At 46.1% G+C, this 144,179-nt stretch overlaps 1 protein-coding gene across 1 annotated transcript; it reads left to right on the top strand.

The window, feature by feature from the left end:
• Positions 1-59,754: 59,754 nt before the first annotated feature.
• Positions 59,755-90,514, top strand: OSGIN1 (oxidative stress induced growth inhibitor 1). The gene is made up of 6 exons (XM_088458347.1): positions 59,755-59,829; positions 78,829-78,920; positions 80,854-80,990; positions 84,821-85,012; positions 86,528-86,619; positions 88,553-90,514. The coding sequence occupies exons 2-6, from the start codon at positions 78,857-78,859 to the stop codon at positions 89,538-89,540; spliced, it is 1,473 nt and encodes a 490-aa protein (XP_088314473.1). The 5' UTR covers positions 59,755-59,829; positions 78,829-78,856; the 3' UTR covers positions 89,541-90,514.
• The last annotated feature ends 53,665 nt before the right edge of the window (positions 90,515-144,179 follow it).

The following is a 144,179-nucleotide window of genomic DNA, read 5'->3' as shown; positions in this document are numbered from 1 at the left end:
GTCTCTATGTATGTTGTGAGAGCAACACTGAGGAGGATGTAGATGGTTTGGAATGGATATATGTCTCTGGTTTCTATATTATCCTTTTGAAAAAATACAGTATGTTGGAAGGAAGCACAGTGCAGTTGGGTCGGTTTATTGGAGTGAATTGGAGAAGAGTAGGTACCACCTCATTCCTGAAGGTCAGTTCAGGTCTTCTGGCCTCCAAGACAGATCTGCTGATTAGCAGCTGCACCATGAAGGGGCTAAATTATAGGATGTGTCAGTCTGCTGTGTGTTTCTAATGCTGGGTACACACGGTACGATCTGTACCACCAACGACTTGAAAGATATCTTTCAGTGAAGTCATCCTGCCACATCTCTGAACAGGCAGAGTTGACGATATCGCCCAAATTGGCCTGCTGTACGGACGATCATAGATATTGTTATCGTTCATGTGGGAGCGCGCATCGTTGGTTGTTCATTGCATAAAAATGAACGATATGAATGATATATCATTGAACGATATCGTTATCATTCATAGATATCGTACTGTGTATACGAGCCTTAAGTACCTGTAGGAGGCAGAAAGCCTATGCAGAAATGACACAAATTTGCCATTACTTGCTGTGTCTGTGATTTGGACACTAGGGGGTATATTTACTAAAGTGCGGGTTTTTAGAAGTTGAGATGTTGCCCATAGCAACCAAATAGCTTCTACTTCACATTTATCATTCTAGCACCTTCTAGAAGATAATAGCTAGGGGGTAAATTTACTAAGATCCGAGTTTGGTCGAGATTGCAATCTTGGGTGAGTTTAGGCATTTTTTTCAACTCGTAAATTTACTAAAGACCAACTCGGGTGAGATATCTCTCTTTTCACTGATAAACTCAGATGAAATTGCAAACTGGAATCGGCCAAACTCTGAAGTACTTTTCATGAAAAAGATACAATTTGGGAATTTACAAATATTCGAGATTACAATTTCGGGTGTAATTGTAGCAAACTCGCAGCTAAATTGAAGTTTCAAATAGACCACCTCTTGAGTTGCGAGTTTGGCAGAGACATACACAGAACAGTGTTATTTGTGTATTTTTCTGCATGTAAACACTAAAGGGTTAATATATATATATATATATATATATATATATATATATAAAAAAATGACATAGGGTCCACCCGCAAAAAACATAACCAGCCCCGGGGTGCTCAGCATGTCCTGGTGCCAGCGTAAGGATTTAGGCGAGTATAGGATTTTTGTTTTTACAGATTCACCCATTGGATTTCTACTGGTCAAGGGGACCGAACAGCTGGCAGCAGGTAAGTATGTGTGAGTGTGGTAGGTAGGTGTGTAATAAATTGTACTTACTACAGTGTGTGTGTCTTGTGGTTTTTTTACTATTTTTTTTACAGCGGGGGTATGGGTGCCGTCGTTTGCTGGCACTTGCAGTTCCACAAGTGCCAAAGGGCAGGCATGCTGGCATCTGTAGTTCCATGGTAAAAAACAATAGTTTCTACCATTTTTCACCACTATTACCCCCGTACACACAGCCCAGGGGTGCGGGGAAGAGCCCTGGGCTTCAGCGTAAGCCTGGAGTGCTTGAGAGAGGGGCAACCCCTTTATTGGGGAGTCCCCACCTCCCCTGAGATCCCCAGGTTGAGCTGACCGGCTTGGGGTGAAAATGCTTTGCCCAGGGGATAATGCTTTGCCCAGGGAGACCCAGTAAAAGGGTCCCCTGACTGTGGCATTACACCACGGCCGGATTTGATTCCGGTGCTGGTTTTAAAAATAGGGGGACCCTTACACAATTCCCCCCCCCTATTTTTAAATCCAGGACAAGCTTAGCAGCCCAGTGCTGGTTCCTAAAATACGGGGGAACCCTACTCATTTTCCCCCCTGTATTTTTAGAAACAGGACTGGCTGAGCAGCCCGGGCTGATTATGCTTTTTGGGAGGGAATCATACATCATATTTTTTTTTTAACATATAACCCTTTTTTGACAGGTAGACCACACAAGCAGCCTTCATATATCTCACTGATATGTGCAGGTTGCTTGTTCGGGAGAGTTTGGCTAAGAGAAGACACTGCAATCTCGGGTGAGAAATCTCGATCTAATAGACCATTGAAAAACTCGTTTTGACCTAAACAGGCTTCTTAGTAAATTTGAGAGTTTCAGGAGCCTCAAATCACCCGAGTTCCGGCGATACTAAACCAGTTTAAAAAAAATTAAAAAGCCTCAATCACACTCGAATCTTAGTAAATTTACCCCCTAGCAGCTGATTGGTTGCTATGGGCAACATCTCCACTTCTAAAAACATGCACTTTAGTAAATATACCCCTAGGTTCCCCACAAATAGAGAAGATTTTTTTTTAAAGATCCTGATGTGCTAGGATTAATTTTGTTGCTTTACTATAATTTCTTGCCTAAATAAAAGTATCTTTGGCTAGTTGCCGTTCCAGGCTATTGGGCTTTCCGTGTATTTTACCAGCTACAGCTGTGTGTGTGGGGTTGGTGCTATTTATTCCTATTATAATCAACGAATGATGCAAAGAAACATTGTAAGCGAGGTGGGGAATAAAAATAGAAACTGATACAGGTGGGTATTGCAGGGATTAAATATAAATAAATATATCAGGTCTATAACTAGGGGTGGGTGAGCAGTGCCACCACCCAGGGCCTTAGGGGGCGGCACCGACGCTGCACAAGGGCACCTGTAGTTGGCATGCTGGGTGTCTGGAATGATACCCTGCAACCTAGAGAGCCACCACAGAGCTGGCCAAAATATCCTTAGGACACTCTGGGCACATTTCTTTCTCCTGGCCTTGACAGCCAGTCAGTCCGCCCCTTTCATATAATACAGCATATCATGATGTCACATGTTCAGAAGCAGGAGGCGGCACAGGGTGGATGTTAGTCCTGCTGCAGCCCTTAAAATAAAGAAATAATGTGTCACCAGATATAATAATAAAATAATGTATAACGCCCATTACACAATTGTGAGCCCCATTCTGATGATCATTCTGACCCATCGTTGCCACCTGTAAACAATGGCTAGCCCTATTCAGGTGACCTGTGTGCAGGGAAGAGACCACTGGTTTTCCAACAAAAGTAGGGATACATAGTAAAGGTGACACATTCTGTCCACTCCAAGTCCACTCCTGTGACCAGTGTAAAAGAAGCAACATACACCCACTTGTGCTCTTTCCCTCCAGACGTTTCCAACTTCACTCAATATCTATTTGTCCACTGTGTACATCCCTAACATGTAGCCACCACAGAGCAAAGGGTATTCAATCCACTAGCGCTCCCCATCCCCTCTAATCGTCGGGGTAAGTGACTAACCCTAAAAAAAATGTTTAAATAAAGTGTCAACCATTTTGGTGTCGATCTTTTGACCCTGTCGACCATTTGTACATGTTGATCTTCTTACATGTCGATCTATTAACTGTCTAACATCTGGTGTCTATCTAGACATTGTCGATGTTTTACTGTAGATCTCTAGACCGGATCCGGTCCCACAGGTCTCTCACATCTCCGCCAGCCCTCTCTCTTGAAATGGTGCAATCTGTCCTCCAGCACTTTCTGACACTCTCTTAAACCAGCGTGTTTATGACTAGATAGACAACTTTTTTGTAACCTTTTGATGCCCGAAAAGTCTATACAAATAAGCTGTATATTTAAATTAACAACTATATTTTTATTTTCTAAGCATGGAGTAGTTGGAAGCAGTAAAAAAACAAAAGTAATGTAGTTTTGTTCTCAAAACTTCTCATAGTTATGTTAATGTGATAAATGCAGTTATGAAATCTACCCCAAAATTGAATTGGCTAGTTCTCCCGAATACATTGATAGTAAATACACGCGCTGTATTCAAGGTGTATGACATGGGTATAGTGCCAATAACAAAAGTACCCATTTAAGTTTTAGACATTAAGGGGCTTATTCATCATACCTAAAACAAATCGATGGAGGTAATTAGGTTTAGAACTCGCATGGAGTTCTACCTACTTACCAGAGGAATTCATCATTCCTCCTCTCCATAACTATCTATTCCGAAAAGCTGTCATTTTTGCGATGACAGCTTTTCGGGAAATAAATAGTTTTCCCTGTCTACACTACCTCACCGCAGCTGGAATCCGTGCTGCGCATGCGCTGTTACATTCGTAGACCTAGTGCATGCGCAGTACTGCCTAAAGCTGCGGCAACATCACTTCTTAAATAGAACTCCCATCTTAGTAAATTTACCCCTCAACGTGCATCTGCGACCAGAGTCAGTCTTGGATGCAAATCTCAAGCTGCGGGTCCATCCTGTTGTCTGCGGCTTCAGCCCCTTGTCGTACCTGGCAGAGATGAGACTAGATTGCCGCTGGAGGCGTGGCTTCACTGACACTACAGAAAATGCTAAAAATTGCAATACACAATGGAAATACATTACAGTTAATAGCCAGGTCTGTAACAAGAGGTGTGTAACCTGTGCCCCCTAGGCGTCATAGGCAAACACAGGAGGGGGTGGGGGGGGAGGGTTCCGATTGCCTGGAAACCCCCTCCCCAGCCCACACAATGATGACCACAATATAAATAGCAAATAATACTAAAGTTGCATGTTTTTAAGATCCCCTCAGTGTCACAAAATTAGCACCACCTGTTGATCTTTTAAAATGCGTAAGTTAGTAAAGTATACACTTGTGCACAAACTAGGAGATCTGGAAAACATGCACTGTTAGGGGTGCACTGATATATAGACCATCTATAAAGTCAATTATTAATACTGTATAATCAGAGCCGTAAATAGACTTTTTGGTGCCCTGTGCCAGAAAGAGCATTGGTGCCCCCCTCATTTTTCAAAGGGACAGAATGCACCCAAAAAAGGGGAATGGCTTCATGGGGAAGGGCCAGGGAAGAGATAGGGGAGGCCAGTAGATGCTGGGGATGAAATAAGAGGAAGCTACAAGTGAGAATAATAAACAGAAATGTGACAGGCCCAAACAGCACCCCCTGCCCTGTGGTGCCCTGTGCCATAGCACCGGCCGCACTACCCTAGCTACGGCCCTGTGTATAATAATACACTATGAAGTGCATAAGGAGACCAAGATATATATACTGTATATGTCCAGGGCAGTGCTAGGTTCTCCTGCTGCTCCCCCAGACTCCTGGACTTGCTCCAATGATCTGTAATGGAGCCCACATCTGAAATAAAAACATTCAGCTCAGGCAGGTTGGCCCTACTTCCGTATATAATGGCTTACTGTGATCGCTGGTCCTGTATATGTCAGAATTATTATATACACTGTACTTCGTATGATGTACGTTAGATCTGGTTAAGTGGTGATTATGCCCTCTTCATGGTCTGGACACACTTGCTTTAAAATCAAGAATTTGGAAACCCCAGACTAGAGATCCTGCGTTTGCCCCTGGGTGTGATGTTATGACATCACGTTTGCGGGGAGGGGCCAGCACTGGGTGCAAAACCGCCCTGCTCCAGCACTGTTAGTAGCCGGATAATTCAGATAAGCTGAGCAAAGCAGATACAGATATAAATGTTTTGGGTTTTTTTTATGAAAAAGGAGGATTACTTATTTGTGCATTGTAAAATCACTTTTATAATATTGATGCATAAATTGTAGAGGTTTTGCTTTAAAGGAGTAGGGACCCGTTTGCTGCCCGGCGCCCAGTTAATCTGTGCGGCTATGGAGGATAGGGCACCTTGCTCAGAGGCCCCCCTGCCTGGGGGGCAAATTGGCAGCAGTCTTAGCTGGGAAAGGGTTTATAAAGGGTTGGAAAAAGGTCAGTTTTGGGAACAAATCACATTATAAATGCCAGATTTTTTTTTAACAAATATGTTTTGAGTGGAATAATTCTATAAATGTATTTATCATAACTAGCAAAAAAAACAAGTTGAAAAATTAATTGAAATAGGTTCTTGTGCCAACTGTAATCTATTGTCTACATCTCATATTAGAACCATCTGCTCATATTTTTCATTCAATATTATAAGCTGAAATAAGTATTTATACTCTGCTGGCGCTGCTGTTTTGGAAGGATCAGAATATCCAGTTTCCTTTGCTTAATTAATTAATTCAGGTGTAAAGAAAACAAAAGGTTTATGAACAAATTGCTATGTCCTTTGTTTTTCCAATCTGAAAACAATGATGTCACAGAAATTAAATCTTTAATATTTGAGGACATATTTGTCAACTATCCGGTTTCAGACCCAATAATTGCAATTTTTTATCATCGCTATTCATGGCAATAAGAAATAATATACTGGCCGAATGTATTAACATTCACTTGCAGGGACAGGAGCCAGGCCCTGTGATGTGTTAGGACTAGGGATGTGCGGGCTCAGATTAGTTCGGATTTTCCCGCCAAATTCATATTTTTCCCCGCCAAAAATCAGGTCTCAGAAAGAGGCAAAACGTCATCTTTCATGGACAAACATCATCATTCCTGGACTTTTGTCATTTAATGATGATGGAGGGAGGGACAGCAGGAGATGTGGCGATATCTGCAGCAGTCCCTTTACGGCATATTCAGGGGATACTTAATATTTGCGGGTATCCCCCCAAAACACCTGTAAATATTATATGACAAATAGGCCCCTTACTACCTAGGTGTCTATTCATTAAAAAATTGCTTTCCAGCAGCGCCCATTTAGTTCCGAACTTGCTGATTAATACTTAAAAATCGGTGTAACTGACAACTAGCTTGGGTATGATAAGCTGCTGTTTTTGCTAAAACTTCTTTTCGGGTAAATGAAAAATATCCTTTCTGAGAGACATAAATGGGACATACTTGCCGACAATCAGCTCCAGCCTTCCAGGAGGGAGCTGATTGCCGGCTAACAGCGGGGGGGGGGGGTCATTGGGGGCGGACCAGCCAGTTGGTGGTAAATTGCCGTTATTTTCGGCAGTGTGAAGCAGGGGGTGGGGCCGCGATGATGCGATTCAGCGCAAATCGCGTCACCGGCTCCCCCGCTGCGGGGCTTTCTAATCTTTTCAAGCGGGAGGACGGGAGGGTCGGAGGTGTCGAAGCTGAATAATTGGCTGAGACAAGTTCAGTTTAAAATTTAATCGTGACAACGACATTTTGCGACTGGCCTCAAGACACCATCTTGTGAATGGCAGCAAGACTCCATTTTAGAAAAGAAAGCTTACACAAGCGCCATTTTGTCAAAAATACATAGTACACAATCCACAGTGCAAAATTGCTAAAAGTAGCAATTTTGCTACTCACAACGCAAAGTTGCTAAAAGTAGCACGAACAGCTTTTTCACAATCTTCCCCAAACACCTACCGACGGTGTTTAGCAGACATAAAATAACTTTGCAACACATTAAAATCACCACAAACATATTTGAGCAGTAGCAAAGTAGTGGTGTTTTCCCCTGCATTCACATTAACACATACGCGATGTAGCAAAAAGTAGCAAATTAGTGGTGTTTTCCCTGCACTTCATGTTAAACATAGGACAACGCAAAATAGCTATTTAGACGCACAGCCAGCTTTTTAGTGATCTTTCCCAAACCCATACTGGCATGCTCACACACATACACAGAAGCCTTTCCAACTTAGTGCTGGTCGCTAAGTGCCCCACAGACCCTCAAACGCACAACACAATTTAATGTCATTTCTCCCCGCATACACATTTAAAAGCAATGGTCCCGCAGCACGAAAGGAATGATTATTATTTGGTTTAATCACAATGTCAGTATATGAAGAAATGAATGTTTTCTGTAACTATGGTTTAGTAAATGGCAAATGGACCGTGATTGGTGCCGTACTGATCTACTCTTTTCCAACAGCGTTCCGGTGGCATCGGTGAGGAGATCAGAACATGCGGCTATGAAATATGAATGATAGAGAGAATAACTTCTTGAAATGTTGTATGCCATAAGTTTAGACTAGATTTATTATGCAGCGGGAAAGTGGACACAATCAGGCTGTTAGAGGCTGGTTTGAGTCTTTGCACTGACCTATGAATTGTACCGTAATGGAAGAAGCAAGAAGAGGAACCAATGAGAACCTGCCAACGTATTCTATTGTATTGCTTATCCCAGTACGGGTATATATGCGAGTGCTCTGAAACGAGATGCCAGTCTGCGGTGGTCCTGTTATGCTGTTTCGACGAAGGTTTCATTACTGATGCCGGTATCTGGTCCCAGAGCGCACGCGTATGTATTGACTGTACCTTATGACCTAAATGTTTGTACAATTTAGTTTGCGCTCATTGTTAGATTCATAGCGTGGTAACATCTGTACTTTTACCTGAATAATAATCTTTAGCGCGTTGGACTGCTATTCCACTGTCTTAGAGTCTTATTAATGGTATATTTAAAACACAGCGCTAATTAGCGACACCTTATGGTTTTAGGAGGTATAGGCAGGTTTTGTCTTAGAGGTTCTAGGCAGGTGAATCTTAGAGGTTTATAGGCAGGAATGTACTAAAGGTTCATTGCACGATTCAACAGTTGGGGGCTCGTAGGTTTATCTATCACGTTATCTGATACACGGTAACACTCGGTCAGTTCCCTCTCAGCAAAAGGGTGGAGGCGCCTTTTGAGAGACGCATTAGTCTTTCATTACCACAGTGTTGCTGAGAGCATACTGCCGGTTATTGTGTAGAGGAAGCGCTGATCAGAATCCAGGGACAAGGAGAGAAGTTATTTTCTCTCGTTGATAAAAGTTTAGAGGGAGTAGCATAATAGCGTCAAGGTAATAACACGTGGGTCTGGTCGCATCACTGTGTATGCGACTAGTCACACAATTGTGTACACGTACTTCCGGTTGTGCTGCCACGTGTTTGAACAAATCCATTGAGGTTTACATTTTTTTTTCTATTACCAATATCTGGGTTAAACGTGTATTTTTCTGCGCAGGAAAAAAGTGTGTAACAGTGAATATTTGTTGAACAAAGTTAAGGGTATCGTATGATCCTTAAGGGCTAGGTGCAAGGGTTAGCCTAGTCGCTCGGTAAGCAGCTTTACCGTTCTATACACAGTAGCAGGTGTACATGTTGTCTTTTGTTGTATAGAGGTGCGTGAGAGTGGCCGCCATATAAACTCTCATAGGCTTGGAAGTTGCCTTACTAAATCTTATCTGGGTGTGGAAGTTGCCTTTTTCAAATCTTATCCAGGTGTGGAAGTTGCCTTACTAAATCTTATCCAGGTGTGTGGGCGCCGCCGACTTAAATCGTCCGCAGGTAAGTGAAAGTATCTTGATTGTCTTTCACCGGTTTAAATTTTTATTGGAAAGCGTAGGAGTTGTCCCAGAATGGGAGCCATGCAAACAGTAGAAATGTTAGGCAATGATGTGCTGCTAATGGAGGCGCCGATCAGATCGGCCCGTCTTATCATGCATACCAAATACGGTACTTATGCAATAAGGTATTGTGATTTATGGTTTAATATGACGAGGAAGAGTGTCAGACCGTTTCCCAGAATTGGTAGATTTGATAAAAATGTGTTAGATAATGTCCGGGATCACATCAGTTTGATGTGATCCCGAGAGAAAAAGATTAAATATTTTGAATGTTTAAAACTGTGGCAGCACGAGGGGGAAATGTGGCTGAAGGAGGTACCCGCGACGCAAGCAGGCGTCGCAGGCACAGTCTTGGGCAATGCGCCGGTGACGCTAAATAGCGCCACAGACGCATCGCTTGATAGCGCGCACGCACTGCAAGGTAGCGTCGCAGAAGGTAGTACAGATGGTTCACGCGCACCACCACCACCCTATGCGGATGGGGGTGTAGGTGCAGTCAATGAAAAAAAAACCCATAAAAATGTAACAAACAAATTGTACCCTCTCTTAAGCAACCTTAAAGAAAATGTTTATGATGTGGATGATGAGCCTATTGTAATGTCTGCCATTTCCCATGCTGTGCAAATGATAGATGCTGCATCACCACAATCACGGGTGGTGCCGCCATCTCCATCGGTAACAGCAAGGAAAGTGTTAACACACTCTGCACCCATAGAGGAAGTTGTTAATACCATACGTAGCAGCAGCAGATTAAACCCCCAGCCAGGTAACCAGGTCAAAGGTAGCAGCGCTACCGGTCTGCATCCCATTCGGACAATAACTGTTCCAAATGGAAAAGCAGACGCAAACGGTATAGTGCCCACGAGGGAAGTAGCAATGCATTGTCCTTGGACAAGAGCAGAACTAAATTCCATCATAAATGATTTCCCCGATCCCAAAAAGGAATTAGCCAAATGTCAAAGATTTTTGAGAAATTTGGGTAGTTCACATGAGCCCACTAATAAAGATTGGCGTGTGGTGTTAAGGGCCTGTCTGCCACGCAATACCGACGTGACAAAATTTATCACGGATTGTGTATTGGATGGTGACGTCCCCTTAACAGATCAAGTAAACCAAGGTAACATTTCCCGCATAGTAACTCAATTGGGTATATATTTTCCAGTAGTAGTTAACTGGAACAAAATTTTTACAATTAAACAGAAAGAGAGTGAGACTGCAGAAGATTACTGCGATCGGGCTCTGCAGGCTATCACCCAGTACACTGGGATAGAGGATATTAAAGATAGCACTCACCACCGGGGAATGATAGTCACAGTACTTGTGGACGGTCTGAAAGAGAGTTTGAAAACTCGGGTACAGACCTCACAGCCTGGCTGGCGGGGACTTACAATAGATACCCTCATAGAAACCGCCATTGAACATGATAAGAACATCTCCAAAAAGAGAGAAGCCCAGAGCGAGAAACTGATGGCTGTCAGTATACAAGCTCTGGAGGGAATGACGGTAACATCACAGCCAACAGACATGCTTGCACTTGCACACACACCCACTCTCACTAACCCCACTCAACAACAAACACAACTCTATCCCACTAACCCGATGCAACCACAGGTCCCAGGCTATCCACCAACTTCTTATTCCCCACAATACCCTTACCCTCCCTATCCTTACCCATATCCACCACCTTTACCCTCTGCGCAAACCTCACAACACCACGTCTTCACCCGAAACACGGACATGTTTTAACTGTAAGCAAACAGGACACTTAAGTAGAAACTGCACAGTAAAAGGAGTAGGAATCCCACATCAGGGAAAATTTAGATATCCCCATAAAGGATATGCACAAAGGCCAGCAAATGTTCAACAGGCACCAGCTCCAATTGTAGCCGTAAATGCTTTATTGGAGAATGGTAGCCAACGCTAGGGGTCAGGTCATACCTGTAGTCTACAGATAGTCAGGTTAACGGGAAGTACTAGGGAAGAACCGGTCATGATGGTTGATGTAGCTGGTACTGAATATCCTTTTCTTGTAGACACAGGGGCGACCAGGTCAGTGATGAAATCTCCCATTAATTTACAGGTGACCAATGAGACAATACCAACAATGGGTGTAACAGGTAAAGTGGAACGTTATCCTTTAACAAAGTCCACAGAGGTTACTATTGGGCCGTTGCATACCAGACATTCGTTCCTTCTGGCTGCTGCGGCTCCTACTAACCTACTAGGCAGAGACTTGTTATGTAAGATGGGATGTGTTATATATTGCACCCCTCATGGGGTATATTTAGATATCCCAGAGAGAATGGTATACGAGGTGCGGGATATGTTAGACACTCCTCAAAGGATAATGTATCACTCTACAGTTGTAAATGAAACCCCATCACAAGTAGACAAAATGTTGTCCCTAATTCCAGATTCCCTTTGGACTAAGGATGGACAGGACACTGGATTAATGGCAAATGTAAGCCCTGTAATGGTAAACTTAAAAAACGGTAGGCAAGCTCCAAAAATTCCCCAGTACCCACTAAAACAGGAGGTAGAATTAGGGGTGTTTCCAATAATTGAGCGATTGTTACAACAAGGAATTTTAGTCCGTACAGCTAGTGTAGCCAACAGTCCCATCTTTCCAGTAAAGAAGAGTGGTGGGAGGGGCTATAGGCTGGTACAAGACCTTAGAGGTGTTAATAAGGTAGTAGAGAGCCAATTCCCCGTAGTGCCAAATCCAGCTGTCATTTTGATGCAGATCCCACCAAGTGCAACCCATTTCACTGTCATTGACCTCTGTTCTGCTTTCTTCTCTGTGCCTCTCCATCCTGACTGTCAGTATCTATTCGCATTTACATACAGATGTTTACAATACACATGGACACGATTACCCCAAGGTTTCATAGACAGCCCCAGTATCTTCTCCCAGGCATTGCACGACTGTTTACAATCTTTTCAACCTGCCAATGGATCTGTTCTAATTCAATATGTGGACGATTTATTGCTATGTTCTGACTCGTTTATGTCATGTTTGAATGATACTAAACTTTTATTACTTCATCTCTCACAAACAGGACACAAGGTGGCTAAGGACAAACTACAGCCGTGCCAATCCAGAGTAAAATATTTGGGACACTGCCTAACCCAGGGGTTACGACACCTTACAACAGATAGAATACAAGCCATACAAAATATGACACTGCCGCAGAATCAACAGCAAATTCGTACCTTCTTAGGAATGTGTGGATATTGCCGAATGTGGATCCCAGGTTTTTCTATTTTGGCCTTACCTTTACAGGAATTAGTCTCTTCCTCAAAGCCCGATCGTGTCATACACACAGAGGAATCAGAACAGGCTTTCCTTAATCTTAAGGATAGTCTGACAAGAGCTCCTGCATTGGGAATACCTGATTATGAAAAACCTTTTGATTTGTATTGTACAGAAGCCGATGGTTGTGCTGCAGGTGTCCTTACACAAAAACATGGTGATGCCAGTAGGCCCGTAGCATACTACAGTGCCCAATTGGACACAGTAGCAAGATCACTCCCCACTTGTTTGAGAAGTGTAGCAGCTACCGCTCTATTGGTGAGTAAAAGTGAGGACGTAGTATTGGGCCATGATATGATTGTCTACACTCCCCATGCTGTATCTGCTCTGTTGAACTCAGCTCAAACCAGACACGTCTCCTCAGCTAGGTTTACCAAATGGGAACTAGCCCTAATCGCTCCTGCAAATGTTACTGTTAAACGTTGCAGTACGCTGAATCCAGCAACATACCTACCATATGTACAACATGATGTACAAAGGGTGGAAGGAGAAGAGTTGCTGGCGAGAGGTGAGTTCGGCAGACATAATGATATGCACGATTGTATGACATATCTGAATCAGACCTTTACTGCTAGACCTGACATACATGACACACCTTTAGAGAATGTGGATGTAACTTTTTATACGGATGGGAGTTGTCATAGACAAACAGACACAGGTGAATTATGTACAGGTTATGCTGTTGTAAATGACACAGACATCATGGAAGCTAAACCTCTCGGTCCTCCTCACTCGGCCCAGGTGGCAGAGTTAGTAGCACTGACTAGAGCATGTGAACTGGCAGCAGGCAAATCTGCTAACATTTACACTGATTCGAGGTACGCGTTCGGGGTAGTGCATGATTTTGGGGCTCTATGGCGTCTGAGAAATTTTATGACAGCAGCAGGCACACCAGTTGCACACTCCCGACACATAAAACATCTCTTAGAAGCAATCCAACTGCCCAAGGCAGTGGCAGTAATTAAATGTAAAGCCCACACATGTGAGGATGACCCGGTGTCACTGGGCAACAACAGAGCCGATGAAGCTGCAAAATGGGCAGCAGGATTAAAAATGTTTTCTCCAACTGAAACAATTATGTCATTCCAAACCGTTGACATGCTAAAATTAATTGACATGCAAAATTTGTGTTCAATTCAGGAAAAATCCATTTGGAAGTCCAAGGGGTGTGGGCAAGAGTCCTCTGGGCTCTGGAGGGACGGACATGGTAAACCAGTAGCCCCCAAGGCATATTACCCCAGCGTGGCTGAGGCAGCACACGGTCTGACTCACCTGGGTAAACAGGGTATGTGCAAGTTGGTGAGGGCATACTGGTGCGCACCAGGTTTTTCTTCACAAGCAGAGAAGATAGCAATGTCCTGTCTGACCTGCTTGAGAAAGAACATAGGGAAAGCAATCCCTACCGAACCGTCCCACATTCCACCGACTGATGGACGTTTCCAGGTGATACAAATTGATTTCATCCAATTACCACCCTGCAGGAACCTTAAGTATGTATTAGTGTGCACAGACGTATTTTCTAACTGGGTTGAGGCCTACCCAGCGGCCACTAATACTGCTGCATTTACTGCCAAGAAAATAGTTCAGGAATTTGTATGCAGGTATGGTATCCCTAGAATCATCGAGAGTGATAGGGGTACCCATTTCACAGGTGATGTTTTCCAAAATATGTGTAAGCTGATGGGTATTAATAGCCGACTTCACACCCCCTACCGACCGCAAGCCAGTGCCAAGGTAGAGAGGATGAACGGGACTATTAAAAATAAGCTAAGTAAAATCATGGCAGAGACTGGACTAGGATGGCCAGAAGCATTACCCTTGGTCCTACATAGCATAAGGACCACTCCTAGACCTCCTCTGAATCTGTCCCCATTTGAAATATTGTTCGGTAGACAACCTAATTTGATTATAAGTCCACAGGAAGATCTAAAGGGTAACAACGAGGTAACTGTAAAGTATCTTATATCAATGAGCAGGCAGTTAAAGCAACAGCAGCAGAAACTGAAATTGTTGTCTAATGATATGCCTGAAACTAACTGTCATGATGTTGATCCAGGAGAATATGTAATGATCAGAAATTTCTTGCGTTCAGGGTGTTTGACTGACCGGTGGGAAGGTCCATACCAGGTGCTGCTGACGAGTACTACATCTTTGAATGTGGCCGAGAGAGATACCTGGGTCCATTCCACTCACTGCAAAAAGGTCAATCAACCGGTGGAGAAACAAGTCGGAAACAAGGCTGATAGTGTGAACCTGTCACTCGCGAGCTTGTTCCGGGAGGATTGAAAAGGTCGTAGTGAGATACTTGAACCGAGAGAAATTTTGCAGGACTTGTTGTTAAAATGGACAGGCCTGCTGTGTTCATTTTCATATTCTCTTTTAGAGTGTTCACCATTCTGGTCAGTCCAGAGATATCCAGTGTCTGTGATGGGGGACCGATTGAGGAAACGGGAGCTGATGGCAGTGCCGATGGAGTGGAGACAGGAGGAGTGCAATGCCAATCAGGGGAGTGTCTTTTCAATCTTAGTACTGTTATTGTTAAAAGAGCTATCATTCCGGATACTCGGGGAAGGTGTGGAGGGTTATCGTCTGAGGATTCCTGTATTTGTGAGCTTTGTGGATCCCTAGTTGATGAGAACTGTATCCAACGGTGCCAACCAAAATATAATCCGTACTGGGGAGGGTATCCTTTAGAGGATTCTCACAGCATGGTAGGCAAAGTGTTAAATCAAACCGATTGCTGGGTGTGTTCACATGTGCCACAAGGACAGCATAATGTAGGGTTGGTGCCATTTCCGCTGAATATCACGGAAATTTTAGAATTGCAAAAAGGGAAAACATTGGATGGAAAATTCCTCTCATCCAAACCACCTCATTTCAAACTCTATCAATTCCAAGTAGATAGATCACTTTTGTGTTTGAACATAACCAACCCCAATAAACCCGGAGGTTGGGAAGTGATCTGCTACGCTCAATTAAATCAAGTGGGAAATATTTTAGGTACCGGTATACATTGAGTTCCACCAAAGAAATGATTGGTAAAGTACCAGATGGTTATTGTGCTAAAATAATACAACCAGAAACTTGCATATACCAGATGGAAGAGCCTGAGATAGGATTGTTTGCAAGAGAAATGTGTTTAATGATAATGATGCATACCATTCCTTATGTTCTCCCTGATAATGTATATTTTATATGTGGAAGAAAATCATATAAATGGCTCTCCCCGAGTTCCGATGGTTTGTGTTACCTGGGAAGAGTAGTCCCAGAAGTTATGACCCTCACACATGTTGAAATGCTGAGTATACATAAAAACACACCGTCACCATATCTTCACACTCAATATGAACACAGAGGCAAGAGAAATATGATACCTGGTGATATGCATAAAGCCGCTCAGTTAATCAGTGAGACAACTGGCTTCCAAGTTTTAGTCGCCCTGGATCCCACCAGAATTGCGAGGGGTACATTAAATTTTAGATATATCCAAGAACTTGCTAAATTAATAGATAATATCACCGAGATGTACGATGACACATTCAGGTACACAGGGAGAGAATTGCAAGCGTACAAGAAAGAACTGGTGCAACACAGGCTAGTGTTGAATTATTTAACAGCTGTTACTGGAGGGTATTGCATAACATTGGCCACTCAATTTGGAGTAAAATGTTGCACCTATGTCACCAATGATACCAGCGACCCTAAGGAGGTGATAGACCGGAAGATGGATGAAATTCTGCAGCTAAAGTGGGAATTTCGCAAGAACCATAACGCTTCAGTGGCTGAAGTAGGGGAAAAGATAGAAGGATGGGTGTCATGGCTGAACCCAGTGAAATGGTTCTCGGGTCTAGGGGAATGGGTCCAGGAAGTGATCGCCAGCATAGGCAAATTCTTGATCCTTATACTGATTGTCATCATAGTAATTGGCATATGCGTCCGGTGTGTTCCTATTGTGTTGAAGTGTGGAAAATGTAAAAACAGAGTGAAACGAAGGAATGAAACTGTGATGGTGGTTAGAAATGATAATATGTATACCGAGGTAGATACAGAACTGCATTACAACCCTGAGCTAGGAAGTACCATCATTTAAATGTGTAATATTTAGACATGCATAGAGGATATTATTGAAATGTTATTTATAGAACACCCAGAAAATGTAAAGTCTCAAATTCCCCTTCAAGACTGCTGTTATAAGACTGGTGCATTCCCACACCTGTCACATGATCTCCCAAGATCCGCGATGTGCGTATAATAGTAGCTTTATGTCCCCACCCAGAGACACATTATTGATGGATTAAGAACCACCTTGTGCCATCCCATAATAACACTAAATAATATATAAATGTAAGCCTAAATTAAATCCTAATAGCAGATTGTGATAGCATGTTGTTTGCTATCAAAGGGTGGACTGTCGAAGCTGAATAATTGGCTGAGACAAGTTCAGTTTAAAATTTAATCGCGACGACGCCATTTTGCGACTGGCCTCAAGACACCATCTTGTGAATGGCAGCAAGACTCCATTTTAGAAAAGAAAGCTTACACAAGCGCCATTTTGTCAAAAATACATAGTACACAATCCACAGTGCAAAATTGCTAAAAGTAGCAATTTTGCTACTCACAACGCAAAGTTGCTAAAAAGTAGCACGAACAACTTTTTCACAATCTTCCCCAAACACCTACCGACGGTGTTTAGCAGACATAAAATAACTTTGCAACACATTAAAATCACCACAAATATATTTGAGCAGTAGCAAAGTAGTGGTGTTTTCCCCTGCATTCACATTAACACATACGCGATGTAGCAAAAAGTAGCAAATTAGTGGTGTTTTCCCTGCACTTCATGTTAAACATAGGACAACGCAAAATAGCTATTTAGACGCACAGCCAGCTTTTTAGTGATCTTTCCCAAACCCATACTGGCATGCTCACACACATACACAGAAGCCTTTCCAACTTAGTGCTGGTCGCTAAGTGCCCCACAGACCCTCAAACGCACAACACAATTTAATGTCATTTCTCCCCGCATACACATTTAAAAGCAATGGTCCCGCAGCACGAAAGGAATGATTATTATTTGGTTTAATCGCAATGTCAGCATATGAAGAAATGAATGTTTTCTGTAACTATGGTTTAGTAAATGGCAAATGAACCGTGATTGGTGCCGTACTGATCTACTCTTTTCCCACAGCGTTCCGGTGGCATCGGTGAGGAGATCAGAACATGCGGCTATGAAATATGAATGATAGAGAGAATAACTTCTTGAAATGTTGTATGCCATAGTCTAGACTAGATTTATTATGCAGCGGGAAAGTGGACACAATCAGGCTGTTAGAGGCTGGTTTGAGTCTTTGCACTGACCTATGAATTGTACCGTAACGGAAGAAGCAAGAAGAGGAACCAATGAGAACCTGCCAACGTATTCTATTTATTGCTTTGCTTATCCCAGTACGGATATATATGGGAGTGCTCTGAAACGAGATGCCAGTCTGCGGTGGTCCTGTTATGCTGTTTCGACGAAGGTTTCATTACTGATGCCGATATCTGGTCCCAGAGCGCACGCGTATGTATTGACTGTACCTTATGACCTAAATGTTTGTACAATTTAGTTTGCGCTCATTGTTAGATCATAGCGTGGTAACATCTGTACTTTTACCTGAATAATAATCTTTAGCGCGTTGGACCGCTATTCCACTGTCTTAGAGTCTTATTAATGGTATATTTAAAACACAGCGCTAATTAGCGACACCTTATGGTTTTAGGAGGTATAGGCAGGTGAATCTTAGAGGTTTATAGGCAGGTTCATTGCACGATTCAACAGAGGCTTCCGGGAGGCTTGCCTGCCTTTCCGGGGGGCCGGGAGCGGCACCTGAAAATCGTGAGGCTCCCGGCCAAATCGGGAGGGTAGGCAAGCCTGAAATGGGACCAGCATTGGGAGGGTGTGCTGGTTCCTGTAGTGCTATGTGGAGGACTCTGGGGTACCTTCAAGTGAGTTGACTCTCAATTTAAATATATCTATGAATGTGTTATCATGTGGCACAACAGTATGCAATTATATGACCCAGAGTTGGTGCTTTTATCATGTAGCGTTAGGGACCCGGTACAGAGAAGCCTTGACATGGCCCGGCACTTAACCATGTAATTACGAATACACAGTATGCAACAAAGATCTCTGAAAATCATGACAAGTAATCTTGTTTCTAACATTGTAAAAAAGTGTAAAAGGAGAAGCAGACCTCTCTGCCCGCAAGCTTAGCATGCAGAAAAAAATAGCTTTTCAAGAGCATTAGGGCTAATTATGACAGGTGTGGGTGTGATTCTAAGTCACACACAACGGCGATTCACGCAAATGGTTCTTGTTTTTTCAACTGCGCATGTGTTTAAGTCATTATAAAGTGCCAGAGACTACTGCGCATATGCAGGTCTCCTCCAACATGGTGCGGACACCATATTCCCGATGACTTCTGCGCATATGCAGGTCTCCTCGAACATGGTGCGGATGCCATATTCCTGATGACTTCTGCCCTTATACAGGACTCCGGAAACATGGTGCAGACGCATATTCCCGATGACTTCTACGCATATGCAGGACTCCGGGAACATGGTGCAGACGCCATATTCCCGATGACTTCTACGCATATGTAGGACTCCGGGAACATGGTGCAGATGCCATATTCCCGATGACTTCTGCGCATATACAGGGATCCGGGAACATGGTGCAGACGCCATATTCCCAATAACTTCTGCGCATATGCAGGACTCCGGAAACATGGTGCAGACGCCATATTCCCAATAACTTCTGCACATATGCAGGACTCCGGAAACATGGTGCAGACGCCATATTCCCGATGACTTCTGCGCATATGCAGGACTCCGGGAACATGGTGCAGACGCCATATTCCCGATAACTTCTGCGCATATGCAGGACTCCGGAAACATGGTGCAGACGCCATATTCCCAATAACTTCTGCACATATGCAGGACTCCGGAAACATGGTGCAGACGCCATATTCCCGATGACTTCTGCGCATATGCAGGACTCCGGGAACATGGTGCAGACGCCATACTCCCGATGACTTCTACGCATATGCAGGACTCCGGGAACATGGTGCGGATGCCATATTCCTGATGACTTCTGCCCTTATACAGGACTCCGGGAACATGGTGCAGACGCCATATGCCCGATGACTTCTTGGCATATACAGGGATCCGGGAACATGGTGCAGACGCCATATTCCCAATAACTTCTGCACATATGCAGGACTCCGGAAACATGGTGCAGACGCCATATTCCCGATGACTTCTGTACTGCGCATATGCAGGGCTCCGGGAACATGGTGCAGACGCCATATTCCCGATGACTTCTGTACTGCGCATATGCAGGACTCCGTGAACATGGTGCAGATGACAGAGAATATTTCATTCACATCAGTCCCTACCCAAACGGAGCTCACAACCTATATATTGATGAGTAACATAATTCCTATGTACCTGTGGTAATATATGGGGATGGCACCCTGCTTCGTTCCTATAAGGGAAGCAGGAGATATATGTGACTGAATGTAGTTAATACACCGGCGGCCCGACAAGGGATTTAAGAAATACCGACGCCTATCTTAATCCTGACGCCAGAACGCTGATCTGAACGAGCTAAGTCCAGGGTGCCCTTAGCGTTAGCTACGGGGTGGGGGACGGTTAGGGAACATAGCGGGGTTAGGTTTCGGGGAGGGGGGGTTAGGTTTAGGGACCCCCCCAGGAGGGTTAAGTTTAGTGTGCGGTAAGGGGGGGGTTAGGCACCCCTGGGGGGAGGTTAGGGTTAGGCACTAGGGGGGGAAGTTAGGGTTAGGCACCACTAAGGAAGGGTTAGGTGGGGGAGAGGGGTAGGGATAGGGTACTTACCTGCCCTGTCAGGATCTTCTCCCTTCGGGCTCCCCGGTGTCGGGATATGAACCGCCAGGACTTCATACCCATTCAATCCAGGACATCTCCTGTATAACCGAGCGAATAAATAGTGCCATCGCTAAAACCATGTATTACAGCATTTAATTAATTGATGAATAGGTTCCCTAATGTGTAAGTATAGGATTACTAATTAACTGGATTAGCCATAACATGATCCTCAATAATAAAACTACACTGTAATCCTAAAATTTTTGAGCAATCTGTAGTTAGTGGCACAGGAAGAATGTCTTCTAATCCACTTACACAAGTTCTTGTGTTCACACTTCATAGGTGGGAGGACCAGTTTCTTATCCAAACTTATATCAACACGTTTTCTGCAAAAGTGAGATTTCATCACTCTCTCCTGTTGCATCAATGTGCTGCATATATTGCTGGGGTATTATTATGTCAGTGTGCTGCATATATTGCTGGGGTATTATTATGTCAGTGTGCTGCATATATTACTGGGGTATTATTATGTCAGTGTGCTGCATATTGTCATTGTGCTGCATATATTGCTGGGGTATTATTATGTCAGTGTGCTGCATATATTACTGGGGTATTATTATGTCATTGTGCTGCATATATTACTGGGGTATTATGTCATTGTGCGGCATATATTGCTGGGGTATTATTATGTCAGTGTGCGGCATATATTGCTGGGGTATTATTATGTCAATGTGCTGCATATATTACTGGGGTATTATTATGTCAATGTGCTGCATATATTACTGGGGTATTATTATGTCATTGTGCTGCATATATTACTGGGGTATTATTATGTCAGTGTGCTGCATATATTACTGGGGTATTATTATGTCATTGTGCGGCATATATTGCTGGGGTATTATTATGTCAGTGTGCGGCATATATTGCTGGGGTATTATTATGTCAATGTGCTGCATATATTACTGGGGTATTATTATGTCAATGTGCTGCATATATTACTGGGGTATTATTATGTCATTGTGCTGCATATATTACTGGGGTATTATTATGTCAGTGTGCTGCATATATTGCTGGGGTATTATTATGTCAGTGTGCTGCATATATTGCTTTGGTATTATTATGTCAGTTTGCTGCATATATTGTTGGGGTATTATTATGTCATTGTGCTGCATATATTACTGGGGTATTATTATGTAATTGTGCTGCATATATTACTGGGGTATTATTATGTCATTGTGCTGCATATATTACTGGGGTATTATTATGTCAATGTGTTGCATATATTGCTGGGGTATTATTATGTCATTGTGCTGCATATATTGCTGGGGTATTATTATGTCATTGTGCTGCATATATTGCTGGGGTATTATTATGTCAATGTGCTGCATATATTGCTGGGGTATTATTATGTCAATGTGCTGCATATATTGGTGGGGTATTATTATGTCATTGTGCTGCATATATTGCTGGGGTATTATTATGTCAGTGTGCTGCATATATTGCTGGGGTATTATTATGTCAGTGTGCTGCATATATTGCTGGGGTATTATTATGTCATTGTGCTGCATATATTCCTGGGGTATTATTATGTCAATGTGCTGCATATATTACTGGGGTATTATTATGTCATTGTGCTGCATATATTACTGGGGTATTATTATGTCAGTGTGCTGCATATATTGCTGGGGTATTATTATGTCAGTGTGCTGCATATATTGCTGGGGTATTATTATGTCAGTGTGCTGCATATATTGCTGGGGTATTATTATGTCATTGTGCTGCATATATTACTGGGGTATTATTATGTCATTGTGCTGCATATATTACTGGGGTATTATTATGTCAATGTGCTGCATATATTGCTGGGGTATTATTATGTCATTGTGCTGCATATATTACTGGGGTATTATTATGTCAGTGTGCTGCATATATTGCTGGGGTATTATTATGTCATTGTGCTGCATATATTGCTGGGGTATTATTATGTCAATGTGCTGCATATATTGCTGGGGTATTATTATGTCAATGTGCTGCATATATTACTGGGGTATTATTATGTCATTGTGCTGCATATATTGCTGTGGTATTATTATGTCATTGTGCTGCATATATTACTGGGGTATTATTATGTCAGTGTGCTGCATATATTACTGGGGTATTATTATGTCATTGTGCTGCATATATTACTGGGGTATTATTATGTCAGTGTGCTGCATATATTGCTGGGGTATTATTATGTCAAATACTCAGAATGTTGTTCAAATCCTCTTTTTTTTGTTTTTTTTAAAACCCAATAAGACCTCCATTGGCTTATTGCTAATTAAATACCATAAACAACCTTAATTAACTTAGCACTTAACTTAACTAATAAATAAAGAGACGGACACCATAAAAGCTTGGATAAAAGGTCACAGGTTTTATTTCCGAATTAATTAATTAAATTCACCTAACCATGGTGGCCAGGAGACGCTGCATACTCAGTTCTAGCTTTCAAGCTGACTTAAACGGGGAACGACTAAGACGCACTTACGCTGTGAAGGTTTCGCCTCCCTCTTGGGCCAGTCTACTCCGAGCGCTTCCGTACAAAAGCGCTCGGATCCCCTAGTACGAGAAGGACAGACTCGTCATGTTACATCAAGGTCCAGCGCCCTCACAACGCTCTCTTGCACAACAATAAAGCCACTGAGATGCAGCGTTCTCCCGCCAAAGCCAGCCTCAAATTGAGACTGGCCCGCCACTAAAGGAAAAGGCCACTAATCTAAAAAGGCAAGCAACTCCTTAATAAACAAACCTAAACCCAAATTATTAAAGTGAACCCCGTCTGGACAAAAAAAATCTAGCTAAATCCGAACCCCAAAAGCTATGCCTGACTACCAAGCCACCAAAGGACAGAACATGTTTATTCAAAGCTCTGTTAACCTTACGTCTAGCCCTATCCAAAGCCTTGTGGTCCCGTTCACCACGCCATACCAGTCGCCGGCACTATTTCAGACCATACAATGCGTACATTCGGCCACAACAAGCGAACTGCATCAACCAATTCTCTCAGCTGAAAAGACAACTCCAAACCTTTCAATTTACACAGATCATTCCCTCCAACATGCAGGACCAACCAATCAGGTACTCCCCATTTCGCTGCAGACTCCACCAACAAATCTCGCACAGATGCGCAAAGCAGGCCATGCACACCTATCCAGCGAACATGCCTACCACCCAACAATTCACTGGCCCGTCTAGCCAAACCATGCCGTTCAGCCCAAAAAATATAGGAATGGCGGACAAGCCAAACCTGTTCTTCTCCAATGTCTTCCCCTGTAAGGAAAGAACACCCTAACCGTGAACCACCGCACCCAAACCAAACTGCACACAACAAAATGAACACACAGCAACTAAACTAGCAGGGATGCAATGGGGGAAACAGGTAACCTGAGTGAAGGAGAAAAACTAAAAAACCTTCCCCATGAACCAAGTTGGGCCAGATGATGGTCCCTGGGAGGAAAAACTACACCTCCACTTATCGAATGCTAACCATTCGTTAACTGGGCGGTAAACAACGTTTTCGGGTTGTCGCAGGAGCGCACCTACAGCTTATCGCAGCGAGCATACGTTTTATATGCAGAGGACCTCCACCTCCCAATCTTTTGAATATCACTGCTGGATGCTCCTGCTATTGCTGCACTAGTAGAGGCACCGATCCTGAAGGAATGAGTCCCGTAACTGGCGCCATCTAAGCCTAACGCCACTAAGCCACACCGAAGAACAGCTGCAAATTGAAATTTAGAAAGAGGGGACAAATTTGAGTGCACCAACCATTGGGCACCACCTGCCGGACGACCAGCCATATATAAAGCGGCAAGTCGCACCGGGCAAACAGAGGAGTCCTCCTGTTTATGCAAGGTAACCCACCTGCCCCGGCCTAACTGATCCGTCTTGGAAAACCGTAGTTTGCACAAAACGGATGACTCCTGGAACACGATATCTCCCATCATGAACCCTGAGGACACCGAGGACTTGCTGGAAGCTACAATCTCACTGACCCTAAAAGCTCCAAAAATCGCGACTGAAAAAGCCATGCAGAACAGCGAGGCCTCGAAAGAATCCGAAGCCACCCTGTCCATCACACCCAGCAAGCGAACAAGGAGATGGAGATCGATAGGCCTGCGGGAGTCAGCCCTGGCAGGAAACTCCTTGGCCCATCCTTTAAGGGCTTTAGAAAGGAGGAATGATTTGGTGGGGTCTGGTAAACCCTTTAATTTACTAAAAAAGGAAATCCCTGCCAGGGCCGAGGCCATGGAAGCCTTGGAGCGACCATGCTGGTAATGTCCCCAAACGAACCCAGATATCAACTCCGAGGAAGACTTACCCGGCTGGGGACTTTGCGAACAGAAAGCCTGCCAATCCTGCCACGACGCAGAATAAGCCCTCCGAGTTGCTGGAGCCAGCGACCTCTACGCTAGGCCCTCTATTCCGGCCTGATAATCTGCCATACAAAAGGAGGGCAAGGTAACCCAACTGCAGAAGCTGCTGGTGCCAGCAAACGGAAACGAGAAAATTGAAATCGGGACAATGCATCAGCAATCGCATTATGCACCCCAGGGACGTGACGCGTGCGGAACCGATTGTTGGCCTCTAAGCAACGCAAAACCAAATGCCTAAGGAGGCGCAAAGCCGGGGGGGAGGAAGAACGCAGATTGTTAATGGCCTGAACTACGCCTAGATTGTCGCACCAGAAAACTACATGCTGACTGGCCAAATGCTCCCTCCATAGTTCAACTGCCACCACAATGGGGAAGAGTTCCAACAAAAGCAAATTACTAGTAAGACCTTCTAAGTGCCACTCAGGAGGCCAGGACGCTGCGCACCACTCCCTGTTAAAAAAGGCCCCAAAACCGGAGGAACCAGCCGCATCGGTGAAAAGCTGCAAAATAGCATTCGCCACTGGAGCAGCAGGCCAAATGTCTTCACCATTAAAACGAACCAGAAAACTGGACCATGTTCGAAGATCCTCTTTGATCTCAGAAGACAAACGAACGTAGTGATGCGGCTGGCTCACCCTGGCCGTGGACCTCTCCAACTTTCTGCAAAACACCCGTCCCATGGGAATTATGCGACAAGCAAAATTAAATGACCCCAGCAAAGATTGAACCATGCACAATTTTACGCTATCTGTTCCTAAACAAACCGCAATCTGATCAAGCAATTTTTTTACCTTATCATGCGGCAATCGACAACAGCCAGCCATAGTGTCAATCTCAATGCCCAAGTAAGAAAGGCAAGATGAGGGGCCTTCTGTTTTGTCATGCGCAACAGGAACTCCCAAAACTTTAAACAAAGCTGTGGCGGAAAATAGGAGATCCGTACAAACCTCGCTCCCTCCTGTACCTATAAAGAGAAAATCGTCATGACCGACATGAACAGTGCCCGCCACTATGCACCAATGTAGAAACAAACTGAACTTCTCAAAATAGGCACAGGAGACCGCATAGCCCATGGGCAGACATTTATCTACAAAGAAATTACCCCCAAGTCTAAAACCCATATACTGCATTGCGTCAGGATGTAACGGTAACAAGCGAAATGCGGACTCAACATCTAACTTCGCCAGCAAATCGCCCGCACCAAAACTACGGACTATTATTATTATTATTATTATCGTTTATTTATATGGCGCCACAAGTGTTCCGCAGCGCCTTACAAAGTACATAAACAAATAAACTGACTTACAGTAAAAAATAGGACAAGGACATGGATAATATACATTGATACATAAGTGACCATAACACCTAGATATGCAACAGAGCGTAAGCAACCAAGTGTTAGGTGCCCTGGTGGGGGGTAAGAAGTAGGTGAAAGTAAAGTAAGGAGACGCACAAGAGGGTAGAGGCCCCTATCGTAAGAGCTTACATTCTAAAGGGGAGGGGCAGACAAACAGGTGTGACACAGATGGGGTAAACGGAGGAAGGAGCATGTTGCAGCAAGTTAGGATGGGAGCTGGAAGGCTTTGATGAAGTAGTGGGTCTTGAGGGCCCGTTTGAAGGATTGTAAAGAGGAGGAGAGTCTGATAGGGAGAGAGTTCCAAAGGTTGGGAGCAGCACGGGCAAAATCTTGGAGGCAGGAGTGGGAGGAAGTAATCAGTTGGCATGAGAGGCGGCGTGCTTTGGTTGAGCGAAGGGGGCGGCCAGGAGAGTGGAGGGAGATGAGGTCAGAGATGTAAATGGGAGAGGAATGGGTGAGGGCTTTGTAAGCAAGTGTGAGAACCTTGAATTGGGTTCTAAAAGGGAAGGGGAGCCAGTGGAGGGCTTGTAGGAGAGGGGAGGCAGATGTAGAGTGTTTGGAGAGGAAGATGAGTCGAGCAGCCGCATTGAGGACAGACTGGAGAGGAGAGAGATGGGAGTTGGGGAGACCAGATAAGAGAAGGTTACAGTAGTCCAATCTGGATATGACCAGTGAGTGTTTGAGAGTTTTGGTGGCATCCTGGGTGAGAAAGGGTCTAATCTTGGAAATATTTTTGAGATGAAAGCGACAGGACTGTGAGAGGCTCTGGATATGTGGTTTGTAGGAGAGGGAGGAGTCGAGGATAACTCCAAGACAGCGCACTTTGGGGCTAGAAGAGATAGTTGTGCCATCAATTGTTAAAGAAATAGTGGGAAGTGAGGTTATGTTGGAGGGTGGAAAAATGATCAGCTCAGTCTTAGACATAACTAGACTTAGACTAGACCCAATGCATCGTCAAAGGACTGATAAACAACACTGCAAGCCAAATCGGGTATAGCATCATTAACCGAATTACCGTGGGGGTAGGATAAATGTTGAATAAGCCGAAACTTCCCGGGCGCCTTCTTAGGGACCACCCCCAAAGGCGAGATGCAAAGATTCAGCAAGGGAGGACAAGGGAAAGGACCCTCCATCCTGCCCAGCAACACCTCAGAATCCACCTTAGATCGCAAAACCTGAGGGAACTCCCGGGCGGAACGCAAATTGCGGGGCGCATTAATGTGGAGAGGGTCGGAGATAGGTAAACCAAAGCCAAATTTAAAACCATCCAACAGAAAGGCAGCAGCCTCTCTGTCAGGGTAACGAGCCAATCACTTAGTAAGCTCCGGCAAACAAATGGGTGACCAAGCCTTAACTAGCCGTCTTGGAGCTATCGATCCTATCAGGCCCTGCGGCCCCGGAGCCCTGACGGCAATCCCTGGCCGGGGGCCCCCCGTTACAAATGCGGCAGGAGTGACGAAAACGACAAGAGGCGCCTCGAGAACACCTCGAGTCATTGAAGGCAAAACACCTCCCTCTCGCCACTCCTGACGCACCAGATCTGGTTAAAGAAACTTTGTGGGTGGGCACCGCATCCCCAGAAGGCCGCAGCTGCTGCGAAACTTCGAGCCATACCTCGACATCTTTAACACCAAAAGGGACTATGCGACTGCCCTCATGTTTACGCCTGAACTGACAATCATAATCCTTCCAAGACGTGCCCCGCGACCGAGCGAACATATCATGCACCAAGTAAATATACCTGATAACATTCTGATGTTCCTCCGGTCGCGTCTCTAAGTAGCAAGCCGCACAAATTAGCATACCTTTTAGCCAGGAATTGTAACCGCAGTAAACATCTTCCCCAATCCCTCCCAGCTTCTTAGCCTGAGCTAGGCCCTTCTTCATCTCGTCCATGAGAGTAAAGAAATCAACAAACTTACCCCTACGGATCCGTTCTCTAACGCTTTTGCGCAACCCCCGGGGGACCGCAGTATTAGCGCAATGTACAGAATCCGCTCCCGGCGGTGGTTCAACATGGCCGGAGGCTTCACCTGTCTTATCTTTGCCCTCAGCCTTCTTAGCTAAACGCCACGCCACGCCACTAATCTAGCAATCTTGCCCCGGGGAACCAGACGAATGAGAGGAAGATGCAGAAAAAGAAGAAGATGAAGATGTGTCATACTCACCAGCACCTGGTTGTGGAACCGAATTTCCAGAAACTTCACGCGGAGGGTCCACCGGAGCCACCTCCGTGTCCACCTCTGCACGCGCAGGAACAGGAACCGCGACAGCCCCCACGACATCCAGAATGATCGAAGGCGCCGACAGATCTGAAACTGGGACAGCAGCGTGAGGGACCGAAATAGTAACTGGTGAATCATTGATCAGGGGGGGTGAGGGGTAGAAGGGGGAACAAAGTAAGGGGGGGGGCTGGGAGACAACGGGGGGGAGAACAGGGGAAATAGGCAAAGGGGGTGCAGCAATAGAGGAAGAAGGTACTGAAGGAGCGGAAAAAGGGGGGGCAGGACCAGCAAAGGTGGAACTGGGGGGCATAGGCACCGGAGGTGAGCGAGAAAAATTGGTTGAGGCAGGGTGTTGCATGACAGGAGCGGAGGGGGGGAAGGAGTGCCAGGGAGAAGGGGCTGGAAAAGGGGATGGTTGCCAATAAGGATAGCCAGGGGGGAAAGAAGGGAAAACATACGGGGGATAAACAGAAAAATGAGGGGCATGGGAAACAGAGGAGGTGACGGGTGGAGCAGGGCCAGCACTCCAAGAAGGATGAGCCCAAGTAGAAAAGGAGGCAGAGGAGGGAAGATGGGAGCTAACAAAGGAACTGGAAGGATAGGAACCTGCCATCCAGGGAAATGGCTGTGATAGAGGGGTACAGAAAACAGAGGGGGGGCAATCACATTAGGCAGGGCACGCAGCCTGCTGCCCTGTGAAGATGCAAGGCTGGCATGTGTCTGAAAGTAGGGGCTGGATCCCACCACTGAAGTGGGATCCAAAATGGCCGCTGATGTTAAAGTGGCCGCCGGACCCGCCGCACGAATGGGGCCGGGGGCCATGCTGATGGGGAGATTGGGGAGATCCCCCGCACGCTGTTACCCGCGGGGGAAGTGGGCGCTGAAGGGGCGGGGCTTGCTGGAGCCGCAATCGCGGCATGGGGGAGAAGAAAAGGCCCAGCGGGGGAAGCGGGCGCTGGAGGAGCGGGGAATGCAGGAGCCGCAGCCACGGCATAAGGGTGTTGGAAAGACCCAGCAGGGGAAGCCAGCGCTGAAGGGGCGGGGCATGCGGTAGCCGGAGCCGCAACATGCGGGAGGAGAAAGCTAACAGCGGGGGAAGCGGTCTCACTCCCGCCCGCTGGATTGAGTGAGTCAGGGGAACCAGGAGGGCAGGGAAGGATGTGCCGGGAGGGAGAAACGGGGGGGGGGAGGCAGATAAGGGGGAGAGTGGGCGCGCAGGAGAGCTGGCAGGGGCAGCCCTGAGTGGGTGGGCAAATTCTGATAAACGACTGGGAAGGGGGGCAGACCTCTTGGGACGGGACATGGTATAGCAGGGGTGATATCACAGGGAGAATAATGAAATTGATGAATCCTATAGACACAGGGGTAGACTATGAAACCCAGGGTGTGACACTTAGCTGTACTCCAGAAATCACCAAAGAGGCAGATCCAATGCAAATCACTTCTTTTATACTCATATTCACAGGCACACCCACAATTCCAAGCATTGGTCAGCTAACAAACCACCTGACCCCTTAACCACTTCATCTGTCTAGTAACAAGGCTGTCAAGACAGCCAATCAGCAAAAAGCCCAGGATTCTTATTTCACTCATGTTTAGGCAACCTTCGTTTTCTAAGTATTCAGAGTTGAAGAAAGCCACGACTTAAAGTAATAAAGTGTAAATAATGCTTTCGGAAGTGACAATAGAATGCGTATATGTATAAAGTCACTAGTAACTTTTCAGCAAGATTGACAACATATTTTGATAGCTGTTGCCTGCGGCTTCGCACACGATGGAATCGCTTCTGCCAACGTTGTTTTTTGTTGAGGTGTTCTAGTTGTATTGCTTTGCATAGGGGCCCTGTCGCGGGAGTGGCCCACGTGACCAGCAGCACTATATAGACTGGTGGCAGCAGCGCCTTCACCCACCAATATCACTGTGTGCCCTGTGCACAGACTGCTATGTAACCTATCCTATTCACACACCTCTCACACCAATGTCACTGTGTGCCCTGTGCACAGACTGCTATGTAACCTATCCTATTCACCCACCACTCACACCAATGTCACTGTGTGCCCTGTGCACGGACTGCTATGTAGCCTATCCTATTCACACACCTCTCACACCAATGTCACTGTGTGCCCTGTGCACAGACTGATATGTAACCTCTCCTATTCACCCACCACTCACACCAATGTCACTGTGTGCCCTGTGCACAGACTGCTATGTAACCTCTCCTATTCATCCACCTCTCACACCCATGTCACTGTGTGCCCTGTGCACAGACTACTATGTAGCCTATCCTATTCACCCACCACTCACACCAATGTCACTGTGTGCCCTGTGCACAGACTGCTATGTAACCTATCCTATTCATCCACCTCTCACCAGGGGCGCCGAGAGGGGGGGGGGAGCGGGTACAGATTACCCAGGCCCGGGCTTCCTGAGGGGCCCGGCGGGGGCCCGGGTCCGGCGCCGCTTCCCCCTCACAGCAGCCCAGCGCACAGCGTGTGCTGAGCTGCAGTTGGAGACTGCTCGTGGCTGCTGAGGAGCAGCCACAGCAGTCTCCTATGCCTGTGCGGGGGAGCGATCACACTAATCGCGCCCCCCCTGGCTTTGCGCCGGGCTGAGGGGGCTCAGAGCACTCCCCCTCCCCAGCGCGCAGCGCCGCTTCACAGCGCTGCAAATCTTTATTTTTCGTGGCAAGGGGGCGTGGCCACGCCTCCCGTGATTAGACCACGCCCCCTATTACCGGGGCCCGCCGCAGCTCTTGGCGGGCCTGCATCTCACACCCATGTCACTGTGTGCCCAGTGCACAGACTGCTATGTAACCTATCCTATTCATCCACCTCTCACACCCATGTCACTGTGTGCCCTGTGCACAGACTGCTATGTAACCTATCCTATTCACCCACCTCTCACACCAATGTCACTGTGTGCCCTGTGCACAGACTGCTATGTAACCTATCCTATTCATCCACCTCTCACACCCATGTCACTGTGGGCCTGATTCAGAGCCGGACGCTATTTGCGGACGCTCGTTCTGATAAAGGGGCCGGATATTTAAATTAAGCGCACGCTCATTGCGGTCTGTTGACGCCTCTATGTCTGAACGAGCGAACAAAACATGCGGTTGCTATTTTGAAAAAAACGCCCCCTGGCCGCTCGCACCATACGTCATCTCCGCTATTTATTAGGTTAATCGAGTACATCGAACGGCGTCTGAACTGCTCACTATTCTTGTGGTAGCATTTTCCTACCGCAATCATGCGAGCAGTTCAGGCTAAAAGACAACCAAGTGACGTGGTCGATGACGCTGCTTTGTTAATTATGCACACCCTTAAAATGCCCGTTTTGACCTTTTGGCACGCCTGCGTTCTGATCTCCACTCCCCGTTTTCAAGCACCTTCCCGTTACCACCCACAAACGCCTCATCCTGTCACTCAAATTAGCAGGCATTCGCTATTTTGCGAGCACACGATTTCTGACCGCACTGACTGGTTCGCACATGCGTACTAAAACCCATACGCAGATGTGCGAACATCGCTCGGAATGAACGAGCGGCCGCTTACGAGCGGCTCTGAATCAGGCCCTGTGCACAGACTGCTATGTAACCTATCCTATTCACCCACCTCTCACACCAATGTCACTGTGTGCCCTGTGCACAGACTGCTTTGTAACCTATCCTATTCATCCTCCACTCACACCAATGTCACTGTGTGCCCTGTGCACAGACTGCTATGTAACCTATCCTATTCATCCACCTCTCACACCAATGTCACTGTGTGCCCTGTGCACAGACTGCTATGTAACCTATCCTATTCACCCACCACTCACACCAATGTCACTGTGTGCCCTGTGCACAGACTGCTATGTAACGTCTCCTATTCACCCACCTCTCACACCAATGTCACTGTGTGCCCTGTGCACAGACTGCTATGTAACCTCTCCTATTCACCCACCACTCACACCAATGTCACTGTGTGCCCTGTGCACAGACTGCTATGTAACCTATCCTATTCACCTACCACTCACACCAATGTCACTGTGTGCCCTGTGCACAGACTGCTATGTAGCCTATCCTATTCACCTACCACTCACACCAATGTCACTGTGTGCCCTGTGCACAGACTGCTATCTAGCCTATCCTATTCACCCACCACTCTCACCAATGTCACTGTGTGCCCTGTGCACAGACTGCTATGTAGCCTCTCCTATTCACCCACCACTCACACCAATGTCACTGTGTGCCCAGTGCACAGGCTGCTATGTAGCCTATCCTATTCACCCACCACTCACACCCATGTCACTGTGTGCCCTGTGCACAGGCTGCTATGAAACTTCCTATTCACCCACCACTCACACCAATGTCACTGTGTGCCCTGTGCACAGGCTGCTATGTAGCCTATCCTATTCACCCACCACTCCAACCAATGTCACTGTGTGCCCTGTGCACAGACTGCTATGTAGCCTATACTATTCACCCACCACTCACACCAATGTCACTGTGTGCCCTGTGCAGACTGCTATGTAGCCTATTCTATTCACCCACCACTCACACCAATGTCACTGTGTGCCCTGTGCACAGGCTGCTATGTAGCCTATCCTATTCACCCACCACTCCCACCAATGTCACTGTGTGCCCTGTGCACAGACTGCTATGTAGCCTATCCTATTCACCTACCACTCACACCAATGTCACTGTGTGCCCTGTGCACAGACTGCTATGTAACCTATCCTATTCACCCACCACTCACACCCATGTCACTGTGTGCCCTGTGCACAGACTGCTATGTAGCCTATCCTATTCACCTACCACTCCCACCAATGTCACTGTGTGACCTGTGCACAGACTGCTATGTAGCCTATGCTATTCATCAACAACTCACACCAATGTCACTGTGTGCCCTGTGCACAGACTGCTACAGATGAGTCCACAAACATCTTACTTCCCTGCGTGTTAAACAGCCCTTCTAGTGGCGCCATGCAGTGGCGTGACCAGGGGCGTTTATAGACAGGAGGGAGCCCGTGTGCAGTCTCCGTCACGGGCCCCAACCTCTCAGTCCGGCGGCCGGCAGCGCACTGAGCGCAGCGTTGGCAGCACTGCACTAATAGACTCTGGGCGGTAGAGTGTGCCCAGAGTCTATAGCTCATGCGCAGGTCACTGGGAAAATTACAGCGGCGGCCATTTTACAAATGTTTTTACAGCACTGACACCAACGCCGAAGTGGGACTGTGGAGAGGTAAGTATAATACAGGTTGAGTCTCCCATATCCGAAATGCTCGGGACCACGAGCATTTCGGATTATTCTGGTTTTCGGAATACCTGGGGGGGGCCCGGCGGGTGTCACGGGAGGCCCCGGCGTGTGCTGCGGGTGGGTCCGGAATGTGTTGCGGTGGTCCGGCGGGTGATACAGGGGTCCGGCGGGGGTGTGGCGATGGTCCGGCGGGTGCTACAGGGATCCGGCGGGTGTCGTGAGGGGTCCGGCGACTGAGGCGGAAGGGTCCGGCGGGTGCTGCGGCTGTAACGAGGGGTCCAGCGGCTGCCGCTGGGGGTCCGGCGGGTGATGCGGGGGGGTGGCCTGGCGTGTGGACCACGCCCACACCGCTAGTCATTGGTCGCTGATACTAGTGACGTCACGACGTCAGGTGACGTCGTGACGTCACATATGCACCGAAATATTCCGTTTTTTGGAATATTTCGATTTTTAGAATAACGGATATGGGTGCAAGGTGTGCTGTGCAGGGCCTCCCTGGACCGAGGGGCCCGTGTGCACCGCACACCATGGACCCATTATAAATACGCCCCTGGGCGTGACTGGGAAACGCCGAGCATCTTTTCATGTCACAGCCGCTGGTAATGTAACAAACCATTTCACATGCAGATACCTCCACAGTTGCACTAAGAATATGGGCACGCTGCATATTATTTTAATCACTTTGCGAATAAGATGCGTTTGAAGGTAAAAAGTCGCACCAAAAGACGCTTGGCACTACCAAGTCGCATGGTGCTCACGCGTTATATTTAAATGTTTATATAATTCCTTACACTATAGTTTATACACTGTATATTGTGTTAGCTGTTAGTGTTTCCTTATATGCACTGTACATGTACCATGCATGCCCAAACACATATCATGGCTGTGACAATGTGATTTTCAAGAATTTAGCAGTGTAAAACCAGATAACATCCATTGGGCATTGACTGTGTTTACTGGAAGATACGTATTACAATTCACCAACTATAGTACATTACAGATCAGCCACAGAGACACATGGTAACATAATACTGTTTAGATAATCACTGAAATATCTGAAATATTTGGGTAACATGGAAGCGAAAGAGCAGCTGATATTATGCACAACTTAAATAGGACACAAGTTCTGTCCTCTGTCGGCATCGCTACACTGTAGGGCCCACTCATCAGCCCAAAGTAATAAGTCACATTTAGCTACTCAGAGGGTAAAAAAATGTTTTCAGCCACCTGAACCATTGGCTTTGTGGGTGGACAGTTTTACCATTGTTAAAGTAAACTGGGAATATATATCTAATTAGCAGGGGCACCCTAGTTGTATTTTGTCTTGTGGGTTAGGGATGCTTTTACATAACATGTTAGAATAATAGTTTGGAGGGGATGCGGTCAAAATGCCGACAATCGGGATGCCCGGCTACACTTGTCAGAATCCCAGCGTCTGCATTCCGATGGTAAGTACTGGGGTTAGGGCGAGGGCTAGATTTAGGGTGGGGAGGGGAGTTAGGTTAAGGCACTAGGGGGGAGGTTAGGTGTAAGCACCGGCAGGGCTGCCGAGAGCCGCACCGGGCCCAGGTCACAGGGGGCGTGGCCTAATCGCGGGAGACGTGGCCACACCTCCTTAGGAAAAAAAAAATTGCAGCGCCGCGCGCTGGGGAGGGGGGCGCTGTGTGCCCCTCAGCCAGGCGCACAGCCTATGGGGGGTGCAATCAGCGTGATCGCTCCCCCCCATAGGCATAGTAGACCGCTCCAGTAGCTGCATTAGCAGCCATGAGCAGTCTCCCAGTGCAGCCCAGCACACAGCAGCGTGTGCTGGGCTGCTGTGATGTAAAAGGGAGGGGAGAGGTGCCAGACCCAGGCCCCTTCAGCAAACCCAGGCCCGGGTAATTAGTACCCGCACCCCCCCCCCTCTCGTCACCAGGGAGGGAGGGTTAAGGGTAGGGAGAGGGGGGGTGCATTAAGATACTGACAACCAGGATTCCGAGTGCTGGCATTAGCAACGTCTTTTGCTTCTATTAATTTTTTTGGGCTGTTAGATGTGAGCAGCACTGATGGGTAAAATGTGCACCTTTAGCGTAGTAACCTGTGTAAGAGAGAGTTAGGGAGGTTGGTGAGAATCTGCATGGCATTATACAAATAAAATTTCAGCTATAAAGTGTGCCATAGCTAACCACTTGCCTGGCATGGTCGGATCCTTTGTGCCCACACCAGGCTGTTCGTTATCTGATCTGGTCGCCAACAATACGACCAGTCAGATACACAGTGAGGGCGGCTGCAGAAAGAGAATCTTCCCGCAGCTGCTGCTCTCAGAGGCACCTTCCTGTCTCTCTGCTTTCCTGCACCCTCCCCCAGTGTCTGCCATGCTGCCAATCACTGCTCATCAGTCAGCACAGCAGGACCCCCCACCCAGCGGCTGCAGAGATTAGCTGCCACTGGGAAAAGGTATATTAGACCCAGGGCCGGCACTACCACTAGGCAACTTAGGCAGCTGTCTAAGAGCGCCGGCCACTGCAGGGCGCCTCTGGAATAATGGGCCTGCACTACAATACTAGTAACAAACACACAGCCGTCGGCGCCGGCAGCTGTGTGTTTGTTTTAGCAGCCGAAGAGAGTCAGACAGACTCTCATCGGCTGCTGCGTCCACTGCCGGAGCCGGGCTGGAGCTCACTCATGAGCTCCATTTTCCTGTTCCGGCAGTGGGTGATGGGAGAGATGTCATGACGTCTCCCCCATCATGTAGTGCGGGCCTGGCCCGGGGGGACAGAGGAGCGGATGCCGGAGCGGGGATTAAGGTAAGTGGAGTTTTTTTTACGTGTGTGTCAGTCTGGCCCTGGGATCACTGCTGGGGGGGGGAGGGACTACTACTGGGGGCACTGCTGGGGGGGACTACTACTGGGAACACTGCAGGGGGCGCCTACCACTGGGGGCACTGCTGGGGGCGATGACTACTGAGGGCACTGCTGGGGGGGACTACTACTGGGGGCACTGCTGGGGGGACTACCACTGAGGGCACTGCTGGGAGGGGGACTACAACTGGGGGCACTGCTGGGGGGGGACTACTACTGGGGGCACTGCTGGGGGGGACTACTACTGGGGACACTGCAGGGGGGGGCTACTACTGGGGGCGACTACTACTGGGGGCACTGCTGGGGGGATGACTACTGAGGGCACTGCTGGGGGGGAAGACTACTGAGGGCACTGCTGGGGGGGACTACCACTGAGGGCACTGCTGGGAGGGGGACTACTACTGGGGGGGAACTACTACTGGGGGCACTGCTGGGGGGGGACTACTATGGGGGCACTGCTGGGGGGACTACCTCTGGGGGCTCTACTTGGGGGGACTACCACTGGGGGCTCTACTGGTAGGACTACTACTTGGGGAATTGCTGGGGGGGACTATTACTGGAGGCACTGCACTGGTGGGACCTCTACCTGGGGCACTGCATAGGGGGACTATTACCTGGGGCACTATATAAGGGACACTGCATAGGGGGGCCACTACTGGGGGCACTGTATAAGGGGCACTGCATAAGGGCTTGTGACCACCCACAGCTAGTGCGAGCGGCCAGGATGATGGTCGCGATGGTCAAGACCATTGCGACCATCGGACTTGCGACGAGACCCTTGTGGTAGGGTCTCATTACCGCAAGTCCCAGTGGACTTCTTGCTTTTACAGAGCAAGAAGTCGACCCACTGACATCACTTGTGATGTCATTGGGGCCGGCCCTAGACGGTAGGCGTTCCCATGGGAACGCCTCCGTCTGGGCAGCCACGCCCACGGCCCGCCCACCAAAGCGGGCATGCTGTCACTCAACATCGACAGCACGCCCCCTTTGTAGCGAGACCCGGAGCGACGGCTCGCCTTCGTCCTGCGCATGCGCACTGGGCCAATATCGACCCACTTGCGAGCGCTCAGCTGAGCGCTCGCGGGTCTGAATCAGGCCCTAAGTGTGCTTATTGTAGTAGCGATTTTAAATTTACACTTTCAAAAATGAAATCATTTGGGCAGAAATGAAAGATATGAGGGCCTCATTTATCAATGGGTATACACAACGAGTTTTAAATAATAATGGTGCTCCAGTCAATCAGCTCCCAACTGTCATCTGTTTGAAAAATGACAGTTGGGAGCTGATTGGCTGGAGCACCATTGATCATACATAGTGAGTATAAAAACTTGTTGCATATGATAAAACTCACTGATAGATGTGCCTCATGCAAAGAAACATAACATGTTCTATGTGATTAATGTTATTAGCGTGCAGATGTTGTAAATTGCTATAATATTAAAAAAGAAAATGGAAAATTATGCAATACGAGCTTGGCCAAGAACTAATTACAATCCACATAGACCATAAACTGCAAACAAACTTCATTTACTTCTTGGATTTAGCGGCATTATACATTTCATCCTTGAATAATTGAGAAATATGTGTGTAAATCCTTTACACATACACACCTTAAGAATACGAGAAGGGAGAACGTGTGAGTGATGTTAAGACAAGTTACTGTGATCGGTGCCTCATAAATTATGTAAGCTGAGCTGCCAAGGTTACACTTGCTGGCAAGGTTCTAACATGTGTCCTTATATAACATAATCAGCACTCTTCCTAGGATTTGCCATTCAAGTTCGTTTTAGTTGATTTGTGGTATCTTGCGCTCCCAATATCTGTGTGAGCAGCTGTCAATAACACTGACTAAAATATATGTTGAATGCAATTTGATAGACGCACTTGTACTTAACTAAATTAAATCTATACGGTGCTTGGCTGATCAATGCATCTAAGATGAAGATCATGTACAATAACTATAGATATGGGTATTGAAATGTCAGAACTGATATCAAAAGAAATAATATATAAAAATAAATAAATTAAAATAATTATTAAAAAATGTGTCTAGGAACGGCAATGTCTGAATATACAGTGGACTCAATATATAACATGAAATAAGGGTGTTTATAGCTCTTTTTGTGAAAATATGCGTGTTAGTCCAGGTCTCCCGTAACTGACAATGGTGCTGTGGACCTGATTCAGAGCCGGACGCTATTTGCGGACGCTCGTTCATAAAAAGGGACTGGCTATTTAAATTAAGCGCTCGCTCTTTGCGGTCTGTTGACGCCTCTATGTCTGAACGAGCGAACGAAACATGCGCTCACTATTTTGGAAAAAACGCCCCCTGGCCGCTCGCATCCTACGTCATCTCCGCTATTTATTTGATTAATCGAGTACATCGAAAGGCGTATGAACTGCTCGCAGTGCTTGTGGTTGGATTTTCCTACTGCAATCATGCGAGCAGTTCAGGCTAAAAGACAACCAAGTGACGTGGTCGATGACGCTGCTTTGTTAATTATGCACACCCATTAAACGCCCGTTTTGACCGTTTGGCATGCCTGCGTTCGGATCTCCACTCCTCGTTTTCAAGCACCTTCCCCTGTTACCACCCACAAATGCCTCATTCTGTCACTCAAATTAGCAGGCATTCGCTATTTTGCGAACACATGATTTTCGACCGCACTGACTGGTTCGCGCATGCGTACTAAAACCCATACGCATGCGCAGATGTGCCAACATCGCTCGGAGTGAACGAGCGGCCGCTTACGAGCGGCTCTGAATCAGGCCCTGTGTCCGGAGCACCGGCTGGTTTACTCACCCTACCTTTCCCTAGCGGCGGTATGAGCTGATGGTTGTTGGAGTCTTGCAGCAGTCGGAACGGGCTCAGTCTGCTGTGTAAATGGCCCGGCTGACTTCCGCTTTCACTCGTCCAGACGGTGACCTCTCCCAGGCTCTAAGCAGAGAGCCGCTGTTAATGTTGGGAGTTCTTGCTGCCTCATGTGCTCGTGTCCACTCTATGTTGACGTCAGTATGGGGTTCTTCTTACACCTTATTTCACGACTGCATTTTTGTGACATTGGCCCCGATTCAGATACAGTATGTACGCAAAGCCGATATTTCCGCTGTTGAGCCTTTATCGGCCAACTGCGCATACGTCACGGTCGCACTGTGCACGCGCCAAGGTACCATAGCGAAGCCATTCGCATTGAGGATTTCTTTGCAAAGTGATTGACATCCAGGGGCCGTTTACCGTGGAGTGGGTCACCGCAGCCGGCCGATGTTACGCAGATTGGACAACGCAGTTCGGAAAAGTAATGCACAGGGGGTGTGATTCCTCCTGCTGCATTACCATGTTTGCAATGATCGCAATTGCAAAGCTGTCTGCACGCAATCATCATATATCGGTATGCAATCGGGAAGCCGACTGTCATATCCCGGCAAGGGTGAAATGCCGGGCGTCTAGATGTAGACGCCCGGAATTTACCCGACGCCGGGAGACCGGCGCCCGGCATCCCGATCGTAGTGATGCCGGGCGCCGCGAGCGGACAGCCGCGGGGGGGAGAGTTAGGTTTAGGGCTCCCGGGGGGGACTTAGGGTTAGGCACCCCCCCGGGAGGGTTAGGCTAGGGGGAGGGAGGGTTAGGCACCCCGGGGGGGACTTAGGGTTAGGCACCCCCCCGGAGGACTTAGGTTTTGGCAGCGGGGAAGGGGGTGGTTAGGGTTAGGCACTTAGAGGGGGGATTAGGGTTAGGCACTTGGGGGGAGGTTAGGGTTAGGCACCCCTAAGGAGGGTTAGGTTAGACAATACTTACCTATCCACGATCGGGATTTCCAGCACTTTCGGGCTTCCGCTGCCGGGATCTCTGCTGATGTCGGGCTGCGCTGCCGGTAATTGAATTGCCGGCCATGCGTCAGCCGGTATTTCATACCGATTCCCGTGCCATGTGACAAAGGACATATCATCGCAAATTGGTTTCATGAACACAACAATGAGCACACCATGCGGCCGGCGGTATTTCATACCAATTCCCATATATCTATAGCCTGCGTGCATACATCATATATCTATAGCCTGCGTGCATACATCATATATCTATAGCCTGCGTGCAGCTTTGCAATTACGATCCTTGCAGAACCAGGCCCTGTGTTCGTAATTTCTTGAATTTTTGCAATGGCCCCAGTGGTCGTCTCAGTACATATCCCGGCGTCTGCGTAATTTGCATGTTTTCGCACATCAGCTGCAATTGCATTAGCGTACATATCTGAATCAGGCCTATTGATTCCTGCACTTAGTATTTACAGATTCATATTTACACAATGAGGGCCCCATTTAACAACGATGCATAGCATTCGCTAAAGGGGTTACGTCATGCTTTCAGCATTCAAATCTTTCTTTCGAATCTGTTTTTCCATGAAATGGGCGTTTCTGTGTGACAATACTAGAGCACGCAACTGTTCCGACTTGTGGCGTGTAGCTAAATCTCTGTGTGGTTATGACTTGTTGCACGAATGGTGAGGGGAAGCCTGTTTCTGAATGGGGACATGGCATTTGAATTCTCCTATCAATCCCGGGGTTCTCATCACAGAGTGGGTTTGCCTTATATGAGCGGTGGGCCGACACTCTTCTGCCCACAGCTACCTTAGCTAAGATGGGAGTTTCCTCCAGTACCTATAAAGAATTTGAATAACTCTTTATCAGAAGGTTCCAAACAGCTGTCTGCTCCACAGAATGCTCACAAGTGAATGTGCCGCTAGGAGGACAGTAATCAGACACTGGCGTGTGCATTTCACTAGAGGGCAGAAGAGTGAGTATGCATAGGGAAGTTATTGTGTATTTACTGTAAAAGAGTTATATAGAGACAGGGGCGTTGAGAGCCGTCCCGGGCCCGGGGGAAAGGAAGGAATCGGTACGAATTGCGTCCGGCGGTTCAAATCCCGACAGCGGCTGGCCGACATGGCTGAAAATCCAGATCGTCCTAAAGGTAAGTATTAACTAACCTAACCTATCCCCCCTAACCCTCCTTGGGTGCCTAACCCTAACCTTCCCCCCAGTGCCTAACCCTAACCCCCCCTCTAAGTGCCTAAACCTAACCCCCCTTCCCCGCCACCTAAAACTAAGTCCCCCGGGGGGGTGCCTAACCCTAATCCTCCCTTTCCCTAGTCTAACCCTAACCTCCCGGGGGGGTGCCTAACCCTAAGCCCCCCCCTGGAGCCCTAAACCTAACGGCTGTCCGCAGCGGCGCCCGGCATCACTTTGATAGGGATGCCGGGCGCCGGTCTCCCGGCGTCGGTAAAATGACAGGTGTCTAGATTTAGACTCCTGTCATTTAACCCTCGCCGCGATAAAGCAGTCGGGAAGCCGGCTGTCGGGATTACATCCGCCGGCTTCCCAACTGCATACCGAAGGGAATGTGGCCTAATCTTAATTTTTTGTTGAAAAAAAGCTTATTTTTGTAGCGCTGCATTGCCAGCTGTGAGCCCCTCAACTCGGTGCAAAGCCAGAGGGGGTGCGATCAGTGTGATCACTCCCCCCCACAGGCACAGAAGACTGAGCAGTCTCCCACTACAGCCAAGCACACAGCAGCATGTGCTGGGCTTCTGTGGTGTAAGACCGGGGGGCGCCAGACCCGGGCCACCGCCAGGCACCTCTAGCAAGCACTTAATTAGTGTCCGCTCCTCCCCCTTTTGGTGCCCCTGTGTAGAGATACATCTAGAAGGATCTGGGGTGACTTAGCATGAGAGTATAGAACTGGTGGATGGAGGGAGCAGCTGGCTTACATGCTATACTGTAGGTAAGATTGGCCACTCCATTCTAACACCTCACCTGTCCCAAGGGATGAGGGCAGAAGCATGGGCGTGCTGAGGTTGTTAGTAAGGGCTGTGCATGAACACACACACACGCCCAGCACAGACTGCTCATTTCATCTCAACCCAACAACCCCCCTCCTGACACACACTGCAATCCCCCCAGCCGCTTATCTTTGATCACTAACCTCAACTTTACATCCCTTTCCCTCCTCCAGACGGACACAAAACTTGCCACAAATCCCCCCCCCCCACCCTTCCCAGACACAGATCGCTTACTCAGCCACAAACTCTCCCCCAGGACACAGGATACTAACCTCAACCCTGTAACCCTAAGCACAGAACGCTCCCGTCACAGAACACTATAAAGGGTATATGTATTAAGCCTTGGAGAGAGATAAAGTGGAGAGAGATAAAGTACCAACCAATCGGTTTCTGTCATTTTTCAAACACAGGGCCTGATTCAGACCCGGTCGCAAGCGCTGAGCACTTGCAACCGGGTCGATTGTGGCCCACAGCGCATGCGCACGACGGAGCCGGCTCTGTCGTGCGCATGCGCGAGACCCGGCTAGCGACGGGCAATCCGTCGCTCCGGGACTCGCACCAAAGGGGGCGAGCTGTCGATGTTGAGTGACAGCTCGCCCCCTTTGGTGGGCGGGCTGGCTGCCCAAATGGAGACGTTCCCATGAGAAACTCTATTAGAGCCGAAATCTCTCTTGGGCTTGCGGCCACGAGACCAGGTGCCGGCCCGAGCCTAATATTTTTTGGTAAGCTTAAATAGATTTTGGCGCCCCCTGTTGAAATAATCCCGATTTTCCGGCGTGAGAAAAAGGATATTTAATTGAACAGCCTTTCCCCGCGCAGCGGGGATTTTTGACGGTGATTACTCACGGGGGAAACCCTGCAGCTAATTGAATACCCCCCATAGGCTACCATAAAGAACTAAAAAAAAAACACATTAGCCCCCACGTGAAAATAATTATGTTTCTATGCTTGCAAAAAAAAAACAGGCCCCACATGAAAATGATAATAAGCAGTGGATGACAGGGAGAGGGTGACAGGGAGAGGGTGACAGGGAGAGGGTGACAGCAGTCGGTGTCAGGGAGAGGGTGGGCACAGCGCTCACATGACACATGTATGTCATTACACATGCAACACAGCACCAGGCAGCAGCACAAGGAGGGCTCTCAGCGTGGTTCTGACTCTGACACTGGCATCTAATGCCCGACATACAAAAAATAGTTTCCCTGTTCTTCCACAGACAGACAGCTGTCTGTGGGGGGGTGGGGCTGAGACAAAATGATAAAAAAGTTGCCGGCCGACCGACGTGATGGCCCCAAGAGCATATTGGCCCACAGGAAATCTTCCCGGTGGCTTAAACGGCCAATCACCCCCTGCCTAGGGGTAATGATGGGAGGGGACTGCCTCCTCCCCCTTTGTTATTGCCTGTGACTCCACATGGCCCCATGAAAATACCGCAAAGGGGCTCCATAAATAATGTATATTTAAATACATACAGCATAAAAATTCTCACATAGCGCTCCCCCTCACATAGCTCTCCTCCCCTCAAACATACAATGCTCCCCCCTCACTCGGTACCCCCTCCCCCCAGCTTTCCCCCTCAGCTAGGCCCGGCGACAGGGGGGGACAAAGGGGACACATGTACCAGGCTCCGAGATTGCGAAGGGCCCCGGCTCCACAGGATTCTCAGGAGCCCAGTTCATGTGTCCCCCTAGCTCTGATGTATTCAGCAGGGCACAGAGACAAAGGAGAGGGAGGCCATCTGCCGGCTGCCTGGAAAAATAAAGTTTTGTTTTGACCCAGAGCAGCGTGCATGACGTTACGCTGCTGGGTCACTCAGAGAAGAGCCGGGTCCGAGCCGACAGAGAACAGGAGCAGGTTGCAGGTGAGTGGTGCTCGGGCGGTGGCTGTAGGGGCTAGGGAGACACGGTTCAGGCGGTGGTTGGGGAAGTGGGAGATGAATTGGCAGGCGGGATGGAGATGAAAGCATAGAGCTGGAGAGGCGCTGGGGCTGTGAGACACTGACACTGGGGCTGTAAGACTGGGGCTGGGAGGCTGGATTTGTGAGACACTGGGGTTGTGAGACTGGGGCTGGGTGGCCAACCTGCATGTACTGTACTTACTGGAAGGTGATGAGGGGGGCCCAAAAACATGAGTGGGCCGGGCCCTGAGATTTCTGTTGCTGGCCCTGCCCTCAGCTCATCTGCCCTTAAAACTGCTCTCCCCTCTTACACATACACAGATCTCACTGTAACCCACCCCCAGCTCTCCCCTTCCCTACTCAGCTACCCCCTCACACAGCTTTCCTCACTCAGCCACCCCCTCACACACATACACAGATCTCACTGTAACCCACCACCAGCTCTCCCCTTCCCCACTCAGCTACCCCCTCACACACATACACAGATCTCACTGTAACCCACCCCCAGCTCTCCCCTTCCCCACTCAGCTACCCCCTCACACACATACACACACGGCTTTCCACACTCAGCCACCCCCTCACACACACACAGCTTTCCTCACTCACTAAAATCTCCCCCAACACAGCTTTCTCCCCCCTTACTCAGATCTCCCACTTCACACACACAGATCTCCCCTCCTTATACATACCCATCCCCACACACAGCTCCTCCCCTAAACAGAGCTCCCCTCCCTTCACACACACAGATCACCCCCCTTACTCAGATCCCCACCCCCCTCACCTCACCTCACTGTAGCAGGGTGCAGAAGATCAGCACTGCAGTGCTGCTGAGCTGAGAAAAGATCAGAGTGCTTCCATACTGGGGGCGTGTTGTGGGTGGAGCCACAAGCACCACTCTGCCCGCCCCGCACCTTCAGGCTTAGCTCAGAAGAATATCCTAGTCGGATGTCTGTATTCATGCAGAGCTGACTGCTGTGCATGAAAGCTGTCTGTTGGGACTGGTGGAGGCAGGAACTCGTAGCTCAGTGCTCCTCTGCGGACGGGCCGCTGACCAGCAGCTGCTTCTCTTATGAGGATGACACGCTACTGGGGGCGGGGTCATGTGCATCAGACGGCTGCTCTGCCTGACCCTGCCTCTGCCCATCATTCAATATGACAGGTCAGGTGGTGCAACACTGTGGGGAGGGGGGAGGAAGCGGGGACCCGGCCAGGGGGAACGGAATGGTCGGCAAGACACAGTGGCAAGAGCTTCCCTGCAGTATGCAGCTGCCCGTCATACAGCCGGCAGCAGCAATAATTGTCTCAGCAACAATTGTCTCAGCAGTAGCTGCGGGGAGAGCGCCTCTCCAGTCTGGTGCCTCCCTGCAGTGCTGAGTGGGTTGGCCCGGCCCTGAAGGCGCCCTTAGAGCTTGGCGCTGTACGCAGCTGCGTACTTCGCATAACGGGCCGGCCGGCCCTGCACGAGACCCTACCACAAGGATCTCGTCTTGACCATCGCGACCATCATCATGGCCGCTCGCAATAGCTGTGGGTGGTCACCCACAGCTATGCGAGCGGCCAAGAGGCCAATCCCCCCCAGAAAAAGCACGGCCCTGATTCAGAGCGAGCGGCTCTGAATCAGGCCCACAGCCTGTAAAGTGACAGGAGCTGATTGGTTGGTACTTTATCTCTCTCCAAGGTTCTGTACATCTCCCCCACATTCTCCTTTTGAATTGCTGACCACTGCTCCTCACTAATCTCATTTTCGGCAGCTGAGTTACTCTTCCTGGGGACTTGCCCAATCATGGTGGCGCTGGCTTGAAGTGCCCGTGGCATCAGTGCTGCACAGCCATGCCCCCTGAATACACTGCTGGGATCGCTGTATGCTGATCCCAGCCCTTTGTTACACACTCAGCTTTCTACTTCAGGGTCCATAGGGTTGACCTTGGGGTATAGGTTGGGAACCAAATCCGGGCACCACGCAGTTAAAGCTTTTAGCTCCCAGGATGCACTGGGTCCACTCTCCCTATAACCCCACCCCCAAGCCAGAGGCACCTCAGTTTAAGTTGGTGCCCGGCCGGAGTCGGGTCACCGTTAGCGCAGGGGGAGCTGATTAGCAGCCCCTAAGCTTATTTTATTTTTTTAGGGACAAAGTTTTTTCCTGGACTTTGGACTCTTCAGAGCGGCAGCGTCGGACTGTCCATAGGACGTCTAAGCTGCCGCTCCGTCACCCCGCTGGCGCTGAGACGCCAGTACAGATCTGGGGATCTCAGCGGGACCCCAGAGTCTGTACTAGCCGGACTCTGCGGGCGCCCAGGACTGCTGCCGGATCCACGGGGAGCAGGTAAGGTCGCGGATCACCGCTTGCGGTGATCCGCGCATTTCAAATGCAGTCCTGTGCCTCCGGTCTCAGGGGACAGACCGGAGGCGCCGGCAGTGGCGGCGGGCCCCCCATACCCCGTGTGTCCACTAGACCACCAGGGACTTAACGATCGGTGCAGGGAGCCGGCGTCCCGGGGGTTAATAGCCGGCCAGGGGAGGCAGCCTTCCCTGTTACAGTGGCTCCTCCCCTCAGCTCAGCGCGCCTTTCAGTATCCATAGTCTGGCGTCGCTGAGCTGCTTCCTCCGCGGGCCACGCTTCTTCTGAGGTCTCCAGCGGCCATTTTATCTCTGTGGTGCAGCAGAAATCTCTCAGGATGGCAGTGAGTCCAGTCCCCCTGCGTACCTCACCATCAGGTCAGTGTACACAGCGCTGTAGCCTTCCCAGACACTGAATCTGGGCAGTTGAATGCAGTGTAATAGTGCAGTATATTATATGACATGTTTATGTATATATGTATATATCTGCATTGTATGTGACTTATGCTAGTGCTGACTGTACTTTATTCTCTCACCTGTCAGTGTATATCTATCCCTTTTCTTTATCTGCCCTAATACAGCTGTACTTAGGGTGGTTCTGAGACCTCACATTTATATACTTGTTAATATTTGTGTGGTTTGTCACATACTGTTGCGTGCTGCACGTTGCCATATTTTAGATGGAACTGTGTGTTGCATACGCTGAAAATGGGTCCCTGCAGCTATTTTTGGCATCAGTCAGGACCAGTATAGTGCTGCTTAATATTTCCGCCAAGATGGGTCAGATATGTCTGACCAGGAGATAGAGCGTTATACTGCACCCATTTTTACTATCCTGCAAGTCATGTGCTGCAGGTGTTAGTGCGGAGGATTTGACTCATAAAGGGTTCTGTATGTGGCGTCATCTGGTGCCGGCCTCTTTCACGACCCCCTTGGGCGGTTTGTTTTCTCGGGATCCTCTCAATTGCGGATCGCCGGGCGGGCCCCATTGTTGTACCTCACTTGGGGTTACTTCACCATACTGCCCTTTTCATCTCAGGGTATCTCGCAGCTTCTTGCACTCTTCCCCTGTGACACAGACTACCGCTCCCTGCAGGGGTTTTTTGCAGTATATGAATTCCCCCTGGTGCCACAATAGTCTGTCATTCCCCTTGCAGGGATTACCACAACAGCCACCCTGGGTGGATGTCGTTTTCTACGAAACGCTAATTGGCGTGGTTGACGCCCTGTGGTTACTTCCCAGTTGGCTCTGCCGTGAACTGGGTACTGTTCGGGGCTCTTTCCCTCTTACACGGGGGGAAGCCTATTTCAGGTATTATTATCCCTGCTTTAGGGCTGGTAGCAGGTCCATTCTGGTTAGAGTGAATGTTGACCTGCACCTGTATCATACACCCTCAGTATTGCGTGCCTTCGGGTTACCTGTTGCTGACTAGCGGGTGGATCGCATAGCGGGACTCTGGCTGTTGCCAGATAGGAGGTGTTACAACAGTGTTTGGCCTCCTGTCCCAAATTCCCTGAGGGCATCACGAGCCCCTCCTGGGGGGGATGGGCGTGTTACTCGTCTGATTACAGACGTTACTACGCCTCCCATTCCTGCGTGGTCGGATTCTTCGGATCCGTAGGTGGTAACTCTGCCTGAAATCAGTATACTTGCTTTCGGGAGTTGTTACCCATCCTACCATGGCTATAGCATGGTTGGTTAATACTATTGCATATTGGGTTGATGCATTTGTAACGTTTTTTCCCCTCCAACACGTCGGGGGTTCAAATGTATTTGGTCGCTCATGTAATATATGCAGTTGTCATAGGTGGACATGCCTATATTGGATACCAGTCTCCTAACTTTCAGAGTTCCGGCTGCGACTGTATCCTCCGTAATACCCTATGGCTGCGCTCTGAGAATGCAGAGGTGCAGATACCATCTTTAGGGTTGATATTGTTTGGTCCTGACCTTGACAAGATTGTAGTAACATTGGCAGTATTACTAACGACAAGTTTACCGCTTTCAGCTATGCACACTACAAGGCCTCAGACTAAGTCTGTTAAGTCTTTTTTGTCCTCTCGGTCAGCCTAAAGGTCTGTTTCTTCGTAGACTGTCGGCATCTACAAGGGCCGACATATCCAGTACCGAGCAGGCCTGGACTGCCAGCCGATCCTGCTTCTGAACCTACGGATATCTCTTCAGTCTGACGGGACAGGCCTACAACTGGGAGATACCGATTTTCTCAGTTCGCCCGGTATTAGTGTCAAGTTGCCGCGGCTACGTGGGTAGGAGGGTACGCCCTCTTTACAAGGGCCTTACAGATCCAGAAAGCTATGCAGTTGTTGCGGTAAGCGGAGCTAATTGGGCCATCCCCACTATCTCAGTGAGGGACTGGTTGTTCTGTTTTCTTTCTGGTGCGGTGGCTGAATGGTCCTCTTTGGCCTGTTCTCTGTCTCAATTCCCTGAACCAGTTCCTAAAGCTACCTGGGCTCAGGAGGAAATCCCTATGCTCCATCATACGATGTTTGGAACCTGGGGACTTTAGGGTATCACTGGATATACAGGACGCGTGCCTACGGGTACTTACAGAGACCTTTCCTCAGCATGGGCTGAGGTTTGCTGTATCACAGCAACACTTACAATTTTTCGGGCTCTGCCTGTTGGGACTGTCCTCAGCCCCACAGGGGTTTACCAGCGTTTTGGATTTTCTGACAGTTCTTCTGTTCAGTATATCCCAATGCTCCTGTACCTGGACGGCCTCCTGCTCTTAGCGGGATCACCGGGGTACTTTACGGCCAGGTCAGGATGACTGTGGCTTCTTCAGGGTGCAGACGTTTAATCAACGGGGAAAAAGTCCTCCCTGCATCCCTCTCTGGGTATTCTTCATCTAGGATCCCTGCTGGATTCTCAGAATCTGAGAATTCTTCTGGCGTAAGACGGAATCTCCTCTCTTCCATTAGGAGTACATGGTTGTCTGCGCAGTCGACAGATGTCTTTACACTCTGGGATGCATGGTGGAATGGGCTCAGTTCCATTCCAGGCCTTTCCATAATTGGCTCATCTCCAGATGGAATGAGTTTTTTCTGTCGGATAACTGTTCAAACGATGATGCTCTCTCCGGAGGCAAGTCGGTCCCTGTCCGGGTGGCTATGGCCATCTCGTCCAGGGTTTTCTTTGCTAGGGACAGTGTCTGGACCGAATCCTTTTCAGTGCAGTTGGACGTCTGTCGATTCCACCCTGTCAATTAACTTACTCTGGCATAACTCTTGTTTCCCGGTGAACCTGAAAAGGTTCAGTCCGACAGGGTCAGGACAGTGGCTTCCTTTTTAGCAACACTGTTCGTTGGGTGGCAATGACAGGTATGTCACATATTCGGACATAGTCCGAGGGTCTCCTCCCGACCATCTCGGCAGCGTTCATTTCAGGAGCTCTCCATTGGGAAGCGGGAGTCCTCAGCCGTCACGACGTGCATCCCGGGGACTAGTCTCTTCCCCAACAGAGGTTTCATCTCCTGGTGAGCAGGGGGGGCCCCCCTGAGGTGACCCTCATGGCCTTCTGACTTTATCACACTAGGGTGTTACAGTTCAGCTCTGGGGATTCTGAAGCAAACTTCAGCGACTCTTTGTCGGTGAAGTGGTCCTTCCACTTTGTGTACCTGTGTTCTCCGGTCTCCCTTCTTCCTCGAGGTCTTTGGAAGTGTTTTCAATCGAGACGGAGATGCTTTCCTGCTGGTGGCTCCTGATTGCCCCAGATGTCAGGGGTACTTGGATCTTCGGAGTCTCTACATCGATACTCCATCCCTGATGCTTCACTGCCCGGACCTGTTGTCTCAGGGTCCTTGGTTTTGCCTTGGACCTGGGTCGTTTGTCTTTGACTGTGTCCTTACAGTGGTCTTACGGCTTCCCTGGCTTTGTCATCGTTGGAATGATTAGAGCACATGGATCAGCTTTTGCTGGGACCTACCACAAACTGTGGCAGCCATAAATCTTATGGTATTGTACCTGTCGATACAATCCTCCGGTGTCCGGGATTTCCAGATATTCTGGCATTCCTTCCGGCTGGCTTGGGTTTCACACTTGGCCTGGTCTTCCTGACAGTGCGGATCTCTACACTGTCAGTATGGTTAAGATATGGAATTGCTTCACTCTGGTATCCAGTTCATCCTTTGGAGTGTTTTCTTGATTATGCCTCCATTTGTCCTCCCTAGGGACTCCTTGGGAGTAAGTAGTGGTTCTTCGTTACCTCCGGGGACAGTCAATGGAACCGCTGGTTGTGATAGCCATTACATGGTCTATTGCTTAGGCTCTCTCTTTCTCTCAGGGTGTTTATATCAACCAGGAGAGTGTCTGAATTGGGAGCGTTCTCATGTAGCTCCCTCTTCTGGAGGGCATCATGTCAGGGTGGGAGTTGCTCTCGCCCTGTGTTTCTTCTTAGTGGTTTTCAGGTTCCATATTATTCTGGAACTTATGGTACGGCCATTCTGTCCCCAGTCCTCTCGGCTGGTGTGGCCTCATTGACTGTGGTCTGGCCTCTTTGGATTTATGTGATCCGTTCAGGTTCCTTACGGAAATCGGACTCCTTATTGGTGGTCTGAGATTTCTGGTTTTCACAGGAAAGGATGGCCGGCCTATAACCAAATGTTGACTTGGATGGCCTCGTAGGTCTTCCTCAGGGGCCTACCCATGGGTAGGCCTTCCTGTTGTTGATGCTTGTTTTTTCTCGGGCCATGTGACCCTCGTGTGCGGCTCGCTGTGGCGCCTCGGCTGTTTTGCCTTACTAGGTGGCCACGTGGTCTTCTGTCCACACCTTTTTAAGGTTCTAGGCATTGGTTTCCTTTGCCTCTCAGGATGCTTCCTTTTTGGCGACGGATTCTCCTCTCAGCACAGGAGCGTCCCCACCCTTGGTTGAACTGCTTTGGGACATCCCCAAGGTCAACCCTGTGGACCCCCTATGGACCCTGAAGTAGAAAACAAGAGATATGGTAAGAACTTACCTTTGTTATCTCTGTTTCTACGAAGTCCATAGGGTCCACAGGGCGCCCGCCCTGACGCACCTGGCTTCATATGGGCTGTGTGGCTGGTCACCGGTTTTCCGTCTCCCATTTCGGTGAGTATGGTTATTGAGTGTTCCAGTTTTCTCTCTCTTTTTCTCTCCTCCTCCGGCCTTTGGCTACTTACAAACTGAGGTGCCTCTGGCTTGGGGGTGGGGTTATAGGGAGAGTGGACCCAGTGCATCCTGGGAGCTAAAAGCTTTAACTGCGTGGTGCCCGGATTTGGTTCCCAACCTATACCCCAAGGTCAACCCTGTGGACCCTATGGACTTCGTAGAAACAGAGATAACAAAGGTAAGTTCTTACCATATCTCTTGTTATCTTCACACTTCAGTTACTTCAGTACTGGTTCGCATTGGGGTCGACTAGGAGGTGTTTACCTAAGGGGTTTGTGGACGTACATTCTGCACACCCTGGGCCTGATTCAGACCCACTCGCAAGCGCATAGCGCTCACAAGCGGGTCGATGGCCGGGTAGTGCGCGTGCGCGAGCCACTACGACAAGGCAGACGAGACCCTACCACAAGGGTCTCGTCGCAAGCCCGATGGTCGCGACCATCACCTGGCCGCTCGCAAAAACTGTGGGTGGTCGCCCACAGCTTAGCGAGCGGCCAGAAGGCCGGACAAAAAAAAAAACGCCCTTCAGACCTGTGAGCTGCCTCCGGGTCTGAATCAGGGCCTCTGTGCGCACACCTATGCGCAGAAGGAACACTGAGTAGTCTATAGAGGGGATATCATTTCCAGTAGCAAATATTAATTCTCCTGTTTTGACAGCAAATATAAATTTGTAATAAATGCCTCACTAATTCCACTATAGTATCCGTCCATTATAACCAGCCACTTCTTTAAGCCAAGTGTGATAATGATAAATTCCCTCCCATATAAACATAGTTGTAATGTCTTTAGGCTCCATGATACAGTAAGAAGAGGTGTAACTAGAACTTTGAGGGCTCCACAGAAACATTTTCAAGGGTCCCCTGCCTCAAAGCTTCTCGGGAAACACCTGTCTGCAGTGGTTGTTTATTTTAATCCTAATACAGTAGTAGGTCCATAATTTATTTTATGACCCATGGCCAGGGGCGTATCTATAATGGGTGCAGGGTGTGCGGTGTTCACGGGCCCCCGGGTTCAGAGGGGCCCCGCATCGCACACCCTGCACCCACATTATCTAAAACTCACCTGTCCGTGGTCCTGCGTCGGGTGTCAGCGCTGCAAAGAAAACCGGAAAATGGCTGCTAAGGAGCAAACAAACCGAGATAAAGCTAACAAGCGGCCGTCATACTGTACAGCGCCCCATGATTCCGGAAAACTGAATGGCACAGTCTGTCCATTTTGGCGCCCGGAGTTCATGCTTAACTGGAACCACGCTTGCTACACCCCTGCCCCATAGTAGCCATGGCTAATGTTATGCCCCATTGTAATGCCATAGTTTATGTTACTCTCTCAAAGTAGTACCTTAGTTAATTGTATGCCTCAGAGTAGTGCCATACGGTAGTTCACATTATGCAACACAGAGCCTCCAGTTCATATTATGCCACTATGAAGTTTTTCCCCAGATATCACTATACCATATTGTAGTTCCCCCAACTGGCATTATGCATCAGAGCCTTCAGTTCACATTATGCCATGTTACAGCGTCTCCATTCACATTATACCACACAGTGCCCCAGTTCATATTATGTCACACTGTAGTTCCCCTAGTTCACATTATGTATCAGTGCCTCCAGTTCACCTAGTGCCATGTGTCCCCAGTACACATTATGCCATGTGCCCGTATTCCCAGTGCCTTAACAGAGCTCTATGCACCCTTCATAAAGTCGTGTTTAGAGTGGCCCTGAGAAATAGCCCATAGTTTCCCCCACAGTGATCTACCCCCCACTGTTCCCTGTCAGGGGGGAATTCAATTCCCCAACAACGACGCAGTGAGCCACTCTGGAAAAGCACATCGCGTCCGCCGACATTGCAAGTTTTCCCTTGGAACCCACAGTGGTGCGAAGGAAAACTTGTGATGTCGGCACTACCGTAAGTGTTTGACATGTAGGTAGCCAGGCATTGCAGCGATATCGGCAGCACATCGCGCACAACTGAATTCCCACCTGAATCTTTGGGCTTTTTTTTTTTTTATGTACTCCTTACTGTACAGTTGCTTTTCTTTTATAATATGCTCAAGACCTCCATGCTTTGTATATGCCATTCTATCTGTGAGCTCAGTTTGAAAATACCTATAAAGAATGAAAAATAACAATGCGTTAGTATGTATTGTCTTACCGTAAAGCCGGGTACACACTAGACGATATGTCGTCTGATCCACATATCGGGCACATCATCTAGTGTGTACCCTCAATGTCACTGACGATGAGCGCTCCTGCTCGTCATCAGCGACATCGCTCGTTGGGCCTGCATGCAATTCCGACAGGCCGCATCGTCAGAGAGGGCCATGCTGCATTCATCCTGCTCTCAGTATCTGAGAATATTTTGTCACATCCCCCAAGTAACTAACCTGCAAACGGGAAGGGTAATTTCATCTTACATAAAATAAGTTTGAAAGTTTATGATTAATTGCAGTGTAATGTACTGTATATATATAGCGCAGAATCAACAATAGGGACGGAATTATGCTCAGTTTATATGCATGTAATACAATCACATTCCACCTGCTCCTTACATGGATATGGATAGATAAGCCCTGGAATATGACAGCCTTAACACATAGCAGTTAGAAGCTCTCAGCATAATGCTATGTGGTCTAATTTTAGATTTGGAAGGACTGGCTGATTAAATAAGCCTCTCAGTTTCACACAAGCAGCTTCCAGAATAGATGTTGCCATGTAAAAGTGAGATTACCTTTTTAACATGTTGAATATTCCCAATTCTCTGACCCTGTCGTCGGCAGAACGGGGAATTGCCACAGACTATCAGCGGATCGGGGAGATAACTGCATAGTGTATGGCTGCAACCGATCATCGATGATAGGATGGTCGAGCATGCAATAACCCTCCAACATGCCCGACTGAGCCAATCATTGGTCGGCTGCATCTAGCAATGTATGCGTTGGCATGGCCATCATTTCCCCTGTTCCTGCACAAGCAGTGGTGTCACTATGGGGGTGCAGAGGGGGTGTCGCCAAAATTCCGGCTCCTCCTCAGTGATAGGAGCCAGGTGCTGCAGTGTGACATTCTCCTGCAGCACCCGGCTCCTGTTACAGAGGAGCCGACAGTGCAGGCACTAGCCTCCAGGAACAGCCCAGCATCACTGGGGATGTTGGGCACGTCCATTGGAGGGAACTATGCAAGGCCACGCCCCCTTTTCGGGCACGCACAAGGGGGACATGAAGTGCACACCGGGTGTCACCAGACCTGGTGACGTCTCTGTACACAAGGGAGGAACGAGGAAATGTTTCCTCCAGATATCGTATGGCCCTACACTGAGACATATCTCACAGTGTATGGTCCTGATATCTGATGGGTTTCAGGCTGTCAGATAAATGTCTGTCGGTGAAGGGAATAAATACTACAGTGGAGATCTATGGAGACAATGCTGGGAGGATAATGGTACAGGAGCATAGAGACTACAGTGAGGGGGACCCAGGTAGGGAAGGCCATCATCTGTCAATGGTTAAAAACCATCAATGGTTTTGCCATCGATGGCTGAGATCCGATTCACCCCCATCGATGGCACAGAGCCGCCCAATTGGTTTTTTTTTGTCTTCTTTTTCCTGGAACCAGGACACAAAGCTTAGCTCCACCCTCCAACGCAATCCATGGAGCTTAGCCCACACCTCTGACCCGCTGCCCAGTGAGTAATAGAGCAGGGATGACCATCGTTGGGTGAAACCATTGATGGTTCCATACCATCGATGTCAACTTAACGATGGTCAACCCTAGGCACAGGATCACATTTTTATTGGCAGCCCTGCAGAAGTCCACTAAGCACTTTTTACCCTTGCAGCCTGGCTGTACCAATAAGCAATACGTAGAACTTATCCTCATGTATTAAACTCCTATGATCCTATAGATTGTAAGTGTGTATGCTCTTACTTGTCTGTCTATCTGTCACCACTTGTTTTATTACTGTACTTGTTCCCAGTTGAATAAGCTGGCACTATATTAATAAATGTTACCAAATAAAATAAATAAGGGAGGCTTAGACCCCTCGCTTGGCAGTATTAGACATTTGTAAGCAGAAGTATAGATTATAAAGCTGGGTACACACTAGATGAGGGGTGGGCAATAAGCGGCCCTCCAGCTGTTGTTGAACTACAAATCCCAGCATGCCTTCCAGCAGTTTTAGCATGACTAAATAGCAAAACTGTGGCAGGACAGGCTCGAATATGTAGTTCTACAACAGATATATTGGACGATTTGAGGCTAATCGCCCAGTGTGTATGCACTATCCGGCGCTCGCGTGCGTCGCATCTTCTGATCTGCTGTGCAAGCACGACACCATACCTCTGGATGTGGCGGAGGAATGATATATATTGTACACCAGATTGTGCAGCGTGTACAGACCGCTCAATATATATTTTGCCGTTGCTGGGTACACACATCGTCTAGTGCACAGGTTCTCAAACTCGGGGCCTGATTCAGAGCCGGACGCTCTGACCAGAGCGCTCGCTCTGAATCAGGGCCGTCCAACTTTAAATTGGAGCGGCCTCCTGGCCACTCGCATAGCTGTGGGTGACCACCCACAGCTATGCGAGCGGCCAAAAAGATGGTCGCGATGGTCAAGACCATCGCGACCATCGGGCTTGCGACGAGACCCTTGTGGTAGGGTCTCGTCTGCCGCAAGCCCGGAGTGCTTTTGGCTCTATCAGAGCCAAAAACACTCCCACTGACATCACTAGTGATGTCAGTGGGGCCGGACCCAGACGGTAGGCGTTCCCATGGGAACGCCTCCGTCTGGGCAGCCACGCCCCCGGCACGCGCACCAAAGGGGGCGTGCTGTCATTCACCATCGACAGCACGCCCCCTTTGGTGCGAGACCCCGAGCGACGGCTTCCCCATCGCTCGCCGGGTCTCGCGCATGCGCACGACAGAGCAGTCGTGCACATGCGCATTTGGGTAACATCGACCCGCTTGCGAGCGTACAGCGCTCGCGAGCGGGTCTCAATGAGACCCTCGATCCTCAGGACCCCATACAGTGCATGTTTTTCAGGTCTCCTCACAGAATTGCAAGTGAAATAATTAGGTCCACATGTGGATCTTTTAAAATGTGTCAGTGAGTAATGAGTACACCTGTGCACCTGCTGGGTGACCTGGAAAACGTGACCTGTGTGGGGTCCTGAGGACTGAATTTGAGAACCACTGGTCTAGTGTGTACCCAGCTTTAGCTTGCGAGCAGGGCCCTCTTACCTTATTGTCTGTTATTACCCAGTCTTGTTTAATTACTGTTCTATTACTGTTTTGTTCCCAAATGTACAGCGCAACGGAATATGCTGGCACTATATTAGTGTTAATTAGCAATTGACTACCTAAACCCTCTCCAGCCCACCCCCATTTCACAGGATGCTCTGAAATGAGCCATGAGTGTTGTATGAACCAATACATCAATCTGAACCCCTCCTGTATTCATACTACACTTACTAAATTCCACAACTATCCGGCATCTCAGCTGCAATCAGGGGCGTAGGGAGGGCGGTTCCAGTGGAGCACGAGCTGCGGGCACTGGACAGATCAGAGGGCGCTGGCTGTCAGTGAAGTCCGGACGCCGACTTCAGGTGCACTGCTTTCTCTCCATGATTGCCGCCTCCTCTGCCCCTGCACAGTGCCACACCTAAGCCCCCGCTGTTAATACTGATAGAAGAGACAAACTGCGCTGGGGGGCAGATACGAGCTGGACCTTTGTTCAATGTTTTGGGCGAGGGAGGCTGCAGCCACGGCGATGGGGGGGGGTTGTCACCAGCATTAGCCTACTGGTGGAAGTGAGCTGCAACGGAGGTTCCTGCAGCTCTGACACACTCAGTAACAGGAGAAATAAGAGGGGAGCAGAGGAAGACTGAAAAGATGGATGAGAGGGAGACAAAATAAAAAAAAGAGGGAAGTAGGGCTGCCCACAGTTTATTGTAATTGCAATAATTATTATTAACACTCAGTTACTTTTTTCACTTTAAATTTACAAGCTCAACTCCCCGCCTAGTTGTCTGCCAGCACTCCTCCGTGCCTGTCTTCCTGCCACCATCCAGCCCTTTCCTGCCTACCCACCCGCCTCCTCGACTGCTTCCAGTCCTTGCCCACCTACAGTCCTCTTCTGCCCGCCAGCATGCCTCCTCACCCGTATCCTTGCCCCCATCCAGTCCTCTCCTGCCTGCCAGCACTCCTCCGTGCCTGTCTTCCTGCCCCCATCCAGCCCTTACCTGCCCTCTTTGCTGAGGTATGCCCCACTGCTCCTTATTCCCTGGTAAACCTTTATTTTAAGCAAACAACAATTTAATTTTTGAATCTTAATCAGTGGCGGCTCCTACCTTTATGAAGGAGGGGGGCTGTCTAGGTGGGAGTTCAGGTCAGTTGCGGTTGGCCTGGGACCTGGTATGCATTGTGCATGAGTGAAAACGTGTAGCAGGGGAAAAGAGAAAACCGCATGTGGACAGAACCCACCATCTAGGGGCTGCAGCTCCTTAGAAGTAAGATTGGACTGACGGTATAGCAGGGGAGTGGCTTCCCATTGGAAGCGTAGTCTGTGATGGCAGTCCCAGGGGGAGAAAGCACCTCTCTCTGGGACTGCCTGTCCTGCTATGATTAGCAGGGAGTGCTTCCAATGGGAAGCCACTGCTAGGCAGTCCCTACAGTCAGGATGCCGGCGGACGTGATGCCGGACGTCAGTATACCGACACCAGAGTCATAACGACATCGGCATCCCGACCGCCGGCATTCTGAAGGCAAGTATGCGGGTTACGGTTAGCGTTAGGCCGGGGATGGGGGGGGTTAGGTTTAGGGACCTGCCGGGATGGGTTAGGCACCGACTCGGGAGGACTAGTCTGCGGGGCGGGGGGTTAGGGTTTGTCACCAGCGGGGGGAGATTAGGGTTAGGCAACGCCTGGAGAGGATTAGGTTTAGGCACCACCGGGGGGAGGTTAGGGTTAGGCACCACCAGGGGGAGGTTAGGGTTAGGCAACACCTGGGGAGGGTTAGGTTTAGGCACCACCGGGGGGAGGTTAGGGTTAGGCACCACCTGGGAGAGGTTAGGGTTAGGCACCACCACCAGGGGGAGGTTAGGGTTAGGCACCACCGGGGGGAGATTAGGGTTAGGCAACGCTTGGAGAGGGTTAGGTTTAGGCACCACCGGGGGGAGGTTAGCGTTAGGCACCACCGGGGGGAGGTTAGGCTACACCGGGGGAGGGGAGGGTTAAGGGGGGAGAGGGGGAGGGTTATGCTACTTACCGACCCGTCGGGATTGGCAACATTGGGATGACACTGTCTGTCTTCTGACCGCCAGCAAATCATACCGATTCCCCAATACGGGTGGTGGTAAAATCCGCCGCTGATCTCAGAAAAGCTCTTATATTTTTTGTTTTACCAAAAGCTTTCCTAAACCTTTAACTGAATTCAGCACTATCACTTCTGCTGTGACCTTTCCTATTACCTACTATCACTTCCTAAAATAACTTTCCTACAGCTCTATTCAGCTGAACACACTCCAGCCAGAGCTGTGTACTGCTCAGCAAGCTACTGTCTGCACAACATCCTTTAAAAAAGTATATACTGTGTGTATGTATGTATATATATATATATATATATATATATATATATATATATATATATTATACACACACACAGTATGTTCTTTGGACGTTTTTGCACTCCCTCCTGCAGAGGACCTAACAATCTCCAGATTCTGTCAGAGCCTCTTCTTTTCCTGAGTGTTCTCTTCTTGTTGGGCTGGGCAGTAATTACCCTCCCTCAGGCAGCTCTCCCAGCCCAGCACTGTCATGCTGCTGTTGGTTATGTCATGTTACTGCTGCTGCTGAGGCTGAGCCCATTCATAAGCTCTATGTAACCTAAGCCTTGCTGCTGACTCATGCTGATAGGATGAAACGTGCAAGGCCGTCCCTTCCAGCTGCCGGCCCCGCCTCCTACACTGACTACCTGTTACCAGCTATATATAGCACCCGGGCAGCAGCACATGGGATAGAGAGATAGAGGAGCTCAGCAATCATTAGGAACTCAGAGCTGCTGCTGGCTTCACTCCTGTCACCAGAATCCTGCCCAATATTGGTAAGACAAGAGCCCTAGCAGCTAATTAATAAAACATAGAATATCTGCCTTTTAGTATATTGTATACAGTGGAAATTATTAAACTATTTCAATATATGAAGCTTCATTTTAAAATCTCCTAATGGTGCCAGGTTGCAAGTAGTGTAATTTAATCCATCACTAATGTACATACTACTAGTCTGACGTCTGCTAGACTGCTCAGAGCCATCAGGTGGGTTACTATGGCTACAGCAATTTTATTTTGAATTACACTGCATTGCTAAATAAATACACACACACAATTTAGACTTCTTGTGCGCCCCCAGGCAATTTAGACATTGTTTTAGAATTACAGTTCAGCTGTTTCAGATTGATAATCTACCGCTATGTTGGGTGTGGGTAAAAGCCGGAAACATAGTAACTGCATTGAAAAAGTCGGAAACAATGTAAAGTGTATTGAAAAAGCCGGAAATCCATAGAAAATGTATGAGAAAAGCCGGAAATCATATTACATGTATTGAAAAAGCCGGAAATCCATAGAAAATGTATGAGAAAAGCCGGAAATCATATTACATGTATTGAAAAAGCCGGAAATCATAGAAAATGTATGAGAAAAACCGGAAATCATATTACATGTATTGAAAAAGCTGGAAATCATAGTAAAATGCATTAAAAAAGCTAGAAATGATAGTAATTGCATTGAAAAAAAGCCGGCAATCATACATTTACTATGGATTTCCGGCTTTTTTAATACATTAACTATGATTTCCGGCTTTTCTAATACATTTACTATGGATTTCCGGCTTTTTCAATACATGTAATATGATTTCTGGCTTTTCTAATACACTTACTATGTAGTTCCGGCTTTTTCAATGCATTTACTATGTTTCCGGCTTTTACCCTCTTCCCACTATGTCCTACCAATATCCCATTGGAGCGTCTATGAATAATCTGCAATGTTCTGTACCGCTATTGCTGATTGCTCCCTCAGGTAAAAGAGAGCAGACTGCACTACACAATAGCGCATTACTGCAATAAAAAAAAATCTGCTAATAAAAATAATGACAGTCAAATGGAAAAATATTGCCTAAAATGTTAATAAAGGACTAAGGGGCTGATTCACTAACGTACGCAACTGCGATTAGTCATGCAATCGGCCGATCGCAATGCGTGTGCGCGAACAAGCTATTGCGATCGGGACTGCGATCGCAACGCCTATGCAGACCCACCCCAGAGTGACAGGAAGTGCCGTTTGTGGGTGGTGATAGGGGGGTGGTCGGGCGATCGCAGGCATGCCAGTGCGTTTTCAACACCATTGCAGGGGCGTGCATAAATTATCTACTGCGATGCCATACGCAGCCTGAGGTCTCTTAGCGTGCGTGGTTGTTAGCAATTTCTGAGTAAGGTCAGAGCTTGTGCAAGTGTGCGTGAGGCTGCGATGGTACTCAATTGTACCGATGGTTTCGCAGTCTTGCTAAACATCACGGATGTGCATAAGGTGGAGTGGGCTTCCTTGTGTAGTGCTGAGAGGGCATGTAGATAGCAATGGATTAGCATACTATCGCAGTTGAACTGCGTACAAAATCGCTATTGCATACGCAGTTGCGTACGGTAGTGAATCAGCCCCTAAAGTCCTTTTTCTTTTATTCATAGTTGTTGCAATTACATTTGTTTTGACTGAGTGAATCTATGGCTGCAATCTGATGCAGAAGGAAATGTCATTTGAACATCGGTATTTGTGAGAGAAAGCAGGCAATGCTAAAATGGGAGAGTATTTATACTGTAGTTTATAGATTCATATTAAGATTGTAATCTAAAATAAGTCTCTCACTTGTCTGGTATGTTGGTATTTCGGTCAGGCATTGTTATTGCTCTGATGACACTGAGTAATACTGCAAGTTGCAGAGACTAGCTTGTGCTGTATAGTATTCTAGTGGCTCAGTACAATCTATACTATAATGCCATGGAGTCTCCATAACACAATCATACATAACGTGTGAAAGTAGTAGCTTTTGAAACCGTTAACTGAAATCAGGATGATGTACAGTATTAAGTAATTAGGATCATTAACAGAAATCTATATATTCCTTATTTAAAAAGAATTACCATAAAATACAAATAGAATTCTGTAACCGATAAAACCTTTAGGGCATATGTATCAAAGTTTGATGTGAGATAAATTTGTGAGATACTGTATATATCACCAACCAACCAGCTTCTAACTTACATTTTGCAGGCTGTGTTTAAAAAATGATAGTTCGGAGCTGATTGGTTGGTGATATATATCTTACAATTTTATCTCACAGCAAGCTTTGATACATATGCCAACTTTATGAAACTTCACAAAAAGAAAGCACTATCTGATTGGCAGGAATAGATTATCTGAGGAAGCCGCTGATTACCTAAAAAGGCGGAGAAAGGCGTTATATTATCCCCACTGTCCTTGGAATCTTGGACAGTTGGACTGTCTGATCGGTGTACCGAATCCAGGAGAAAACAAAAATGCCTGTTAACGACCTCCAGACGAGCTGTGTAATCCATCATACCAAACAGCAGCAGGAGAAGTATAAATAAAAAACAATTTACTGGGACTATGGATTGTGCTATTATGCAGCTGTTGTAAAGAACTTTTCAGAGAATATATAATATCCATAAGGCTGGTAATATATTGGATTAAGTCTGGGTACAGCTATCTCAATTATTTATTGGAGATCACATGATACCTGTATGAACGAATACAGAGGTTATAAAGCAATATAATCTGCAACCAATAGGTTTGGGAAAATGATGTTATCAACCCATATCCGTTAAAAGAATGTATAAGAAAATACAAAGGTGTCTTTATTAATATCGGAGTGTTATTTAGTGAATATATTGTCTGCATTTTTGGAATATTTATTATATATCCTAGATATCCAAGTAGTATTTGTAAAGGAAATAGTAACTGGATAGTTACTTCATATTAATTGTTGGAAGCAATTGCCCATTTCTTTTTATTGGATATGTATTTTTGGTTTTTAATTATAAAATATTCTTCATTGTTTTATTGTAATAAATTGAAAATCTATTCCTACCAATCAGATAGCACTTTCTTTTTGTGAAGCTTCATAAAGTTGGTTTCTATAATTGAAAGGGAGCAATACCCTTCAGGAAGAAGCAATCTGATTGGTTATTGGTCATCAGGTAGACCAATGCCCTAATATATTTTGTTGTATTTCTTGGTTGATACATATGCCCCTCATAGTTATAAATGTTAGTATATACTTTGTATGAGAAAAAGACACAGATAACAGTTAAAATGTATTGTTACGTCTGTAACATTCTGACCAGCAATATTATACTATTTTATCTCTGGTCCAAAGTTAAAATAAGTGTTTTTGTTTTTTTAGACCAGGGGTGGGGAACCTTTTTCCCGCTGAGGGCCATTTTGATATGTTACATTATTCGTGGGCCTGGTGCAGGCCACGCCCCCTCCATGTGGTGTCATATAGGGGTGGGGCCACACAGTGATTACAGCAATGCCCAGAGCATCCTAAGGATGCTCCAGGGAGCTGCTGTAAGGGCAGCGGTGTGACTGTCTGAAGCATCCTAAGGACGTTCCTGGCGACACTGCTGCATAGATTCTGGCTGCAGGGTGCCATTCTAGGTAGGCACCCTGGTAGCCAGATGAGGCTAGCATAAAAAAGCTCAGAGGGCCAGACCAATTGATTCCGAGGGCCTTATACGCCCCCCGGACCTGAGGTTCCCCATCCCTGTTTTAGACCAACTTGGACTAATTGCAAATACAGAAGGTGCACATTTAGTTGGGGCATAAGGTGCAGTTAAAGGTGAATGGCCCATTCATCTCCCGGCGTGCCCGACGCTTGATCACGCCACTTGTTTAAACCAGGCATGCTCCATCTGTATATTAAAGGTCTCATATAAACCATTTCTGTCAATAGCCTTACTCAGATGTGTCCTCGTACACCTAGGGGTATAGTTACTAAATTGTGGGTTTTTGGAAGTGGTTTTGTTGCCCATAGCAACCAATCATTCTCCTTATTTTCTCGACAACTTCTAGAAGATAATAGCTAGAATCTGATTGGTTACTATGGGCAACAGCTCCACTTCTAAAAACCAGCACTATAGTAAATATGCCAAATAGCGTCTATACTCCATACGGCGCGAGACGCCCGGCCTGTTGTGAGACGTTCAGAAAGGTGTAACGTGCTGTCTTTTTCTTTATATTTTGTGTCTTATGTGTAACACAGACGTAGTGAAACACCACTCACCATGTACCAGAGGCGCTGGCGTGAGAAAAGGCGCTGCATTGTAGCACTTCATATATAGATTCAGATTCCTCCTCACACAGATGTACAAGTGTCGCCCGTCAAATCGATCCGTGTCATTTAGCAGAGTAGTTTTTTGTTGCTTCCCGTCGTTTTACTTATGCGAATAAGACGCACATTTTAAGCGAGAAAGACGCTTGGGCTGTTTGGCGTGACTGAAGCCACAGCGGGTGAGGACACATGTATATTCTAGGTGTCATTAGATTATTTCCTTTACGTTGTCATGATTATGAGTCAATACAAAAATAATAAATTAGACATCAGTATTTTTTGGACCCTCCCGAAATAGGACTTATCGCTGACAAACGCTGCGGGGGTATACAGGGTAGATTTAGGGTGCTGATGGCAGTTCATTTCTTAATATGAGATTTCATAAAAGTATAATAATCATACATTTTATATATAGTTCTGCAGCTAAACCAGGTCTGCAGGATCCTTCTAAAAAGAATCGGGGGCTGTGAGATCTGTGCAAATACTGAGTGGGCGTGCTTTAAGACCCTTAAAACCGCCGGCATATTTTATTCTCCCCAAGCGTGACTTGCACTTATTACGCTAACTGCAATGAGGTAATCTTGCAGCGTTGTACTGACATGAAGAAACTGCAGAGTCACTGTTACTAAGCTTAATATTAACCTCCCTATCGTACAAAGTCATACTGTACTTCTCTATCCCTTTCTCTGAATCTGTTGCATGTACTCATAATTACTTTTATTCTGAACATGTAGGGGGGGAATTCAATTGTTTTTGGGTGCTCGTAGCTTCCGTCTAAAGTGACATTAGCTATTCATGTGCCGCTGGGTGCGAGTGCCACAGGCGCCCATCGCTTATCGCGGACTTCTGCTTACAGCCTCCTGGGGTGCGAGAAGAAATCCATGTGATGTTGGCCCTAACTGCAGCGCGCCCAGTAGTTTGCACAGGAAAAGTCCGCTTTACACTGCTAATCCCGGCTCATTTGGCCACGAGAATGCGTCACACTCTCTCAGCGGAACAAACAATTGAATAGTTCCTGTCACTTTAGATAGGAGCTACGGGTGCCCAAAAACAATTGAATCCATGTTGAAGGCCTCTTTGGCAGGCCCAATGCCCAAGCTCACCCCCTCTTGGCACCCCTGAGTCTTGGTGCCACAGGGGTTAGCATTGCTGTCTCACGGTACTAGTAGTTTTTTCTGAAACTGTCCCAAGCTTGTCTGTGTGGTAGAAAGGTTGAATTATAAGAACCACTGAATGAGGGATTAATCTGAAGGTCTATATAAATGCAGGATAATAATGCTGCCTGTTTTTATAATTAGGCAATAAATGAATGTTCTCAAATAACACTAAGATATCTTCATATGGTAGTTTACTGTTTATTATACATGCAGTAAGTGATCGTAATGAATGTTAAAGTAATGTCCTCATCAATCACTATCTATAGAGATTAGTTACACTCGCACAGATTTATGCATATTATAAGGATGTAGGACCTACAGGGCAGTTATGTGACCATAAAATGGTAACTAGCTACAAATGACCTAAATAAGGCATATTATACAGAGAGTTTGCATTGATGATGCTATGTATTAATACACACAGATATATTCAAAATCTGTTATGTACAGTACACTTAGGGGTAAATTTACTAAAGTGAGAATTTTTAGAAGTGAGTTTTAGAAGTGATGTTTCCCATAGCAACCAATCAGATTCTAGCTATTAACTTCTAGGAGGTGCTAGTTAAATGTTAAGTAGAATCTGATTGGTTGCTATGCGCAACATCACTTCTAAAACTCACTGCTAAAAAATCTTACTTTAGTAAATTTACTCCTAAGTGTTTTATTTTTTTATTTTAATTGACTAATTTTTATGATTCTAACTAGTTCCAGAAACAGGATAAAATCGGTCAAATTTCAGAAATGAATAAAATTAGTAGCTGCACTCTTATCCAGAGTGAGAGCTACTATAAAACTTGGTCAGCTTGTAACTTTAGGTGAGTAACGCCACTCCCCCTCCCCCCGACAGAGTACTTGTGCCATTTCTCAAATACTCCTTTCACACTGCACACCAGGGTCGCACCCAGGATTTTGTACACTGGTCCATCCCTGGTGAGACCCCTTTCGGACTGGCGGCCCAACCTGGCTTATTGCCGAGTCGATGACGTCACCGCCATCACTTGCTGAGTCGGCACTTGGAGTTGAGATCGTCTCCAAGCGCCGTCTCTTCCTATGCTGTGAACGGGTTCCAGTGTTGCATCGACCCGGGTTACCCGTTCACACTGCCCACCAGCCAGGTTGAACCCGTGTTCAACCCTACTTGTTACCAGGATTGAAATGCTGTCACTCAACCCGGGTTATTTCAACTGCACAGTAACCCAGGCTGCTGCGCGTTCCCGTATAAATAACCTGGGCTATTGCTTGCAGTGTGAAAGGTGTAATAGAGAATAATCAGTGTACACTTAAAAAAAAAAAAAAAAAAAGTACGTGCATTATAAGAGTCTTATGAGCACCTGTACACTAATGTAGCAGGCAGGATGCTGAGCTACTGCACGCGCACATTTTTCTATTTACAAACTGAGTGCTGTACGTGTGATGGGGCGTGGTTGTGCAGAACTATCTAACGTGCATCTTCTGCACACCTGCCCGCAGACACTATTTACAAACTCACTGAGGTCGTTGGAACACGTGTGAGCACAGTCATGTGACCGGGCGCGGTTTTACATATCTGTGTGCCCACTAATGATTAATGAAGAAAAAAAAACATACACAGCAAGCTTTTACAGTGGTGCAGTGCATCCGGAAAGTATTCACAACGCTTCACTTTTTCTACATTTTGTTATGTTACAGCCTTATTCCAAAATGGAATAAATTCCATTTTTGTCCTCAAAATTCTACACACAACACCCCATAATGACAACGTCTAAAAAGTTTTTTTTTTAGATTTTTGTAAATTTAATTAAAAAAAAAAAAACTACTAAGAAATTGCATGTACATAAGTATTCACAGCCTTTGCTCAATACTTTGTTGATGCACCTTTGGCAGCAATTACAGCCTCAAGTCTTTTCGAATCTGATGCCACAAGCTTGGCACACTTATCTTTGGGCAGTTTCGCCCATTCCTCTTTGCAGCACCTCTCAAGCTCCATAAGGTTGGATGGGAAGTGTCGGTGCACAGCCATTTTCAGATCTCTCCAGAGATGTTCAATCAGATTCCAGTCTGGGCTCTGACTGGGCCACTCAAGGACATTCACAGAGTTGTCCTAAAGCCACTCCTTTGATATCTTGGCTGTGTGCTTAGGGTCGTTGTCCTGCTGAAAGATGAACAGTCACCCCAGTCTGAGGTCAAGAGCGCTCTGGAGCAGGTTTTCATCCAGGATGTTTCTGTACATTGCTACATTCATCTTTCCCTCTATCCCTGATTAGTCTCCCAGTTCCTGCCGCTGAAAAACATCCCCACAGTATGATGCTGCCACCACCATGCTTCACTGTAGGCATGGTATTGGCCTGGTGATGTGCGGTGCCTGGTTTCCTTCAAACATAATGCCTGGCATTCACGCCAAAGAGTTGAATCTTTGTCTCTCATGGTCTGAGAGTCCTTCAGGTGCATTTTGGCAAATTCCAGGCAGGCTGCCATGTGCTTTTTACTAAGGAGTAGCTTCCGTCTGGCCACTCTACCATACAGGCCTGATTGGTGGATTGCTGCAGAGATGGTTGTCCTTCTGGAAGGTTCTCCTCTCTCCACAGAGGAATGCTGTAGTTCTGACAGAGTGATCATCGGGTTCTTGGTCACCTCCCTGACTAGGGCCCTTCTTCCCTGATCGCTCAGTTTAGACGGCCGGCCAACTCTAGGAAGAGTCCTGGTGGTTCCGAACTTCTTCTATTTACGGATGATGGAGGCAACTGTGCTCATTGGGCCCTTCAAAGCAGCAGATATTTTTCCATACCCTTCCCCAGATTTGTGCCTCGAGACAATCCTATATCGGAGGTCTGCAGACAATTCCTTGGACTTCATGCTTGGTTTGTGCTCTGACATGCACTGTCAAGTGTGGGACCTTATGGTGTATGCCTTTCAAAATCATGTCCAATCAACTGAATTTACCACAGGTGGACTCCAATTAAGCTGTAGGAACATCTCAAGGATGATCAGTGGAAACAGGATGCACCTGAGCTCAATTTTGAGTTTCATGGCAAAGGCTGTGAATACTTATGTACAGGTGATTTCTAAAGCTGGCCACACACTAGACCAACTTGCATCCAACCAGCCAACTTGTTGATTGGTTGGAATGAAAATCTGGTAACGTATGGGAGTAAATGATGATCAGCAATTTGCTCCTAAATGCCAGAAAACAGATGAAAATGGTCGTCAGACAAGTTTGTTAAATGTTTGACCTAAACTATTTGTTCAAACAACAGTTTTGGTCTATTTTCCAGCGTTTGGGAGCAAATTGCTGATTGTCATTTGCTTTCATACCTTACCAGATTTTCATTCCAACCAACCAACTAGTTGGATGGTTGGATGTAAGTTGGTCTAGTGTGTGGCCAGCTTTAGTGTATTTTTTTTTTAATTGTAAAAATCTAAAAAAAAGACTTTTTACACGTTGTTATTATGGGGTATTGTGTGTAGAATTTTTAGGACAAAAATTAATTTATTCCATTTTGGAATAAGACTGTAACATAACAAAATGTGGAAAAAGTAAAGCGTGAATACTTTCCGGATGCACTGGATCTCTGATAAGCAGGGTAGAGTTTGCACCTTTTATTAACCAACTGATAAAAAAGATAAACAGCAGGAGTTATAATGCCAAACTTGTGTTTGTCATATGATATGCCGTTAATTGTAATAATAAGTTTACACTGGTGTGACTTGTTAGTAGTGTTATAAACCCATGGTGTGTATACAACCAGGTTAAACAATCTCACACACAAACATAGGGCCTTATGTAATATAAAGCAAGATACAGGGACGGTCGCATTCCTGGCCAGGTATTACATTTTAAATTATTGGTGATTTAAAAACTCACCAGAATCGCACTCATGCCAGCATCTCGCAGGTTATTACATAATGCCCCCTGATTGGTTGGTACTTTATCTCCATTCAATTTCTCTCTCCAAGGGGTCTATGTACTAAGCAGTGATAAGAGACAGAGTGAAAAGTGATAAGGTACCAGGCAATCAGCTCCCAACTGTCATTTTTCAAACACAGCCTGTGAGATGGCAGTTGGGAGCTGATTGGCTGGTAACTTATCACAGACTTATCACTTTTCACTCTCTCTTATCACTGCTTAGTACATAGACTCCTGAGTAACTGACCTGATATTGCAGCATCTGTAAAATGACTGTAATGACTGATAATCCTCTGATTGAAATAGATCAGATCATAATAGGACAAGTTGGCAAATGCAGTCAAACCGCACTAACAGGACCCAGGAATGCCTTAGGGGCCAATAGCTTTTTGTGTAAGATCAGCCTATGTGTGACTACAATTACACTGTCTGATGCAGCTATGTCCCTGGGAGTTACTGATCCCTATTGGCATTGTTGCAGGGCTCAGAAGCCTTTTTAGAAACCTGTTAAATTGTTAATAACACCCTTTAAGTTCATTTGATGACTTTTTTTTTATATTTGAGCAAAGGCTCATCTACATTCACGTGGTGCAAAGGTGACGCTCAAAAGAAGAGAAATTTACATTTGGTGCATTTTTTGGTGCAAGGATCAAGGGCTCTATTTAGTAAACTAAAAAATAAATAAAAAAGGCTTCTCTCCGGCATTTAAGCTGGAAAAAGCCTAAAATATAATTCACGTTATTTTGTATAGTGCGGAGAAATCACCGACTTCTGACTCTCATTGCTCTGTGCACAGTCCTGTAGCCCAGTTAGGTTTCAATGGCGGCTGCACACAGACCACATTTATAGAGGAGAGAAGCAAAACTTCTCTCAAAATCATATCGCCATCTCTAGCTGCCGGCACTGGGGAAAAGGCGGCTTTCTCCCGGAGTGCAGGGCTTTTGTGGGTTCCTTGGACCTATACTGCCTGAGTAGGCGTACAGTAAGTGCACTGCGCTCAGAAGTATGTGTTGCTGTTTTTTGCAGTAGGCGAGATCCTCGGGGCACTTTTCTCTGTGCTTTGACAGGCCCTTTTTGTGGGTGTGGTATAAAAGATTGACAGTCAATAAATCAACAGCAAAGGCCCGACCTGCAATAGGTCGACAGGTACAAAAGGTCGACAGTGCAAAAAAGTCGACAGGTTTTAAAGGTCAACAGTTTCAAATGGTTGACGCACAAATGGTCGACATGGTTTTATTTGTAATTTAACCCTAACCATAGTCCAACCCTAACCCTCCCCCTAGTGCCTAACTCTGTCCCTCTGGCAGTCTAACCCTTACCCAAGTGCCTAACCTTAACGGTCCGTCCAGCAGCCTAACCATCCCCCAAGTGCCTTACCTTAAACCTCTCCCAAGTGTCTAACCCTAACCTTACAAATGTTGAAAAAAACATGTCGACCATTTGAACCTGTTGATCATTTGGTGTCAACATATTGACTGTCAACCATTTCATTGTCACTCCTCTACCCGGATACACCTTTTTGCATGGACTGTCCTTGCAGGTATCTTCATATCAATACGGAGAAAAATGAATGGTGAAGATTTCAAAAAATTGTTGAAGAAGTTCTATGTATATTCTGTTATGTTCAGTTGCAGGAAGCAAGATAGTCTAGAACGGAGCCTCTACCCTTGGGTTTCTCAAACAGGTCATGTTTTGAGGATTTCTGCCTGTGGAAGCAGGTGGGATAATTACTGACTCATCAAAACTGATTAATTCACCTGTGCATGACTAAAGAAATCCACAAAACATGACCTGTTGGGGTCACATGAGGACTGGAGTTTAGAACCCTTGGTCTAAAGCGGTGGTTCTCAAACTCTGTCCTCAGGACCCCACACAGCTCACGTTTTCCAGGTCACCCAGCAGGTGAACAGGTGTACTCATTACTGACTGACACATTTTAAAAATCCACAGGTGGAGCTAATTAGTTCACTTGCGATTCTGTGAGGAGACCTGGAAAACATGCACTGTTTGGGGTCCTGAGGATCGAGTTTGAGAACCTGTGGTCTAGAGGAACCTTCTGCCCAAGAACTCTGTATAGTTATTTGAATGCTGTATTAATGTAATGTGATAAGTAAGTAGATAATTTAGGAATATTCCAGTACAGTAATAAATGACTGAATCCATTATGGAATGTTCAGGCACAATCAGGTAAGACTGCAGATAGGCAGCCAAAGTTCATCACAGAACCTTACTGGATTGAACATTGAGACTGTATCATATCTATACACATTTTCTTTGTCAAACATTAATCACCTGATTTATAGTTGGAGGGGGAAGGTGGGAGGTGTGTCTGTGTACAATGCAACTTTATCTTTATTGCACAATAACTCAACCTTATCAGAAATACTATATCTTATTAATAAACAACTGGGTTGTGTTTTTTTCCTTCAATATATAATTCACTTTGAGCAAACAGTTTAACAGTTTAAATTGTTATCTCTTATGGCAATGGTGCCAAAACTCGATCCTGAAGCACCCTAAAGCTAGGTACACATTTGGCCGACAGGTCGGCCAAATTACTGATCTGCCGACCTATCTAACGATTGGTAAATGCATACATACTAGGCAATCTTTGTGCAGATATGTCTGCACTGACATCGCAACTAGGTGGGAATTTGAAGTTGAGATGTCAATCACCGCCGCTGTCCCTGCAGCAAATGCATGGGCAGTCTGCGGACCGCCAGTACACAGGGCCAGACGCGCCGATATATCGGCAGTTATACCGGCTGTGCTGCAGGGCAGATACAATATGTATGTTAACGACTTAGGGCCTAACTCAGAGCCGCTCGCTATCTGCGAGCGCACGCTCTGAATCAGGGCGGGGAGTTTTTTTTTTTTTTTTTTTCCTGCCCGCTCGCTAAGCTGTGGGTGCCCACCCACAGCTAGTCCGAGCGGGCAGTAGATGGTCGTGATTATCGCGACCATCGGCATTGCGAGGAGACCTTTAAGGTATGGTCTCAGCACTCGCAATGCAGAGTGGGCTTCCAGCTCTAATAGAGCCGGAAGTCCACTACTGACATCACGAGTAATGTCAGTAGCTACACCCACAAACGGCACGCGTTCCTTCGGGAACGCCTCCATTTGTTCAGCCATCCCCCCTACCCGCCTACAAAACGTGGCGAGCTGTCGATCAACATCGTCAGCTGCCCCGTTTGCTGCGAGCTCCGGAGCGAGTGAAGGTCTCACTCGCTACGGTCCTCGTGCATGTCGCGCGTGCGCACTGACCACCATCGACCCGCTTGTGAGCGGGTCTGAATCAGGCCCTTAGTTTACAGACACATCGCAAGATATCGGCTGTCCGATTGAACGACCGATATATATCGGCCGGTGTGTATCCAGCTTAACTGTCCAGGTATCTGGATATCCATGCAGGAGCACAGATGGCTTAACTGGTATCTTATTTAATCTGATTTAACCATCTGTGCTCAAGCATGAATAGCCTTAAAACCTGGACTGTTCGGGTGCCTTGAGGACCGAGTTTGGGAAACACTGTCATATATAGGACAGACTGCTGAAATGTGACTGCTTGTGTTTTAAATACACCCGTATCACAGGAGTGAGCCCAAGCCCGGCAGCACATCGCTGATCAGAGTTACGCATTGCTCTGGTCAGCTTATCTTTGGTGAGGGGTTCTGCAAAGTAGGACCTTCACGCAGTCTTTCTTGCTATTTAGTGACGTAGGCTAACGACGGTGTTAATGTGAAAAGCTTTGATGAATACTCATTTGGGAATTATTATTTCATTAATTTTTTTATGGGGTTCATGCAGGCTTGTGAACAGGGTAGCAGCCAAGTCAGGTTTTATAGGTCATTATTTACTAACGAGACTTTGTTTTATTTCCTAGCAGAGATGTTACCCCTGTGCATACCGGACCTTTCGTTTATATTCAGGCAGGATAGACAATATACCCACACTGCACTCTTTTTGGGAGGTGAGCAAGGGCATCGACTCCAGAGCCCCTAATGCTTGGGGCACCCGATGGGCACATGCGCAGTGTAGGTCTGTTTGGTAGGGGACCAATCAGTATAATGAAAACCGTTCAGAGGACAGTAAATTAAACTTGCCTACAGCACATAAACACTTTGAGAACAAATCAAACAAAGTAACTTTGTATCTGGTATAAACCATGCTGCCGTGCAAGGAGTGCAAATATATTTATCTGGTTTGCATGCAGGTAAATACGGGCTGCTTTTGCATGTGGCCCAAAAGTGCTGGACAGCTTTATTGCTACATTGCAATTTACATTTAACTTTGGACACCCATTCTCGTGGCTCATTGCTCTGCCCTGAGCTATATAATCGAGTATTTGATTCCCCGCACTCTACGCCCCAGATTTTTTTTTCTCGCAGCTCCTGAGGCTGCCGGGATAAAATTAAGTGCATACTCTGGGGCTTAACGAGCGGGGTATCCCATACATTCTGGGCACAAATTGCAAATTCCACGCATATTGGTAGCATGAGGATGATGCATAATAATTGAATAGCTCCAGGAGTTAGAGGGGTATTTATCAAAGCTGGGAGAGAGATAAAAATGTGAGAGATAAAGTACTAACCAATCGGCTTCCAATTTACATTTTGCAGGCTGTGTTTATAAAATGATAGTTAGGAGCTGATTGGTTGGTGATTTATTTTTTACCATTTTATCTCTCTCTCTCAGCTTTGATAAATACCTCCCTAAATCTCTCTGCACATACATCTGCTCCACCTGCAGTACAGCATGGTCTTACCAAGGTACAAATGTAGAAAAAAGAAAATTTTGGGTGAAAGAAAAGTTTTTTAGGGTACCTCCAAGGTAAGTTAGCTCTCAGCTCATACATGTACTGTTATCATGCAGTACACCAATTTGTCATTATATGACCCGGAGTGGGTGCTACTATTATGTAGCAATAATTATTTTGGGGTGAGCATTTGGGAGTGGGGCCCCCGGGGTTGTTCTGGCTGGACCTTTCTCATGGCATCACCACTTAATTCACGTAGAATATTTTTTCACTTCTCTATTCGTTTGTATATTTTTTATGTCATTTTAATTCTTTTACATTTCATTAACACTTATTGATTTATCTTTACACATTTATCCTTTTACACTTCACTATCACCTTTTTTCCCCTTTTCGTGTGATGCCCTGTGGATGGTCCTTGGCTGGAATTTTTTGGGGTGCCTTGCTTCTCGGACGTGAACCCCTTAATGTTAGGGACGCTTGTATAGAGGAGCCTTGACGTTGGCCCAGCGCTTATTCATATATTTGCAAATGTATGTAACTAATACCTCTGAATTTCTATTATCATGTAGGATTCAAGTATTTTTGATTTAGCTGCAGTGTGCTGGGGGGCAAATTCCTTTTTTCTGTAGTTCAGTGTAAACCCCGCCCTTTACAAGCACCTGTAGTATATCATTAAGCTGATTGAGCAACTACCATATTTTTTGCTTCAAGGTACAAATGTACCTGCTCTTATTGTTTTACTCCCAACTCAGAACCGGTCCCATTATAGCCATGAACGTTCACTGGAATTATATCGATGTTTCACATCAATATTATATTTTAAAGATGATGTATAGCCCAGCTGACAAATATATTGTTTCAGGGGTGGGTAATAAGCGGCCCACCAGCTGCTGTAGAACTACACATCCCAGCATGCCCTAAAACAATTTTGCTATTAGTCCATGCCAAAACTGTTGCAGGGCATGCTGAGATGTGTAGTGCAACTGCAGCTGGAGGGCAACTCATTGCCCACCTTTGCTTTATAGTATAAGCTTTTTTTGTTTTTTACATTTATGCCCTTCTAGGACTTAGGGCCGTATTCAATTAGCCGCGATAAGTCCGAATCCACGGAAAAGTATCTCGGATGATGTAATTTAGCCAGCGAAAACTTCTCCCCGTATTCAGGGCCTGATTCAGAGCCGCTCGTAAGCGGCCGCTCATTCGCTCCGAGCGATGTTCGCACATCTGCGCATGCGTATGGGTTGTAATGCGCATGTGCCAACCAGTCAGTGCAGTCGGAAATCGTGTGCTCGCAAAATAGCGAATGCCTGCTAATTTGAGTGACAGAATGAGGCGTTTGTGGGTGGTAACAGGGGAAGGTGCTTGAAAACGGGGAGTGGAGATCCGAACGCAGGCGTGCCAAACGGTCAAAACGGGCATTTAATGGGATTGCATAATTAACAAAGCAGCGTCATCGACCACGTCACTTGGTTGTCTTTTAGCCTGAACTGCTCGCATGATTGCGGTAGGAAAATGCTACCGCAAGAATAGCGAGCAGTTCATACGCCTTTCGATGTACTCGATTAATCTAATAAATAGCGGAGATGATGTATGATGTGAGCGGCCAAGGGGCGTCTTTACAAAATAGCGAGCGCATGTTTCGTTCGCTCGTTCAGACATAGAGGCGTCAACAGACCGCAAAGAGCGAGCGCTTAATTTAAATATCCAGGCTCATTTCCCCAAATCTGACAGTACTTTTTGCATATTACAGTTTCGCCGGCTCCCGTTTTCGCCGATTTCTAATTGAATACGGCGGAAAGCTGGTATGCTCGCAGTACTTTTCCGCATTAAAAAGACCAGCGAAGTGGTCGAAAAGTACAGGACTTTCGCCTGGAATTGAACATGGCACATATTGGGTAATTGCTCTACAAATGCTGTTAATACCGATATGCTGTTGTATGTACATGTGGAGACTAATAGGAGATAAGGTACAGAGACGTGATGTAAGCTGGGTGGGGAACACTGGTCTTCTTATCTGTAGTCTCATTCATTCTAACTGGCCAGGACTAGTGATTGGATAGGAGAAATATACTATATGTGGTTCTACAGTCAACATATTTATCTTAAGTGAACTCCTGTATGAAACATGACTACCTTATAGAACCCCTAAGTGTAATGCACAGTGCACTGAGCAGTTTCTGTCTTTTTGTTTTATTTTTAAACAAAGGTGACTTGCCATGCGTTACAGAAATAACTTGCACTGCAATTGCGCACTGTAAAAATATGCAGCGGTCACATGGTTGCAATGTCAGAGATGTCCTTTCTCCAACTAGGATCTAGCAACCTTCGGGTTAAGGTGCATACACACACAACGATTTTTTAAACGACTATCGATAATTATATCGTTAATCGTTCAGTCGTTGAAAAAAATCGTTCACTTTCTGAGTTAAAACGATGAACGATTATCGTTCATGCGCATTCACGTTTGTAGTTCAGTCAGACTGACCAACTCAACGATTTTCAGTAAGGCAATATGCAAAAATCGTCTGTAGTTCAAAAAAATCATTCATTACATTTAGTAAATGAACGATTTTAGTAAACGATTTTCGTTCATTGTTCCCTTGAAAAAATTAACGAAAATCGTTTACTAAAATCGTTCATTTACAAAATCGTTGTGTGTGTGTGTATGCAGCTTTAGGCTTCAAGGGGGGAGGGTTAGGGTTAGCCTGTGAGAAAGGTGGGTTAGGGAAGGGTATTTTAACTGTGCCGGTGTTCTAACCGTTCATCATTTATGAAAGTATAATGCCAACACTGTTAAATGCTTTCAATAACATTACTGATGTATCGGCGCTGTGTGGTTGACATTTCGCTTTGACCGTTCATACTGAAAAGGATGTATAGTGCTAAGCTGAAAGATGTAGAAATGCAGAATAAATGACACCACAAATCTGTGGAAGCCTACATAAAATGGCCATAATGTTCTTTATTAAATGGATCCAACTACTTCTTGGAAATGTCCCTATTTTTTACAATTGTATGATGATCATAAACTTAATATTAAAACATGTTAGATGCAATTCTTACCATTCGTTCTTATTCTGTATAATGTTATTAGACTTTGTAGGACTGTGTAGGAGATGATATGCCAGTATATGGATTACGGAGGACCAGTAATTATATTTACAGTTGTCACTAACAAAGCAATACTTTTACTGCCCATATTATATCATAGTTGATCTGAGGTGAGCTGGCAGAGACTGAACAAACTGGTGTAGTGATGAGAGATCACATCACATCCAAATCTTAGGGTCCCCTCATTGCCAGCTGCCAACCCAGGACCAGACCCTTTTCCCTTGTTCATTATACAGTCTATTCAGGGAACAGCTTTAGGCACTGGAAAGGTTGATTCCAGACCGCATTATATAGAGATACCAATTATAACCTACCCATTAGCATTACAGATTCTATTCCAAAAATATCATCTGACAATTTGCAAATAAACCCAATCACTTCAATCTGGCTCCTACTGTTTTGTGTAAAACATACAAAATGACTGCCCGGGGCTAGAAGTATAAATACAGCTCTTTTATTCCTTCTAAAAAGTAAACTTTAATTAAAAAAACAAAACAAAAAACTAGCTGTTATCCGTGGCTTTGCCCACGATGAAATCGCTTCTGCCAACATTTTCTTCATTTGAGGTGTTCTAGTTGTATTGCTTTGCATAGGGGCCCTGTCGTAGGAGTGGCCCATGTGACCAGCAGCGCTATACAGACTGGTGTCGGCAGCACCGTCACCCACCACTCACACCCATGTCACTGTGTGCCCTGTGCACAGACTGCTATGTAACCTCTCCTATTCACCCACCAGTCACACCAATGTCACTGTGTGCCCTGTGCACAGACTGCTATGTAGCCTATCCTATTCACCCACCACTCACACCCATGTCACTGTGTGCCCTGTGCACAGACTGCTATGTCACCTATTCTATTCACCCACCACTCCCACCAATGTCACTGTGTGCCCTGTGCATAGACTGCTATGTAACCTATCTTATTCACCCACCACTCCCACCAATGTCACTGTGTGCCCTGTGCATAGACTGCTATGTAACCTATCCTATTCACCCACCACTCCCACCAATGTCACTGTGTGCCCTGTGCACAGACTGCTATGTAACCTATCCTATTCACCCACCACTCCCACCAATGTCACTGTGTGCCCTGTGCACAGACTGCTATGTAGCTTATCCTATCCAAGTGACCGCGGACCCAAAGCACCTCTCCCCCCCCACCCCTTACCGGCCATGCACATGGTGCTGCACATATCTCTTGCATTGATGATGTCAATACATTTTGTTTTTGTTATTGCTCAGTTTTCACTTGACGGAAGGAGATGACACAAAGTGCAGGTTATTTTTTGGGGTCTCCACTACACAATGATGCAGTTTTTATGAAAATTGGTTCAGTAGTTCTTGCACCAACTTGGAATAAACACAATGTACTTATTATATTAGTATAAATACGCTAATTTAAATCACATGGTTTCACGCATCATATTATCAGCAACACTTTTTTTTTTTTCTTTTTTTGCTAAATGCATCTAGATATGGACGTCAGAGTCAGGCCCCAAGTGTGGGTATTCTAAGTTGGACGCAGTTGCATCTGAAGCTTTTGCCGCAATTGCGCCTGCTGCTTTGTGCTAGCCACTACAAAGCCCTTTCCTGGTTTGCAATGTGCAAGGACTGAGACTTCCATGTTCAGCGTCCTTGGACGCTGAAGTCCCTCTTGGAGCGTCTTGACACACCATTGAATCCTGCAACAGCCCTATGTCTGGATGTTAACGGTTCATTCCTATATTGTAATGTTGATGCAGATAACCACAACTTGTGCATAAATAACTGAAACCCCTTTATTTTATTTTGCAGAAACTTTGGATTCAGCCAAAAGACCAAGATGTCTGTGCGGTTAGAAGACTATATTACAAGTGAGAGATCGCCCATTCCTGCGGTTATAATAGGTAAGTCTATATCGCTGATTAATACGGCAAGGCCAGACTTCCAGTACACGAAAAGCATCGCAATGCTGGTTTATATTAGGATTTGTCGCAGCGTATCGGCCCTAGATTCATCCCTGATCCATGTCACGCCTGCTGTACATCTTGGCCTGATCTCTGTTTTATTTAAGTACAGAAACAAGTTCCAACATGTATCGCATTACGTAAGCCGACCGTGCCCATGCCTGCTGATGTCACCGCCAGTCAGTTGGAGAAGCGGAGCAGCTGGTTCTTTAGCAGAGCAAATGTTTATTATCCTGTATTTAACAGTATCTTCTTGGCAGTGTTGCTGAGAATAAACATCTATTAAGTTCCAGCATATTCCCAGAGAGTAGGTAAAAGGTCTTCTACTACCAAAGGCTTTGCAGTGCACCAGCAGGACTGGCCGAGGCACTAGATTCTGTAGCACTTATTTTTATCACAAATAATTAAAGCAAATGAGTGTTCAGATATTTCTTCCCTTTTTTAGGAACATTTTATATTGTTAGGAGGGAGGCTCATCTCTGAAGCTGTAGAGCAGGGATGGGGAATCTCAGGCCCGAGGGCCACATAAGGCCCCCGGACCATTTGGTCTGGCCCTCAGACCTTTTTTCTGCTAGCCTCATCTGGCTAGCAGGGTGCCTAGAATGGCATCCTGCAGCCAGAATCTATGCAGCAGTGCTGCCTGGAGCATCCTTAGGACACTTCAGATGGTCACACCACTGTCCTTACAGCTCGCCAGAGCATCCTCAGGATGATCCAGGCATTGATGTAATCACTGGCGATTGTGGCCCCCATCAGTCATCACACAGAGAGGAGGCGTGGTCTGCACTGGGGCCCGCAAATAATGTTATACATATCAAAATGCCCTCAGCAGAAAAAATGTTCCCCACCCCTGCTGTAGAGTGCCAGACAGGATTATAGGCTCTCTCTGCAGAAATGTATTGTGTTGACTGGGGAATTCATATACTGTACAAGGGAAGCGTCCATGATGTCACAGCAGTTTAACAGACTACAGTCTAAGCTCTAAAGCTAGGTACACACTATGCAATTATTGGTCCTATTTGGCAATAAAGGGGTGATCGGACTGTTCTTACTGTGTAGTGTGTAGGCATGAGCGTTTCGGTGATAAAATGGTAAAGAAATCGCCCACAAACACTCTTGTTCACTTATTGGATTGGCCAGACTTGCCAGAAGAAATCACCCAAAAAGTCCCGATATAGTGTAGTGTGTGATAATCAAACCATATTTCTTACCAATTTTTCTCTTTATCCTTGTGGGCGGACATATGCAAATTATCAATCCATGAGGGTAAAAATCGGCAGCCTTTTATTTAAATGGCAGGGTGTGTACGGCAGATATTGGGACCTTCCACTTGCAGAAAAATCGTGCCGAATGTTGTTCCGACCAAACAAATCGCATAGTGTGTAGCTAGCTTAGCCTACTGAGAGTCTGTCTCCAACGTGTAGGGTGCTTCAGGTGTGTAGACTAACACTTTACATTCTAACAGAGCAGTCGAGTCAATACAAAACAATGGGGAAGATGTATAAACGGGCGATATGGGGGTTTAGTGGTATCAGCGCTCGTTATGTGCGCTGATACCACTTCTCGCCCGGGTATTAATGTGGTGTTGGGTGTTAGATGACAGGGGCGTTATGCGTCCCTGTCATTATCGGCGCTGGTACCTATAAATTAGCATGCCCTTGAATGGTCAGTGGCTCAGACCGTTCTTACATCTCGGCACAGAGGTGAAGAAGGAAGAGTTCTAGCCGCACGATGCGTGCTGCTATAATACATCTCCCCCAATATGTTTTTCGTTCATGGATCTGGACATTTTTAAATTTAGGGTTTAGAGGACATTTAATTTCTTTGCAGAGAGTATGATTATATGGCATTGTGAATGGGTTTCTTCTTGCAGGTAATGGCCCATCGGGGATCTGCCTATCGTACCTGTTGTCCGGTTATACTCCATATGTGAAAGAAGGAGCTGTGCATCCAAACCCCTTATTACAGAGGAAGCTGGAGGAATTCCCTGAGCTCCCGATCACACAGCAGGTAAGCAGATACCTGGAGCTCACACAGAATTCTATGGTGGTGTCCTGGAGGAGATAAACTCACTGCTATGTCTGAGATATAATGTACAACAAGTGTAATATTGCTGATAGCGGGAAGTTTTACGGTTATCTGGGTCAATGTAAAGCAAATCTTGCTATAGACGAAGCTGCAATAAAGCAAATTTCCCTGTTTATTTATGATATTATGTTATAAGGATAAGGGTAGAGCTATTCCTATTGTCTGTCAGGGTTTTGAAGCTTCTAAATGACATTTATTATTTCTGCCATCATCTAGATGAAATATATTTCATGAGACCTATATGGTACATGTCAGTGCTCCTACATACTCCTCCTTTAACCCCACGTGCCCCTTCTGCTCCACGGGAGGTTTCTGTCCTCCTTGAGCTTGCCTTAGGACACCTGCGTTACGGTTTGACAGGTGTACCGCCCCAGGGGTGTATCTATAATGGGTGCACCCATATTTTCTAATACTTAACGCTCCGAAGTCCCGCGTCGGGTGTCGCAGCCCTTCACAAAACGCCTGGAAAATGGCTACCGCTGCTATTTTCCCGTAGACCTGCTCATGCTCTTCAAATATTGAATGATGGTATTCAGTGTTCTCTGCACCACAGAATTCCATCTTGCAGCCAGGACTTATATCAGAAATAAAATCAGGTGGCGCTCAATTTACAAACCAACACACAGACGTTAAAAAGTAACAATTTATTACAAAAACATCATATATAATAATAACTCCCTGGAGTGGGACAAATAAATAAAATAAAATGTAGCACAGATGCCAACACTTAATAACAAAATGTATTTATTTATTTATTAACAGTTTCTTATATAGCGCAGCATATTCCGTTGCGCTTTACAATTGTAAACATTAATAGAACAAAACTGGATAATAACAGACGGATATATAGGTAGGAGGGCCCTGCTCGCAAGCTTACAATCTATAGGGAAATAGGCAAAATGCAACAATACAGTAGCCAATCGCTAAATGTAACACAAATATCAGCACTTAACTGCACAAATAACTGGAGTAACTGTTTACTAGATCGAGCTTGTATATATTCAAAAATATCTGGGCTCATCACAGTGGCGGATTAAGCCTTCAGGGGGTCCTGCCCGCACTCATCTGGTCCATCCCCTCTTGTCAGCACGGCCCCTAATCGTTGTCCAGACCGCCCCCACTCGCCCGGCCTTTCGAAAACGCACAAGACTGCACAGTGAAGCAGTGTACTAACTTAATCCACATTGGGCGCACCATGCTCTCTACTGCGCCACCAGTGACTTAAAACTGTATGGTACTGTGGGCATGATTCAGACCCGCTCGCAAGCATGGTCGATGGTGGCCCATTGCACACGTGCAGGGTGCACGAGTCCCGGAGCGAGTCCAAAAAGCACTCGCTCCAGCGCTCGCATCCAAAAGGGGCGGCTGTCGATGTTGATCGACAGCTCGCCCCATTTGGAAGGTGGGGCGGGGGGGGGTGGGGTGGCTGAGCAAACGGAGGCGTTCCTGCAGGAACACCTGTCGTTTGTGGGGCGGCCCTACTGACATCCCTCTTGATGTCAGTAGGTGGACTTCCTGCTCTATTAGAGCAGGAAGTCCACTGGGGCTTGCGGCAATGAGACCCTATCACAAGGGTCTCATCGCAAGCCCTATGGTCGCGATGGTCTTGACCATCACCTGGCCGCTCGCAATAGCTGTGGGTGGTCACCCACAGCTATACGAGTGGTCAGGAGGCCGCACAAAAAAAGAAAAAAAACGCCCTGATTCAGAGCGAGCGCTATTTCAGAGCGTCCGGCTCTGAATCAGGCCCTCTGTGCACAGTGCACATTTATGGATCTCCTTTGTACATTGCCACGTGCCCATGCCAATTAAATTACTTCCATTTTTGCAGCAGAGGACACAAAATAATTGCTGCAGCCGCTAGGAGAGAACTTGTTGAGTGGTTGCGGTGACCTCCTTGTGCATGAAATACACACTTTGGAAGATGAAATGTGAATAATCATTCAGTAGAAGTCCCCTTTGAGCAATTACAAATAACACCCCCCCACTTATCTAAGTAGAAAACAACATCAACTTAATCAACTGATTCCTTTATTGACAGCAGAGCCTGCAGGCCTCTATACTACCACCTGGGGACCCTACATGTGTGAATAATATTTTCTTAGCCATCAGTATTCTGTTTAAAGTTGAATCACATGTTAAATCCAGTTCTGCTGCCATTAAGTAAACTGGTTTTATCTATAATGTGTTTTAAGTAAAAGAAAATGCAGAACTGAAATTCTCACCACATTACCTTACTTGTAGTAATCCTTTTCACTCCTTGGAGCCGACTCAGTTATCATCGATGCGTCACTGATCATCCTGCGATGTTCAGCTATATATAACTAACTGCCTATTACAGTAGGTTCAACATCGCTAATTTTCCTGTAGTGTGCAAGGGAACTAGCGATGTTCCGGGTCACGATGGGCCATTTTAGATGGGTACGTTGCGGCCAAGCCGTGAATTGAATCGCCCCCATAAATTCATCTGGAACAAGCAATATTTCTAAACCGAATTCTATTGTGATGCAATTGGCCACATAATACACCTATGGGAACAAGTCTTAAACCTACTTCAGGCTTCCACAGTAATAAACACTATGGACTAAATTTACTAAGCGGTGGGTTCTAAATCTTGGTGGTTTTGTGGTGGTTTGGCTACCTGCCGATTTATCAAGACCAAAAACACCTTAATAGTGAACTTTACAATGGAATAAAATTGAATTTCAGCACCTTCAATGTTTTAGTCGGTGAAAAGAATAGAAACCCTGGATTTATCAAGCGGTGGTTTTGAAAACCTGCCCAAGAAAATGACTAGGCTCAGACAGGCGTGATTATGAAACACCAGGTGAATAAATTGATTTTGACAGGCAGGATTGATTGGTGGGAATTTCATCCAATTGGTCTATGGGGGATTATGATGCCTCTCACCAGACATTACTGGACTTTACCAGAAATAAACAAAAATATAAAACCTCATTTATTTATATATATTTATAAATAACATGCAATCACCACACAAAACACACACACACACACACACAAAGGACTTAAAATTAAAAATAAAAAAAACTATGGAAAAAACACCTCAAACAGGCAAAATACATTACAAGAAACAAGACTACTATAAAAAATTAAACCTCGTCATAGTTAGCAATCACTTTATATCTTTCTCCTACTGCTGTCCTATACTGTAGCTTTCTCCTTCTTCTCTACTTAAACTCCTGATAAACCCACAAAGTAAAAGTAGCCAACTGTCTGTCTCCGTGATATCAATTGAATGGTGCTTTCTATAACACAGTAACACAGGTAAATGAATATGAATAGAATGCTATAGCTTCTATTCCACAGTCGTCTGTTTCTGATGTCCGTTGAATGTTGTGTCTATAAAATCACCATTATATGAATAGAATAGTTTCTAATCCGCAGCGGTTTCAATAGAAATCGCTGCCCAGTTGAACAAGCCATGGCGGGTTGTCATTTAAAACCCATTGGGGGGATTGATGGCAGTTTCAGTTTAGACAGAAAAAACGCTGCTTAGTAAATACTACCTATAAGACCTGAAAACAAGCGTTAATCCGTGACTATTATAAAATGACACCAAAACCGCTGCTTATGAAACTTAGCCCTACAGCGCCTATTTGTAGCACAATAGGAATGGACAATCCATGGGCAGTGTTGGGGAAAGGTAGATCCTTAGTTTAGCACCACCATTATGTTATTCCATGTATTTGTTGATGAGTGTCTCATGATTGTGTGTACCTTTTTTATAGGATCTGGAGTACCTGTCTGAGGGTTTGGAGGGTCGCTCCCACAGCCCAGCTGCTCTCTTGTTTGATACGCTGCTCAGACCAGACACTGACTTTGTTGGAGATGTGGATTCTGTATTGAGCTGGACTCGAAGACCGGAGCGAGCCATTCCCCACCTGGTGCTGGGGAGAGGACCAATAGGGGGGGCATGGAATGTATGTATCTATCGTGGAGAACAATTTATTATTGCTCTTCCAATAATTGAGCATGTGGAATGCAGCTTCCTAGAGATGAAGCATTAGTTATTATAAAAAGCTAGGTACATTAGATAATAACAAGTCACCATAGGTCTTAGTTCATACGGGATCAAATAGTGTACCCTATAACGCACAGATGTATATTTAGTTACAAGGTCATGATTTCCAAGGCAGCCGTTTTTTGGACCAAACCAATATTCAACATAACTATTCACCAGGAGCTAGCGACTTTCCCGGCATGAACCACTTTTATGGTTAAATATTAGTTCAGCCCACAAAATCGCTGTCTCTATTGACCCTTTAATATCACATTTAGTTCCTCTTTCTAGTATCTAGGTGCATTCCCTTCTGCCCGCAATAGTTATAGATCATTGCAGACTAGGGACTAGTGGGGAATGTTTCCTGAGACCTACAGTATTATGTAGCATCTAGAGCACAGGTTCTCAAACTCGGTCCTCAGGACCCCAAATAGTGCATGTTTTCCAGGTCTCCTCATAGAATCACAAGTGAGATATTAGCTCCACCTGTGGATCTTTTAAAATGTGTCAGTGAGTAATTAATACACCTGAGCTCCTGCTAGGTGACCTGCAAAATGTGAACTGTGTGGGGTCCTGAGGACTGAGTTTTAGAACCACTGATCTAGAGGAAACCTGTCATAGCAAACTTTGCTTCTACATGCATGGGTGTCTGCAGATCCAGCTTCTGCTGGTAGCTTATTAATATCTGCATTGCCTATCACGCCTGCAGTTATTATCTTGTGTATCTCCCCATGTTTACTTCTGCCTCTGTTCCGACATAAATGTCTGTAGATAGAACAACTTTTTCTAAAGTACACCTCTGCTCGTCTGTATAACTCCTTGTCCAATGTAACCTCCTTGTGTGTTAAACAGCCCTTCTAGTGGCGCCATGTGTGGTGTGACTCTGTAGAGCCGAGCGTCTTTTCGTGGGACATTTTCCCTTAAAATGCGTCTTATTCGCAAAGCGATGCGAATGGGACGTACAAGCAGCTTCTGCTGATTAAAATATCGGCATGCCTGTATTCTGTGTGCGACTGCGGGTGCATCCGCCTGCGAAATTGTACATTACAGTGTCACAGCCGCTGACACTGTAACGTAGCATTTCGCATGCAGATACACCCGCAGTGGAAGACAGAGTATAGGCATGCCGCATATCATTTTACTCAGCAGACCCTGCTTGTCCATACTATTCACATCCCTTTGCTAATAAGACACATTCTAAGGGGCAACATTGCACGGAAAGACACTCTGCGCTACCAAGTCGCACGGCGCTCATACGTTGTGTAACGCGACTTGTAGCACACGGACACATCTGTATATATCAATATAATATGTGTAATTCTATAATTGTATTAGGAAGCAAATAACTAGAATACAGACATTGCAGATTGATGCACTCAATGTGATTGGTGCTCTAGTGACAGACTTATAACCAGCATTAATACTTGTATTTTAGGCCATTGAGGGGTCAATGATAACTCTTAGTCGTGGAGATTGGATGGGCCTCCCAGATTTATCTTTTAAAGACTGGATGAGAATGAAAAGGAGGTAAGAAAGGATAGAACTATATAAACTGTATTAAGTTTGCTGTGATGGGCGGCCATGATGTACTGCGATGTGCGCAGCTAAACCCCAGCACTAACCGTTTTCTTGCGCAGCTCTGTCGGGTGTCGAGGAAGACTGGCGATGTCGGTGGCCACAAACTGCTGCTGTTCTGACGCCACTTTGTGGCCATCATCTCCAGTTGCATTGCCAAATGCTATTACTGTTTCAAAAGGCTCTGATTCACAGGGCAGCAAATACAGGGACTGATTCAGTGGCGCACGCAGTGTCGATGCCGCCCGCAAGTGGCCGATGTCTCAGCCTGCGCATGCCTCTAAGTCGGACTGCACATGCGTCCTGATGGTTACCGCGAAAAGACACGGACACAAATTTGGACGGCAGCTAGAGGTAGTTTCAGTGGGTGTTTTTGGAATGGTAACTGGAGTGGCGAGCCACCGCTGCATGACTCAGTCAGCGACTGCGTCCTTTGCCGCAGTTGCACTAACACTGGTGGCCAAGTTCAGATGGAGAATCTGCACCTCCATAGTACTGGTGCAATCCCCAATTGTGCTACCGATGGCGTCTACGCACAGCGGTGGATTAGTGATTAAGTCGTTGGCCGTCTCTGTCTGAAGTCCATTGGCCGCGGCATTAGCATAAAAATGCAGTCACGCTGTGGCAAACGCAGTTGCGGCTGCAATAGCTGGCACCTCTGAATCAAGCCCACAATCAGCTAGTTTCTCTTACATTAGCACATACTGTCCAGAAAGCCTTGCCACCTCTATTTACCATGCACAGCTACTTGTACAAGTTTGGGAATAGTAATATTCTTTTTTTCATACAGTTGGGCATTCATACAAAATACATAATTATGAATACTTTTGGCCTTAGCAATTCTTCCATTTAAAAATTTCACAATGGAGCTGCTTAACCACAATTCTTCTTCCAATAGTGTGTAAATCTGATAGATATTTCAAGTAATAATAGGTTTTTGTTATTGTGCAGATTAAGCTGTTAATATGCAATTCGTTTCTGGTTTGCCTGCTGGAAAACGTACCAAACAGGTTTACTGTTTTATCAACGACAAACCCCACAAACTCTGTTGTGCACTGAATCCAGCTGAAGCCTCATACAAAATATAAAATGTAAAGCGGAATTTTGAATATTAATCAGATGACTCTCACAAGCACAAGAAGAATGTACCTGGCACAGTGATTAGTTTCTGATACAGATCTACATTTACGGTCTCTAGTCCTGTGAAAAGCACGGCTCATTTACTGGGTTCTGTGCATTTTTCATTTCCTGCTCTGTGTTTCTCTAGTTTTGAACCGAGCTGGGAGAAATCACTCTGTCGGCTCATTAGAGTGTTCAGACACGACTGCTGATCTTGTGGTACAAAATGACCTGCCCACTTTTGTGGTTGTTAGTAAAGGAAAGATGTATAGGACAGGAGCAGGATATGGGGTTGAGTATAATAAACACTGTACAGGTCGACACCAATTGGTCAAAAAAGTCAGTAGGTCAACAGGAACAAAGTGTTGACATACAAAATGTCGACATGAATGTATGTCGACAGGGTCAAAAGGTCGACATGGGGATGGTCGACACACAAATTAATCGACACATTATTTTTGTTGTCTAACCCTCATCTTCACACTAAACCTAACGGTCCCTCCTAGTGCCTAACCCTTAAAAAATAAAAAAATAAACCTTTTTTGTATCAACCTTTTCCACCTGTTGACCTATTGATTTTCAACTAATTGGTGTCTAACTATTTAGTGTCGACCTTCCAACCGAAACCCCAGGATATGTCTGCAAAATCTAGTTCCCACCACTTAGCAGAGCCACAGGCATTCAATGCAGAGGAGCCCTGTGATTTTGGAAAAACTAGTGGTAGTTGTTTTATTAACTAACCATGTTTATTTCTGCTTTCTTTTAGAAACCTTAGAAATGATAGGTCCACGGCAGGTGACATCCTAAACTACTACCAGTACTATGTAAAGAACAAAAGGCTTGAGGACCATTTTGTGTCTGGCGTATTTGTCACCTCTGTTGTAAAAATGAACAAAGATGTTGACAGTTCTCCTGGGAATGAGATCATCTTGAGTCCTCCAGAGTGTAAAGGCGAGAACGCACCGGAGAAGAGACTCTTCAGAGTTAGTGGATTTATCAAACATGACTCTGGCTCTAAGAAAAACTTCTGTCTCTATGCAGAGAACGTGGTATTGGCTACGGGGACTTACGACAGCCCGTTACTGTTGGGCGTCCAAGGGGAAGATCTTCCGTTTGTGTCACACCAGCTTTCTGCCCTTGAGGAGGCAGTGAAAGCTAAAAGAGTTGACCAAGACACTGATCCAGTACTGATCATTGGGGCAGGATTGACGGCTGCAGATGCCATTCTGCTGGCTCATCACTATAACATTCCCGTAATCCATGCATTTAGAAGACGTGTTAATGATCCAGCACTGATCTTCAATCAGTTACCACAGGTCATGTACCCAGAGTACCATAAGGTGCACCAAATGATGAAGGAGCAGTCCGTCTTTCAAGGTGGACCCTACAAGGGCTACATCAGCTTTCCTGAGCACCATGCCGTTTTCTTCAATGACGATAAGAAGTGTATCTTCAGAGACAAGCATGGCCAACACAAGGTGTTCAGAGTCTCCATGGCCCTTGTACTAATTGGTTCCAACCCCAACTTGTGTTTTCTTCCCAAAAGTGGTATACACCTGACTACAGACAATCAACAACCCGTAAGCTCCAAAAGAAACCCTCTTGATATCGATCCATTCAGCTACGAGTGCATTCAGGAAAAAGGACTCTATGCGGTGGGACCTCTGGCCGGAGACTATTTTGTACGTTTTGTTCAAGGAGGAGCTTTGGCTGTTGCCAGCTCTCTGCTAAAATCTCAGGTGAAGCCTCCTTAATGAATGCAACCCACCACTGTGTCTTCTAGAGCAGTCCTAGACCTTCATGAAACATGCACAGCTTGGATATCTCCGCCAACTTGACAATGGCAAACCTATATTTGCATCATTCCATCTCCAAGGAAGACCTGTACCTGGCGAGTCTGGCCAATGTTTTAAAGTGGCGATCTTTGAAAAGGCAAAACCAACCCGGTTTTGGTGCCTTTTAAACGATTACCACTCTAAAACATCGTCCAGACTCTCTGAGATCTCGCCAATGCCTGTAAGTCGCAGGCTATTACATTTACCCTCTAATCCTTCTGATGAGTGTTTGTATACATAAGCTATCATTTCTACACCGCAATCTTACAATGTGTGGATATGTTACAGTGACCATAATGTAAAGCTATATCTTCATATTCGTGAAGTGATTTTATGAAAAGGGTTACTGTATGTACAAAATATACATAGTACATAGATCATCTTTTAAAACTAAAATATACTTTTTTTTTTTTAATGGTTCTTACTTCTCCTGCACTAAAAAAATAGTCTTTTGTTCCCATGTATGTGTACTCAACATAAAAACACAGGACTATCTAAGATGAAAGGGCATCTTGTAATATTTAATATATACATTTTTAAAAACCTTAATAGACCTTGAGATGTTCCACTTTGTATATACATTTCCTATTCGGCTGAGTGGTGCTCACAACCTTATAATGACAGTTGATTTTGCGAATGTATGCAAATATACTGTATTTGTCAATCTTATAAGCATCTTAATACAAACCTACTTGTATTTTATATTTAATAACCCTTTGGATTATAGCCCTGTTCATAAGATTACATGGGAAAGATGAAATATAGGAAAGTTAAAAAGACTTTAATCATTTTAAAATCATTCTGTTTTTTAGGTAAAGTTAAACTTTAATTGCTGAATCCAATGCACGAATGCCCTTTTTTTTATTTTTTTTATATATTTTCTTCTATATAAAAATGTGAAACTGCTAATATATTTTTATATATAATATGTTAATTTTTAAATGTTTTGTATATTTATATTTGAAATGACTAACGCTCTTCTTTTTATATAATTGTTTTTGTGTACATTTGTAAATAAACATTGACATTTATACAAAGTGCTATAAATGGTTCCTACATTGAAAAAACATTTAATAAAAAAAATTTATATTTCAAATTTTTCTTTCATTTGTCAAAAGGAATTTATCAGAATGGGTCATGTGACAAGCGGGAGGTGTCTGTTTCTTTACTATGGGTGTTTGGTTTAAACATGCCTGAGTAAAAATGTTGCATAACCTTTTTTATTATTTCTATTATACAGCACATTGTTGCCTAATATATGTAGTAGAGCCATGTTATATTGCATGACACATTAAATAAAATTGTTCTTTTTGTTCATATACTGTAGTAGATATTTAGGGGCTGTTCTCCAACGTCCCCTCCACTTTTCTAAATTCTGCAGCTGCGACGACTCCAAAAAAAAATATTAGGCTTTACACTACATTAGGTAAAAGCTAAAAAAACATAGGGATCCGCGTACACTGAATTATGATAATGGTGTCTATGAAGGTTAAACCAATGTAGAAACTACTTTATCCACATAGTCTAAATAATGGGGCAATAATCATTGAATCGGGCTATGCAGACCACAGTCCCCGTTAATATATAAAAATATATATATATATACATACATACATACATACAGTAAGGTCCATAAATATTGGGACATTGACAGAATTTTGATATTTTGTCCTCTATTCACCACCACAATGGCTTTGAAATGAAACAAACAATATGTGATTTAACTGCAGACTTTCAGGTTTAATTTGAGGGTAATTACATCCAAATCAGGTGAACGGTGTAGGAATTACAACGGTTTCTATATGTGCCTCCCACTTTTTAAGGGGCCAAAAGTAATGGGACAAACTAAATAATCCTAAATCTAACTTTCACTTTTTAATACTTTGTTGCAAATCCTTTGCAGGCAATTACAGCCTGAAGTCTGGAACGCATAGACATCACCAGATGCTGGGTTTCATCCCTGGTGATGCTCTGCCAGGCCTCTACTGCAAATGTCTACAGTTCCTGCTTGGTCTTGGGGCATTTTCCCTTCAGTTTTGTCTTCATCAAGTGAAATGCATGCTCAATCGGATTCAGATCAGGGGATTGACTTGGCCATTGCATAACATTCCACTTTTTAGCCTTAAAAAACTCTTTGGTTGCTTTTGCAGTATGCTTCGGGTCATTGTCCATCTGCACTGTGAAGCGCTGTCCAATGAGTTCTGAAGCATTTGACTGAATATGAGCATATAATATTGCCCGAAACACTTCAGAATTCATTCTGCTGCTTTTGTCAGCAGTCACATCATCAATAAATACAAGGGAACCAGTTCCATTGGCAGCCATACTTGCCCACGCCATGACACTACCACCACCATGCTTCACTGATGAGGTGGTATGTTTTGGATCATGAGCAGTTCCTTTCCTTCTCTTCTCTTCCCATCACTCTGGTACAAGTTGATCTTTGTCTCATCTGTTAATAGGATGTTGTTCCAGAACTGTAATGGCTTTTTTAGATGTTGTTTGGCAAATTCTAATCTGGTCTTCTTGTTTTTGTGGCTCACCAATGGTTTCCATCTTGTGGTGAACCCTCTATATTCACTCTTGTGAAGTCTTCTCTTGATTGTTGACTTTGACACATATACATCTACCTCCTGGAGAGTATTCTTGATTTGGCCAACTGTTGTGAAGGGGTTTTTCTTCAACAGGGAAATAATTCTTTTGTCATCCACCACAGTTGTTTTCCGTGGTCTTCCGGGTCTTTTGGTGTTGCTGAGCTCTCCGGTGCGGTCTTTCTTTTTAAGAATGTGCCAAACAGTTGATTTGGCCACACCTAATGTTTTTGCTATCTCTCTGATGGGTTTGTTTTTTGATTTTTCAGCCTAATGATGGCTTGCTTCACTGATAGTGACAGCTCTTTGGATCTCATATTGAGAGTTGACAGCAACTGATTCCAAATGCAAATGTCACACCTAGAATCAACTCCAGACCTTTTACCTGCTTAATTGATAATGAAATAACGAGGGGATAGGCCACACCTGTCCATGAAATAGCTTTTGAGTTGATAGTTCCATTACTTTTGGCCCCTTAAAAAGTGGGAGGCACATATAGAAACCGTTGTAATTCCTACACCGTTCACCCAATTTGGATGTAATTACCCTCAAATTAAATCTGAAAGTCTGCAGTTAAAGCACATATTGTTTGTTTCATTTCAAAACCATTGTGGTGGTGAATAGAGGCCAAAATCTGAAAATTCTGTCAATGTCCCAATATTTATGGACCTGACTGTGTGTATATGTGTGTATGTATGTATGTATGTATGTATGTATATATATATATATATATATATATATATATATATAAATATCCTGCGCTATGGAGAGCATAGCTTTTCTGAGCTTGGCCTGCAGATGCCGTTAGCCTTTCTGTCCAAGGAGAGAAAGCATTGTCAGAGAGGTCTATTGATCCCTTCCCTGGCAGTCTCCATGTTCTATCCCAACCTGCAATTGCGGTTTGGCTTTGTGCGGGGCTTGCAGTAAAGTGACAGCGATTGCGCTTTTACCTGTGACCTCTTCTTTGTTAAACTGCTACGAAAAATAAATTATTGCCTCTGTGATAAATTCTTTTCGTGGCCCCATTGCCACCAATGGTGGGTAGACCCCAATGTAGCCAAAACATTGCATCTTTCATGAGCTGTTGTCCATCGTTTCAAAATCCTATGTATACTGTCTGCTTATCTTAGGTAGAAATCCTTATGCTTGGTCACTTAGCACTTTATGCATGAAAGGGCGAGCTGAACATTTTGCTCAGTAAAGGTGACCTGTGCCGAAAAAGTTGCCATAAATGAATGCACTTTTGGTTTAATTCATAGACCCACTAACACAGACTTTGCAGACTTTAGAGAGAAATGAAACCAGAGCACATATTATGCACAGCTACAAACCCCTTTAATGCCATAAAATGCACAAGGATATACAAACTTTTGGGAGCCAACTAAGTTGTCATTATATACAGAACCATAAATCGGTATTAACACTTAAGAGCGTCACAATTACCTGACTAGGAAACTGTTTAGTTCTAAACCGCTTGGTGGCTACCTTGTTCTGTAGGTAGCCAGAGGCAATTCAATGCACCTAGTTATAAACATAATCAACAGCACCCAGAAATGTAACTTGCCTGTATTAATGTTGCACTTATTGAACTTTATTTTCTGGGGTACTGGCCAGTCAGGGGATGTGACTGCACGACGTGTTTTAATCGCAGTTCTTCTAGGTCCTCCAGTAATCCTGTTTGCCACCCATTTTGTTGCTTAATCCTGTGTAAATAGCCTACTATATCCACCGAACTGTGTCTAAACTGGGAAAGAGGAAATGTAATTCTTCCAACAGTGTGGCAGGCAAGTCACTACACTAATGGCTGGGGTGCTGAAAAGGGTGAGTATGTACAAAGGTCAAGGTTGCTTCGGAGCCTCTCAGTAGCGGATTATAATGCAGCAACAACACTGGGTTTGCGAAAAATCCCCTGAGAAGAGCTTGAAGGGGATTCACAGGGACAGAGCTTTCTCGCAAGCTCTGTCCCTGCATGCGATATTTGGTACATCCCTGCAATGTATTCAGATATTGCATTGCAAATTTATCACATGCCATCCGCATCCGAGATGTGGATTGTGATAAATATGCCTGTAAGTGGTCTATTTATTCAATGTTTTTTTTCCCCATAAAATTATGTAGAAACTGCAGTTCCTGCATAATCTTATGAATTGTTGCTATGTGCAATAGCTGCAGAAGGCTAATTAGCATTGCAGATCGCAGTCCCCATTATTATCAATGGGGACTAAAATTTGACCTCTATGTACGAAACTAGTTTGGCCCGGTTAGTTTAAATCAGTGGTCGCCAACCCATAATTTTGGTAGCTGCATTACTGCTGATTCAACTAGGAGGAAGTGACCTCTGATGCACGCTCCCCTGTGGTGTTGACGCCGTGGGTGGAGTCACGGGGAAGAGCCTCAAGTGATTGCCACAGCCACTACGGCAATCATCTGATGTACTTCCCCGTGATTCCACCCACGGCGGAGCGGCACAATACTTTACGGACACTGCAAGTGATTCCCGCTCAGGCCTGCCTATATCTTTTGCTTCTCTACTGCACTTACCTCCATGGAGCTGGTAATTAACAGTGAAATGTGCCTGTTCTTAAACTTTATTTACAGATTGCAACAATATCTCTGTATTAATTAAATACATTGAAAACAACATATTCATTACATGACCTTCAATTGTTCGGTTATTAGCCAGATTTTTTTTTTCTATAGTTTTAGTAGCTCTTCAGGAGTTTTCATTTAGCTCAAGCAGTCTTCAGATGGTGTAAACGCTGTAAGCCTATGGGGGCTTTGCTTGCAGGAGTGGGATCTTACGATCCCTCTCCTGCAGCCTCCAGCTAGCTCCGGTAACCGGCTGTGAGCTTGCGCATTGTCAGATTCCCCCGGAGGCGTGTTTAACATGTGGGAAGTAACTTGCAGGGACAGGGGTTATTGCTACCCTAAATGTTGCTGTTTAACAAACTACAAAGGGGGATTAAAACAGGATCCCATGACAGACTACATTATTACTCTGTAATTTACACATGGAGTACTATTCGTTAACAATGATAATATATGGAGTATTATCACACTAGTTGATTAACAGATTTTGGGGGGTATTTATCAAAGCTGGGAGAGAGATAAAGTTGTGAGAGATAAAGTACTAACCAATCCGCTTCCAATTTACATTTTGCAGGCTGTGTTTAAAAAATGATAGTTAGGAGCTGATTGGTTGGTAATTTATTTTTTACAATTTTATCTTTCTACCAGCTTTGATAAATACCCTCCTTTAGCTCTACATGGGCTGCAGTAACTCTGACTTATCGCTGACTGTGAAGAGTTCCCACAAAGCAGCTGCATTTAATACCTGCAGGAAGTTGTAGATAGACTCAGAGCTTGCTGCCTTGGCTAGACCTATATTGAACAGGTTGAGATCTGCACAAATTTAACACAATACAATTTGCAGAAACAGTAACCACCTGGGGTGGGAGAATAAATGACATGGAAATAAAGGGCAGCCTGGGGTACAATGTACAGTACAATCCATAAAAAAATATGTACATACATGTAAGGATTGGTTAACCCTTCTAACATTCATGCAATACAGAGTTTTTGAACAGGTGTTGCTGCCCTGAAAAACGAAATGCTTTAGGATGCATGACACCATACATGAGACTCCTGAAACGTTATCATTCTGATCTTATTTGTACTTTTAAACAAGGGCAAGCTATTATGGAGAGCAATCTTTGGACAAAAAAAGGCGGCATGGCCATTAATATTATTCGTTATATAGCCTAAACGGAATGGGTTCAAAATCCTGGCAGTCGGGATCCCTGCTGTCAATATACCGACAACGGCATCCCGATGCTTAGGAACCTGACAAGGGTCTGGTAAGTATAGTAGCCCTCCCCCTTCTAACCCTAACCCTCTGTTCCTACATCCTAACACTAACCCTTCCCTTTAGGGGTGCGAAACCCTAACCACCCCCGGGGGTACCTATCCTCCCCGTCCCCTATCCTAACCCTCCCCTCCCCGTGACGGCTAAACCTAACCCTCCCCCCCTGCTGCTAAGTCCTAACCAGCCCCGCTATACTTACGATTGGCATCCCGGCGTCGGCATGTCACCTACTGTTGGTATTCCGGCTCCGGTCTTCTGGCATTGCGGCGCCAAGATTTTGTCAGCCAGGATGCCGGTGTAGGTATATTAACTACATCCCGCCTAAACATACTGCAGAGAAGGTTTAATCAGTGACACCACTCCCTGCCACGGTAAAGCTTCATTCTTAAGTCTAAAACAGTAACCGGTCGCTTTGGTAGCAAACCAATGCAAACTCTATATAACTAATTCCCTGTTTTGAATAGATCCCTTGGCCCCGTGAGTTCACAATGCTAACCACTGTGCCACCATGCCAGTCAATTTCCAGTGTTAGAATTAGGGTGATTAACAGAATGCAGTCACTGTTTAGGGTTTGTTCGGGTTATTGTACACAGTGCTCAATGCTCAAGGGGTCTTATTTATTAAGAATTGCACTAAGGACCCAAATATAAATATTCCTTACTGCTGCATATTGCCGCAATTTGAAATGGATTTTCAGGGCAATTTAGATTGACTAACCAGAGCTAGATGAAGATGTGTGTGTGGGGGTGCAGCCTGCACAGCTCCTGCATGTGCCTCCCTGCACAGCTCCTGCATGTGCCTCCCAGCCTCCCTGCACAGCTCCTGCCTTTGTCTCCCCCTCAGTGCCTCTCTTGCATGTGTCTCCCCCTCGGTCCCTCTCTTGCATGTGTCTCCCCCTTGGTCCCTCTCTTGCATGTGTCTCCCCCTCGGTCCCTCTCTTGCATGTGTCTCCCCCTCGGTCCCTCTCTTGCATGTGTCTCCCCCTCAGTCCCTCTCTTGCATTTGTCTACCCCTCAGTCCCTCTCTTGCATGTGTCTCCTCCTCAGTCCCTCTCTTGCATGTGTCTACCCCTCAGTCTCTCTCTTGCATGTCTCTCCCCCTCAGTCCCTCTCTTGCAAGTGTCTCCTCCTCGGTCCCTCTCTTGCATGTGTCTCCCCCTCAGTCCCTCTCTTGCATGTGTCTCCCCCTCAGTCCCTCTCTTGCATGTGTCTCCCCCTCGGTCCCTCTCTTGCATGCGTCTCCCTCTCGGTGCCTCTCTTGCATGTGTCTCCCCCTCGGTCCCTTTCATGCATGCGTCTCCCTCTCGGTCCCTCTCTTGCATGTGTCTCCCCCTCAGTGCCTCTCTTGCATGTGTCTCCCCCTCAGTGCCTCTCTTGCATGTGTCTCCCCCTCGATCCCTCTCTTGCATGTGTCTCCCCCTCGGTCCCTTTCATGTATGTGTCTCCCCCTCGGTGCCTCTCTTGCATGTGTCTCCCCCTCGGTCCCTTTCATGTATGTGTCTCCCCCTCGGTGCCTCTCTTGCATGTGTCTCCTCCTCAGTCCCTTTCTTGCATGTGTCTCCCCCTCGGTCCCTCTCTTTCATGTGTCTCCATCTTCACCACGTCTTCCCCCTCCTCCTCTCCATCCCCACCACCTGACAAGAGAGGAAGGGCCGCAGGAGTGTGGGGGGGGGGGTCCCAGTTTAAGTGCCCCGGGCTCCCCGCAGGCCTAATTCAGCCCTGTGACTAATGCAAGATATATCTCTAAGAACAACTGTACTTAAATCGTGTGGAAATTACCATATCCACAAACGTTTAGAGAGGACTGTCCTTAATAAATAGGCCAATTAAGGAGAAGGTATTAAAAAAAAATATTGATGTACAAATGGTGGGTATTCTTAATGATATCAAGATTAACAATAAATGTTACTGGAGGCTTTGTACAAGAATACTAACTGTACTACAGTTTTTTCAGTGATCATTTTTGTGTAGAAAATAATGCACATTCAGTTAGAGAATAAAGTCTATAAATCTGCTATTTTTCTACTTTCATGTCTACCAAATGTCACTTCCTTATTACACTGTAATTATCTCCTTTGGAATGGTTTAACACACCAAACGTACATAAAGAATAAAACTACAGGCTGCTACTAAATGATGTCACAGTTTAAGGCTCTTCTATATAATTGTTCATAATCTGTAATGCATTCAATCACAGTGACGCGTTTCTTAATATTCTATCCAAATGTATCAACACTGTAGTAATAAGCTTTTCTGATGGTGACAGTGATACTCAATATAACTATTTCTGTTCAACCTTTCTTAATATACACATATATCTCCACCCCCTCCTGCCACTCAGTCCCGCAGTCTCCCTTCCCCCACTGCATTGCCCTAATCACACACACTGCTCCCTCTGGCGCATTCCGCCCTCCTCCCCTGATAGATAGATAGATGTATATACAGGGCCGGTGCTAGGGTGTTCGGTGCCCCTACTGCACACTATAAATTTGCGCCCTCCCTCCCATTTTTTATAAAGGAACAGCACGTGCCAAAGACGCCTCTCCCTACACACACTGCCGGAGCAGGAAGGTGGAGCTCCATCCTCCGGCACAGGGAAGGAGCTGCTGGGTGCCCAATCATAGCAAAATCTCAGCGGGCGTCCAACAAATGGAGAAGGGGGGGCACCTCTCCAGCCCGGCGCCACCCTGCTGCACAAGGCCGGCTTACCGTATTGTGCTGACCCTGTGTATATATCTATATATAGATATATACACAGAAGAAACGTAATCATGAATGACACAGAAATGCTACAGATTAGGGAATAAGCACAAGCAGTGTAAATAAGGTGAGGTAGATAATAGCAAAAATATATATAACCAAATTGTAATTAGTGTTCGGTGTCAGTGTAGAGGACTTTGCCAATGAAAATCAGCTCAGTCGTTTTTAACATCCAAAGAAATGACCTTTCACAGTCACTCATGTGCCCCATTATATTTCGTATTGCCCAACCCCTGGCCTTTACGTGTTTTCCAGAGTTCATGTGCGATCAGCTGCAGCCACACTCAGCGGTGCCCGCATTCACAGCGATACAATGTAAATTCTATAGGCAAGGTGAATGTTGCATAGGTTATCTCTTTTGCGAACAAAGTAAAGACTAGTAATGAGGTTCAGCAATTCTAAGGAATTCCAGAAAGCAAACAAATGAACTTTTATGAATGTGTGGCTTTTACGTTTTATAAACCTGCATATAACACTGTTACCCTTAGCCAATTACTGTCCCCTCTAGATGTTTAAGGGGTAATCGATCAAATACTTCTAAGGAGGGCAAGTTGCTTATAGGAACCAATTAGATGCTAGCTATCATTTATCGAGTACATTCTACAAAATTATAGCTATAATCTGATTGGTGGCTCTTGGCGACACCTGCAACTGTCCTGTTTATAGGGTTTGGTAAATCTCCTCTCATAAAGTTAAGTAGAGAAACCCAGCTGACGTGACTACTTTGGTTCCTTGTTAGCTCACAGTATTTTTATTGCTATTTCTCAAAGTAATAGTTATCTGTGAGAGCATTAGCAGTGTTATAAAGATTAGCAGTTAGGTGAGATATAACTTTCCTCTGACATCAATATAAGCCGTGTGCATACACAAGGCTGGATTTTATATATTTTTGCCATGGCAAGAACTTTATGGAAAATTACCGTTGTCAAATATTTCCTGATTACTGTGAAGTTTGCGGTTATCGGGTGGTTAGTTCAGACCCTCACGGTCTGACAATTTTATTTTAATTGGTGGATGAATCATTAGTCGGCCCCAGTTCAATCTCTTTAATTAGTTTAAAGGGTTATGCAAAGACTGTAAAAAGGAAAATAAAATCCTGACATACCGTAAGTGATATATTAACTTTCATTCCCTGACTATATTGTGTTTGGTTTTTTGTCTTTCTTTTTTACTTACAGAAATTGATTTTTCAGCTGATAAATGTTCAGTTTATAGAGAGAGATTACTCGATGGAGCCATTATGTAAATGTTAATGAATTTCTCAGTCGAAGTGATCAGCGGGATTTAGCTGAGATTCCGTTTGTATGCAAAATACGGAATATCATTAACTCTCAAAATTTCCAAATAATTATTAGAAATAGCCTTTTTTGTGGAAATGATACTATACAATTATAAAGCCGTTACACTGATTGTACATGGAGGTAAAGTCACAGCCTAAATCTATCAATGCATGCTGTGACTGAGGAGGGCAACTGTGGTTGTCATTGCGTTAAAAGGATCCCAGTGAATTCAGAGGCTACACCCCTAGATTAAATGTCATCTCCCCTATGGCCACCTGTGTCGCCAAAATAAGCGGATGAGTCAATGGGGCCGATATAGGGGCCTATTTATACAGTAGCCCAGAAGATACAGATTTTCTATCGCCACTCATGGCAACGATAGGATATATTTTTCTGGGCTATTTAACAGACAAAAAAAATAACTTGTCGAGTAGCTGATCAGCATTGCTGGGCTCCGCTGCGGTACTGTCAGTGGTAAGCGGTGATTTACACATTGTGGGCCCGATGGTCGGGAATCTGCGCATGCGCCTGACTCGTACTGCGAATGTGCAGTAAGGGTCCTGCGTGAACGCACGCAGAGCGGCAGTAGACTGTCAGTGATTGACAGTCTGCCGCTGTTTAGGGGCGGCGACGGCCTCAGTTTTCTGAAATGGAGGCATGTTGCCGCCGTTGGGGGAGGAGGGAAGAGGCCAGGATCTCCGTCGGCCTCTTTCATCTGCGGCAGCCAGCTTGCATGACCCAGTGGCGGAACTCCCGGAGACAATGGAGTCATTTGCTGCCGGGCGCCAGCCCTGAAGGGGGCACCTGGCTCCATTGTCCCCGGGAGCTGCATGGAGAAGGAGCGCCGCTGATCGGCGCTCCACTTCCAATGGCGTAACTACGGAGGGTGCCGGGCGCCCGCTGAGTATGTTACCAGCGGGCGCCCGGCTCCTATTCAAAACCCCGGCCGTAGCTCCCTCCGTCTTCCGGGTCCCGCAGTGCATTATGGGAGTGACGTCATGACGTCACTCCCATAGTGCCGAGGAGCGGGCACCAGGAATGGACGGCAGCAGCACTGGAGCGGGGATAAAGGTAAGTGTTTGTTTGTTGTTGTTTTTTTGTGCACGCGCCGCGGGGGTCTCACTACGGGGGCAACTACAGGGGGCTCACTACTGGGGGCAACCACAGGGGGCTCACTACTGGGGGCAACTACAGGGGGCTCACTACAGGGGGCAACTACAGGGAGCTCACTACAGGGGGTAACTACAGGGGGCTCACTACTGGAAGCAATGCATAGGGGGACCATTACTGGGGGGCACTACATAGGCGGGCACTGCATAGGGGGACCACTACTGGGGGCATTGTGTAAAAAGAACTGCATAGGGGGGGGCGGCGGCAGCTGGGACTGGCATAGGTGCTGGGGGGGTGGTACATTTTAATTTGGGGGGGCGCACCAACATTTATCTTGCCTCCGGGCACCTGGGATGAACTTACGCCACTGGCATGACCCAATGGGTCACTTAGCCGGCCGATGTTCCTGCAGATTATCTGACGCTGCTTGGATGAGTAATACATGCAGGAGGCATGATGCCTCCTGCTGCGTTGCCATAATTGCATGGACAGAACTGCAAAGCTGCTTGCGTGCATACATCATATATCTATAGCCTGCGTGCATACATCATATATCTATAGCCTGCGTGCATACATCATATATCTACAGCCTGCATGCAGCTTTGTAATTCCATCTGGGGCCCGTATTCAGTTAGTTTCACACCTGCGATACTTTTTCGCATGACGGACTTTTCGCCTACATCGCGTATTTTAGCGGTGGAAACTTGTCGTGCGCACCCTCGCTATTCGCCGTATTCAATTTCAAAACATGCGAAAACGCAACCCGGCGAATTCAGAACAGGCAAAAAGACAGAATTGGAGAAATCAGCCTGACCCCCTAAAAGATGCACTAACATTGGGGATCAATGTACATGCCCCCGAATAGCCCTAATAAAGCTATTTGGGGTACTTAAGGTTTGGCAATTTCTTCTAAATAGCGTCTTTGCACAAGTGGTGAAAAATAGCATAAAGCAGTTTTTTTGGTTGAAAATAAGTAGTCCTGTCAAATTTGTGGTACTTGAAAATGGATGCTAGCATGGTGTAAAGTCGCTAAAGTAAAGTTTAAAAACACGTAAAAAACGCACCTGAAGCAAGCACCTGCAATCCAAAAAACACCACCCAAACTTGTAGACCCCCCAAAAGTCTTTTTCGCTAGTTTTTAAGTGTGTACCCCAACTTTGCACTTTTTCCCACATTTTCAGAGTGCTTTTTTTGGGGTGTTCCTCACTTTTTTAGTTTTTTTTTTTACACAGTTATCCTTTGGGGGGCCGTCCCAAGGGTGCTGAGTGGTTTCCCCACCTTTGCACCCCAAAATAGCGATTTTGCACTTTTTTCACCACTTATTTAGAGGCAAATCTTTTTCGTCTATTACATTGCATTTTCGCGTGTTTGAATATGGCGATATTTTTACGACAAGTGAAAAGTCGCAATCGACGATACTTTTTCGCAGATCTCGGCATTAAACAAAGTGTGTGTACATTGGGCCTGATTCAGCGAGGGAAATGCAGTGGTAGGGGCCCCAGATTAAGAGGTGCGGCCAGCCACCACAGAGGGATTTGCCCAACCATTTGAGAATACATGCAAAGAACAGGGGCCCTTTATAAAGGAGTGGACAGGGGTGTGTCAGGACAACCACATTGACTGGCAGGAGGGCTAATCTTGATGTAGTTTCCATACAAACAAAACAAGCACCCAAGTTCATCCATGATCCTGCTCTACCAAGTTACTGACCCCTAGAAGAAGGGAGTGGGGCCCTCAGGCAGTGAGGCCCACCGGTGATTTCCCCTGTACCCCTGTGGGCCAGTCCGTCCCTGAATATAGTATTATGGGAGAGACTACTGTATATTTTGACAATCTTGTTTGAGGAAACAAGGAACTGTACATACTGTAAATTAATGTTAAAGTTACAATGCATGTCAGTATTCTGATAATAAAACTTACCTTTCAAGGAACTGTCTGTGGAGGTCCAATGAAACTGTTCTCTCTTTAGTGAATTATTTGTGTATGTGATATAAAGTTGTGTGTTAGTTAAAGACTGTCTTTATTGTGACTAGAGTTGGGTTCTCTTTTCCTCTCTGCCATGGAAAAAGGAGAAAGCACACCTGTTGCAGTGTACCTGATTTTCCATACCTATTCAGACCACCAAATCTAATTTCTGGGGTGTTGCACATATACGGTAGTGCATTCCCTCCTCTCCCTGACAGAAAGACCATATACGGTAGTGCATTCCCTCCTCTCCCTGACAGAAAGACCATATACGGTAGTGCATTCCCTCCTCTCCCTGACAGAAAGACCATATATGATAGTGCATTCCCTCCTCTCCCTGACAGAAAGACCATATACATTAGTGCATTACCTCCTCTCCCTGACAGAAAGACCATATACAGTAGTGCATTCCCTCCTCTCCCTGACAGAAAGACCATATATGATAGTGCATTCCCTCCTCTCCCTGACAGAAAGACCATATATGATAGTGCATTCCCTCCTCTCCCTGACAGAAAGACCATATATGATAGTGCATTACCTCCTCTCCCTGACAGAAAGACCATATATGTGTTACGGATGTTGGGGATCCGACACCCAAGAATCCCTGTGGAAGAGCGGTGCAGACACGGTGGAAGGAAAAGTCTTATCGATGGTAAGCGGACACTAATGGAGGCGTTTGCGCCAGATAGCTGTAGCAGTTGGCCAACCGGTGAAGATGAAGCTGGTGCCGAGGGTTTGGCTGAGTGGCTGGGCCGAACAGCTGAGGCCGAGGTAGCGACTTGCACCCGATGTTGCGGCTTGAGGCCGGTGTTGATACGAGGCCGATATTGCGGCTTGAGGCCGATGTCGCAGTTTGAGGCCGATGTTGTGGGTGGAGGCCGATGTTGCAGCTTGAGGCCAATGCTGTGGCAAATGCCCGATGTTGTGGCCTGAGGCCAATGTTGCAACTTGGGTCCGATGTTGTGGCTTGAGTCCGATGGTGTGGCTTGAGTCCGATGGTGCGGCTTGAGTCCGATGGTGCGGGCTGTGGGAGAACGGCTGCTGGAGTGGCTAAGAAGCCGGGTATGCAGGCTGTGGGAGAACGGCTGCTGGAGTGGCTAAGAAGCCGGGTATGCAGGCTGTGGGAGAACGGCTGCTGGAGTAGCTAAGAAGCCGGGTATGCAGGCTGTGGGAGAACGGCTGCTGGAGTGGCTGAGAAGCCGGGTATGCAGGCTGTGGGAGAACGGCTGTTGGAGTGGCTAAGAAGCCGGGTATGCAGGCTGTGGAAGAACGGCTGCTGGAGTGGCTGAGAAGCCGGGTATGCAGGCTGTGGGAGAACGGCTGCTGGAGTGCTAAGAAGCCGGGTATGCAGGCTGTGGGAGAACGGCTGCTGGAGTGGCTAAGAAGCCAGGTATGCAGGCTGTGGGAGAACGGCTGCTGGAGTGGCTAAGAAGCCGGGTATGCAGGCTGTGGGAGAACGGCTGCTGGAGTGGCTAAGAAGCCGGGTATGCAGGCTGTGGGAGAACGGCTGCTGGAGTGGCTAAGAAGCCGGGTATGCAGGCTGTGGGAGTGGCTGCTGGAGTGGCTGAGAAGCCGGGTATGCAGGCTGTGGGAGAACGGCTGCTGGAGTGGCTGAGAAGCCGGGTATGCAGGCTGTGGGAGAACGGCTGCTGGAGTGGCTAAGAAGCCGGGTATGCAGGCTGTGGGAGAATGGCTGCTGGAGTGGCTGAGAAGCCGGGTAACAGTCCACGGTGAAATAGCTGGAAGAAAATAGCTGACCATGCAGCTGAGCTGAGCGCTGTGAAATAAACGCTATAGCCGGCAGGGCAGCTAGACTCCAGTGTGTAAAAATAGAGGAAGGACTCATCAGGTAACCTTGTTGGAACCCAACCCAGGTCTCAGCCGTCCTGATTTCCTGGGAGCAGATCCAGTGGGGAGAGGAGCAGGAGAATCTTGAGCCATGTGCAAGTCCTGGACTGGACTTGTAACAGTACCCCCCCTTGACGCTGGTGTTAAATTTGTAAATAAACCTTTTAATACATTCCTTCCTATAAACCTCTAAGATTCACCTGCCTAGAACCTCTAAGACAAACCCTGCCTAAAACCTCTAAACAGAACGCTAATTGCGTACGCAGTTTAACCGCAAATAAAGACAGGAGTGGAATCTGTGTTTCCAACGCACAAGTATTATTCAGGTAAAAGTACAGTCAGTTACACGCAATCTATACATACATAAGTTAGGCGTAAAAAGGAAATAATACAGACCAAGTACGGTTATACATATGCTGCGCCTCCGGACCCAGAGATAGACTTCTGACTAGATATCCTCAGTTCACCCAAAATTCAGCATGAACTGGCAAACCAGTGTTTGGACACGTGTATTTATTCCCCCCCCAGACTGAAACAGGACAAAGGGAGAACTTCCTGCTGATCTCATTGGTTCCCAGAGGAGAAGCATATGTAATGACACATTTAACAGGTTTGTTTCAAATAGACTTTCCCTGCCTCTAACAGCCGGAGTCTTTCTGGTAACGCCTCCTTTAGCATCCTAACAGTTGAATCTAAAATATACATTTTGGTTGCTTGTAGGTTCTGCGGTCCATAACTCGAGAATGCATAATGCGATCTCCTCACCGATAGCACCGGAAAACTGTGGAAAGAGTATGCATCAGAACAACTCCAAGAATTACATGTTTATCTTGTATAATTCCTTAGTTAACAAATATCTTTATTTCTTAGCATTTAAACTAACTGTACCTTCTTGAATCATACATTTTGATGCTTATGGAACCTTATGTGCGAATATGTAGTGTGTGGGTATTCGGAGTTTGGTATAAGGACGCTAGTTATTAATGGGTGAGATTTAAGTGCATAATCTCTCATACACGAAGTGAACATCCAGCAGTGTGGATGGCTGAGGGTTGTAATTCTACATGCCCTCTGTCAGCAGGCCCCCACCTGCTGTGTTCAAAGGAAAACAAAACCTCTTTTGTTCTCACAGACTCTTGTGTGAAATGCAAATGTATTATCACCTCAAACTGTGGGATTTGGAGACATCCTGTCTAGGATTCAGGCAAATCCAATTGTGTAGATATTATATTACAATTGTCACAACTATACTTTATCTGCATCCAGGGATTCCCAATTTGTATGTAAAAATACCCATTGTCTCTTCTTATTTACTTCTACTTAGAAAGCTGGTTTTTCCCGTTGCCCTTGGTAGGTTAACAAAAACATTGCCATCTGTTCTTAGCTCCTGGGTTATAACTTGAATTAATGCTGACCACAAAAAATGGTGTCTTGCGATCTAATTTCCAAAATGGAGTCTTGCGGCCATTCGCAAGATGGCGTCGCTGCGATTAAATTTTAAACTGAACTTGTCTCACTCAATTATTCAACTTCGACACTGGTTTGAAGAACCCCTAGAGCCCGGTTTAAATGGAAAGTCCCGGAAGAACATCTTCTTCAGCCTGGGAGCATATAAGGCATGTTCTGCCACCCATGAGCACTCTTCAGGTCCTTAACCTTTCCAGTGCACTAGAAATTGAAGGTGACCCCTAGAAACTCTCGAATCCAGGATTCTCTCCACAATAAATTCTTGTTGGTCTCGAACCTCCACTGGTCTGGGTGTGGATACCCGAGGACTCCCAAACTTGGCAGAGGTGGAAACAGCCTTGAGAAGAGAGCAGTGGAAGGAATTGTTTATCTTGAGAAAAGCTGGTAACTGAAGACTGAAAGTCACCGAGTTGACCTGTGAGATGATCTGAAAAGGACCTCTGACAGATAGACCATATATGGTAGTGCATTCCCTCCCCTCTCTGATAGAAAGACCATATATGGTAGTGCATTCCCTCCCCTCTCTGACAGAAAGACCATATATGGTAGTGCATTCCCTACCCTCTCTGATAGAAAGACCGTATATGGTAGTGCATTCCCTCCCCTCTCTGATAGAAAGATCATATATGGTAGTGCATTCCCTTCCCTCTCTGATAGAAAGACCATATATGGTAGTGCATTCCCTCCCCTCTCTGATAGAAAGACCATATATGGTAGTGCATTCCCTTCCCTCTCTGATAGAAAGACCATATATGGTAGTGCATTCCCTTCCCTCTCTGACAGAAAGACCATATATGGTAGTGCATTCCCTACCCTCTCTGATAGAAAGACCATATATGGTAGTGCATTCCCTCCCCTCTCTGACAGAAAGACCATATATGGTAGTGCATTCCCTCCAGTCTCTGATAGAAAGACCATATATGGTAGTGCATTCCCTCCCCTCTCTGATAGAAAGACCATATATGGTAGTGCATTCCCTCCCCTCTCTGATAGAAAGACCATATATGGTAGTGCATTCCCTTCCCTCTCTTATAGAAAGACCATATATGGTAGTGCATTCCCTACCCTCTCTGATAGAAAGACCATATATGGTAGTGCATTCCCTTCCCTCTCTGATAGAAAGACCATATATGGTAGTGCATTCCCTCCCCTCTCTGATAGAAAGACCATATATGGTAGTGCATTCCCTTCCCTCTCTGATAGAAAGACCATATATGGTAGTGCATTCCCTCCCCTCTCTGACAGATAGACCATATATGGTAGTGCATTCCCTCCCCTCTCTGATAGAAAGACCATATATGGTAGTGCATTCCCTTCCCTCTCTGATAGAAGACCATATATGGTAGTGCATTCCCTCCCCTCTGTGATAGAAAGACCATATATGGTAGTGCATTCCCTCCCCTCTCTGACAGATAGACCATGTATGGTAGTGCATTCCCTCCCCTCTCTGATAGAAAGACCATATATGGTAGTGCATTCCCTCCCCTCTCTGACAGAAAGACCATATATGGTAGTGCATTCCCTACCCTCTCTGATAGAAAGACCATATATGGTAGTGCATTCCCTCCCCTCTCTGATAGAAAGACCATATATGGTAGTGCATTCCCTTCCCTCTCTGATAGAAAGACCATATATGGTAGTGCATTCCCTCCCCTCTCTGATAGAAAGACCATATATGGTAGTGCATTCCCTCCCCTCTCTGATAGAAAGACCATATATGGTAGTGCATTCCCTCCCCTCTCTGAAAGACCATATATGGTAGTGCATTCCCTCCCCTCTCTGATAGAAAGACCATATATGGTAGTGCATTCCCTTCCCTCTCTTATAGAAAGACCATATATGGTAGTGCATTCCCTATCCTCTCTGATAGAAAGACCATATATGGTAGTGCATTCCCTTCCCTCTCTGATAGAAAGACCATATATGGTAGTGCATTCCCTCCCCTCTCTGATAGAAAGACCATATATGGTAGTGCATTCCCTCCCCTCTCTGACAGATAGACCATGTATGGTAGTGCATTCCCTCCCCTCTCTGATAGAAAGACCATATATGGTAGTGCATTTCCTCCCCTCTCTGATAGAAAGACCATATATGGTAGTGCATTCCCTTCCCTCTCTGATAGAAAGACCATATATGGTAGTGCATTCCCTCCCCTCTCTGATAGAAAGACCATATATGGTAGTGCATTCCCTCCCCTCTCTGATAGAAAGACCATATATGGTAGTGCATTCCCTTCCCTCTCTTATAGAAAGACCATATATGGTAGTGCATTCCCTACCCTCTCTGATAGAAAGACCATATATGGTAGTGCATTCCCTTCCCTCTCTGATAGAAAGACCATATATGGTAGTGCATTCCCTCCCCTCTCTGATAGAAAGACCATATATGGTAGTGCATTCCCTTCCCTCTCTGATAGAAAGACCATATATGGTAGTGCATTCCCTCCCCTCTCTGACAGATAGACCATATATGGTAGTGCATTCCCTCCCCTCTCTGATAGAAAGACCATATATGGTAGTGCATTCCCTTCCCTCTCTGATAGAAGACCATATATGGTAGTGCATTCCCTCCCCTCTGTGATAGAAAGACCATATATGGTAGTGCATTCCCTCCCCTCTCTGACAGATAGACCATGTATGGTAGTGCATTCCCTCCCCTCTCTGATAGAAAGACCATATATGGTAGTGCATTCCCTCCCCTCTCTGACAGAAAGACCATATATGGTAGTGCATTCCCTACCCTCTCTGATAGAAAGACCATATATGGTAGTGCATTCCCTCCCCTCTCTGATAGAAAGACCATATATGGTAGTGCATTCCCTTCCCTCTCTGATAGAAAGACCATATATGGTAGTGCATTCCCTCCCCTCTCTGATAGAAAGACCATATATGGTAGTGCATTCCCTCCCCTCTCTGATAGAAAGACCATATATGGTAGTGCATTCCCTCCCCTCTCTGATAGAAAGACCATATATGGTAGTGCATTCCCTCCCCTCTCTGATAGAAAGACCATATATGGTAGTGCATTCCCTTCCCTCTCTTATAGAAAGACCATATATGGTAGTGCATTCCCTATCCTCTCTGATAGAAAGACCATATATGGTAGTGCATTCCCTTCCCTCTCTGATAGAAAGACCATATATGGTAGTGCATTCCCTCCCCTCTCTGATAGAAAGACCATATATGGTAGTGCATTCCCTCCCCTCTCTGACAGATAGACCATGTATGGTAGTGCATTCCCTCCCCTCTCTGATAGAAAGACCATATATGGTAGTGCATTTCCTCCCCTCTCTGACAGATAGACCATATATGGTAGTGCATTCCCTTCCCTCTCTGATAGAAAGACCATATATGGTAGTGCATTCCCTCCCCTCTCTGATAGAAAGTCCATATATGGTGGTGCATTCCCTCCCCTCTCTGATAGAAAGATCATATATGGTAGTGCATTCCCTTCCCTCTCTGATAGAAAGACCATATATGGTAGTGCATTCCCTCCCCTCTCTGATAGAAAGACCATATATGGTAGTGCATTCCCTCCCCTCTCTGACAGATAGACCATGTATGGTAGTGCATTCCCTCCCCTCTCTGATAGAAAGACCATATATGGTAGTGCATTCCCTCCCCTCTCTGACAGAAAGACCATATATGGTAGTGCATTCCCTACCCTCTCTGATAGAAAGACCATATATGGTAGTGCATTCCCTCCCCTCTCTGATAGAAAGACCATATATGGTAGTGCATTCCCTCCCCTCTCTAATAGAAAGACCATATATGGTAGTGCATTCCCTTCCCTCTCTGATAGAAAGACCATTCCCTCCCCTCTCTGACAGATAGACCATATATGGTAGTGCATTCCCTCCCCTCTCTGATAGAAAGACCATATATGGTAGTGCATTCCCTTCCCTCTCTGATAGAAAGACCATATATGGTTGTGCATTCCCTCCCCTCTCTGATAGAAAGACCATATATGGTAGTGCATTCCCTCCCCTCTCTGACAGATAGACCATGTATGGTAGTGCATTCCCTCCCCTCTCTGATAGAAAGACCATATATGGTAGTGCATTTCCTCCCCTCTCTGACAGATAGACCATATATGGTAGTGCATTCCCTTCCCTCTCTGATAGAAAGACCATATATGGTGGTGCATTCCCTCCCCTCTCTGATAGAAAGTCCATATATGGTGGTGCATTCCCTCCCCTCTCTGATAGAAAGACCATATATGGTAGTGCATTCCCTTCCCTCTCTGATAGAAAGACCATATATGGTAGTGCATTCCCTCCCCTCTCTGATAGAAAGTCCATATATGGTAGTGCATTCCCTCCCCTCTCTGATAGAAAGACCATATATGGTAGTGCATTCCCTCATCTCTCTGTTAGAAAGACCAATGCCCTGCTTAAGTTTCTGTGAACAACACAGAAAGCTACATTATTAAGATGCATTTTGCTGATGAAAAAGAACTATGGGGGTAATTCAGACCCGGTCGTTAGCGCCGATGCGCTTGGACCGGGTCGATGGCCCAACACAGAGCATGCGCACGACGGCGCATGCTCTGTGGGGGGGAGCCTTACCACCGCAAAGGAGGACGCATGCTCTGTGGGGGGGGAGCCTTACCACCGCAAAGGAGGACGTCTTGAAAATTCCCCTCATTCAGACCGACCGCACGCTCTGTGCGACCGGTTCTGAATGAGGTCCTATATCTCCAGCAAAAAGCACTGCTGAGGTCCAGGAGATGCTGTTCATGGCCTGGATTGGAATGATCTATATTTTTAATGAATATTATAAAGTAGAGGAGCCAGAAAATAACATTGAGACGTCTACAGACAATATAACATAATGTAAGAACCAAGAGGTCGCTCCGCAAGATGCAGACCCAGGCGTGAGTATGCAGCCAGATCATATAACATCATTTAACAGCCAAGAAATCGCTCCACAAGAATCAGACTCAGACAAGAGAATGCAGCCGAATGACATAACATCATATAAAAGCCAAGAAGTTGCTCCGCAAGAGGCAGACCCAGGCCAGAGAATGCAGCCAGATTACATAATATCATTTAAAAGCTAAGTAGTCGCTCGGCAAGATGCAGACCCAGGTGAGAGAATGCAGCCAGATGATATAACTAGGGATGTGCGCCGGGCCATTTTTGCCGGATTTGGATTTGGTTCTAATTCGTCGTCCGGCTTTGGATTTGGATTTGAATTTGCCAAACTGCGGTGACTGGCTTTGGATTTGGATTTGGATTTGGATTTTTTTTACAAAAATTGCCAAAAAAAGCTAAAATCACATAAATTGGTCTTTTTTTTATTCCTAGAGTATTATTAACCTCAATAACATTAATTTCCAGTCAATTTAGACCATATCACAGCTTATAATATTGTTTTCAAAATTATTGGCCAAAGGTTGCAGTGAGCTGACTGGTTACTAAGCGACAAAGCAGCGGCACAACGACACAGACACCACAGTATAAAGCACATCTATGACACATTGCCACACAGCAGTGGCAGAAATGAAAAGTAGTGCACCCACCCAGTGGGGTACGGCCAGCAGAATCACAGTACTTGTTGACATAGTGGGCTACGGCCCAAGGAGTCACAGTGCACAATCTTATTCACATTACACCGCACATAGGGCCTGATTCACATTACACCATAAAGTAGTGTCTCTTATTTATGTTACGACACACAGTAGTGCCCCTTTTACACAATGCCCACAGTAGTGCCCCTTTTACACAATGCCCACAGTAGCGGTGTCCCTTACACAATGCCCCCAGCAGTGGTGCTCCCTATGCAGTCCCCTTACTAGTAGGGTCCCCTATGCAGTGCCCCCAGTAGAATGCCCCCCATTAGCAGCCCCCCCCAGTAGTATGCCCCCCATTAGCAGGTCCCCCCAGCAGTATGCCCCCCATTAGCAGCCCCCCCAGTAGTATGCCCCCCATTAGCAGCCCCCCAGTAGTATGCCCCCCCAGTAGTAGGCTGCCCCAGTAGTAGCCCCCCTGTAGTATGGCCCCCCCAGTAGTAGTAAGCCCCCCCAATAGTAGTAAGCCCCCCCCAGTAGTATGCCCCCCCAGTAGTATGCCCCCCCCCAGTAGCAGGCCTCTCAGTAGTATGGCCCCCCCAGTAGCAGACCCCCCCAGTAGCAGACCCCCCCCAGTAGTATAGCCCCCCCAGTAGCAGGCCCCTCAGTAGTATGGACCCCCAGTAGCAGACCCCCCCAGTAGTATAGCCCCCCCAGTAGCAGACCCCCCCCAGTAGCAGGCCCCCCCAGTAGTATGGCCCCGCACCCCCAGTAGCGCTCCCGGCCCTTGCACAAGTAAAAAAAAATAAAAAAATTACCTGTATCCCCGCCTCCGCGCCGTCCGCTCTGCTGTCACACGCTGAGGAGGGAGCCGGAAGACGGAGCTCATGTGTGATCTCCAGCCGGCTCCCTCCGTACAGCAGCCAATGAGAGTCTGTGTGACTCTCATTGGCTGCTTTAACAAACACACAGCTGCCGCTGGCGGCTGTGTGTTTGTGTCTGTGTAGGGCAGACCGCTATCACAGCGTTCTGCCCTACACACGAGGAGACCTGATGTCGGATTCTCTAGTGAGAATCCGACATCAGGCGGCCGCCGTTCGGCCCCGAACGGGGATCCGAGTCAGGCGGTGAACACCTGAACAGGGTTCAGGTGGACTCGGATCCCCAATGTTCGGAGCGGTTCAGATCCCACAGAATCCGAACCGCTCATCTCTAGATATAACATCATATAAAAGCCAATAAGTCGCTCGGCAAGATTCAGACCCAGGTGAGAGTATGCAGCAGCCCCAAGACATTGAAGAGAAGTCTGAAATAATTACACCAATGAAGGGCAAATGCATATGGTGCTTTCTGTCGATATTTAAAAAGAAGGATGCATAGAATGGAAAAACGAGACAAGCACGAACATGGTTATATGCATAAACTGTTAAAAAAAAATTAAAAACCTGAGAAAGCATTAAATCAAAATAAAGTGTTTTTTTTTCTAGAAAATAAACCTGTATAATTAATTATTATTACTATTATTATTATCTTTTAGTTATATGGTGTCTGCAGGACCACACAGGGATCAAATAACACAATAATACTTCAATACATGGGACAACAAGATAACAACACAACAATAGAAGCAGAGGCAGGGTGGCAGGAATGGAGGAGGTGAAGGTTATGGTAGAATCGATATGGCTATTGTGACTGGATGGGGTTACTCTACCCCCCGGCGGTACAGGGATCAGTGTTCCTTGAGACATGGTGGAGTTACTTGACTACCCGAGGGGTATAGCAATTCCCATACACCGCCAGTAACTGCCTGTTACTGACTCCTATGGCACTGTCTGTAAGAGGTTAAGAAGAAAGTAAATTAGCACTCAACAAACCTGTACCCAATGGGTGGGCAGACAGACAGGATCAGAGATGCTGGGGAGGCAGGGGAATAGGGCAGTGCTGGGTGTGACTGAGGGGAGCGGGACCTGCATTCCCTCTAGCAGGGAGGGTATAATCAGGAGGATGTACTGGCATAGATAGCAGGTGGGTGGTCAGAGGAGGGGGTGATAGGCTTTTATGAGGAAATGAGCCCTTAGTGCTTGTGTGAAGAGGTGGATACTGGTAGGGAATCTGGGGGCTAAATATTTAGTTTCCCATGAGGTGGATCATTGTGTAGGTTTAAAATAATCCCAATATAAAAAAATAAATATTCCTATCTAGCTTCTGGTATGTCTACTTATATACTAATAGACATATAAACAAACAAATGTCAAATTGTGTCCGCAATGTGAGCTCGGAGATAAATGCGGGTCTCTGTTTTCAGAGTTGGAGGCATCTATGCAACCATACCGCCCCCATCCACCTGTTTTCGCACCTGCCATTTCCTCGGTGTACGAGATCCATCAGAGGCCAGACCAATCTCCGCTTGCCCCATGGCACACTTATGCTATGTGCGGAGCCACAGTTGCCACCCAGTCAACCATCAATAATACCCACTCAGGCAGCAGGCTCCATGATATCGCGTCATCATCCACATTCAAACTTGCCTGCACAATATTTTTGTTATTATATAATTTCTTATTGACGTTTGTCGCAGCAATGAGAATTGTTATCTATCAGGACAATTATCATTACTTTCTTGCAGGGACAATAGAGGAAGTACAGTAGACATGATAATTTTACTTCTAAGTTAGGACCTGACAGCTGCTGGTCATACAGTACACAATTACCAGGTATTCAGTGCCCAAAAAAATGTGACTTTGTTGTAGCTTATCGGCTACAATGGCTAATGACCCTTAAAAATGGTGTTAGCAATTGGGAACTTGATACATTAGGCAATATCGTAGTTTCCAAACAATCCTATGGGGACTGCTATGGTGATATTTGGGACTTGTGTACGGGATCCCGGCGTTCGGAATGCTGGCACTCATAATACAGACAGGAGGCCGCTCCATTTTCATGGAGGAGGGCCCTGATTCAGAGCGAGCGCTCTGCTCAGAGCGTTCAGCTCTGAATCAGGCCCAATGTTTTATGGGTCCATAATCTCCCACTATTTTGGGGTGGATTGTCTTACTTAATTCTATGGTAGGACAAGAGTGTCGTGTATAGAATAGCAGAAAACTGAAAACGTTTGGTCTAGGTGGCAAAGTTCCCTGTATGCTTTGGAGCTGTGAAGGTGTACCTAATAAAATGGCCACTGAATTTATTTGTATTATTATTATTGGTTATTATAATGCAGCTCTGTACTGAGAATATAGAAGTCATTCATTTCAGTCCCTGCCCCGTCGGAGACTACAGTCTAATAAATACAAGCGTACACTGATACACACAAGTGTCTGCTCCCAGCAGCCACCTCCCCAGTGCAAAGATGGAGGGGAGATGACCGGGAGTCATGGACACCATTGGAAACTACCGGACTGGTAAGTAGGTTTATTTAATTTATATTTTTCTAGCACTGCAGGATTTTCAGTGCTGAAAACCCTGCATGCATTATTAAAAAAATTAAATACTGCGGGTATCAGGAGCACGCATACCGTGGTAATCCAAAATTGGGCACGAGGTCCGTGTGATTTTTTGCGATGAAAACCTCAATATGAATATACCCCTCTGTCTGCCTCAGATGTAGCCTGCTCAGTCCCCGACTCCCTCCCCTCTCTAAGCTGCTGCTAAGTGACAGTGCACATTGCTATATCTGATTGGCTCTCACTGTCTCAGAGAGCCAATAAGAGCTCAGCCCACGCCCCTGCAGCAGCAGTCGGTCACTCACACAGCACAACAGTTTTATCTGTGGCTTGCTTCACTAAAATTGTCACTGCTTGGCTCCCTTTTGTCACAGATGACTGGTTCATTCATACACCCAGTATTAGCGGCTGGTCAGACCTCACTTACAAGCTGCGTGACAGCCGATGTGCATCGATAGTGCCAATATTTACGCTGTTGTACGTCGTGGGACGGACATGAGAAGACAGCAGTGGGCGTCCCTATGCTCGGCTAAGCTTTGGAAGACGTCAGCATATTATAGCACCTGCGATCCGTGAAAGAATGCCGTTTCGATTGCATTAGCGCAAATCTCTGAATCAGGCCCTAAGTACAGTATATATACACACAATTATATTATGCATTGGAGGGTGTTTTACGCCATTTACTAAAACGTGCTGACAACTGTACTCTATTCATGAATATATTTTTCTTGCTAATGCAGGGTTACCTACCGTCCCCATTCGGCCAGGAGCCTCCAGATAATCGGGCACAGCTCCCCGGACCCCCGGAAAGGTAGGCAAGCCTCCCGGCTGCCGCCGACCCCCCCGCCATTAACTGTTAAACCCCCACAGTGGGGGGGAATGACGCGATTCACGCTGAATCGCGTCATTTTGGCCCCGCCCCCTGATTCACAATGCCTGTATTATCGGCAACTATGTGTTAATGGTGTTATAGGCACCAACCTCCCTTAAACTAAAGGTCCTATTTAAAATGAGACATAACCCCTTTCAGTATTTAACAAACAACAGTAAGCTTAGCTCTACTGCTGTTTATCACTGTACTGGTTGCGCCATCTATACATGGTAATACTGATATTGTCCGCAATGCTGGCAATGGGGACTTAGGGCCTGATTCAGAGCCGCTTATAAGCGGCCGCTCGTTCGTTACGAGCGATGTTTGCCCAACTGCGCATGCATACGGATCATAATAAGCATGCGCGAACCAGTCAGTGCGGCTGAAAATCGTTTGTTCGCTAAATAGCGAATGCCTGCTATTTTGAGTGACAGGAGGAGGCGTATGTGGGTGGTAACGGGGAAGGTTCTTGAAAACGGGGAGTGGAGATCCGAACGCAGGCGTGCTTAAAGGTCAAAACGGGCGTTTTATGGGTGTGCATAATTAATACAGCAGCGTCATTGACCACGTCACTGGGTTATTTTATAGTCAGAACTGCTCGCAAGATTGTAGTAGGAAAAACCAACCACAAGAATAGCGAGCAGTTCATACGCTGGTCGATGTACTCGATTAATCTAATAAATAGCGGACATGACGTAGAATGCGAGCGGCCAGGGGGCGTAATTATCCAAAAACGACCGCAAGTTTTGTTCGCTCGTTCAGACCTAGAGGCGTGAACAGACCGCAAAGAGCGAACGGTTCATTTGAATAGCCACCCCTTTTTTCTCAACGAACGACCGCAAATAGCGTCCGGCTCTGAATGAGGTCCATAGCAACAGCCTTTGGTTATAAGGTTTGATGTTAAACGGGCCCTAAAAATCTAAAACAGCATTGCTGAAGCCCAGAGATCAGGCACAGTGTCTCTGACACAAACATTGCACATCAGTGATTTATTCAGTTAGTGGAGCAAAGGTGAATGCAAGTGAGATAGCTGGAAAATTCCATGCACACCTTGAACCAGTAAAATCACTCACTATACATATTTATCTCAGTCTAAGAGAACACTGCACATTCCCCCTGCAGATATGAAGTCCAAGATTCAGCAAAATGGTTACTACATTTGTGCTCAGCCTTGAAAGCTTAATAGCTTGTGTGACGCTCACAGCCTCTCAGTTTCAGTGATTTGTTTTGGTAACGAAAAACAAATTCATTATTAGGTTTCATTTAAATGAAATGAAATTGTACAGCAGGTACCATCATTCTTCTGGTGTACGAATAAATGTAATAAAAAATGTATTGTTGTAAAATAAGCCCACAATATCATGTGACACATACAGAAGGAATAAATCAACTTCAGAGGTGAATACGCACTCAGGGCCTGATTCAGAGCCGGACGCTCTGACAAGAGCGCTCGCTCTGAATCAGGGCCCTCCTACCTAATATTGGAGCGGCCTCCTGGCCGCTCGCATAGCTGTGGGTGACCACCCACAGCTTATGCGAGCGGCCAAAAAGATGGTCGCGATGGTCAAGACCATCGCGACCATCGGGCTTGCGACGAGACCCTTGTGGTAGGGTCTCGTCTGCCGCAAGCCCGGAGTGCTTTTGGCTCTATCAGAGCCAAAAACACTCCCACTGACATCACTAGTGATGTCAGTGGGGCCGGACCCAGACGGTAGGCGTTCCCATGGGAACGCCTCCGTCTGGGCAGCCACGCCCCCGGCACGCCCACCAAAGGGGGCATGCTGTCACTCACTATCGACAGCACGCCCCCTTTGGTGCGAGACCCCGAGCGACGGCTTCCCCGTCGCTCACCGGGTCTCGCGCATGCGCACGACGGAGCAGCCTCCCACGTGCGCATGCGCATTTGGGAAACATGGACCCGCTTGCGAGCGTACAGCGCCCGCGAGCGGGTTTGAATGAGACCCTCAGTCTATCAGAATCGGCTAGTTAGTCCTGGTGGCGTCATCAGCAGCAGCAGGTATATGCACCAGCCCGCAGGCACCCACAAGGCATATGACTACTGACAGTGAAATCAAATATCACATCTCTTTATATTTGAAATATTTTATATTTCGCTGCTTCACACATACTGTATGTTAATTGCAATGTTTATATTTTAATAAATAAATTTTAATTCTCCAAATGAAATGCGGCAAATAAATACAGACACTTTTTCCTCTTCCCAATTGTACGGGGTCTAGTTACTAAGCAGTGTTAGGAGACAGAGTGAAAAGTGATAAGGTACCAGCCAATCAGCTCCTAACTGCCATCTCACAGGCTGTGTTTGAAAAATTACAGTTGGGAGCTGACTGGCTGGTACCTTATCACTTTTCACTCTGTCTCCTAACACTGCTTAGTAAATAGACCCCATATAAGTCTTTTTTTTGTCTGTGGTAGCACGGGATATGTACAATATCCCGGCAGATGGGATTCCGGAGGGGATCTCAAACGCTGGCATCCTGTACCTACCCTGCAATAATTTATTTGGCTAATCTCATGCCAATTATTCCAATATATTTGAGCGACAACAACCACTGTGATGGGTTCTCCTCATCCGTTCCCAAGTTTTGATAGGCAAATAGACCAAATAAAATAGTGGAGCGCTTGTTTGATCAAAGTGCAGGACCTGCTGTGTGAGCTGCCTGTTTGTTCAGCATACACCATCTGGTTAAGTAGCGCACCTGATTTAATAGGCAGAAATCCTGAATCCTGTGAACACTTCCTTTTTCACAAGTTGTTAGGGTTTCTGCCTTTCATAAACAGACTGGTAAATATACTTATTAAGACAAAAGTAAGCAAATAAAGAGCAAAACCTCTTAATATTTGGCCATTGAGAGACACTGATCTAACACCTTTAATGCAGCAGGGATAATGTATGAAGTCCAAAACATCTGGTCGACAATGGAAATATGCATATGATTTTGGGGATAAAATTCCCATTTTTGTGGACAAGTTTGGACAGTGCAAGGGTTGGGGTATGTGAAAACTTACCTGGAGATGTGCAGAGTAGAAGAGAAATGAACAGAAAACAGAAAAGGAAATAAAAATGTCTAACATTTATATTGTACTAATTATGTCATATTACAATGCACATACTGTACCATGGATTTGCACATCTAACACATTTTGCAGGTGCATCATTATTATCTGGTGCCCACTGAATATAAAATGTAAATCACTACCTACCCCATACATAATAGAGGCAGCTAACATGCCGTCTTGAGCAAGCATCTGGCCAAATATATTTTTTCTAATCCTTATTATATGTTGTTTTTAAGGTGAAACTTTTGCATTTGCTAATTAAAGTGAATATTTTTCATTTACTAATTGGAGAGCAAATAATAGCCTTTTTACATTTTTGGCAATGGGTTCTTGAACAATGCACAGGTTTAGCTCAGTGGTTCCTAAACTGGACGCCGTGGCAGGAGTGCCACGGGTTGGTGGTCCAGGACCAAAATCAAATTATTTATGGTCCGTCGTGTAGTAGGCAGTCATAAAATAGGTGGACAAATAGAAGGACACCCTGTCCACCACCGCATAGCTGACCCTAAGGATGACAGGTAAGCACAATTTACTTAAATGAATCATTTTGCTGAATTTCTCAATAAGAAACTTGCCTACATTTCATATTTCTTCCCCGGGAGAAGCCCAAGGAGGAGAAGCAGGTGGACGGCAATAGAGGACGGGGCCTGACGTTTCATGTCATTAAGCCCTGCCCCTCACGGTAAATCGGCGCGAATAGTGCATATATAAATAGGGGGCCAGACCAAATGACGTGATTCTTGTATAATCATGTCATTAAGCCCCGCCCCCTACTTGGGGACCCCCGATCTCCTTGAAAATTATCCACAATCTCCCTACTTCACTAGGAAGTGGGCAGGAGTGCAAGAGAAGTGCCTACTCTACCGGTAGTGCGAGGGGTTACCTGAAAAATTGGGAGCTTCCCGGGACTTCCCAGGACAGTATGCATGTATGCCTGGGCTCCGGACTATAGATAGACAGTAAAAAGGTCGACAATGTGTAGATAGACACCAGTCAGTAGGTCAACTGGGACAAAAGGTCGACAAGGCCAAGAAGTCGACACACTAAAGGTTGACGTGTAAGATTGTCGATAGGTACAAATGGTCGACATTGACAAAATGTCAACAAAAAATATATGTCATTGTCAACACATGTTTTTTTTGTGTTTTTTTTTAGGTTTATGGTTTGGCACTTACCGGAGGGTTAGGGTTAGGCACTTACCCCGATGGTTAGGGTTAGGCACCAGGAGGGAGGTTCAGGGTTAGGCACTTCCTGGAGGGTTAGGCACTAGAAGGAACGATTAGGGTCAGGCACCTACCCCGACGGTTAGGGTTAGGCACCAGGAGGGAGGTTTATGGTTAGACACCAAGGGCAGGGTTAGGGTGAAGATTAGGGATGAAAAACAAAACAAAATAATGTGGCAACCATTTTGTGTCGACCATTTTCATGTCAACCTTTTTAACTCTGTCGATCATTTGGTGTGTCGACCACCTTCTTACATGTCGACCTTCAGTGTGTCGACCTCTTGTCCCAGTCGACCTATTGACTGTCTAACATCTGGTGTCTATCTAGACACTGTCAACCTTTTTATTGTCTATCTGTTAATCCACACCCTGTATGCCCAGGGGTGCCGTGAAAAAGAATGTTGATACTCTCGGGCGCAGTGATTCAAGAAAGTTTGGGAACCACTGGTCTAGCTAATTCCTGCCAAAGTGGACAAGCTTTAGCACTGTTGTAGTGGATACAATTTAGAGCACTGACGTGAAGGATTTACAGAAATATGATAGGTATAATTGTGTTTAAACTTTAATTTCTCTCTCTCTCTCTCTCTCTCTCTCTCTCTCTCTATATATATATATAGAAATCCAAAGGGTACTGTCGCAGTGTACGACAGACCACAGCACGTTACTCCAGGATATGTAAATAATGCCAATTTATTCAACGTTTCAAGGCCCCTTGCGGTCCCATCGTCAGGAAAAACATACAAATTTGTTTGTTTTTCCTGACGACGGGGCCGCAAGGGCCTTCAAACGTTGAATAAATTGGCATTATTTACATATCCTGGAGTGACATGCTGTGGTCTGTCGTACACTGCGACAGTACCCTTTGGATTTCTATTTACTTATTGTGCGAGCACCCAGGTACTTTTTTAAGCAGAGGAACATTGAGTGCCGAACCAAACTACTATATATTAGAGATGTGCGCCGACCCCCGTGTTTTGGTTTTGGATCTGGATCTCCCCTGGTTTTGGATCTGGATTGGTTTTGCCAAAACCTCACATGCGTGTTTTGTTTTCGTGTTTTGGTTTTGGATCTGGATTTTTTTTTTAAAAAAAACAGCTAAAATCACATAAAATTGGCCTTTTTTGTTCCTACAATATTAATAACCTCAATAACATTTATTTCCACTAATTTCCAGTCAATTTTGACCACCTCTCAGCTCACAATATTGATTTTTTTAATCTAGTTAAAGGGCCAAAAGGTTGCATCCAGCTTGCTGACTAAAAACTGATTGATATAATTAATAGAGTTGAGTACTGTGCACAGATGATGGATGAGATACCCTTCAGGATTGAAAAATTGATAGTTGGTGTAGCCCCTGGCTGTAAGATTGATAATTAATTAAAAAACAATTAATTGGTACAGCCCCTGGCTGTAAAATTGATAATAAATAAATTAAAAAACAATTAATTGGTGCAGCCACGGGCTGAATAATTAATAATAAAAAGGAATTCATTGGTGCAGCCCCTGGCTGTAAAATTGATAATAAATTAATTGAAAAACAATTCATTGGTGCTGCCCCGGGCTGAATAATTAATAATAATTTAATTAAAAAAGTAAAAAATAATTCATTGGGTGCAGCCCCTGGCTGAATAATTAATGAAAAAATTCAATGGTGCAGCCCCTGGCTGTAAAATTGATAATAAATTCATTTAAAAACAAATCATTGGTTCCTAAACTAACCATAACAATAATTTAAAATGTCAGGCAGCAATGCCCCAACCAGTACATAATGGAAAGGAAAAAGGTGCAAGATGAAATAGTATTTCGGAGTACACACTGGAGGGTGGGCAACTTATGTAATGCAAAGCTAGTTTGTGTATGGGACTCCAAACTGCCTTTTTCATGCCAGTACTGAAAGGGACTGTCTGACATGCCTTTTAGGATGTTATATCTGAAATAGTTCTCCACCATTCTGTGAATGGAGACCGTATCACACATAGTCATGGTAGAAGACATGTCACTAGTAGGCAGTTCTCTCAGGCCCGACAAGATGTAATTTTTTGGTGAATGATCGCATGACCAGCAGGCATTCTGTAAGGAAAATTTAGTTTTTTCCTGGCAGGTGTTTTACGTGCGGCTGCAGCTGACAATTTTTTTTCCAACAGCTCTTTGTATAGTTTTAGATTTCGGTCTGTTGGAAAAAAACTCACAAGGTAGGACTTAAACCTACTATCCAGAATGGTCACCAAAATATATTTTTCAGATTTCAATAGATTGACGACTCTTGGATCCTGGTGAAGTGAATCAAGGGCTTGATTCACCAGTCCGACATACCTTGTGCAATCGCTCCATTTCAGTTCCTCCTTCAGTTTCTCCAGTTGTCTTTGCAAAAGTCTGATGAGGGGAATGACCTGACTCAAGCTGGCAGTGTCTTAACTAACTTCATGTGTGGCAACTTCAAAGGGTTTGAGAACCTTGCACAACACGGAAATTATTCTCCACTGCGCTTGAGTAAGGTGCAATCCCCCCTCCACGGCCTATGTCATAGGCCGTTGTATAGCCCTGGATGGCCTTTTGCTGTTCCTCCATCCCCTGAAGCATATATAGGGTATAATTCCACCGAGTTACTACTTTTTACTTCAGCTGATGGCAGGGCAAATTTAACAGTACCTGCTGGTCATGCAATCTTCGACAAGCATTTGCCGAATGTCTAAAATGTCCGGATATTTTGTTGGCCACGGAGAGCATCTCCTACACTTCCTGTCATCTTTTAAAAAATGTTGCACCACCAAATTAATTGTGTGAGCAAAACATGGGACGTGTTGGAATTCGCCCACATGTAATGCTCTCACAATATTGGTGGCATTGTCCGAAATCACAAATCTCGAGGAGAGTCCAATTGGGGTAAGCCATTTAGCAATGATTTCCCTGAGTTTTACTAAGAGGTTCTCAGCGGTATGCCTCTTAGTGAAACCAGTTATACTAAGAGTAGCCTGCTTCTGTATCAGCTGTCTTTTGGTAGATTTTACTGCTGCTGTTGCTGTTGTAGGCAATACACCTAACCCAGTAGGCTGTCACAGTCATGTAATCCTTAGTTTGCCCTGTCCCACTTGTCCACATATCAGTGGTCAAGTGGACAATGGGTACAACGGCATTTCTGAGGACATTAATAAGGTTTTTTTTAATGTCCTTGTACAGACTTGGAATTGCTGTTCTAGCAAAGTGGAATCTAGAAGGGATCTGGTAGCGAGGACACAGGACCTCAATAACTGTTGAAAACCCACTGCAGTAATGGCGGATACTGGACGCACATCTAATACCAGCATAGCTGTTATGGCGTCAGTAATCCGCTGTGCAAATGGGTGATTGCTGTCATACTTGTTTGCTCTTGCAAACGATTGTATGACAGTTAATTGTTTTTTTGAGGATACACTACAAGTAGTCTTCCTCTTGGTCCCCTTCTGGGATGAAGATCCACTGACAGCAGCAGCAACAGGCGTAGTCATCAAGGATCCTTCTGAGGAACCACGGATAGGAGAGGAGTCAATCATGCTTTGAATAGCAACATTGGATGCAGCAGGACTACTCCCGATGATGAATGAGGATGTTGATGATGCAGGTGTTGGTGTTGGAGATCGAAGGCGCTTGGATCCCACAAATTGGGAGCAGGTAGGTGACACTGGACTTGTTACGTTTTGAGTTTTGGGACTTGGCTACATACACTTTGATATGTGATGAATGCACTCCAAGTGACGTAACAAAGAGGAGGTTCCTAGGTGGTTTAGGTCCCTCCCTCTAACTGCTTGGCAACGGTTACATATGGCTTGACAACTGTTGTCCGAATTGGGGTTGAAATAATTCCACACGTGAGAAGTGGATTTTTTTGTCTTTTGCCTCGGCATGACAACAATGGGCTTTGGCTTTTTCAATCCATGGACATCAACATCCTCATCACCAACATCTTCATCATCAACATCCTCATCACCAACATCTTCATCATCAACATCCTCATCATCCTTAGCACCTTCAACTACCAAAATATCCTCCTCCTCCATGTGCAATTCCACAGAAGCATCCACACTGACTACGTCTGCAAGATGTTGACTGCCCTTCCTCACATTTACAGAGGGCACACAAATGTTGGAACTTGGAGGATCCTCTAGTACACTAGTATTTACATGGCAACCATGGACACACTTTCACTCTCCTCGGGGATTTATGATTTCGATTTCTCAGGGCATATAGTTGGTTTTTCCAGGGCTGTCTTACTCATCTTAACAACTTTCAATTTTTTAATGGTACCACCACCACTACTACTACTACAAGCAGAGGGGCTATCAGAATCAGAACCAGCAGTCATCATAAATAAAGGCCAAGACCTTATCCTTTCCTTGCCACTTTGTGTAGTGAATGGCATATTGACAATTTTTTGTTTATCTAAAGGCAACTTGCCTTTCAATTTTTTTTCTTAACTTTAGTAAAAGTAGCTTTACCATATCGATGGCGCGACTTAAGCCCTGGGGCATGGGCCTTCATAGAGGACGAGGAAGTTGACGGCCTTGCACTGCTAGCGGCAGCTACAACATGTGGTTCTTGGCCTTGCTCTCCTGTCATGTGACAGCCCTCCATTTTTTCTGCGGTCTTGAAGCAGTGTCACAAGCACCAACAGTGTAGCCAAGGTGCGGTTACAAAATTCACACACGTGCAGTCGTTCGCACACACGAAAAAAATTGACAAAAAAATACACTATGTTTTATGTTTGGGCTCGGAGCACCGATTGATGACAACTGGAGTCTGGCAGCACTAGGTTGCAACTTACGTTGCTGACTGTATCTTGTGCGGCTAAGCCTAACACGCACACACACACACACAGAACAAAATTAGAGCAAAAAAAAAAAAGACACTGTTTTATTTTTTTTGCCGGTCCACAACTTGTGCCCGGAGCACCGATTGATGACCACTGGAGTCGGGCAGCACTAGGTTGCATTGCTGACTTGCTTATCTTAAGCCTAGCCCGCACACACACACACACACCACACACAGACAAATATTAGACAAAAAAATTAACTTTTTTTTTTTCAGGTCCAGAACGTGGGCCCAGAGCACAGATTGATGATGACTGGAGTCGGGCAGCACTAGGTTGCATTGCTGTATCTTGTATGGCTAAGCCTAACATGCACAAACAGAAAAAAAATAAAAAGACACACATATATATATATATATATATATATGATTTTTTTGGGGGGGGGGTCCAGAACTCGGGCCCAGATGGATGCAGCAGACAGCACAGCACCAGCCCAGATGGTTCAGCACCAGCCCAGATGGATGCAGCAGACAGCACAGCACCAGCCCAGATGGATCAGCAACAGCACCAGTCCAGATGGACACAGCAGACAGCACAGCACCACCCCATATGGATCAGCACCAGCCCAGATGGACGCAGCAGACAGCACAGCACCAGCCCAGATGGATCATCAACAGCACCAGCCCAGATGGACACAGCAGACAGCACAGCAGTGACAGCACCAGATGGATCATCAACAGCACCAACCCAGATGGACACAGCAGACAGCACAGCAGTGACAGCACCAGATGGATCAGCAGTGCACCAGCCCAGGACACAGCAGACAGCACAGCAGTGACAGCACCAGATGGATCAGCAGTGCAAAAGCCCAGGACACAGCAGACAGCACAGCACCAGCACAGGTAAGTACCTCCCAGCCCTACACTACCCACCATCCCTGTTTAGTCTCCACAGCCGGAGTTAAATGGCGGCCGCCGCGTGAGTCCCTTATATATAGAGACGAAAGCTCGCGAGACGCAAGATTTCGTCTCTATGGTTTTGCCTCGGTTTGAGATCCGGGGCCGGTGGAGGAACCGAACTGACACCCCGGATCTCAAAATTCGGGTGGGTTCAGATCTCTGAGATCCGAACCCGCTCATCTGTAACATTTTCATCTACTTTTGAAGAAATAAAAGTTTTGTGGCCATTCATTATTAAGGTAACGAAGGAGATATCACTGATATTTTCAGAGCTTGATGAATTCCAGTAAGTCCCCATGCTAGTGTATGGGGACAGCGGGCCAGATCGAGGCGGAAAGGTAATTTCAGGTAATTACATTAGTATGGGGAGTTACTGTAATTCATCAAGCTCTGAAAATATTATATTTTCAGAGCATTTGCCATATTCAGATGGCATTTGCTCCCTCATCCACGGGTTGCAGAGATGAGGGAGCCCCTGACCGGCTCCTTCTGCCAGATGCCGGGCTTTGTGCGCCTGTGTGAAGGGGATTGCGGAGATAGCTGATTTTTTAGATCAGCTATCTGCACCGGAGCAATGTTGAATTGCTTCGGTGAATTTGTATCCACCGCTGTTACTCGCGGCGAGTTGGATACTTAAATATAAATTTACATGATGAATGGACCCTCATGCCTTAAATCACTGATTCCAGCAAGATTATTACTCGTCTCTAACTGCTTAAATGTACCTAATCCCTAATTTTAATACATAGTTAAAATATATATATATATATATATATATAGTAGGGGTGTGCACCGGCCACTTTTCGTGTTTTGTGTTTTGGATCTGGATCTTTCTTCGTGTTTTGGATCTGGATTGGTTTTGCCAAAACCACCCTTCCGTGTTTTGGGTTCTGGGTTTTGTGTTTTGGATCTGTATTTTTTTTTAAAAAAGCATAAAAACAGCTAAAATCACAGAATTTGTAGGTTTTTCTGCTCCTATGCTATTATTAACCTCAATAACCTTAATTTCCACTCATTTCCAGTCTATTCTGAACACCTCACACCTCACAATAGTGTTTTTATGTCCAAAAGGTTGCACCGAGGTAGCTGGATGACTATGCTAAGCGACACGAAGTGGGCGGCACAAACACGTGACCCATCTAGGCATGATACTGCAGTGGCAGACAGGATGGCAGTTTGAAAAACTAGGCCCCAAACTGTACATAATGCAAAGAAAAAAAAGAGGTGCACGATGGAATTGTCCTTGGGCCCTCCCACCCACCCTTATGTTGTATAAACAGGACATGCACACTTTAACAAACCAATCATTTCAGCGCCAGGGTCTGCCACACAACTGTGGCTGAAATGATTGGTTCGTTTGGGCCCCCACAAAACAAGCTGGCAATTAATCTGTCCCTGCACAAACTGGCTTTACGGAGGCAAGATGTCATCCTCATCCTCCTCATCCACTGATTCCTCACCCTCTTCAGTGTGTACATCCTCATCCTCACAAAGTATTAACTCGTCCCCACTTGAATCCACCACCACAGGTCCCTCTGTACGTTCTGGAGGCTGGTCTCCCTGGAAGAGCTGATAATTCATTTTGATGAACATCATCTTCTCCACATTCTGTGGAAGCAACCTCCTACGCCTTTCGCTGACAAGGTTCCCAGCTGCACTAAACACTCTTTCGGAGTACACACTGGAGGGGGGGCAACTCAGGTAAAATAGAGCCAGTTTGTACAGGGGCCTCCAAATTGCCTCTTTTTCCTGCCAGTACAGGTATGGACTGTCTGACATGCCTACTTGGATGCTGTCACCGATGTAATCCTCCACCATTCTGTCAATGGTGACAGTATCATATGCAGTGACAGTAGACATGTCAGAAATTGTTGCCAGGTCCTTCAGTCCGGACCAGATGCCCAAACTTGGTCCTGCCTGCCCTGCATCACCGCCAGAGGGTTGCTTAGGATACCTAAGTTTTTTCCTGGCAGCCCCAGTTGCGGGAGAAAATGAAGAAGGAGCTGTTGACGTGTCACGTTCCGCTTCAGCTGACAGTGTGTTCACCAGCAGGTCTTTGCACCTCTGCAGGCTTGTGTCGGCCGGAAAGAGAGACACCACATAGGCTTTAAACCTAGGATCGAGCACGGTGGGCAAAATGTAGTGGTCTGATTTCAACAGATTGACCACCCTGGAATCCTGGCAAAGCAAATGAAGGGCTTCATCCACAAGTCCCACATGCCGAGCGGAATCGCTCCGTCTTAGCTCCTCCTTCACTTTCTCCAGCTGCTTCTGCAAAAGCCTGATGAGGGGAATGACCTGACTCAAGCTGGCAGTGTCTGAACTGACTTCACGTGTGGCAAGTTCGAAGGGCTGGAGAACCTTGCACAACACGGAAATCATTCTCCACTGCGCTTGAGTCAGGTGCATACCCCCTCCTTTGCCTATGTCATAGGTGGATGTATAGGCTTGAATGGCCTTTTGCTGCTCCTCCATCCTCTGAAGCATATAGAGGGTTGAGTTCCACCGCGTCACAACCTCTTGCTTCAGGTGATGGCGGGGCAGGTTCAAGAGTGTTTGCTGGCGCTCCAGTCTTCGGCACGCAGTCGCTGAATGGCGAAAGTGGGCAGAAATTTTTCGGGCCACCCAAAGTGTCTCCTGCACGCCCCTGTCGCTTTTCAGAAAATTCTGCACCACCAAGTTTATTGTGTGAGCAAAACATGGGACGTGCTGGAATTTGCCCAGATGTAATGCCCGCACAATATTGGTGGCGTTGTCAGATATCACAAATCCCCAGGAGAGTCTAAGTGGGGTAAGCCACTGGGCGATGTTTTCCCTCAGCTTCTCTAAGAGGTTGTCGGCGGTGTGCCTCTTACTGAAACCGGTGATACACAGCGTAGCCTGCCTTGGAACGAGCTGGCGTTTCTGAGATGCTGCGACTGGTGACGCTGCTGCTGTTGCTGCGTAAGGTGATACATCTACCCAGTGGGCTGTCACAGTCATATAGTCCTTAGTCTGCCCTGTTCCACTTGTCCACATGTCCGTGGTTAAGTGGACATTGGGTACAACGGCATTTTTCAGGACACTGAGGACACTTTTTCTGACGTTTCTGTACAGTCTCGGTATCGCCTGCCTAGTGAAGTGGAATCTAGACGGGATTTGGAACCGGGGACACACTACCTCCATCAATTGTCTAAATCCCACTGCACTAATGGCGGATACCGGACACACGTCTAACACCAACATAGCAGTCAAGGCCTCAGTTATACGTTTTGCTTCAGGATGACTGCTGTCGTACTTCATCCTCCTCGCTAAGGACTGTTGGAGGGTCAATTGTTTAGTAAAAGTAGTGGTGTTCCTACTTCCTCTCTGGGATGATGAACGACTCCCAGCAGCAGCAACAGCAGCAGCGGCAGCAGGAGGCGTAGCAATGCAGGATCCTCCGGAGGAATCCGGGATAGGAGAGTCAGTCATGCCAGTGACATGGCCTGCAGGACTACTTCCGATCCTGACTAAGGAGGAAATTGACGAGGAGGGAGTTGACGGTGTGGTTTGCAGGCGCTTGGATACAACAGGACAACGAGATTTAGGTGTCCCTGGACTGCTTATGGTCTTAGCCAAAGTTTCTGAACTTGACAGTAACTTATTATGAACGCGCTGCAGGTGCCGTATAAGGGAGGATGTTCCTAGGTGGCTAACGTCCCTACCCCTACTTATTCCACCTTTACATAAGGTACATATGGCAAGACAGTTGTTGTCCGGATTTGGATAGAAATATTGCCAGACCAAAGAGGTGGAATGTTTGGTCTTCTGCCCAGGCATGACCGTGATGGGCTTTTTCATCCCACGGACAACAACTGTCTCCCCCGGAGCCTGATTTAAACAAACCACATCACCATCAGAATCCTCCTCGCCAACTTCCTCCTCAGCGCCAGCTACACCAGTATCCTCATCCTGTTGTACTTCAACAGTGACATCTTCAATTTGCATATCAGCAAGTGGACTGTGGGTGCTCCTTTCAGCACTTGCAGGGGGCGTGCAAATGGTGGAAAGAGCCACCTCTTCCCTTCCAGTGCTGGGAAGGTCAGGCATCGCAACCACCACCACACTTGGACTCTCCTTGGGGATTTGTGATATCTTCTTAGAAAGCACAGTTCTTCGCTGTGCTTTTGCCAGCTTAACTCTTTTGATTTTTTTAGTGGGAGGAGGGCTTCCATCGTCATGTGAAGCTGAACCACTAGTCATGAACATACTCGACCTTAGCCGTTCCTTGCCACTCCGTGTCGTAAATGGCATATTGGCAAGTTTACGTTTCTCTTCAGCTGATTTAAATGTTTTTTTCAAGGTCATTTTCCTGAACTTTGTCATTTGGGATTGTATGTGCCCTCTATTATGACATTGGGCATCGGTCTTGGCAAACGACGTTGATGGCCAGCCGGCTCTTTACTTATGGGACACAGGCGCACGCTTGGCGCTGCTCCTTTGTTGATGCACGTGCGGCTACTGTGCACACAATTCACAAACACAGAAAATAATTTTTTTTTGGTTTGGACTGGAGTGTACTTTGGGGGTTACAGCACCCTTTAACGGTCAAGCCAGCCGGCCCTTTACTTATGACACAGGCGCACGCTTGGCACTACTTTGTTGATGCACGTGCGGCTACTGCGCACACAATTCACAAACACAGAAAAAATATTTTGTTATTTGGTTTGGAGTGTACTTTGGGGGTTACAGCACCCTTTAACGGTCAAGCCAGCCGGCCCTTTACTTATGACACAGGCGCACGCTTGGCACTACCTTGTTGATGCACGTGCGGCTACTGTGCACACAATTCACAAACACACAAAGTAGTGGACAACAGCAGCACAGCGCAGCACAGCACAGCACAACACTACTCTGCACTACACTACACTACACAGCCCAGCCAGCCCTTACTCCCACCCTCCCTCTTCACTGTCCACAGCCGAGTGAGAAAATGGCGCTGACGCGGGTACCTTATATAGGATCCAAAACCCGCGAGACTCGGAAGGCGGGATGATGACGTTTTGCCTCGATTTCAGATCCGAGTCAGGCGGGAAAAGTCGAGCCTGACTCGGATCTGCCTCGGATCGGAGGGGCTCGGGGGGGTTCAGATTTCAGAAATCCGAACCCGCTCACCCCTAATATTTATACATCTGAAAGTAATAAGATAATAAAAACATTTATACTGTGCATCCTTCAGGGCCGTAACTAGGTTAGTGCGGCCGGTGCCATCGCACAGGGCACCACAGTGCAGGGAGCGCTGGTTGGGACTGTCAATTTTTTGTTTATTATGATTCTCACTTGTAGCTTCCTCTTATTTCATCCCCAGCATCTCCTGGCCTCTCCTATCTCTTCCCTGGTCCTTCCCCATGATGCCATGGCCCTTTTTTGGGTGCGTTATGTCCCTAATTAAAAAATGGGGGGGGTTGACCAATGCTCATTCTGGCACAGGGCACCTAAAAGTCTAGTTACGGCTCTGGCATCCTTTACACAATATCAACTTTTTATAGCACACTAGTTCTTATTGCAGCTCTTTAAATTAGGGGTGAGCGGGTTCGGATTTCTGAAATCCGAACCCCCCCGAGCCCCCCCGATCCGAGTCCGATCCGAGTCAGGCTCGACTTTTCCCGCCTGACTCGGATCTGAAATCGAGGCAAAACGTCATCTTCCCGCCTTCCGAGTCTCGCGGGTTTTGGATCCTATATAAGGTACACACGTCGGCGCCATTTTCTCACTCGGCTGTGGACAGTGAAGAGGGAGGGTGGGAGTTAGGGCTGTGTAGTGTAGTGTAGTGTAGTGCTGCTGTTGTCCACTACTTCAAAGTCCATAGGGGCTGGCTGTGTTGTGCTGTGCTGCTGTTGTTAATAGGGGCTGTGTCCACTACTTCAAAGTCCATAGGGGCTGGCTGGACTGTGTTGTGCAGTCAGTTCTCCATAGGGGCTGTGTCCACTCCAAAGTCCTGTGCAGTGTCCCAGTCCTAAAGGAGTGCTGTAGTGTTGTCCAGGGGGTGCTCTGTCCATCAGGGGTGCTCCCCCCAAGTGCTAAAAAAATAATATATTTTCTGTGTTTGTGAATTGTGTGCGCAGTAGCCGCACGTGCATCAACAAAGTAGTGCCAAGCGTGCGCCTGTGTCATAAGTAAAGGGCCGGCTGGCTTGACCGTTAAGGGTGCTGTAACCCCCGAAAGTACACTCCAGTCCAAACCAAAAAAAAAATTATTTTCTGTGTTTGTGAATTGTGTGCGCAGTAGCCGCACGTGCATCAACAAAGTAGTGCCAAGCGTGCGCCTGTGTCATAAGTAAAGGGCCGGCTGGCTTGACCGTTAAGGGTGCTGTAACCCCCGAAAGTACACTCCAGTCCAAACCAAAAAAAAAATTATTTTCTGTGTTTGTGAATTGTGTGCGCAGCAGCCGCACGTGCATCAACAAAGTAGTGCCAAGCGTGCGCCTGTGTCATAAGTAAAGGGCCGGCTGGCTTGACCGTTAAGGGTGCTGTAACCCCCGAAAGTACACTCCAGTCCAAACCAAAAAAAAAATTATTTTCTGTGTTTGTGAATTGTGTGCGCAGTAGCCGCACGTGCATCAACAAAGTAGTGCCAAGCGTGCGCCTGTGTCATAAGTAAAGGGCCGGCTGGCTTGACCGTTAAGGGTGCTGTAACCCCCGAAAGTACACTTCAGTCCAAACCAAAAAAAAAATTATTTTCTGTGTTTGTGAATTGTGTGCGCAGTAGCCGCACGTGCATCAACAAAGTAGTGCCAAGCGTGCGCCTGTGTCATAAGTAAAGGGCCGGCTGGCTTGACCGTTAAGGCTGCTGTAACCCCCGAAAGTACACTCCAGTCCAAACCAAAAAAAAAATTATTTTCTGTGTTTGTGAATTGTGTGCGCAGTAGCCGCACGTGCATCAACAAAGTAGTGCCAAGCGTGCGCCTGTGTCATAAGTAAAAGGCCGGCTGGCTTGACCGTTAAGGGTGCTGTAACCCCCGAAAGTACACTCCAGTCCAAACCAAAAAAAAAATTATTTTCTGTGTTTGTGAATTGTGTGCGCAGTAGCCGCACGTGCATCAACAAAGTAGTGCCAAGCGTGCGCCTGTGTCATAAGTAAAGGGCCGGCTGGCTTGACCGTTAAGGGTGCTGTAACCCCCGAAAGTACACTCCAGTCCAAACCAAAAAAAAAATTATTTTCTGTGTTTGTGAATTGTGTGCGCAGTAGCCGCACGTGCATCAACAAAGTAGTGCCAAGCGTGCGCCTGTGTCATAAGTAAAGGGCCGGCTGGCTTGACCGTTAAGGGTGCTGTAACCCCCGAAAGTACACTCCAGTCCAAACCAAAAAAAAAATTATTTTCTGTGTTTGTGAATTGTGTGCGCAGTAGCCGCACGTGCATCAACAAAGTAGAGCCAAGCGTGCGCCTGTGTCATAAGTAAAAGGCCGGCTGGCTTGACCGTTAAGGGTGCTGTAACCCCCGAAAGTACACTCCAGTCCAAACCAAAAAAAAAATTATTTTCTGTGTTTGTGAATTGTGTGCGCAGTAGCCGCACGTGCATCAACAAAGTAGTGCCAAGCGTGCGCCTGTGTCATAAGTAAAGGGCCGGCTGGCTTGACCGTTAAAGGGTGCTGTAACCCCCGAAAGTACACTCCAGTCCAAACCAAAAAAAAATAATTTTCTGTGTTTGTGAATTGTGTGCGCAGTAGCCGCACGTGCATCAACAAAGTAGTGCCAAGAGTGCGCCTGTGTCATAAGTAAAGGGCCGGCTGGCTTGACCGTTAAAGGGTGCTGTAACCCCCGAAAGTACACTCCAGTCCAAACCAAAAAAAAATTATTTTCTGTGTTTGTGAATTGTGTGCGCAGTAGCCGCACGTGCATCAACAAAGTAGTGCCAAGAGTGCGCCTGTGTCATAAGTAAAGGGCCGGCTGGCTTGACCGTTAAAGGGTGCTGTAACCCCCGAAAGTACACTCCAGTCCAAACCAAAAAAAAATTATTTTCTGTGTTTGTGAATTGTGTGCGCAGTAGCCGCACGTGCATCAACAAAGTAGTGCCAAGAGTGCGCCTGTGTCATAAGTAAAGGGCCGGCTGGCTTGACCGTTAAAGGGTGCTGTAACCCACAAAGTACACTCCAGTCCAAACCAAAAAAAAAATTATTTTCTGTGTTTAGCCGCACGTATATATCAAATCGATATAACATAAATGGAGGACCAAACTTTCTCCGATAAAAATAAAATAGAGAAAGATCAAGAACCACTTCCTCCTAGTGCTGAAGCTGCTGCCACTAGTCATGACATAGACGATAACATGCCATCAACGTCGTCTGCCAAGGCCGATGCCCAATGTCATAGTAGAGGGCACATACAATCCCAAATGGCAAAGTTCAGGAAAATGACCTTGAAAAAGACATTTAAATCAGCTGAAGAGAAACGTAAACTTGCCAATATGCCATTTACGACACGGAGTGGCAAGGAACGGCTAAGGTCGATCCCTAGTATGTTCATGACTAGTGGTTCAGCTTCACATGACGATGGAAGCCCTCCTCCCACTAAAAAAATCAAAAGAGTTAAGCTGGCAAAAGCACAGCGAAGAACTGTGCTTTCTAAGAAGATATCACAAATCCCCAAGGAGAGTCCAAGTGTGGTGGTGGTTGCGATGCCTGACCTTCCCAGCACTGGACGGGAAGAGGTGGCTCTTTCCACCATTTGCATGCCCCCTGCAAGTGCTGAAAGGAGCACCCACAGTCCACTTGCTGATATGCAAATTGAAGATGTCACTGTTGAAGTACAACAGGATGAGGATACTGGTGTAGCTGGCGCTGAGGAGGAAGTTGGCGAGGAGGATTCTGATGGTGATGTGGTTTGTTTAAATCAGGCTCCGGGGGAGACAGTTGTTGTCCGTGGGATGAAAAAGCCCATCACGGTCATGCCTGGGCAGAAGACCAAACATTCCACCTCTTTGGTCTGGCAATATTTCTATCCAAATCCGGACAACAACTGTCTTGCCATATGTACCATATGTAAAGGTGAAATAAGTAGGGGTAGGGACGTCAACCACCTAGGAACATCCTCCCTTATACGGCACCTGCAGCGCGTTCATAAAAAGTTACTGTCAAGTTCAGAAACTTTGGCTAAGACCGTAAGCAGTCCAGGGACACCTAAATCCTGTTGTCCTGTTGTATCCAAGCGCCTGCAAACCACACCGTCAACTCCCTCCTCGTCAATTTCCTCCTTAGTCAGGATCGGAAGTAGTCCTGCAGGCCATGTCACTGGCATGACTGACTCTCCTATCCGGGATTCCTCTGGAGGATCCTGCATTGCTACGCTTACTGCTGCCGCTGCTGCTGTTGCTGCTGCTGGGAGTCGTTCATCATCCCAGAGAGGAAGTAGGAACACCACTACTTTTACTAAACAATTGACCCTCCAACAGTCCTTAGCGAGGAGGATGAAGTACGACAGCAGTCATCCTGAAGCAAAACGTATAACTGAGGCCTTGACTGCTATGTTGGTGTTAGACGTGCGTCCGGTATCCGCCATTAGTGCAGTGGGATTTAGACAATTGATGGAGGTAGTGTGTCCCCGGTTCCAAATCCCGTCTAGATTCCACTTCACTAGGCAGGCGATACCGAGACTGTACAGAAACGTCAGAAAAAGTGTCCTCAGTGTCCTGAAAAATGCCGTTGTACACAATGTCCACTTAACCACGGACATGTGGACAAGTGGAACAGGGCAGACTAAGGACTATATGACTGTGACAGCCCACTGGGTAGATGTATCACCTTACGCAGCAACAGCAGCAGCGTCACCAGTAGCAGCATCTCAGAAACGCCAGCTCGTTACAAGGCAGGCTACGCTGTGTATCACCGGTTTCAGTAAGAGGCACACCGCCGACAACCTCTTAGAGAAACTGAGGGAAATCATCGCCCAGTGGCTTACCCCACTTAGACTCTCCTGGGGATTTGTGATATCTGACAACGCCACCAATATTGTGCGGGCATTACATCTGGGCAAATTCCAGCACGTCCCATGTTTTGCTCACACAATAAACTTGGTGGTGCAGAATTTTCTGAAAAGCGACAGGGGCGTGCAGGAGCCGCTTTGGGTGGCCCGAAAAAATTTCTGGCCACTTTCGCCATTCAGCGACTGCGTGCCGAAGACTGGAGCGCCAGCAAACACTCTTGAACCTGCCCCGCCATCACCTGAAGCAAGAGGTTGTGACGCGGTGGAACTCAACCCTCTATATGCTTCAGAGGATGGAGGAGCAGCAAAAGGCCATACAAGCCTATACATCCACCTATGACATAGGCAAAGGAGGGGGTATGCACCTGACTCAAGCGCAGTGGAGAATGATTTCCGTGTTGTGCAAGGTTCTCCAGCCCTTCGAACTTGCCACACGTGAAGTCAGTTCAGACACTGCCAGCTTGAGTCAGGTCATTCCCCTCATCAGGCTTTTGCAGAAGCAGCTGGAGAAAGTGAAGGAGGAGCTAAGACGGAGCGATTCCGCTCGGCATGTGGGACTTGTGGATGAAGCCCTTCATTCGCTTTGCCAGGATTCCAGGGTGGTCAATCTGTTGAAATCAGACCACTACGTTTTGGCCACCGTGCTCGATCCTAGGTTTAAAGCCTATGTGGTGTCTCTCTTTCCGGCCGACACAAGCCTGCAGAGGTGCAAAGACCTGCTGGTGAACACACTGTCAGCTGAAGCGGAACGTGACACGTCAACGGCTCCTTCTTCATTTTCTCCTGCAACTGGGGCTGCCAGGAAAAAACTTAGTTTGGACATCTGGTCCGGACTGAAGGACCTGGCAACAATTTCTGACATGTCTACTGTCACTGCATATGATACTGTCACCATTGACAGAATGGTGGAGGATTACATCGGTGACAGCATCCAAGTAGGCATGGCAGACAGTCCATACCTGTACTGGCAGGAAAAAGAGGCAATTTGGAGGCCCCTGTACAAACTGGCTCTATTATACCTGAGTTGCCCCCCCTCCAGTGTGTACTCCGAAAGAGTGTTTAGTGCAGCCGGGAACCTTGTCAGCGAAAGGCGTAGGAGGTTGCTTCCACAGAATGTGGAGAAGATGATGTTCATCAAAATGAATTATCAGCTCTTCCAGGGAGACCAGCCTCCAGAAGGTACAGAGGGACCTGTGGTGGTGGATTCAAGTGGGGACGAGTTAATACTTTGTGAGGATGAGGATGTACACACTGAAGAGGGTGAGGAATCGGTGGATGAGGAGGATGAGGATGACATCTTGCCTCCATAGAGCCAGTTTGTGCAGGGACACATTAATTGCCAGCTTGTTTTGTGGGGGCCCAAACGAACCAATCATTTCAGCCACAGTTGTGTGGCAGACCCTGGCGCTGAAATGATTGGTTTGTTAAAGTGTGCATGTCCTGTTTATACAACATAAGGGTGGGTGGGAGGGCCCAAGGACAATTCCATCTTGCACCTCTTTTTTTTCTTTGCATTATGTACAGTTTGGGGCCTAGTTTTTCAAACTGCCATCCTGTCTGCCACTGCAGTTTCACGCCTAGATGGGTCACGTGTTTGTGCCGCCCACTCGTGTCGCTTAGCATAGTCATCCAGCTACCTCGGTGCAACGTTTTGGACATAAAAACACTATTGTGAGGTGTGAGGTGTTCAGAATAGACTGGAAATGAGTGGAAATTAAGGTTATTGAGGTTAATAATAGCATAGGAGCAGAAAAACCTACAAATTCTGTGATTTTAGCTGTTTTTATGCTTTTTAAAAAAAAAATACAGATCCAAAACACAAAACCCAGAACCCAAAACACGGAAGGGTGGTTTTGGCAAAACCAATCCAGATCCAAAACACGAAGAAAGATCCAGATCCAAAACCAAAACACAAAACACGAAAAGTGGCCGGTGCACACCCCTACTTTAAATACATTATGGTTTAAACTCTGCTGTTTGCACATTGCTCACTTTCAATGCAATATTGGTGGAAGGATTATTGTGCCTGTATATGAAGTTGAGGGAAAAAAACTCTTATATCTACAGAATTTTGCGCTTCTTACTGCTGTCCCTGCATATCTCTATGTGCATGTGTGAACATTATGTGCGCATGTGCATATCACTGTAACCTCTGTTGGCACTGCCTGTAACCTCTGTCAGGGCGGGCTGGGCCGGGGGGCAGGGTGCCATCTGCCCACCGGGCCAGTACAGTTTTACTGATCCAGGGCCGCTGCAGTCACAATCTGCATGCACATGGCTGGCTGCGGGAGACAGGCAATGATGCTCAACGGCTGCTCTGTGCTATAACACGATGGTGGCAGCATTCTCTGTTTCTTCCCAGCAGCCAGTCAGCCATGTCCATGCTGCCCTGCAGCATGTGTGTTTTAGGGGGCCGTTGTCGGCTGGGGCTGACCTTCCGTCCCTTCTCTTTTGCCCCGCCTCCTATTCTCTGTGTTGCTGGCTGCTGACTACATTCCGGGCCTCCAGAAGCCAGTGTCCCATGCTTGGCCACCCACCCCCGGCTGCCTGTGTCACTGCATGATGACTGAGTGGCCTGTGCTGGGATCGGTGACGTGCCACGGCTGCTGCAATGCAACGCGTCTCCGTGTGCAAGGCAAGCTTAGCTGAGCTGACTCCTAAACTAACACAGCTGAGCTAAGTAGCGCAGTGTAATTAGTGTCACCTGTCCTTCTGTTTCTGCTGTGCTGTGGGTGGGGAGGCGCGGAGAAGCTGAGTGACATATAACAGGCCCGGGGCCGCTGAGCATGAGCTGTGGCAGCCATTTCTGCTGTAGACCAGCCCGTGAAGAAGACCAGAGCTGCAGCACGAGTAGTGACAGTGATTGAGTGAGTGTTATTGTGGGGCTGTGGGCACAAGAATACATAACAACATTGCTATCCGCATCACACGCACCATCGATAGTGAAAATCCATCTGATTCTCCACCATCGATAGTAAAAGTATTCGCCATCTGCCCTAAACCATCGATGGACGATGGCCATCAGTAGGCAGAGGAGAGCTCGTCTAGAAGAGAGGTAAGTACAGGTGGAGTCAGGAAGAGGGTACAGTACGTAGTTAGGGAAAGTGGAGTTAATGGTGTGTTCATTAAGGAGACAGCAGAATGGGGCAAATAGAGAAAGAGAAGCCACAAACGGACTCTGAGAAGGGATAAAGAGGGTAGATGAAAAAAGAGACAAGTCAGAATAGGAGAGTGATGTCATCAAGGAGTAGATTGAGGGAGAGAGTGATGTAATCATGGAGACAGGGTCAGATCAATTACTGTTTCGTCTGATCTGTTTTTAAATTGATATTGAGATTTAATTTTAAATGAATCTGCAGTTTGATGTTTAATGAGATAAAAGGGGTGGGTATGAGTTTTATAACACCTAAAAAAATTGGGAATGATTATTTTAGTGATGTGCAGGCTCGGATAGGTTCGAGTTTGCACGTGGAGTTCGGATTTTTCCCTCCAAAAAAACGGAACGAACATCATCATTCCTGGACAAAAGTCCAGGAATGATGATGTTCGTCCATGTAAGATGACGTTTTGCCTCGTTTTGAGTTCCGTTTTTTTTTAGGGAAAAATCCGAACTCCACGTGCAAACTCGAACCTATCCGAGCCTGCACATCCCTAGATTATTTACTATTTTTCCATATAAGATTTCAATAAATGTATGTTTTTATTTAGTAATATAAATGTAATTATATATATTTTTATTATATTTAGCATGGGACTTATTTTTAACTACATTTTTAATCATATTTATGATTTGCCGTGGTCTGTGACAAATACCAGGGCTTATATCTTGATATTCTACAATCTTAGCACTTGTATATTGCATTATATTACTGTATATTGCTTCCTATATTTAATATCAGTCACTAGGAGAATCTCTAGTTGTCAGTCAGTGCTGGTAGGTGATGTAGTTTATTATAGTTAGATACAATGGGGGCGATTCAACTCAAATTGAATAGTGCTGGGAGCGAACTCCCGAAGCTATTCAATTCAGTGCGCTTCTGGAGCTCCCTCGCGGCGCTATTCAACATTGCATTGAATTGAATCGCCCCCAATGATTTTTCATATATTTCATTCACTTAAACAATGTCCCCATTAAACCACATCTGCTATTTTTTTTGCCACGTCCGTTTTGCATTGCCTTGATATGCTGGTAGAAAAACTGGGACCACTTTATTTCATTTGCCCCCCAGACTAAAAGTTGCCAGCCGGAAAATGGCCAAAAAAAACTGTTGTTAGAACAAATTGTTTAGATCAAACATTTAACAAACTTGTCTGACGACCATTTCATCTGTTTTCTGGCATTTAGGAGCAAATTGCTGATCATCACTTACTCCCCATACGTTACCAGATTTTCATTCCAACCAATCAACTAGTTGGATGGTTGGACAGATAATCTTTACGTGTGTATGTACTTGTAGCTTAATTAGCTTAGGAACGGGGTTTCCTCCTAAGTTTCAGGAGGAGCCCTATATTGGTGAGAGAGGTGCAATAGCATTATATATCGCAGCAATATGCACCTGCACAGTACATATCTCATTCTCAGCTACTGACAGTAAATAGAGAACTATGGGCTCCATTTATCAATGCACTCGCTAAAGGGGTTATGACTTCTTTTCTGCATCTAACAAACAGCGGTAATCTAAGATTGCCGCTGTTTGTCCCAGCATCGTTCTTGCCGCCTATAGATGACGAGAGTGATGTGGTCCCCATTGATGGTAATGGAGACTCATCGGTGCCTTTCCCGGTACAGCAGAAGCCTTTCAGGCACTGCCGGGTCCCCGCATCACGTACATGCGCATTTCACAAGACCTCCGTCACTGGCAGCGTCAGGCTGCCTGCAGGTGAGCGGAGAGGACCTCACCAAGGATGAGGACTTCGCAGGACCTCGCCGGAGGGGTAAGTATTGGTAAATACCAGTATATTTTTCATTTGTATCATAGTGATACTAATCTAATCTAATCTAATCTTAGACGTAACTAGACTTTTTGGTGACCTGTGCCAGAGAGAGCATTGGTGCCCCCTCCCCCCATTTTTTAAATAGAGACATAAGATAGTGCACCTGAAAAAGGGCCAGGGAAAGAGATAGGGGAGGCCAGGAGATGCTGGGGATAAAAGAAGAGGAAGCTACAAGTGAGAGTGATAATAAACAGGAAAATTGACAGGACCCAACAGTACCCTGCCCTGCGGTGCCCTGTGCCATGGCACTGGTCACACTACCCTAGTTATGGCCCTGCCTCTAATACTATACATCACTGGTCCTGGAGCCATTCACGTTGCTGCTTTGTAAAGAACAAATAGGTTTTAGGGGGTTAATAAAGTGTCTGTGAATTAATTTTTCCATTCGTTCCTTCGTAACCATGGCACGCACCAGTAAATCCATTACCGATCAAATATTTTTTGGACTTTGTTTTGTTTGCTGCTAATTTAGAAATCTTCTTTCTCTCCCTCTCCCCCTCTCTCTATCTTTCTCTCTCTCTCTCTCTCTCTCTCTCTCTCTCTCTCTCTCTCTCTCTCTATGCGGTCGGCAGCTGCTTCCACAACGTGATCAAACAGCATTTACTGATCAGAGGAAGGAATGGAGCTGCCAAAGCTTATGGTTTACTGACCTTTATCCAGCCATCCCCACTGTCCCTGTGCATTCCATTAGCGGCTGCGGCAGCGAGCCAGCTAACTCTTCCTGGGTTACAGTGGTTAGAATAGTACTAGGAGTAACCAATGAGTGAGCCGGCTGATACTGATAGCTGTCCCTCTTTCCTGCTCAGATATTTTAGTCCCTGTTTAAGCAATGGTCTGATTATACAGTTGTCATCCAGAGTAGTTTTAGCAGGAAGATTGGCGCTATAGTTACATGTGGTCTTACGAAGGTTTAGTTATCATTTAATGCAAAGGTGCCAAGCATTGGTGTTATCTATAATGGGTAAACATGGGCCCCTGGTGCCAGGAAGGGGGGCACACAGAGGCTACTGTATGTACCTTGGAGAGATATAAAGTGGACGGAGATAAAGTACCAACCACTCAGCTCCTAACTGTCATTTTTCAAACACAGCCTGTAACATGCCAGTTAGGAGCTGATTGGTTGGTACTTTATCTCTCTGTAAGGTTTAGCGCATAGACCCCCAGAATACCTTGCATTGAATATACTTACCTTGTGGACAACGCTGAAGAAAGTTTTAGGAAAATGGCACCAGTTCCATTTTCCCTGAAATATGCGCATGCACAATAGAGAAATCATCAGGGAAATGGCGCCAACGCTATTTTTCCAGAAATATGTGCATGCTCAGTAGGTTCTAGTACAGTGATAGATTCTACACTGCCTCCTCGCATAAGACACACCTGGTGCCAAACGTGGCCGGATCAAACCCATGAGCATTATGGCCACATGTGTGGCTGATGTAGATAGATCATCTATATCCAACTTAGAATTAGACTCGCAGCCAGATCCTACAGCATGGGCACAATTGGCAGGGGTGGGGGCCCGGGTGATACTTAGGAGGCGTGTGTAAATCCAGGAGGTGTGCCCCTGCACCCACTGAAAAATCAAGGTAAAATACCATGCACACCACTGAAGGGGAGCATTTGCCCCCAACAACAGCTGGCCCTGACTACCGCCAGGCCCCTGGAACAATCCCTGTCCTGGGTAATTAGTACCTTCAAAAAATGACAGCACTAACTGTGTTTACAGCCATCCTCCAACCACATTTTACACTAGTCCATCAACTGTACTAAAAGTCTTAGAGTACCAGAAATGTTATATTTTAGACCATGTATTTCTGTATAATCTATGGTAGACCAAGACCAGGCACCTGTGCTAGAACAAGACCAGACACCTGTGTATAACCTGTTCTAGACCAAGACCAGACACCTGTGCATAACCTGTTCTAGACCAACACTAGACAGCTGTGCCTAACCTGTGCTAGACCAAGATCAGGTACCTGTATATAACCTATGCTAGACCAAGATATGGCACCTGTGTATAACCTGTGCTAGACCAATACACGGCATCTGCATAACCTGAGCTAGATCAAGACCAGGTACCTGTGTATAACCTGTGCTAGACCAAGACCAGATACCTGTGGAATCAGGCACCAAGACACAGAATCTGTGTATAACCTAAGCTAAACAAAGACCAGGTACCTGTGTATAACCTGTGCTAGACAAAGATCAGGTACCTGTGTATAACCTGTACTAGACCAAGATTAGGCATTTGTGCATAACCTGTGCTAGACCAAGGTCAGGCATCTGTGCTTAACCTGTGCAAAACTAATACCAGTGACCTTTGCATAACCTGAGCTAAACCAAGACACAGCATCTGTGCATAACCTGAGCTAGACCAAGACCAGGTACATTACCTGTGTATAACCTGTGCTAAACCAAGGCCAGGCACCTGTGCATAATCTGTGCTAGATCCAGGCCAGGCACCTGTGAATAACCTGTGCTAGACCAAGTCCAGGCACCTGTGCATAACCTGTGCTAGACCAAGACCAGGCACCTGCACATAACCTGTGCTAGACCCAGGCCAGACACCTGTGCATAAACTGTGCTAGACCCAGGCCAGGCAACTGTGCATAACCTGTGCTAGCCCAAGACAAAGCATCTGTGTATAACCCGTGCTAGACTAAGGCCAGGCATCTGTGCTCGACCCAGGCCAGGCATCTGTGTATAACCTTGCTAGACCAAAACCTGGCACCTTTGCATAACCTGTGCTATTTAATTAGGGGTGTGCACCGGCCACTTTTCGTGTTTTGTGTTTTGGTTTTGGATCTGGATCTTTCTTCGTGTTTTGGATCTGGATTGGTTTTGCCAAAACCACCCTTCCGTGTTTT

The sequence above is a fragment of the Taudactylus pleione genome, unplaced genomic scaffold (genome assembly GCF_031769625.1).
Source record: "Taudactylus pleione unplaced genomic scaffold, aTauple2 ptg000828l, whole genome shotgun sequence".
In the NCBI taxonomy this organism is placed as follows: Eukaryota; Metazoa; Chordata; class Amphibia; order Anura; family Myobatrachidae; genus Taudactylus; species Taudactylus pleione.
Note: the sequence above shows the minus strand (reverse complement) of the source record. Positions and strands in the feature narration are given on the sequence as shown.

Coding starts and splice junctions, on each gene's coding strand:
- OSGIN1 (XM_088458347.1), top strand. CDS start 78,857: ATGTCTGTGCGGTTAGAAGACTATATTACAAGTGAGAGATCGCCCATT. Junction 80,991..84,820: donor AGCTCCCGATCACACAGCAG/GTAAGCAGATAC, acceptor CCTTTTTTATAG/GATCTGGAGTACCTGTCTGA. Junction 85,013..86,527: donor CAATAGGGGGGGCATGGAAT/GTATGTATCTAT, acceptor CTTGTATTTTAG/GCCATTGAGGGGTCAATGAT.